Source organism: Artibeus jamaicensis, unplaced genomic scaffold (assembly GCF_021234435.1).
Source record: "Artibeus jamaicensis isolate MK-2021 breed Jamaican fruit bat unplaced genomic scaffold, CSHL_Jam_final contig_466, whole genome shotgun sequence".
Taxonomy (NCBI): Eukaryota; Metazoa; Chordata; class Mammalia; order Chiroptera; family Phyllostomidae; genus Artibeus; species Artibeus jamaicensis.
The window spans coordinates 9,934,130-10,078,308 of record NW_026521844.1 but is presented as its reverse complement, the minus strand read 5'-3'; the positions used below and the strand labels follow the sequence as shown (position 1 = coordinate 10,078,308).

The 144,179-nt window shown below is 36.4% G+C and overlaps 1 protein-coding gene and 1 pseudogene across 1 annotated transcript; one reads left to right on the top strand and one right to left on the bottom strand.

The window, feature by feature from the left end:
* The first annotated feature begins 28,735 nt into the window (after positions 1-28,735).
* On the top strand, positions 28,736-111,662 carry LOC128627745 (putative uncharacterized protein ENSP00000383407). The gene is made up of 7 exons (XM_053667235.1): positions 28,736-29,667; positions 44,537-44,644; positions 45,860-45,991; positions 66,030-66,103; positions 70,778-70,815; positions 73,778-73,864; positions 111,583-111,662. The coding sequence occupies exons 2-7, from the start codon at positions 44,618-44,620 to the stop codon at positions 111,600-111,602; spliced, it is 378 nt and encodes a 125-aa protein (XP_053523210.1). The 5' UTR covers positions 28,736-29,667; positions 44,537-44,617; the 3' UTR covers positions 111,603-111,662.
* Positions 100,413-100,493, bottom strand: LOC119042652 (uncharacterized; annotated as a pseudogene).
* Positions 111,663-144,179: the final 32,517 nt, after the last annotated feature.

Genomic DNA, 144,179 nt, shown 5'->3' with positions numbered 1-144,179 from the left:
AGTTCTTTTCACATGACTCAAAATTATGTAAACACTTTAAGAAACTTTAATTCATAGTTAAAAATTAAGTAACATGCTATGCTACATATGTCATCAAACTGGTCAAAGGGGACAGATTAAAATTCAAATAACAAAAGTAACTAGTTTTATCAAGATTATTAGTAGAGCTTTAAGAAAAGTGATAGATTTTCTTTCTGAAGAGAGTTAAACACCATATTTCATTTTATAAATCATTAGTATTTCTGTTTTTTCCAATAACGTAAATGTAATATTAATTCATGGTATAAGAAGGAAATCAATCCTGGTGAATTTAGATATGTTGAGTCATAAATCAACATTTTAAAATTAAAATACTATTTTGAGGCTTTTGTACCATAACTTGAAAATCACTACTCTGCACCATTATTATTTCTTCTCTTTATGAATGAATGTGGGTGGTACCTTGTGGGGGTGACTTCTTTCGAGATGTCCCCCCAGTGCCACAGACACGCGTGAGTGAATAAATATGGCTGAGACAAGATGAGATCTGTTTTGGGATGTAGGAGTGGGCTGTGGCCAGTTTCTCTGGGGAGAAAGAGGCCAGCAGTGGCCAGTTTCACCGAGGAGAAAAAGGCTCTGAGCGCCCTCTTCCATAGCCTTTTATTGGGTTGTAATACACAGGAATACAGGGTGGCAAGGATCAAATGGTAGATAACATTACAAAGAAATCTGAGGGTTTACTATGAGTCAGTGTCTGTCAGGAAGAAAGTTGTAGAAACTTTGGGAGACATACTCATTTCCTCTTGGACCTTTATCATATGAATGAAAGCACTCTTAGCAGAGCAGATTTCACAGGTTTATCAGCAAGTCTTTGTGATGCCAGATTTTTTTCCCAGGGCATGCTCTGGCCAGGCAAGGAGCTGAACCTCTCCCCAACAGGTATTCAGGCTTAAGGGGATTAGAGCTAGGAAGCACCTCTCCCAGAGGATATGGGGACTCGGGCTATGTCAAAGCTGGGGGGCGAGAGTCCATTGCTCTCTGTTGCAGCCCCCTCCCCCGAGTCCTTCCTTGAAGGCCTCCCAGGTGGTTGAGCCTGGCTTAGGTTGCTCCCCACTGTGAGGGGTCTTACTCGTCATTGACTTCCCACCAAGCTCTGGGGCAGGGAGAGGAACTGAGGCAGCATTTGCTACCAGAGACAGGCTTTGTCTCCTGTGGCTGGCATTCCAGAGGTCTTCTCTCGCCCTTAGCTACAAGGAATAGAGATATAATTCCTAAAACTAGGCAGAGCGGTCTACAACAGTACCTGTAATTACAATTTTCTGTTTTGAGAGTTACACCTCCAGCCTGAGGTGTAACCTCAATATATCAACAGACTAGTTCCCAGCTTACTGTACTCAATTTCTTTCTGACAGCCATGAAATTTGTGTTTTATAATGAGATGTAAATCATATAAAAGTGTTGTCTATAAAAGACTTCAGTAGGTATAAGAGCAGGTGTATAAGTGTTTATGTCAATGGTGCTGTAAATTAAAAAAGAACATTAGAATTAAGGGCATCATTAGAGATTAAGTTAATATATCCATTGTCAATATAATGAGAATGGTTTGCATTGTATCAATGTAACCTGGCAGCCAAGGAGAGTGGACTGGAATAAACATGTGTGAGCAATGATGGCTTCACTGCGCTAGGCATTGGGGCCAGTAGATGCCATTGAGTGAGCATGTGTATTTGTGTGGCCATCATATTTAAAATGATTGATTGAGTAGAACAATGAATCTGCATCAAATTTTGCATTAAGCTTGACTATTTCTCTACAGAAACTATTTGGATTTTTCAGAAGGCTACAGCTATGAGCAACTGGTGATTGGCAGCTTCATCACAGCAATGTGCCCACTCATGCATCATGTCTCATGTAGAGTTTTTTGGTAAAACATCAAATCACCCATGTAACTCAGCCCCTCTAAGCCCATATTTGGGGCCCTGAGACTTCTGGCTTTACTGCAAACTAAAATCACCTTTGAAAGGGAAGAGATTTCAGACCATAGATGAGATTCAGGAAAATAGGATGGGGCAGCAGCTAGTGTTTGGGAGAACTGTGTGAGGTGCCAAGGTACCTACTTTGAAGGGGGGGGTAAGGTGTCATTGTCCTGTGTACAATGTTCCTTGTATCTTCTTTAATATATGTCTATTTTTCATATTAAATGCCTGGATACCTTCTGGACAGACCTTGCACGTCAAGTTCCTATGATAGTAGTCAAGTGGTTTGTCTAATGCATGCAGGCATGACATAATACCTGAGATAATCTCTGATACCCTTGTGTGAATTTCCACAAGGCAGGGAGAAAGAGATAGGAAATATTTTCATTTCCTACTCCAACAAAATGTAGCATAGCCATAGTGTGACATTAGTGTAAGTAGCTTAGTCATATAAAATGAAAAGGGAGAATTTAGGATTGTGGCATAAAAAGAGTCCTTTTTTTTTTTATTAAGGTGAAAATTTGCTTGTGTCCTAATGGATGGAGACAAGTTTTATTAAAGAGTTTAATTATAGTATTGGTAATTTTGGTACTCAGCTGCTTCTTTTATTGTTATATTTTTATATTTTCTCTAATATCTCAGAGGGTATTTAGGAAAAAATGGACAAGTAAGATGTATATCCAGTTAGTGTTCCTGTCTGCCTTCTTCCTCAGTGAACTTTTATTAGCTAATACTGATTTAGTATGTAAATGAGGTCAGTGTGGACCCGAACACTCTTATTTAATTTACCAATCAGGCAAGTTGTAGCATGTATTTAAAAATATGTCATGATCAGGGATACATACGTGTAATGTTATGCCATATAATCCCAGAAAGCCAGAGAAAATATTGGTCCAAATACATGTTCAGGTATTTAGTGTGTAATGAGTATTAAATATGCACATGAGAGTGTTAAGTTCACATTACACAAATGGACTTTTTATTTATATAACACTGAGTATCTAGAAATTTAAGAAATATCCAGGTGATTGGGTGTTTTTATATTTTGCACAAATATTTGATAATATTTATTGATGTATTTGCTCAGGCAACAAGTGTGTGGAGATATGTAATTCTTTACATATAAGATGAATTTGGGTAGCAAGAGGAACAAAGGTATTGGGAAATTGTATCCATTTTCTCTTTTCATTATGTGTCTCATATTTCCAGTTATTCTTTCACCATAGTCAAATTTTAAGATTAATATTCTATCAGTCAAGATTAAGGCTAGGTGAATTTGGGGTAAATCATTTTCTATTTCATACCAGGCTTATATCTCCACATAGACAGATTTCAAGTCCATTGGCTTGGATGGTCTGTCTATAGATTTATTTGATTCTTAAATAACAGTTTGAGAAACTCTAATGTTGTTGATGAGGCTTACAGTGATGATTCACAAGAAAACCTATTTGTTTCTCTATATTTGCTTATTTGCACATTATTTCTCCTGCTGGATTATTGAGCAGAAGGAATTATAAAACCACAGGGGAACAGTTTAAATGGGATAATGCAAACATTAGAGAATAATTAACAATAATTTCACAAAGGTGGAAGGTAAGCTGCTCATTTTTATGGAATGGAACAAATGTGTTTGGAATGATTAACAAAAAAGATAAATGAAAAAAAGAAAAATGTTGTCACTAAATTCTACTTGGATAGCAAGCCATATGTGATATAAATGCAGATTCTTCCCCAAATTCACATACTTAACATTATTAAATGTTAAACTTCAGCTAGGCTCTGGCAAACAAGTGGCACAGAATGTGAAAACCATAGTGTTTAAATACCAGGCATCTCACTCTGTTAAAAGGCACTTAATGTGATGTGTACTATTTTTGAATTATTTTATCCTACATAATCCAGTATAACTCATTGCTTAACAATGGCATTTCAATAAAGCTCAAACCATCTTCCATAACTAATATATCAGACAAGTTACTTTAAATTTTGAAACCTTCAAATTATATTGTAAAATAAAAAAATTCATTCATTCATTCTGCATATATTTATTTTCCATGTAAAGCCATTACTCTTGCTGTTGTGAGAAATGCAAAAAAATCTGTACACAGTGCATCCTACAGAAGATGGGCATGGACATGTCTATTGAAAAAAGTTCGTTACTATCAGAGATATTTGTTTCTTTATCACTTAGGCTAAGTTCAGACCTATGTGCCTTAATTTCTGGAGAGCCACTACTGCAGTTATCTGAAACAACTTCTGATATCACCCAACTACCTTTTCCTCACTGCTTTGTGGGCAAAGGGAAAAATCCCCCTTCCATCCTGTTTTTTCTTTTTTTGGCTTATTGAATAATCAAATTGACATGAACTATATTGACAAGAAAAAATCAAATTTAATTTTGTGTGCATGGGAATTCCACACACATGAGAAAGTTGGAGACCATCTACACATGAGAGATTCAGTGAAAAAAAGTGAAAATAAGGTATATATGACTATGACATTTTGATCTAAGGATGAGGTAAGACAGCTTGAAGTTTCAGAAGGTCATTGCAGGATCATAAGAAGAGCAGTTGTTCAGCCATATAGATTAAGGCAAAAAAGTGTCTCCATTAATCTTGTATTATGAGCAAGGCACCCAATTCAAATTCCTCTAGGTAGAGGGGCAGTAAGGGGGGCAGTAATTTCTTTTGAGCCTGCAACATCTTGAACAGGATCTCAGTTGTTTTTATCTGAGTATAATTAAGCATACCACAGAGAGACATGTTAGGATCATTTATTCGGAACCCTACAGTTTTCTTGCCTCTGTTTAGAGGTAGATGGAACCTGAGAACTTCTTTAAAATCACTGCCTTTAGACCTTGCCAAGATAGCAGCCCATATGGTTAGCTTTACTTTATGTTTACCACACTCTTACCCATGGATCTGAAGAACACAAAGAGGATGCTCTATAACTTGGTAATATGAGAGATGTTCATTCCTAGGAGGTTCAAGATTATTCTTGAGTTTTAAACCCTTGGTAAAAAAAATGTGGCAAATGGACTAGTTGCATGGGTATCACTTGAGAGCCCCTTAGAACAGCAAAATCTGAGGTGCACATTAGCGGTAATAAATCAGAACCTTCCTTCACACACAAATGGGAGTTTCAGAAGCACTATGATGAACTACTTAAAGAAAAATGAATTGGCAGAGTTCTCCTTTTATTTTTTGAGTTCAGATTAATTAAAGCACAGTTGGTCAGAGTCAAGTTTAATGAAATCTTGTGTTCAATACCATGCAGACAATTTAGGATAGGGATCATGTTGCTCAACAGTGTTTCCCAAATGTCCAGCACAGTGCTGACATGCACTAAACAGACATATGTTGAATGAGTTTATATGTCCTGCCTAGCACAGAGTATAGACTTCTCTCTATACATCATATATGCTTGTGGACTAGAGATTTGCAGATAGAAATTTTGTATTTCAACCTTTATTTCCCAATGCCTAAGATTCTATTACATTCAATATGATAAATTATTATATATTTGCATCCCATTTTATCAATCTGTAATATGCATTAAGCTCTACAACTATTCCCTTTCCCAGGAAGTTTGAATTAAAGAATGAAAACAGATTTTCCAATATGGATCTAAGATGGTGGCAGAGTTAGTGGAAGCTACATTAACTTCCTCTTAGGACCAAACTGGAATTACGACTAAATTGTGAAAAAATCATCCTGAATAGCCAACTGAAGAGTATCTGGAGAGAAGCCTTATAACCAAGGACTTACAGAAGAAACCACATCACCACACTGGGACTGGCCCAACAGAGGGAGCCATAAGCTGTGGATTACTGATAGCTGCCAATAGGTTGCCCAGGGACCGACACAGGGGGCATTTGACACAGATCTACACTAGAGTCTTTGCAGATCTACTTAATACCCAGGAACAAACACAAAGAGAGTCAAGATGGGAAGACAAAGAAACAGGCCTCTAATGAAAAAACAAGAAAATTCTCCAGAAGAAGAGCTAAATAAAAGGGAGGTGAATAATTCATCAGATATAAAGTTCAAAGTAGTGATTGTAAGGATACTCAACAACATGAAACAAGACACAGAAACCATAAAAAAGGACCAGTTAGAAATAAAGAATGTAATATTGGAGATAAACAACACTGGAAACAATAAACAGTAGGTTAGATGAAGCAGAGGACTGCATCAGTGATTTGGAAGACAGGGTAGAAAAAACAAACCCAAACAGAGCAGTAAAAAGAAAAAAGAATTAAGAAAATGAGGGTAGTTTAAGGGACCTGGGGGACAATAGGAAGCATAATAATATCTGTATCATGAAAATACCAGAAGGAGAAGGAAGAGAGCAAGTGATTAAAAACTTATTTGGAGAAGTAACAACTGAATACCTCCATAACCTGGAGAAAGAAAAAGACACACAAGTCCAGGAAGTACAGAGTCCCAAACAAGAAAGACATAAAGACGTCTACACCAAGACACATCATAAAATGACAAAGCTCAAAGCTAAGGAGAAAATATATAAAAGCCACAAGAGGAAAGCAGTTTACCAAACATTCAAACAAAAACTAACACTTCTTCTTTTCAAACTATTTCAAAAAGTCCTAGAGAAAGAAGGACATCCAAGATATTTTATGAGGCCAGCATTATTGGGTCTCCAAAATTGGATAAAGATACTACAAAAAAATTAAAGACCAATAACCCTGATGTACATAAATGGTAAAATCCTCAAGAAAATATTAACATACTGAATATAGCAATACATCAAAAGATCATATATTACCAATAAATCAACAAATAATAAATGCTGATGAGGATGTGATGAGAGGGAAATACTTTTTCACTTTTGATGGGAATGCAGAGTAGTACAGCCACTGTGGAAAGAAGTATGGAGATACCTCAAAAATGAAAAACTGAGGTGCCTTATCACCCAGATTCCACATCTGGGAATTTATGTGAAGAGACCTGAAACAATAATTCAAAAGAACATAGGTACGCCTATGTTCATTGCAGCATTATTTTCAATAACCAAGATTTGGATGCAGTCCAAGTGTCCATCAGTAGATAAGTGGAAAAAACAACTATGAGACATTTACACAGTGGAATACTATTTGGCTGTAAGAAAGAAGAAAACTTTACCCTTTGCAATAGCATGGTTTGTCCTGGAAAACACTATGCTAAGTGAAATAAGCCAGTCAGGGAAAGACAGATACCATATAATTTCACTCATATGAGGAATCTAATGCATAAACCAAACTAACAAGCAAAATGAAGACAGACTCATAGATGGAGAGCAGATGGACAGCTCTGGGGGAGGGAGGTATTGGAGGGTGAAGGGATCAATAAAAAAAAAGACTCATGGACTTGGACAAAAGGTAACAGAAAAAATGCAATGAAAATAAACTATTAAAAATACATATAAAGGTTAAACATAAATGCAAAAACAAAGAGAGAAGAGTTTTTCCTTGTCCTCAGGGCATTTGGGGATTTATAGTCTAGTTCATACACACACAAAGAGGGATGCTATAAAAGAGAGACATTTAAAATACAATAGAAAGATGATTTAATTTTTCTGGAATACACCAAGAATGACTTTACAGAAGCAGTGTTTGAATTGAGACTTGACGAATGGTTGTAGGAAATTTAAAGGGCATTTCAGGTGAAGAAACTCAGGTATAAGAAATATACATTAATTTATTCTTGTTGTTTATGCAGAAAGAATAAGAAAGGGCATATGATATTGCACTGAAAGGCAATGGCTTGACCAGGAAAACCCTTGCATGGTTTAGGAAGGTGTTGTATATCACTGAGCAGACAATGGAAGTCATTGAAAAATTTTAAACAGAGGGTGACGTGGTCAGATGTACATTTTAGAAAACATGGGGAGTGAGGAGGAATGATTACAACCAGAGTCAGAGAGACTATTTAGGAGACTGTGGCAATAGTCTACATTAGAAATCCTTAATCTCAGACTGTGATAGTGACAATGGGAATGGAGAGGAGGGAGAGAGGAGAAATATTCACGGGTTCACAGCTGAGGAAGATTGTAGCATTGTCTGTATTCATTCAGCTTAGGCAAAATGAGATTTAATTGCTCTTGGAAAAATTATTTTCACTACTGTAATAAATAATTATCCTTTTTGTGCAGTAAAAAGAACCAGTGGCCCTCTGTGCAACAAAGCTCTAAAGAACTCAGAACAAACTCAATAGAGAATTTCAGAGTCAACACAAAATGAAGAGGCTCAGCCTGCTTTCAGTGAAAATCTAGATAGAGAAATGATCCTGAAATGTACTGTTAAGATAGACAATAATATGAGAATTGGCTATGAGTTATGACTAATTTATTTCCTTTACAAGAAATGTAAATATGAACAAGACTTTCCTCACACATAGATGGATTTAATTATTGATTACCTAATGGGATTTAAGAAATGACTTTAAAATCCTTCCCTGTTTCTCTTCTTACTGGTGTCCAAATTCTCATCATTGTAGAAGTGTGCCTTCATGCTAAAAAAAAATGCCCATGTCAGGGCATTGCAGTAATCCTGGACTTTTGAGACACAGGCAAGTTTCAGGAAGGGGAGGTCAGATCTCGTTCAGAAACATATGTAATTATGAGGAGCCCTTTCTCTGTATTTCCAATTAGAGAGTTTAATTAGAGGATAGCTAGTCAGATTATGGCTTAATGAGGTTTAATTCAGAGCTTCTCAAATGTTAATGTTTTTACAAAAGTTGGATGATCTTATTAAAGTGCTGATTCTGATTCAGTACATTTGAAATGGGTCCCATTTCAACAAGATATATATATAGATATAGATATAGATATAGATATAGATATAGATATAGATATAGATATAGATATAGATATAGATATAGATAGATAGATAGATAGATTAAGTTCTAGGTGATATAATGCTACAAACCCTGGTTTAAAACAAAATACCAAAAAGTGAGGAGTAAAGTGACCAGAAGGTAACAAATGAATTACCCCTCAGGTCTCTGATGGAATGAGACCCCAAGCAGGTACTTTAGGGTGGGAGCAGCAGTGGTGTGGATAGAGAGATTTATTTTCCTTTTCTACCTTTACATAAAGGATGCTTCTGAATGTCATTCATCCATACAGCAAAGACAAACTGCTTTCTTTGGGTGGTGCTGTATTTCTATGAACATTGCTAACGGGTTCTATAGGGCATACTTGCCATAGTGCCCTTATAGAAATCTTCACTTTCCTGAGGAGAATGAGGTCTAATGGCACAGATAACCTTGCTATGCATGACTAGTTTGTAAACACAATGCCTTAAGGTGATTTAAAAGAATCTGCAGCCAGAGGCACAATTTCACAATGTGTGGGAAAATAAAAATAAAGAGAAACTATTTACAAAAGTAAGATGAACTGGGGGTGATTCAGTAGAATTTCCACCTCAAAAATACCTCATTCTATATTTTTATAGCACAATGCCACATATATAAGAAGGATAATCACATGTACAGCTGCACGTTTTTCAAGGATACATTCATATTAAAAGACACACAATCAACACCCCAGAATGGATGCTTAAGGGAGAGAGTGGTGTGAAGCAGGGAGAAAAGCCGTGAAACCAGAGAAGCCTTGCATGGGCTGGAATCTGAGATCCCAAACAAAAAAGGCTCTCTGTGCTCAATGGTGCCTTCAATAATGTGTGTGCGTCAGAAAGGGGGCTCTGAAGGGTCCTGGGGTGAGTTAGAAACCCAAGGCAGGGAACCTTCCATCTCCTACAAAAGAGTAACCCACTGTCTAAAGCCTAAACCTGAAGTAAATGCATGAAAAATGGGTAACAGAACACTTTAAGATACAATTTTTAAAAGTTGCAATTGGCTCTTGCTATGTGTATAATTGTCCCTTCTTGTATTAAAAAAAAAGAACAGTGGTCTACTTATAATAGAAGATTAAAATTTTACTAAATGTTGACAATTTGCATAGCTACCACACTAACAATAAAAATTTCATCTGGCCCTAATTCTACCTATAAAAACTCTTATTTGTTGTTTAAGTATAAGTTACTTTATCTGAATCAGTTTATTTAGTTATTTTATATTTTAAGTAGATTAAAAATATGTGACCATTTTCACTTTAAAAATGAAGCCTGTGGCTCTGTTTTCGTTGTATAGCAAGTCTCCGAACTTATTCCACAGACTGACAAGCATAGTATAAAACCAAGGATTAAAGCTGTTTTTGTATCCTCAACTTTATCAGGGATAACAGAGGTCCATCATTCATACAGCCTAGAGAGTTCTAACACATTAACAATTTTCTGGCTTATACATTATAAAAGATAGATATCCATTTTTAAACCAATCGCCAAATCCAACCATAATGAAAAAGTTGTATTGCAAGTTTGATTGGTACAATTTCTGTTGAATGAATGAGATGGACATACTTCAGGAAAGCTGGTGTCCAATAAACTTGATAATAAAATTCTCATTCAAAGGAATTAAAATGGGTATTTGGAGAAACATACCGCTTTGCAGGAAAGGTAATATTTTTGATGTGTCAGTCTTTTTTTTTTTAATTTGTCAGGATGAACAACTTAAGGCATTGGGTTTTGACAGAAAAAGTTGTTAACAGCAGCTTTAGTCATATATAAATATATATTTATATATATTTTGTTTGCAATGTTCCCAGAGTTATTTCACAATCGCTTATCATTTGTCCAGAATAACTGCTCTTAAGAGCTCAGTTCAAACAGGTCTCACAGCTGGCTTTAGGCAAATTGTCAAGAAGGAAGATTTATTGTTCACTAACCTGCAGTCCCTCCTCACCTTTTCCTGTGTCTTCACTCCCATTCTAGCCCTCAGTGTATATCTGGGGTAGGGAAAATACCTTTCTTTATTTTTTATGCAGTCAAAGGTTTGTTGTAGGAAAAGAAAAGCTATTTCTAACAACATTCATATAATAAGCTAGTTAATGGAGAGCATTTCCTGAAACCAAATTAATACTTGACAAATCTACTACATTTTCTTCAGAGATTATACTTTTGCATAACAATGAATTGTAATCCATGTTTTATATATTATTAGTAAATTAATATTGCTAGGAATCTAAAAGCCTGGTTAAGACATGTTTTTAATATAAATAGAAAAAGTCTGTATGCAAGATGAAAATAAATCATCATTTGTAAAATAAAGAAAATGTGATAATAGAAAAATAAAATTTGGCAAAATGAATATCTTTCCTTTTTTTTCCCTCTCTTTGTCTCATTACTTTCCTCCTTTCATCCATTGTTTTTAAAATGCTTAAAGTATCAAAAATATGAGAAAGCCAGATTAAGACAAAAATAGTTGAAGACAAAGAAATTGAATTTTTGATGAAAAGCCATTGAGGGAATTGACCAGTGGTAGACCTGGTTTTAGGTGACTGGACTGTCCTGGATGCTGTCCTGGATTCTAAGAGCAAAGTCAGAGATGCTTTTGCCTTAGAATCACTTGCTAGGTTATTTGAACTGCAGATGCTTGAGCTCTGCCATAGGCCCACGAATGAGAGTATCTGGAAGTCAGGCTTTTATCAGTTTCATACATGACTCTCTGAGGTTGTAATGAACTGGCCTTGTGTGCTTAACAGTGTCTAAAGTTCCTGGTCTTCATTTTCTTGCATTGTGATGTGCAAAAATGTCATTATTTTACAAAATGCCAGACAATTGGTCATCTGTTCTTATGTTCTTAAAAACTCTTCAAGAACTAGAAAGGTGCAACCTTTCTCACCAATGGGTTCTTTATTTTATGAATTTGTCCCCATTTTTTGTCATGGTTCTTAAATCAACTATCAAGTATCAACTCCTAAAAACTAACACAAAATATAATGACACAAAAATGTAAGTTTATTAACCTATTAGATAGTAGAGTAAAGGAGAACACTACCTTATTGAGTCTTGTAGTGTCTCAAGGAGGTAAATGTCAAAAAAGGGTATTTATAGGGTTTGGTTCAAAGTGTGGAACTGATTGGATCTGTGCAACATCTATGACATACCAGTACCAATGGACTTACGGGGGCAGGATCTTGAAGTAAATCTTCATAAATAAACTAAGGTTTGACAAGTGAGTTGTCTGCCCAAATGAGCAATTTATTATCCTGATAGGAGAGCAAAGTATTTGCCCAGACAGGTTTGTTTGCAGGAATTTTTATAAAGCAAAGAGTAAAGTTATTTATTGGTTTATAATCTTGTCTGCTTAGTCAAGAATTTCCTGCAACAGACCTGGTTGGTAGGGCTCAGTGGATAGAGCACCAGACTAAGAACTAAAGGGTTGCTGGGGCCCTGGCTGGGGTAGCTCAGTGGATTGAGCGCGGGCCTGCGAACCAGACAATCATGGTTCGATTCCGAGTCAGGGCACATACCAGGGTTGCAGGCCGGTTCCCTGAAGGCCAGTTCCCAACAGGGGATGCACGAAAGGCAACCATACATTGATGTTTCTCTCCCTCTCTCCTTCCCCTCTAAAGATAAATAAATAAAAATAAAAAAAATAAAATAAAGGGTTGCTGGTTTGATTCCCTGTCAGGGCACATGACTGGATTCTGGGCCAGGACCCTGGCAGGGTATTTGAGAGGCAACCACACATTGATGTTTTGCTTCCTCTCTCCCTCCCTTCCCCTCTGTCTAAAAATAAATAAACAAAATCTTTTTAAAAAAACTTTCTGCAAAATAGTTAAGTTACTAATGAGGATAGCTTCAGTTTGCAATAACAATTGCTAGGTTCTGTAGACAGAGGTGGTCTTACTTCTGAAACCAAGGAAGATCAAAGAAACTTTTCCTGGGACCCTTTCATTCTAAATTCTTTTTTTTTAAGATTTTATTTATTTATCTTTAGAGGGGAAGGGAAGGAGAGAGTGAGAGAAACATCAATGTATGGTTGCCTTTTGTGCATCCCCTGCTGGGAACTGGCCTGCAGGGAACCGGCCTGCAACCCCAGTATGTGCCCTGACTGGGAATCGAACCTCAATTGTCTGATTCGCAGGCCCATGCTCAATCCACTGAGCTACACCATCATTCTAAATTCTTGAAGAGCTTAATTCAAAAATATTAATTAAATGTGCAGTAAAATATGGAAAGTGCCAGGTATGGATACTCTTACTGCCAGCCACACACACTACCCATGACAGACATTAATAACCAATCATAACATTCCTTCCCACTCATCCTGAACATAGCCTCATGAACTTTCTCGAAGTAGCATTTAAGACAGTCATTTTCAGTTCATCAGAATAGTCATTTATATTGCACCCCAGGGGACTGTGATAGGCATTTGAGGCATATGAAGGTGAATAAGGCATACAATGTGCTGGAGTTAAAGAAATCAAAGGGGGTGCCCTAGAAACATTGCTATGTGTTTGGTTTGTTCAAAGTGTGCATGAATGTGGGCAGTATAAAATAAGTCTATCCCTGGCTGGTGTAGCTCAGTGGATTGAGCACAGGCCTGCGACAAGAGATCTAGATTCGATTCCCCATCAGGCACATGCCTGGGTTGCAGGCCAGTTCCCAGCAGGGGATGCCCTAGAGGCAACCATACATTGATATTTCTTTCCCTCTCTTCTTCCCTTTCCTTCTAAAGATAAATAAATAAAATTAAAAAAAAATAAGTCTAGACAGAGAGCTGGTGTCTGTCATGGGTGACCTGCAAGGTGAGAACCAAGTCTATGACACACGTGGTAGACAGTGAGGAATGACTGAACCGGGAAAAGCTGGGAAGGAAAGAATTACAATAGTGGTTTATGAAGATCATTAGTCTGGAAGTAGATAAGAGATCCTGTGAATGCAGAAAACATGTAAGAGTCTATTGCAGGGATTTTTTAAGAATATAATTTTAAAAATGATTACATTAGTTATAAGTAGATGTAAAGGAAAGGATGGGTGAGAAAAAGTCATTACAGACATGCAACTGAAACAGTTTGACCGAAGTGCTTGGTCGTAAGGAAGCAATTAGGGGAGAAATGAATTAAAAAAATACAAATTTTGTATTTTTAACAACAAATTTTTTAATGCTCACCCAAGGATATTTTTTATTGATTTCAGAGAGAGAGAGAGAGAGAGAGAGAGAGAGAGAGAGAGAGAGAGAAAGCAATGTGAAAGAATGGAACATTGACTGGTTATTTGCCTTATGGGCCCCCACCCAGGATCGAACCTGCAACCTAGGTATGTGCTCTGACCAGGAATTGAACCCACAATCTTTTGTTGTGTGGGACGACACTTCAACCAACTGAGAAACCTGGCCAGGGCTGAACAACTAAAATTTTAAACAACAAAAAATGTTGTTAAATTTTGAACAACAACAACAAGACAAAGCTTTAATCAAAGTTAAGTACTCCTGAAGAGAAAGAGGTTTGAGGGATTTAACCTTTGTAGTAACTATCTGTCATCCCTGTTTACTTAATTTTTCTTCCTTTGGGAAATTGTTTGTTCTCTTCTCCAGGTGACATTTGTGAAATACAAAACTCCAGTCCCTGTCCCTTTTGACCACAGGACTGCCACGTATCCCACACTAGACCAGTTATTGGCACTCTGTTAGGAATTGGATCCTTCAGGTGAAACACTTGGACAGTGAAAGCTGGTAGGAGCTGAGTCTCCAGACAACAACGCATGCCTAAAGACACATTTTTATGTGTCAGTGCCATTGAGTTCTCCAAGCTACTAGGCCTTATCCTTCTGGAGATCTGTTTTGTGTTTTTTTTTTAATCTGTGAACTATTTGATAAGAACTAAAGCCAACATAATTTCCTGTCCCTATGCTAGGCAATACTAAGATCCAGAAAATATTGCTTAGCTGCTTGTTTCTGGATATACTTGTTCCTGAAGATAAGATTGTGAGCCAATTAAAATCAGGACAGCTTGCTCATCAAGATTCATTTCAAGGCCCTTGCCTCACTGTGTGCACTTAATCTAAAGTATTATATTATAAATTCTGCCCCAATAGTTTCTTGCCTTGTTGACTTGCTTTACCATCACTATATCTGGGCCCTAGACCCTATAAATATTGACTTTCTTTAGCACAGTAGGTCTAATAAACTTAGCTTTGCTTGATCTACATGTTTTTTGGTGGTCTTTGTGGGAAACCTTGTCAATATTATTAACCAACAAATCCTTTTTTATTTTTTGGATTAATTAGATAACACTAAGTTCTTTTGTATGCAATTAAAAATGGCTAATTATATCCCACATTAGCATACATGTTCAGTTGGTTTACTGCTTGTCACATGAAATTAGAATGTCAGTGTCTGGAAGGCAAAATTTGTCATATTGTGGGCTACTGTAAAATATAAAGAAATGGGCTTACTCTTTGTTTCACCCCTGGTTTCTCAGTTACTCACATATGGCCTTAATAAAATCAGATCACCAATATTTGTTATTTGATGATAACTGTATTTATTGTGCTGATTATGTAAAGTTCAGTAACTTTTAGATAAAATGCTGCAGTAGACATTGTCAGATTATCACCCTCTTCCTCTTGGATTCTCTCTTCATTTCAGTAAAAGGCAGCCCAATTCCTAAATCATACCCTTAACATTTTTGTTGCAGGACTGCCTTTGGGAATGCTTTGCAGAAACAGCCTTTCCCTAATGACTGGTGAGCATGAAAGAATAATTGGCCAGGGTAATCGAAGTTTCTCAGGGGGTTAAATTTTAGTTATTTGATGTGGGAACTGGCTTAATAACACATCCTTTATTGGTTGCCTTGCTTCTGTCACCTCCCCACTCCCCACCTGTATAAGACAGTTATAACAATGGCATTCCTCAAACATGCATGATAACTGCCATGATTTAGTTGAACTTTTTGTCTGCAAGTAATAGAGACTGATTTTGTTTGAAATATGTAAATGTGAGAGATTTTCTGCTGAGCTGTTGGTGACGCTCCAGATTGCTGGCAGAAATGCCTGTTGATCAGCACAGCTAAGTTTGCACACAATCATTGCCTCAGGGTCTACTTTTAGAGAGAATCCAGCTAAAATATAGACTTCTTAGGAAAGCATGTTATCTTCATCCTTTCGTGGTAAAGCAGTTCCCAGAATTGCACCGAGAATAACTTTTGGTGAAGACTCAGCTACCTTGTGCGTTCCCTGGCAAGAATGACGTCTGACTTGTTTTTGTCTATTGAGTGCCTAGTACAGTCATGTCACAAGAAAGTATTCAATAAACATCTGCTGAATGAATCACAGTGGTCTAAGTATCCTGGCAGTAGGGCCTGATGATTCCAGGGACATGACAGTCACAGCAGACTAGACTTGAACCATGTTCAGGGATGAAAGAGGAATTTGTTTAGTGTTTCTGCTAATCCAAACCCCATATCTAAGAGTGATGCTCAGGCAACATGTACCAGCATGTCTGGACCAGTCGCCCATGGCTCTCGTCCATTCCAATCTGTGCTTTGTTTGTTCTGATTGCTATATGCCTAGGCTCTCTTACTTGTTAAATATTTTCATATTATTCTTGTTCACAACCATTTTTATTGATTAATTACTTTATTTCAGAAGGGCCTGAACATTGCTGTGGGAATCTAAAGAGAATGTTCTCACATTCTTTCATGTTTCTTATCTTAATTCCTCAGTTTTTCAGCATTTTAAAGAGACAATCTTGGTAAAAGTCATGGATTATTTCTATAGTATATGAACCTGATCATGGATCCATGCAAGTGTTTATTTTTCTCCTCAGACATTACATTTTTTATCATCCACTGATTGTATTGGCCTAGTGCCAGTCTACTCTGTACCCTGTTACACAGCAATAAATATTAGTTTTGGTTGATACTGTAGAACATTACTTATGATAACCTGGGCAGTTTTAAGCCAGCACTTAAAACCAATCAATTAGAAAAGCACATTTATTCTTTAATATAGGTAAAGCACTATCAAAGTGGCCAAGAGGATATACAAGAATTTCAATAACAATCTCTGCCTTCTAAATTGTAAGATTCCAATCCAGGTCTGGTACATAGTATTTATATAGCCCCAAGAAAGTAATGTAACCCTTGTGCCTCACTTACTCATATATAAAACAAGGACAGTGAGTACTGTGCAAGTTTGATGTAAGACTTGAAACATGTAAATGATGCTTAACAATATTTCCACCAAGATGGAGGCATAGGTGGAAACAATGTACCTTCTCGCACAACCAAGTTTCAAGACAACAAAGTTTTAGTAACAAAAAATGCAGCCAAAACACAGAAAATTGAACTATATGGAAGTCTGACAACAACAAACTGTTCAGCCTGACCGGTGAGGGGCAGAGCCAGTGACTGGCAGAGTGGGGGTTGCACAGGAAAACTCTGTCAGACCGACCCAGGCACGCGGGTGGCGGTTGGCAGATCCCAGGTGTGGGGTTGCGATGGGCAGATGCAGTGAGGGCACAAGGTGGCAGGCTGACCACGGTCACACATTTGAGAGCAGATAAACTGAGGAAGGAGCAAGCAGTGAGATGGACCTCGCAGGCCCCAGTGGCAGGAAGCAGCAGAGGGCTCTGCTATTGCCCCTCCTTGACCTGTCCCCCACTTACAGCATCACAACCCAGCAACCTGGGTAGCCTGACCCTGGTGAACATCTAAGGCTCTGATCCTCATACGTAATGGGCACAAACAGACCAAAATATGGCTCAAGAAGAACTCAAAGCCCCAGAGCCCATAACTCTAAGCGACCAAGAAATAGCCAAACTTTCAGATGCACAGTTCAAAACACTGGCGATCAGGATGCTCACAGAACTGGTTGATTTTGGTTGCAAATTAGATGAAAAAATGAAGGCTACACTAAGTGAAATGAATGAAAATGCACAGAAAACAAATAGTGATGGAAAGAAAACTGGGACTCAGATCAATGGAGTGGACCAGAAGGAAGAAAGAAACAACCAAACACAAAAGAATGAAGAGACAAGAATTCAAAAAATGAGGAGAGGCTTAAGATCTTCCAGAATATCTTTAAACATTCCATCATCCGAATTATAGGGGTACCAGAAGGGGAAGAGGAAGAGCAACAAGTGGAAAACTTATTTGAACAAATAATAAAGGAGAATTTCCCCAATATGGCAAAGGAAATAGACTTCCAAGAAATCCAGGAAGCTCAGAGAGTCCCGAAGAAGTTGGACCCAAGAAGGAACACACCAAGGCACATCATCATTATATTAGCCAAGCTTAAAATGAAGGAGAGAATCCTAGAAGCAGCAAGAGATAAGGGGACAGTCACCTACAAAGGACTTCCCATCAGACTGTCAGCTGATTTCTCAAAACAGACCTTACAGACAAGAAGGGGCTGGAAAGAAGTATTCCAATTCATGGAAAGCAAGGACCTACAACCAAGATTGCTCTATCCAGCAAAGCTTTCATTTAGAATGGAAGGACAGATAAAGTGCTTCTCAGATAAGATCAGATTCAAGGAGTTCATCATCAACAAGCCCTTATTATATGAAATGTTAAAGGGACTTATCTAAGAAAAAGAAGATAAAAAATAGGAACAGTGAAAGGACAGCAAACTCACAGTTACTAACAACCACACCAAAACAAGAGCAAACTAAGAGGACAGCTAGATCAGGAGCAGAACCATAGAAATGAAGATCACATGGAGCGTCAGCAACAGGGGAGTGGGAGAAGGAGAAGGGGGGAGAAGGTACAGAGAATAAGTAGCATAGACGGTAGGTAGAAAATAGATAGGGGTAGGGCAAGAATAGTATGGGAAATATAGAATCTAAAAAACTTGAGACACATGGTCATAAACTAAAGGGGGGAAAGGGTGCAGGGTGAAAGGGAATAAAGGGGGGAATAGAACAACTGTAATGGCATAATCAATAAAATATTTAAAAAAATGATTCTTAACATATACTAGGCACTCAAAAATGGCAACTGTGATAATCCAAATCTAATTGAAAAGTTAGAATATAAAAACACATGTAACAGTATAAAATAGCAGGTGCTAGGTAGCAAAAAGCAGTATAAATTTTTCACATGCACAGAATCTGTAGTATTGTGAATTCAGGGGAGGCAGCCATTCTGGGTTGGGAAATCTGAGAAGGCATTTTGGAGTAAGTGGAATTAAAATGGAGTCTCGAGAAAGGAGTAGCCTTTGAACAACCTAGTCACTGTCTTAAGCTGAGGCAGTGCACAGTGTGCTAGGGTACCTGGGACAGGTGTCTTAGTCACACTGTATTAGGCTTCAGGGCTCCTGAGTTGGGGTCAAGAGCAAAAAGAACCTATGACTTCTCTCCTGGACCGTAAAGAGATCAGACTGATGAGGTTTGACTGTGGTTGTAATCATAGTACAATGAAGGTAAAAAATAAGATAGTAATGGACTAAATTTAACAGGCAGGACAGGAGCAGAGGCTGAGAACATTGACGATGAGGTCATGGCTTATTCAAAGATGAGATGAATATGTTCAACATCTAATTTCTGAGAATCAAGATTTCTCTTTTCCTGCTCTTTCTCCAGGGGATGAGTATATGTAGAGTGGTCAAAATGAATATTAAAAATCACTTGCTTTCTTATTTTAAAATTTATTTTAAAACAAGGAATGATATCATGCCTGTTATATAAGTGAAAAATTACTTTCCAACTTTTTTGCCCATTTCATGCTGGATTTTTTACTTTCTCCAGCCTTGATTATAGTTATTAGTAAAATGGTATTATAAGTTATTCCTTCATGAAGTAGAAAAAATTATATTTTCTATTTTTTACTTGTTTTAAAATTGATGACATTTTAAAGCAAATATATAGAGTCTACTTAAGAGAAAATTTTAGAAATGAAGGTAATGTAAAAGAACAAACATGCTCTGGAGTTATTCTTAAAATCATCATGTGCTATGTAGAGATGAAGGTGTTAACTGCCGTTCTCAGGTCCATTTTTGTTACAGGCAAAACCAATGCTTTCACTGAATTATAGGTATGAGAGCCATTATCTCCCAGGAGCACCTTGAAAAGGGGATGTCTAATCTCAATAATGTGACTTTCCACATTAAATAAATCCCCTATGTTCAGTAGTTCTTCGTTCTTAAGGAGAAAATGTCTTATACCTCCCCACTTTCAGCTCTTCTAATCTCAAAAGAGAAAAGACTCTCAAAGAAATTGGAATTTTTACTAACTAGACGTGGTATTCTTTATCACATTGTGTGTGTGTGTGTGTGTGTGTGTGTGTGTGTGTGTGTGTGTTATGCAGTAGATGAATAAACTCAAAAGAATTAGTTTGCTGGCCAGAAGTTTACCATAGAAACAATTTCCCCTCATATTGACTTCACTTTTCATTTCTTATACTGAAGTACATGCTTATTAAGAAAAGCAATTAGCCTTTATTAGGTTTATTGCTTTCTGTGATCAACATAGCTCTGAGGCACTAGTCGAACAATGTCTGAGAAATTTAACCAGGATTTTCACTTATGCTTTGCAGATGAGAGATGCTATAGGAGCATCCTGCAGAGAATTTATTTTCTCTTTTTAAAGTCTATTGTACAAACTTTTAGTTGGTTCTACACTAATAATAATGTGTGGCTTGGCATCTGCAGAAAAATTTTTGAGTAAAATCTGTTAATTTTTGGCATCAGTCTTGCATCTTCTCCCTTATAATTGCCTGAGACCTGGTTAATGGGTTATAGGAAATGACCAGTTAAGCAACAGGAAAGTAGAGAGATAATTCTTTCTTCCTGTAAATTTCCCTTTAGGTGACTTCTTTCTCTCTCCACCCAAACCTGTGTATCCATTCTTCCCCACCCCCAACCACATAACCTCTTCAATGAAACAAATAAATATTGAGTAAAAAAAAAGAAAGAAAAACTACATGTTCACATTAGTGCTTCCAAACAATGTATTGATTTATTAAGTGACCATAAGTTTCATTTCTATTTTATTTATTTATATCTTTACTATTATGGAGAGGCATATAATTCACACACACATAGAAGTAATGTAAAAAGTAAAATATTCTTAAATATCTAATCTGTGGGTTATTTTAGACACAAGTCTTGTATAAACAATGTCTACCTCATTTCACACTTTAATTTATACATGAAATTATTTAGCTGGAGAAATCCAGAGACGAAGTCCCTTAAAGTCAGAATTTTAGAACTACAAGTGATCATCAGCATTGCATAGTCTAACTCTCGGTATCAGAGCAAAGGGCTATAGCTGGAACTAAAGTTAAAGGACTGAAATCCATATTTCTGGCAAACTATAAAGTGATCATTCTCTCCCTTTAATCAGTATCAAAATAATGTCTTCATAAACACAGCCTTACAAAATGGAAGTGCTTAACTGAAGGGCCTTAATCAATGGGCATGACCATTTTCGCTTGCATGTCACTCTGGGGCTAACTAGCTTCATATCAGCTCTGCCTGGTAACTATGAGTGAAGATTAGTTCATGTTTCCTAACATGCCATCCTTCTATTAAACAGCTAAAAATTGTGCTTCTCTTAGTTACAGTGCCAGGTTCCAAAAGGGGTCAGCTATGACCTCAAACGCCTCTCTGACTTGGACATGTCAGTCTAGTTCTCCCTGGGTATTTTCTTTTCTTACCTAATTGATGTGCACTGCACCTGGCACTGTGTTATTACTTCATCCTATTTAAACCCACAGGCTATTTCAGCTTGTAAAGGTCATGTCTTATTTTAGCTGGTTTCAGCTAATTCATAGCCATCAGAAAATGAATTAGAGAGCGGTTTCACTGAAGACCGTATCTACGCTATGACCAGACTTCCACTTGATTCAGTCAAATTGGTGAAAAATCAGTTCAGTCAGTTTGGCTTTTTTGAATTAAACAATTGATTAATTTCTGTGTCACTTTTTAATAATTGTGCTGAATTGTTAACAAAAAATAATATTGGATAAAGGTCTAACATAGAAGGACTGTCACCAGAATTTTGACTGCTAGGATCAGAAATACCCACTGGAAAAACTCCTCCTTGGGAATGACCCCTAGCAGTTTTACAGTCCCCTGCTGATAATTTGATTTAAATCACATTTCTTCAATCTGCTGGTGAATACCATATGCCATTTAGGCTGGGATAAAGAGATGTGTTCTGGTCAGACATATTGTGTCTATTTCCTCTTCCAACCTTGCAAGTTTGTCACTGTGGTAGAAAAAGAATATTTTTATAGCTTTTAAAACTTGATGTTTGAAAGCTTTTCTTAATTAGGTTCAATAATTTTTAATAGAAGCCACATGGTCGACAGAAAACTGTAGTGACTAACTTAAGCATGACAGAAAGTAACATTTTTTCCAAATAATTAATAGCTGCTAAAATGTCCCATGCATTATGGAGGGGAGAGAGAGAAGACCAGATTTAATCAGAGGATTCAGGAAGGAGCATTGATGAGAGAGATTAATCAAACTAGAGCATGGTCATATAAGGGACGAGATGGGATGATTCACTCACAAAAAATGAGTAAGAGCAAAGGATGCAGCGGTGGGGGTGGGTGACATGATGGAGAAAGTCACATATGCGGTGGTAGTCAAATGTCAAGCCTCATTAAAAAAGTTGTCCAAAACATCTCTAATGAGCTGGAAACAATGTGCGACTCACCTGGTTAGAGGCTTTTTTGCACAAATTCAAACTCAGGCCAGGTTGCTCAATGGGTCTTCAGAGAAATCACAAACACTGGAGTGAATCCTAGCCAAGGAGAGCTGTGTTAACAGACTTCCCTTAACCACATAACTCTGGCAATCGAGACAAAGATAAAGATACCCTACCTCTTTGAGGTAATATTGTATTTGGCTTCGACTATATATTGCCACTAATAATTGCTATAGAAGGTATTCAAATTAGAGAAAACAAAATAAAAAGAAAACAAATAATGCAACACAGGTTTTTGTTTATGTTTTAAGTGTCAGGATCGAATAAGGCTGGGGGCCAGTTATCAGTGAGCAGGGGAAGGATTTGATGGAAATCTGTGTTCTTCTGCCAAAGAAGTTAACTGCACTGAGCCACCTAAGCCATCTGTATATGCAGAATGACCTTGGCAGAAGTAGAACACATTATTTGTTTCCATGGAAAAAAGTTTGTGTGTGTGTGTGTGTGTGTGTGTGCAAATCAGGCGACCTGGTCTAGTGCAGAGGTGTCCTCACTTTCCCTGCCAAGAACTCTTGGGCATCTGATGAAATGCTGTGTACTTTGTTCAAGTTTTTGATGTAAGTTTCTTCTCCATGTGTGATTTAAAATTAATGGATTAAAAAGGTCATTGTTTTTTTTCTTTCTACAACTGAAAGTAGTAGGAATGATCTTCTGCAATTATTCTTTTGATTACGTCACTTTCTTTAAATAACTTTAAAAGAACTCCTAGTCTTAATTTGCTTCAAAATAAAATGTTCTGACTCTCTTCCTTTGTCCATCCTGTACCCTACTGTTCTTATTTTGTTTTTCATCCTGCTCTCCTCCCCTCTGTAGCCAGACATACACTCTGCCAGCCTCCTTCCCTGATTGTTTTCTTTGTCTAAGATTTGTTATTGTCTTCACCCACATCGCTCTCCATTAAACTGGGTCACTTATCTGGGTCCAAATGTTGTTTAATTTTTAGAACTTTATTGCGGTTGTCTTTTCTTATGTTTGTGTACTGTTTCTGATACTATTTTAATTCATTTACATCTGTGTTTTTTTCTTCTCCACCAATAGTTTATAAGTTCCTTAAGGACAGGAACCCTACTTTCCTTCTTTCTTCCTTTCTTTCTTTATTTATTTGGTCATCATCCAACTCCAAGTCTTATCAATGTACACTGATTACTGGTTCCATTTGTATACCTGTAAATACCAGGCTCCTTTGCTCTCCAGTCAAGCTTGGGCAGACTGTACTATTTTATTCTTGGATTATTCCTTTCCATTTTCCATTTCTTCCAGTTTAGATCTCAAGTCATAGCATGTTTTCCTTGCAATAATAACAAGAGTGGTCCCTCTGAGTGCACAGGAGGAGGGGTCAGGTGTTGTCAGGTCATTCCCTGGAAGCCTGCAGAGCATAAGGTAAGTGGCAAGCCCAAGCTCTCTCATCTTCCACATGCCCAATAATGATCTGGCTCTGTTGTACATACTAGATTCTTATTCACAAACTCATCAGTAGCCGTTGTGTCTGTTAGATTGTTTATAGGGTAAGGTTGCAGAAATATCACTTTTCTCATGATTAATTTATATGGTCTATTTCCTAGTGTGGTGCTATGTCCTCAGTCTCTCTTAATTACTTATTGATTTTAAATAAACCACCGAACACATTTTCTTTAACAAATATTTCCAAGGCAAGTGAGCAAACAAACAAAAAACACATTGTAGATGATGGCATTTTCCATGTAAAGCCATGTAAAATCTCATTGAGTCTCCCCAGTGGTCCTGTTACTTTCTATCATATAGACCTTTCTTAAATATGAAGAGTTTAGGCTCAAACATATATTTGTGGGCATGTGTAATATCCACTTCTCTTTAGCATGTCTCAAACTGACCCCATAGAACCTTTTGGTGGAAGCCTGCCCTCAAGGACACGCAATTGCCCTGCTATCCCCTTCTCTCTCAGGGTGTGAGCCTGATTCTGAGATCACCGCACTAATTTAAAATATTTGGAAACAAGCAAAAGACAGACTTGAGGATATATTGACTAAGTTTTCTATTCTGAGAGGCCACAAATTTTTCACTGTGTTGAAAAGGTCAGATTTAGCCCTGTAACATCTCTGTAAACAACTCGCAATAGCAAAAATGATCAGTAATTGAGAGTCAAGGTGGCATAATGACAATACTGCTCTGACATTTTATTATAATTCCACCCAGGAAAAAAATTAGAGTGTTGAAGGGATCCCTGTGGCACATGAGTTAGCACTGGTGATAGAGTTCTGGGAGGTGCGCATTGGTGGGGAGGAAGTGTGGGTAAAATAATGAAGATGACAAATTGATCTGGGTTATTATTTATATTTTTAATTTGAATTTTCTGTAAGGCTACCTCTCTCAGATTCAGGGGGAGCTTGTTAAAAATGCCCAAAGGCTGGCCAGGTCAGCCTCCTCTGGGGGCCACAGTTGGGAATTGACCTGCTTAATAAGCTATCCTAAGTGATTCTCATATTCAGGAAAGTTTGAGGGCCTAGCTACACTGAGTAGTAAACAAAAATGCTCATCTAGTGCTGCAGTCCTGAAATATAAGGGTGAGTAAACTGGACCCACTTCAAGAATTTCCAGGAAATTACAACAAAAAAGTTAACATAGTTATGTACTCCTATAGAGTTTCTTCAAATGGTAATACTTGAGAAGTGAGTTTTTGTGTAGGTTGCTTTTAGCTACTTTAAATATAAATGCATAAAATTAAATTACTTTAAATAATTTATTTGTAATGTTCTAGCTGTTACAATCAGAAAGGTTTTGAAAAGTTGCTTGCTTAAGCCAGTTTAGGATGTGCTGGCGGACTGGTGTGTAAAGCTGTGTCTAGCATTTACCTGATGTTTCTTCAAGGGTCCCCTGAACGCCTAGCCCTTCTTCTGCTCTCCTGTCAAAACTGCTCTAATACAATGGGTACAATGGAGAGTGCTAAGCTTATAGTCAAGAGAAATGGGTTTACACTGTGACTCTGATACTAAATAAATTGTTATGGCTTTGATCAAGTTCCTTAAACTCTTTGAGTTTCCTTATCTGAAAAAAAAAAGAAAATACAGGGTAGGGTTTCAGGAGTTCTGGTATTCTGTCCAATCCTTTCTCTATGATTCACTTAGTTCTCTGTGAATTGCACATCAAGATGGGAACCGAGGTCTTCATTTGGCAGGAAGAGAGATTGCATGACAGGGAGCCTTGAGGAGCTGCTCATGGACGGTGGAGCAGGGATGTGAGCGGGGCCCCTGGGATCTAGTGAGGAGTCAGAGCACTGGTTTGAGTGAGCCCAGCTCACACTCTGACTTGGTGTGTGACATATTAACACATCCTCTAGCTTCTCTATGATTTATTTTATCATTTGGGGGGGTGGAGACAGTAATGGTGACTGTTCCCACAGTGTCATTGTTGACATTACCAAGGGAGATGAGCGGACATATTTAAGGCCTATAGTTGGCATTCCAGAAGTGTTTTTTTAATGCACTATCAAAGTGTGGTTCAATCAATGCCTCACCTTACCTTCCCACAGTTGGGCTATTTACTTTTCAAGCATGGTGTTCCAGGATCTGATCTAAGAGCTTCACTTTAATAGTAACTCTATTAATCAATTCTGTAACAAGCCAGTGAGGAACTATTACTATCCTGTTAGACAGATAAGTAATCTAAGGCACATAACCTGCCCATGGTCACCCATGGACAAGATGTCTTCCTGTCCCAGACCTTAAAAACAATATTTTATTAGTGAAGTCTCTCCAGTCTCCCTCCCTTCCTTCCTTTTTTCCCTTCTTTTATTTCTTTAAATTTTGCAAAAAGATTCTTTTTTTCTTCATATGCAGTCATTGTTACCCTGATTTCATAAGGAATAATTATTTCATTTTCTGGTTTGGGGGGGTGGGGGAAGGCTGGTTCTCGGGAAGCTTCTCTTGCCATTGGGCATCAGGGCCCAGTTCTTCCACATCACCCACCCCCACAGCCTCCTACAGCTTCTTGGCAAGACCAACCTCCAACCCCCACCCCCGCCACCCCAGGACCCCTGGGCTGGATGCAGAAAGATTCTTTTTAAGATCCAGCCTTTACTGAAAGCTACTATATATGAGACACTGAATTAGAGCTTTACACTGATATCCTAATTTTACCCTCTGTAAAAATAATAAATGAAGCCACTTTAAAATGGAGTCGGAGCTGCTGTCCCAGAGGAGCTGCCTGCCTGTTTTACGTCTCGCATCTCTAGAATCTTAAAGCAGGGTAAACTGACCTTTGGACTGGGCCTAAAGCAGCATTATATCCTGAAGAACTAAATGCAAGGATAATAAGAAAGCAAATAGTGGCACTACCAGACAGATAGCTCCCAAAGTGAAAATTAAAAATATTGTTCAGAATTAGTGTCATTGTTAGTTTACCTGCACTAATAGAAATGCCTTCCTTCTGTTGATGTAACTGTTACCCTTCTTTTTCTCATTGACACCCCTTGCCTTTGTAGTGGGGATACTATTTGGGTTTCTATCTGAGTTAGTGCTTCCTTCCCAAACAGCTAAATTTTTAACAATATCAAATAAATGCTTGTTGCCTCACCCCTTGGCCTTTTATTTTTTAGGTCAACACCTCCCAACCATTTAATAGGATAGGTACTACTTTTCTATTTAAAGTTGAGGAAACGAACACGTGGAGAATTTCAGTACTTGCTCATTGTCGAATCTTTAGTAAATTAGCAATGCTGGTTTGAAATCTATGTCTGAATTCTAAATCCATGTATTTAAAAATGGCTTTTCCTTTCCTTTTTTATGAGTGGATCCTATATTGGACTTGAGTAAAAGTATAAATATGGGAGTAATATTTATGTGCCATTGTTTCTGTGGGAAGCAAGAGCCTAGCTTAAGAGAAAATTCTGTAGATAAAGAATGAGTAGGAATGAATGGTTGTTAGTTCAGTGGTCCTAAAAGGGGGAAGTGTTTTCAGGAACATGTACAAAAGACTCTTGGACAAAGAAAAGGGGGTAGGATAAAGGATGAGAGATGGGGACAGCTGGGGTGGGGGATTGGTGGGGGTAAATGAGTCAACTGTACTTGAACAACAATAAAAAAAGTTCAAATAAATAAATTTATTTTGTGCTGGCATTAGAACCATTTGGAAGGTCTGTCGAAACAGATTTCGGAGCCCAACCCACGGAATTTCAGTTTGGTGAAGTCGGTGATGGTGTTTGAAGATTTGCATTTCATGTGTTTTCAAGTGATGCTGATGCTGCTGGTCAGTGATTTTCAAACCCAGAGGCACATTGGTATCACTTGGATGAAATTTTCAACTTCTTGGGTCTGGTTTATTTCACATAGTCTGGGGTGGGTCCCAGCCTCTGCAGACTGTAGAAATTCTCCAGGTGATTCTAACGTTCAGTGAGGACTGCATACCCTGCTTTGCTCTCTCACTATTCAAGTCTACACTCTCCCTATCCGGTATTCAGTATGAAGTTTGGTTGGGATGCAGACAGGAGATGGATAAAAGATAAGCTAAGATTAAGATTCTTGGCCAGTTGCTAAAACAGGAGGTAATATGCTGTTTATTGGCAGGAGATGCCAGGCAAGTAGGTGCTAAGGTCTTCTACCGCAAGTTTGATGTTCTATCTATTACAACTGAGAGTCCATAAAATTAGCTCAAACTATGCCCTTCCTATATGCAAATGAGGTAATTCAATGCCAAATGTATTTTTATTTGATTGCCCAGTAATTTTGATTTTGGCTTCAGGAGGCTGTGTTGATCTATTTGCTCTGACAGGAATAGGTCGACAAGCCCGTCTCTTCCTGGGACTCTTCCCCGGCATGATCCAGGTGCTCCTTGCCGCTGCAGCAGCCACTTTTCGCACAACCTGCGTTTTCATACATTTTAACAGGACACCCCTAATCAATCTTTTTTGGACAAATACAGACTGCTTCCATCACCTAACTACGGAATATCGCAAGCCTCTGTTATGGGAGGCTGTCCCAGAGTCACGAGTTCTGTTTGGGCTGTTACTACTGTGCTGGTCTGTGTAGTGTGTGTGCGGGTTGGTGGGTGGGGGTGGGCACTAGGTAGTTCCTTCAACATTTTCTGTTGTTGCCATTTTATTATTGTTTTATAGAAGTAAGTGTTTCCAAAGGGCAAAGTAGAATTAGAAATTTTATAAAATATTTTAATTCTTACTATGGCACTCTTTTTATAATGTCTAACCCTATTGCTTGACTTCCATAATTTGAATTTTACTCATATATGCTGGAATATTCTTTGTTCAACAAGGTGAATCTATATAGCAGGCAACTTCATTGCAATTGTGGGAATGATTACTCACCTAAAATAAATAATGTTATTTTGTATTTGCAGCTGTGTGACCTGAATTCACTGCTCTGGTTTGAACAGCTTATTTGGTAACACAGACAAACATACACCCTACAGGGAAGAGTTCAATGTTGTAGGATTCATAAGTGTATAGTACACAAGGAGCTGTAGAATCAAGGCCCTAGGGATGACTGAGAGGGAGTGGTCAAAGGAATAGCAGAAGACCAGGAGAAGGTGTTATCCATTCCAGGAGGGACACAGTGTTCGACTATGGCAACAGCTACAGAGAATGACATCACAATAACTATTGGATTGGGAAACTCTGAATTATTAATATTAATAACCTTGCATACTTTCTGTAGAATGATAGGGACAGAATTCTGATTGTAGCAGGTTGAAGAATATATGAGGTGACCAAGTGATTATAAACCAATCTTTGGAAGAACTTGGCTGTGAAAAGAAGAAGAGAGTGGTGATTAATTGAAGTAGACTGAAGGTCAGCAAGGGTGTTTACAAAGGCAGGGATGGGCTGACTTGTTGTATAGACTGATGGGAAGAAACAAGTAGAGATGAAAAGGCTGGAAATACATCAATTAGTAGTGTAAGGTTCTAGAAGAGATGCTGGGGAGGGGTTGAAATAATAAACATAGCCAGGAGTTTAACCTTACATTGTTCAGATAAAGAGAAAGTGTTTATATACCATACAAAAGAAGGGGTAAAAGAAGTTAGGGAGCTGGTAAGAGGAATGTGGTACTTGACATTTTTTCTCTGTTTTGATAGGCATTCCTGAAAACTCATTTTCATAGAGGAAGTCAGAACGTTTGCTGCAGATGCAACCCTGGGTCTTCAGCTGTGTGCTCCAGAAACAGAGGGTGGTAAATATAACTAGGGACTGGGAGTGAGGAAAAAAGGGAACCAATTTGGGGAATGGAGCTGTAAAGTTTATGCTGCTAATGATTTTCAAACATTTTTGGAAGCAATAGAAAAAGGAATGCAAAGAAAGTGAGTTTATTCTAAAATGCATTTTTATTTTGTTTTGCAATTTCCCCTCGCTGCTGTCATCTAAATTGTGTGGGTATCTGTTTTGAAAATATGAAGATTGCATCATGTATGTGGATTACTACTCATCTTTCCAGCAGTAAACAAGTCAATGAATGCTCTAGGTTTCAGTAAAGCAGGTTATTATTTCTTTACACTGACTTACTAACTTCTCCAAACCCTAAAATGTGTACCCTAATCATCTAACATCTGCCCCTCTGTGCAAAAAAAAAAAAAAAAAAAAAAGAATGAAAAGAAAAAGAAAACCAGAGCTCTCAACATTAATCCTAAAAATAGTCCTGTCCGACCTCTGTCTGCAAATTTAGCAGGCTTTAGTTTTTCAGATCTTCTTTTTGGTGTCTGGTTTCCTGAAGTTCAAGAGACAGCTGTCTGAGGCTGAGAACTAAGATGATGAACATGCAGATATCAAGGAAATGGTTTTGTACCAGCAACAGCTCCACTTATATTTAAGCATTTCCTCACTATTGCCTGACTATACAGCTTCCTAAGTTGCAATTTGTGCCAAATTCAGACAGGTTTTCTTACCGATGGGAGTGGTTAGAATTGCCTTCTTTAGCCGGTTTCAAGCATGACAAGATTTAATCAAATTAATCTCCAGATATCAGTAGTTGGTCATTTCAACTGTGTATCCTGTGGGAAAATCAAAACAAAACAAAAGGATGCATAGAGAATTTATAAATGAGACCAATAGAAAATACTACCCTCTCCCCTGCTTTAGCATGCAAAGAAGACTCGTTCTTATTTCTGGACAATAACACTTTGTATTTTAGCCAGTGTTTCCTTGTCAGTCTGAGGAAAGTAAAGCATTCAGTCTTCTCTTGCAGACAAAAAAATCTCTTGGGGATTCTAATAAGAATATGCTTCTTCTCTGCATATAAAAACAGGAAGCACCCTTGACTACTTGACTGACTTCTTTCTCTTTGTATCTGCTTGGCTAACATTTGGTCTTGATAAAATTGATTGAATCTTTATGGTCCAAGTGAAATAGAAGATGAAGCAATTAACCACTTAATTTAAACTATGTTAACAGTCAATCCAAGTAATTCTAACATTGGGCACTTTCACACCTTGAATTATTGATGAAGACACATCTATAAAGTAGAATATTGGTGATGAGTCAGTACCATACTGGGTCATTTAGGCCATAAAATAGACAGTTCAATTTTCTGATATTTGTATTTTTAATCCCTCTGGATAGCTTGTATTAGTGTTGTCAAATGGTGAAACTAGTCATTTTCAATCTTTTCCAACTTGTAATACTACATTGTTTAACTTTATGACATCCTCTTTCACTTCTGTATTCTATATAGCATTTTTATTATTTTCAAAATCCTCATCTGAGGACATGCTCATTGATTTTAGAGAGAGAGAAAAGGAAGGAGAGGGAGAGAAACATCAATGTGGGAGAGAAATATCAATATTGGAGAAAAACACTGATTTGCTGCCTTTCTCATGTGCCCTGACCTGGGACCAAACATCCAACCCAGGCATGTGCCCTTACTGGAAATGGAACAAATGACCTTTTGGTTTATGGGAAGATGCACCAGCCAACTGAGGCACACTAGCCGGGGTGCATTTTTGCATTTTAATAAGTGATTTTATACGTAGCTAATCATCATGCCACTTTGCTTGTAAATTTCTTCTTCTTGAGTTACCTAAAACCCTTCTGGTTTGCCTTAAAGGCAGATTCGGAAATCATTGCATTTTAAAAAAAGAACTATAAAGAATCCTAGGGAGCAAAAACTTATCTTAACCCTAGTTTGGAAAGAAGGAAACTAAAGCCAAGTGAGCTGAAGTGAATTACCGAAAGCCACACTGGTTACCACTAAAAAAATAGTTACAGTTGGCCCTGGCTGGTGTGGCTCAGTGGATTGAACACCAGCCTATGATCTGAAGAGATGCTGATTGGATCCCCAGTCAGGGCACATGATTGGGTTGCAGCCCGTGTGCCCCAATTGGGGACATGGGAAAGGCATCCAACTAAAGTTTCTCTCGCACATCCATGTTTCTCTCCCTCTCTCTCTCCAACCCTTCTCCCCTCTGAAAAGAAGTAAAAATAAAATCTTAAAAGAATAGATACTTGCCAGTTGTGTCTGTATTCATTGCAATGTGCCTTTGAAGCTCCTGTCATTAAAAGTCAGCATCTACTTCCTTACAGCTTGAATCTGGGCTTGCATTATAACTTCCGTTGGCTGAGAGAATGCAGAAGGAATAAGGGTGCCAGTTCTGCAGCAGTAGATAACTAATACATAATTTATTTTATTTTCCTTTTCAAAAAACTCTCAAGAGTGTTCTAGAAAATCAGCAGTACTCAGAGTGATATTTTTCCCCTCTACTGCTTCCAGCTACTTGGTAAATTTTCAAACATTTTCTTTCTTTGCTTGTATATTCTGTAATATCTTTCACATCTTCCACCTCATAAAATTTTCCGTGTTCTTTCCTCTTCTGTTTTTTGAGCTTTTAGGAACATCTTTGGCTGAAGTGGAATTTTTTACTATGCTATTGGGCATTACATTGCGGCACAAAGTTTTAATTCACTTAACAACTTCTAGTACATCTATTTATTTTGGGGGGGGCAGCAAGCAATGCTGCCAGCTATGTCCATACCAGCAGGCAAATTGCATGCCTTCAATTTGGGGATGAATACAAAAATATTCAAGAAAAGAGAGGTCCACTTGCTGTATTTGATAAGTTTCCATTTTTTTGTCACTTGAAGCCATGCATGTTAGCATAAGATATTTGTGGCCTGAATAGAATAATTTTATCTGCTACTTTCTATTTATTTTGGATATTTACTCATTCTTATCTGAGGGAAAGTATGATGTAATAAAATGAGCACTGAATTTTATAATTGGAAATCAGAGTTAAAACTCTAGATCATCTACCCCTTAGTTGTGTCACTAAGTTGTATCACTTAGTTTGGGCAAATAACTTCTCTTAAACCCAACTTCTTTATTACTTAATTGTTGTTTTTCTTTTTTGTTTTGGAGAATAGGATGCAGCATGTAGCATTTTGTAAGCTGCAAACTCCAATCTCTACTTCTCTTCTGAGACCTATATATTTGCAACTGCTTATTGGACATTCTCTGCTGGATGTTCCATGTACGGATCCATCTCAGCATGTACTGCTCAAGTTTTCATCTCCTCCTGACTTCCTTAATTTATTAAATGGTACTCGTGTCTTGCCAGTTATCTAGGTTTCAAACATCCAAATAAGTTTTTGATGGCTCTCTCTCCTTTGTTCCAAGAAGACATTCATTTATTTATCAATCTATACATTCAGCCAAGGCCTGTCAAATACCTGCTCTCTTTTCTGTTGCTACACATTGTCCATTTTCAGCTGCAGTCCTGTGTTTCAAACCAGACTTTGTTCCATCTTGTCTCTATTTCAAACTCTGCTCCTCTGGTGAAAGCATGCATCTTGGACCTCTCAGCCTAGGCCTGGACCAGATCTTATCACTTCTCTGTCAGTATTCTCCCCGGCCCCAGTGTCTCTTGTCTCTGGTACGAAGAACACTTATTCCTACTCTGTGCCTTTTAGAACCTACCCTATCTCCTTTCAATAACCATTTGTGCAGCTAAGCCATTTTGTCCCATCTCCATCTCCCTGGTGGAAGAAGAGACTCAGACACCCTCAGTATAACTGAGAGTGTTACCTAATCGTAATAAACACAGCCTCCTCATTTATGAAGTGAGAGGGATGCTGGCTACCTTACCAGGTCATTGTGAAATAAGATAGCACACGTGACTGGCACAGAGGAAAATCTCACAACCCAAGAGGTCTTCCCAAAGACCTGGACGTGATTGTATAACGCTAAACACAATACTCCTCACCTGACAGTTCAAAATAAAAGCAGCTTAGAATCTATTTAGGGAAATGAGAATGAAATGTTTAATACAATTGTGTATATAGATAAAATAGGAAATGCAGTGCAGCTGGGTGAGCACAAAGTGAAAAGCTGAGAAGTATGAAATAGGATTCCTCACGGAGGACAAGTAGGATGTATCTTTGAAAAAAAATAGAATTTGTAAAAAGAGAGCAGGAGAATGTTTTAAGTGTGGAGAATTACATAGGAAATACCTGAGAACAAATGAAGTGTGACATTGTGCTGCTAGTCTTGAAACGAGAGGATGTGTTTTGGGTTAAAGATTGTCTTTAGAGAAGAAAAGTGGTGTCTGTTACTGCAGACTTCTTTTGTATTGAATTTATTGGGGTGATATTGGTCAGTTACTGCAGACTTAAACCTCTTGTTCTAACCACAGAGAGATATAGGTGAGACAATGTTTCTAATATTATCCAAATTTTATTTTCAATAAAGGCTCTGAATTTTGTTGTGTCATTCTTAAATAGTCAGGTTAGGGACTTCATGAATTTGCAAATCTGTGATGTTTTATTAAGCAAATGGGGACTCAGCTTGCTTTCAGATGCATTGTTTTAAATCTAAAATAGTATTTGTGGAGGGAAAATTTGGCTGCATTTAACCAACCATCCTCCGAGGGAGGTTTCCTGTGTTTTATTTATGAACATTAGTTGTATTCCCCTTCTGTGTGAATTGGGCTAGAAAATCACAAATGCGAACACCTTTGGGTTTGTGCAATACAATCTCTGCATGTTTTACAAATGAGGAGCACAGAGAGAGGGAGGTTAAACGTCTTTCATGAGGTCTTACTCAGGGCCAAGATGAAACTTAAACTTCTCCTTAGGTTTTTAGTCTAATGCTTTAAAAAATACACTCGGAAGGACCTAGAATAGCTACTAAAGACAAAGAGCAGAGCCGGAGTATATCCACTATCAGATAGCAAGACTTGCTCTAAAGCTATAGTAATTAACAAAGTGAAATACTGGCAGAAAGGTAGGCCAGGGAAATATGACAGAGATTCCAGAAACACATTCACACTGAAATGGTGTCTTGATCTGTGAGAATGCCACCACACTTCAGTAGAGAATCGATGGTCTTCTCAATGAATTGTGCTGTGGCAAGTAGATGTATCACTCAAAAAAAAAAAAAAAGAAAAGAACCTGACTCCTACCTCACACCAAACACAGAAATTTATTTGAGATGAATTACAGACATTGTATATGACAGCTAAATTAATCAAGTTTCTAGAATAAAACATGAAGAATATATTCACCTGAAATAGGTAAATACTTCTTAACTTCTCTCTTTCTCTGTATCTCTTCCTTTGATACTGGCTGCTTAAATATGGGAGAACAATATTATCTGGGTTGACTAGTTAATAAATATAATGGTAATCATTTCTATGAATTTTTCCAAAATAGTATGTATTTTCATGTTCCACTATTCTAATTAATGCTTCTTCAAAATTTATGACTTCATTTGTCCTTTGTTTATGAAATTTTAGGAATGGACTTGAGACAATGAACGATTCTTTATTAGGCTAAGGCACTTCTTTACAATAAAAAGGACCACAAGATTTATAATTATTTCAATTTAATTTAAGGTGGCACCATCTGGGGCTAGTGTGGGGTCTGTACTATAATATCATGAGTCTGTTTCTCTTTCCTTTGTTTACTTTTGTCCATTAGACTCCATATATAAGTGAGATCATATGGTATGTGTCTTTCTCCAACTGGCTTATTTCTCTTAGGGTAGTACTCTCCACGTCCATCCATGCGGTCACAAAGGATAAGATTTCTGCATACAGGTCTTTTACCTCCTTAGTTAGGTTTATTCCCAGATATTTTATTTTTGTTTTTGCTATATCAAATGGGATTTTTCCCTTGATTTCTGCTTCTGCTGATTCATTGTTGGTATACAAAAATGCCTTTGATTTCTGGATATTGACTTTGTAACCCGCTGTTTTGCCAAATTCATTAATTAGTTTGAGCAGTTTTTTTGTAGAGTCTATAGGATTTTCCATGTACACTATCATGTCATCTGCAAACAGTGACAGTTTTGTTTCCTCCTTTCCTGTTTGGATGCCTTTTATTTCCTTTTCTTGCCTGATCACTGTGGCTAAAACTTCCAATACTATATTCAATAGAAGTGGTGAAAGTGGACATCCTTGTCTTGTTCCTGATCTTAGTGGAAAAGCTTTTAGTTTTTGCCCCTTGAGTATGATGTTGGCTGTAGGTCTCTCATATATGGCCTTTATTATATTGAGGAATGCTCCCTCTATTCCCACTTTGCTGAGTGTTTTTATCATAAATGGGTGTTGTACCTTATCAAAAGCTTTTTACGAGTCTATTGATATGGTCATGTGGTTTCTCAGACAAAGGTTTAATCTCCAAAATATACAAAGAACTTACATGACTCCACTCTAAGAAGACAACTAACCCAATTAAAAAATGGGAAAAGGATTTGAACAGACACTTCTCCAAGGAGGACATACAGAAGATCCAGAGACACATGAAGAGATGCTCAATATCATTAGCTATCAGAGAGATGCAAATTAAAACCACAATGAGATGCCACTTTACACCAGTCAGGATGGCTATCATAAACAAAGCAACAAACAACAAATGTTGGAGAGGTTGTGGGGAAAAGGGGACCTTAGTTCACTGTTGGTGGGATTGCAGACTGGTACAACCATTATGAAAAACAGTATGGAATTTTCTTTGAAAACTCAAAATGGACCTGCCTTTTGACCCAGCAATTTCACTGCTAGGATTATATCATAAGAACCCTAACACATCAATTTCAAAGAACCTATGCACCACAATGTTCATAGCAGCACAATTTGTAATAGCCAAGAGTTGGAAGCAACCTAGGTGCCCATCAGTAAATGAATGGATCAAAAAATTGTGGTAAATATACACAATGGAATTCTATGCTGCAGAGAGAAAGAAGGAGCTACTACCCTTTGCAACAGCTTGGTTGGAACTGGAAAGCATTATGCTGAGTGAAATAAGCCAGGTGCTGAAAGACAAATACCATATGATCTCACCTTTAACAGGAAGCTAAACAACAAAACAAACAAGCAAGCAAAATAAAAACAAAGACACTGAAATAGAAAACAAGGGGACAGCCACCAGAGGGGAGAGAGAAGGGAATTTAAGGGGGAAAAAAAAGGGGAGAAATTTGGAAGAAAAAGTATAAAGGACACAGGGACAATAACTAAGGGGGGTAGAAATGGGAGGGAGGTGGGGAGCACAGGGCGGGTGGGCTGGGATGGGAGAAATAGAAAACTGTACTTGAAAAGTAACTAAATAAAATTAAAAAAAATAAAAACAATAAAAAGTGAAAAAAAAACCCAAAGGATAAGATTTCCTTCTTTTTTATACCCAAGCAGTATTCCATTGTGTAAATGTAGCAGGGATGCATATATTTTTTAGAATTAGTGTCTCAGGTTTCTTCAGCTATATTTCCAAAAATGGGTATATAATTAAAGAACAAGATGCCCTTTCCAGGGTTATTAGAAATAAATATTATTTAAAGGGGAAAAAAGTCCAGGACCAACTGAAGAAAAAAATATATTTCCAAGATCTAAGTTTAACTTTCTAGCAATGCCATCTCTAGCTATGTACTCAAAAGAATAAAAAGCAGGGATGCAAATAGATTATGTGTACACCCATGTTCAGGGCAGCATTAGTCACAACAGCCACAAGGTAGAACATACCCAAGTATCCCTCAACGTATGAAGAGGTAAACAAAATGTTGTATGTACATATAGTAAATATTATTTGGCCTTAAACAGAGGGAAATTCCAACACATTCTACAACATACGTAAGGTCATTATGCTAAGTTAGGTAAGCCAGTCACCAAAGGACAAATACATGATTTCATTTACATGAGGTACATGGAGTAGTAAAATTCTAAGAGACAGAAAACACAATGGTCATTGTCAGGTGGTGGGGGTGGGAGGAATATGGAGTTAGTAGTCAATGGCTACAGAGTTTCAGTTTGCAAGATGAAAAATTTCTGGGGATGGATGGTGGTGATGGCTGTGCAACAGTGTGAAAATACTTGGTGCCACAAACTGTGTACTTAAAAATGGTTAAATGGTAAATCTTATGTTATATATATTTTACTACCATAAAATGTGCTTAGCTCAGTATCTTGCCACGTAAGAAATCCAACATTTTTCTTAATTAATGGAAAACAGCGATAAGAGAGAGCTTTGACCTACCACCTTTGAAAGGAAGGATGATCATTTTCTAGAGTGTGCTTCCTATTTTCAATTTAGTTAGCTAGACCTAGAGTTGTTTTCTGCATATTTTCCTCCAGATTTTAGGAATATTATCACCACCTTTGAAATTTGTTTCCGTAGATCAGGGTAAGTCTTATTCTCTCATTTTATTAGTCAAGATTCCTCACTAATATAGTCAACTGTTCAATGAAGACCTGTCTCATTTGATAAAGGTCCCTGAATCCCCTGGATTATGGCACGGATTTTGCTTTGTAATTATCTCCCATGAGAAACTGCCCAAACAGCTGCGAAGGCAAGAGCAAGCTACAAGGGACAGTGGTGTTTTTTACAGCAGCAAGGAGCTGAAGCTGACCAAAATGAATCTTTTCTGCTTTTCAGGGGTAAGCCTCTTCACGTGCACCATTTATACTCTCATTTTTATCTTATTGTGTCAACTAAAAGGATGAAATTAGGATATTCCCTAAACTTCCTATGAGGTAATACATTTACAGTCTGATAAGAAGGGCCACATCAGAAAGAGGAGAAAGGATGTTTTCATTAAAGCACATAAGCCAACACTATTCAAAGGCAAGTGATTTACAAAAATATATAGAGGCATATATATACATATTTATCTATAACAATTACTAGTTGTTTAACATTTTGATGCTGAATTTGTATAATATATAAACATTATTTTAAAGCAAGTATTATCTTCTCTTTAGTATGATAGTATGAGAAATATTTTTGCAAAATATGTTGCACTTGGGTTGCTTGCTTTGCTTTGAGACATCCTAGAAATCAAAATTTGTTCTGTGTTACTTGAATAATGAGTTTCATGCAGTGGTGAAACTTCTATGGAGGCAGCTTTCTGAGTCACACAGCACAGCAAATGTGAGACACAATAGATTAATACAGTCCTGCAGATGTGCTCATTCAAGGGTGTGAGCGAGCACCTCTCCAATTTTTGATGTTATTACTTTTTTCACTTATTATTTATTTATTCTTTTTTCTTTAGGAAAGGAGAATTTTTATTGTTATTCTGTTGTAGTTGTCCCAATTTTCCCCCCTTTGCTCTCTTCCACCCATCCGACCCCTGCCCCCACAGTCCATCCCCACACTGCTGTCCATGTCCAGGGGCCATTCATACATGTTCTTTGTCCAGGCCCTTCCCCTTCTTCCCACCACCATCCCCCTCTCCCCTCCTCTCTGGTCACTGTCAGTCTGTTCTATGACGCCTGGAGTAGATCAGCGAAAGTTAGCAGGTAGTCATAGACCTGGAAATACTTTATAACTCTAACCTGCTTTTTTGACCATCTGCCAAAGCTAAAAATGGATGTCAAAAATAATTTTATTCATTTCCATCTCTGTTTACAGCAGGGCATTATGTCTATTCATTGGCTTTTCAAGATGGCGTGGTGATCCTTGTCATTTGGGGAAATAAAATGGTTCAAGTTGACGTTTGTTTTCTTTTCAGTTGGCAAATAAGATTAACATAAGTGCTGGAGATGGATCTGACACAGGTTGTAACACCTAAACAGGAGGCGTTTTAAGCCCAGACAAGGGAATTAATCTTCGAGCATCTTGAAAAACAAAATGTGATCGTGGTTGTGGCAGGCAGAATTATCGGGTTTGTGTTGCCTATATGGCCCCAATTTACAAAATAACTGCCAGTCTCCCACTTTGCTTTGTGCCGTATAAATCTGACTAGAGAAATCCCATTTTAGGTGATTTAAGTGGTATTGTGCATTTTTTTCTAGTTGACCTAAAAGAGCTATATGTGGTTTTATATGAATATACTTCCCATGGAAATAAGCAGTGTAGCAGCACAGCTGACTGCATTCCGAATCTGCTCTGAGCGGCGCTATAATCAATATGCTAATGTCTCTGTACCTTAGCATGGCTTGGCCTGGTGGGGCATGCGCTTGTAATCCTGCCACTAGAGACTTACAGCCACATAACGAGCATGATTGTCTTTCTCTGTGATATGGAGAAAGGAGCAAAAACTCAAAAAGAATTGCTGCAAAGCCATGCCTCATAGACTCAAATTGACTGTAACTCTCTTCTTTTAAAGTTACTCTTAAAAAGTTGCTTTAATCATGTTGGATTAGACTGAACCATCAAGAGCACTGAATTATTTTGTTTGAGCATTCCAAAGTTTACATGTTTAGCTAAATTAATTGCTTTAATAAGAAAATATCTACAAAGTACTTGGAAAAATTATGGCCACCTTAAGTGTTATTTATTTCTACTGTGGAATAAATAGATAAAGTTATTTAGTGTGTGGGCTCCAAACCAGGGTGTTATGATACCCCACTGTGCTGTGGTGAGCAGTGAAAGGGGTGGGGTTACCTTTTTTTGGCCAGAAATTGTTCATATTTCAAAGCATGTTTTACCTTTGTATGAATGTAAAAATATGAAACACTGCATTTTAAAAAAGAGATTAAAAGCTACTAATTTAGTGGAAAGATTTCAGAATTATAAAGTGAAGGTATATATAAATATATTGACCTTTAAATCTCTAGAATGGTGATTTTATTTATTTATTTATGTATATTTTATTGATTATGCTATTACAGTTGTCCCATCCCCCCCTTTGTTCCCCTCCACCCTGCACACCCCCTCCCACCCACATTCCCCCCACTTTGATTCATGTCCATGTCTCATAAATTCTTTAGCTTCTACATTTCCCATACTACTTTTGCCTTCCCCTGTCTATTTTCTCCCCACCAGCTATGCTACTTATTCTCTTTATTTTCTCCCCTGCTCTCCTCCTCCCACTCCCCTGTTGATAACCCTCCATGTGATCTCCATTTCTGTGGCTCTGCTCCTGACTTAGCTGTCCTCTTAGTTTGCTTTTGTTTTAGGTGTGGTTCTTAATAACTGTGAGTTGGCTCTCCTTTCACTGCTCATATTTTTTATCTTCTTTTTCTTAGATAAGTCCCTTTAACATTTTATATAGTAAAGGCTTGGTGATAATGAACTCCTTGAACTTGACCTTATCTAAGAAGCACTTTATCTGCCCTTCCATTCTAAATGAAAGTTTTTCTGGATAAAGTAATCTTGGATGTAGGTCCTTGCCTTTCATGACCTGGAATATTTTTTTCCAGCCCTTTCTTGCCTATAAGGTCTCTTTTGAGAAATCAGCTGACAGTCTGATGGGAAATCCTTTGTAGGTGATTGTGCCCTTATCTCTGTCTGCTTCTAGGATTCTCTCCTTCATTTTAATCTTTGCTAATGTAACTATGATGTGCCTTGGTGTGTTCCTCCTTGGGTCCAACTTCTTTGGGACTCTCTGAGCTTCCTGGATTTCCTGGAAGTCTATTTCCTTTGCCAGATTGGGAAAGTTCTCCTTTATTATTTGTTCAACTAAGTTTTCTGCTTGTTGCTCTTCCTCTTCCCCTTCTGGTACCCCTGTAATTGGATGCTGGAACATTTAAAGATGTCCTGAAGGATCTTAAGCCTCTCCTCATTTTTTTGAATTCTTGTTCCTTTATTCTTTTGTGTTTGGTTGTTTCTTTCTTCTTTCTGGTCCTCTCCATTGATCTGAGTCCCAGTTTTCTTTCCATCACTATTTGTTTTCTGTGCATTTTCATTCATTTCACTTAGTGTAGCCTTCATTTTTTCATCTAATTTGCAACCAAAATCAACCAGTTCTGTGAGCATCCTGATCAGTGTTTTGAACTGTGCATCTGGTGGATTGGCTATCTCTTGGTTGCTTAAAAGCATTTCATAAAGATTACCACTAAGAAAAGCCAGTTGTAAGAATTAAACATTCCTTATTTAAGTGTAGGGTGAAATTGTAACTCTTTTGTTTTTTAAGAGAAATATAAGACAAACTTAATGAACTACCCATTGTGAACCAAGAGTACTATTAATAATCCATTAAAGGTGACCGCTATTATTTTGGATCTATAAAGTCAAAATGGAATCTCTCTTTCCAAAGGGAGACAGGAATATTCTTTTATATATGCTGTTCTGACTCTAGAATTTTCCTTAGGGTTTTACATTGTGACAAGGCTTTTAGAAAGCTCATTCATTAGAAACAAGAAGATTTCCTTGTTGAGCTCCATCATATAGTTATTGAGTTTAAGGTTACCAATGAATTACCTCTGCACCATTTCTTCAGCAATCTGAAATGCTGCCTCTATTTTTATTTGAACTCTCTATCCTATGCCACTGCTTTGTCACTATTCCTTTTCGTATACCTATTCTTTGCATACTTATTAAAATGCTTATAATGCCATGTATATATCTTCTTTTGAAGAATATCCATCCTTGTCCTTCAAAATTTGAACTTTTTAATTCTTTGCACTTCTATGTAAATTTAGGATCATCTCAGCAAGTTATATAAAAATCTTTGATGCAATCTGTGATAAGGAGAGAGCTGATTAGACCCTGGCTGGGTAGCTGAGTTGTTCAGAGTATTGACTCAATACACCAAGGTTGTGAGTTTGATAACCCTTCCAGGCACATACAAAAATCAACCAATAAATGCATAAATAAGTGGAGCAATAAATTGATATTCCCCCCAACCCCTAGTCTCTTCCTTTATCTCTTTCTAAAATAAATCAATTTAAAAAAGATAGATTTTTAATTTGATTTTTATAGCTTCTTTATAGAAAATTGGCTTCATTATCAGGTTGAGATCCACAAATGTGCATATTTTTTATTTATTCTGATTTTTATGGCCGTTAATGATGTTTTATAATGTTCTGTATAAAATTCTTCCACATATTTTGCTGCATTTAATGGTAGGGGTCTAAGAATTTTAGTTGCTGTTGTGATTATTATTTTCTTAATTTGTCTGACTTATGGATACATTATTAATTTTGAAGCATTGATATTATAAGAACTTTTGCTGAATTTTAAAAATTCTGGAGTTAATCTTTTATTTTTTAAAATATTTATTTATTTAATTATCTTTAGAGGGGAAGGGAAGGAGAGAGGGAGAGAAATACGCCTGCCTAGGCAGGCATCCTAGTCTCATGTCTAGTGTTCATGCAATTACTTCTTGAGTTTTGGCAGCTTTTGATAACTAAACCTGATGAGGTTAAGGAAGTCCTGTCTCTTTACAATTTATTAAGGTCATGAATGAAAAATAAATTTTTAAAATGCCTTAGAATATTTATTGAAACAATAAACTTTCTTTTAAATATTTTAATATGTATTTAAATATTGAAGCATTCTTATATTCCTATATTAAATACTGACTGGCCACTATATATATATATATATATATATATATATATATATATATATATATATATGAATATATCCTCATATATATATAAATATATATCTTACTCTCTTCTAAAAGCAATGAATATATCCTCAGATTATATATATATATATATATATATATATATATATATATATATATATATATATGTGTGTGTGTGTGTGTGTGTGTCTCTCACTGGGAACTGACCTGCAACCCAGGCATGTGCCCTGACTGGGAATCAAACTGTGATACTCTGTTTGGAAGGTCTGCGCTCAACCCACTGAGCTACACCATCCAGGGCTATGATTTTCTTGAATTAAAAAAAAATTCTGTAATTTTAGTTTTTTAGAATTCCTATTAATCCTGTGTTCTAGAATCTCAATATACCCTCCCACTTCTACCTGAATGTTTCATGTTTTCTATTTGTCTTTTTATTCTATACTCTTGATGAGAACTCCTCAGCACTTTCTAATTCTTTTGAAAAGTCTAGAGTTCATCCCAGTTTTTGATTATTTACCACAAATTTCTATAATTATTCATTTTCAAGAGTTTAAATTTTTTGTTGTTATTTAATCATTCTTGTTTTATTTTTGCTTATTTTGTGTTCATCATAGATTATTTTTAATTGGAATTAGTTTTTCATTTAGCTCTGTGAAGGTAATAAATATGCTGTTTAAAATTATTTCTTCATAGCCCTGGCTGGTCTGTAGCTCAGTGGATTGAGCGCAGGCCTGTGAACCAAAGGATCATGGCTTGATTCCCAGTCAGGGTACATGCCTGGGTTGCAGGCCAGTTCCTAGCAAGGGACCCACGAGAGGCAACCGTACATTAATATTTCTTTCTCTCTCTCTCCTTCCCTTCCCCTCTAAATATGAATAAATTTAAAAATCTTAAAAAATTATTTCTTCATCCATTTTATGATTTTAATTTTATCTTGAATAAAATGGTTTCATTTTCAGACTGTCCATGCTGTTGGCCCTCATTCTCATTATTTGATCCTTTCATATACCTTGGCTACTGTTGAGTGATAACTATTTTTCTCTTTCCTCTCCCATTTTCCTGCTTCCTATGTCTCTGACTTTCTCCCCTTTTCTCTTTCTCCTCTCTCTTACCCTCTCTCTTCCTCTCCTTCCTGGTCTCTTCCTTTTCTCCATCCAGTTGTGAGGCAAGATCTCAAGTCTGTCTGTGGCTCCAATGTAGAATCAAGGCTTGTATTTCTGGTCCAGAGACCTCATCCCAAGATTGGTGTATGAATCATCCAATCACTGAACTGGCTGAGTTTGTTTCAGATCCCAGTTTGCGGCTGCATTATTGAATTTTGCTTTTCTGGCCCAACAACTGTTGAAAGGAGTTTTGTTTTGTTTTTCAGCCTCCTTCTATAGTGAGTGCTGCTGTAGCTCCTGGATTTCAGCATGGAATTTGCTTTACGTGGAGGGCACACGTCTAATGCATGGTATCTCACAAGGCCCAAAATCTGGTCAGTGCTACCTCTTTGAGAATGGGTGTTTATTAGGTACAAAGCATTACCTCTGCTTATCAGTTTATGTTTTGTTAGGTTTTGAATGCTCTATATATTTATGTATTTTGGAACACACATGTTTAGGTCTTATTTAGGTTTTTAAAATTTTCTAACAATTTGCCATGTGTTTGGAGCAGGGGTTATTTAAGAACTTCAAATTGTAGAGCATATTGGTTTAGAGTTCCAAAGGCAGACAGTACAAAAGAATTCAATCTTTATGTTGTTTGTATCTTAAAATACATTTTTAAAGATGAGACCATTTCAATGCAACACAGCAGTTTTTTCCTCATTGTTTGAAGCATGAAGACTTTTTTATAATCCAAGTGACGTTTATATTGATGACACCATTATCAGCATCAACAGTTACCATGTCTAGAAATTTTCAATATATTTAGTGCATACCTCTCTCCCTTAAAACTGTTTCTAGATGATGCATAACTAGAGCAATTCTGTCTCAAAAAGAAAAAATATATAGCAAGCGAATTCAGTTAATACGTTTGCTTCCCAAATACAAAGATTACAATATGCTTCACGATGGTTTTAAATGCAAACTTGCACTTCTAAAAAATTCATTACTCTATAAAAAAACAAATAAGTAGTATTATTTCTTAATATGAAAAAAACATGAACCTTAATATTAATGCCTACATTGTACTTGTGAAATACCTTTGCTGTCTAAAAGCACATACTGTGTGCATTTGGTCCTGACAATTGCTTTGCACGGTAAAAACTGCTGCCTTACAGTTGAGGAAGCTATAAAACAACAGATTGTGCTTCTCATTTAAGGACATAGTGCTAATTAAAGACATGCATATATCTAAGGTCTGACACCCAACACAGTTTATTGGTACACAAATTAACCTTTATTTAGTATCTTGAATTTGATGTCTTCATCGTGCTTCTTGAGAAATTACCTCATTTTGTGCATGGCTCTCCAACACTTACAATCTTGTTTGAATTTCTGGCTCTGTAATAAGTGGTGAGAATGTCTTTCTTCACTTTCTTGTTCACTGTTCAAAACTGGCACACCATAAACTCTTAATCTCTATGCCTGGGATAATTCAAATGGGGTGACATAGAGAGGTGGGTTTGGTGACCCACCTCTTATTAGATGACTTTTCAAGGAAAATGATCATTTTGTTCTTTTCTGACTCACAAATCTCTTTATTGCAGGATGGCTCTATGGACAGTTTATATGAGCCAGTCCCAGAGCAGCATGCTAACCAAGAAAGCACCTCTGATAAAACTGGTTCTCTCATTTCATCTTTTGGGGAGAGTGGAAAAGCATACAACAATCTTTTCATGGTGAGTGAAATTTTGAACTGAGTGGATTACATATTGTTATAAATTTAGAATCACTTACTTAGTGATAGCTGTTAACACAGCAAAAATCCAGTGTTTTCGCCCTAGCTGGTGTGGCTCAGTGGATTGAGTGCAGGCCTACAAACTGAAGGGCTGCTGGTTTTATGCCAGGCAGGGCATATGCCTGGGTTGCAGTCCAGGTCCTCATTTGGGGGACTTGTGAGAGGCAAGCAATCCTTGTTTCTCTCACACATCAATGTTTCTCTCCCTCTCTTTCCCCCTCCCTTCCCCTCTCTCTAAACATAAATAAATAAAATCTTTAAAAATTAATTGTTCTCAGGAAGTTTTTCATTTACTTTTATTTTCTGATTTTCTCTTTGTTGTATCTCTTTCATGATTTTGGCTTATTAATATGAACTACCATTTATAGTGTATATATTTAGTGACTACATAAAGTAACTCAATCCTCAAAGCACCTTTGTGACGAAGAAATAATTATAATATTTCCTTGAGGAAATTTCAAGAAAGAAAAGTAAAATAACACTCTAAAGGCAATAAAGAATTAAGTGTTAAAGCTGGCAATCAAATATTTATGTATCAGTAGTTTATCAGTAGTTTAGTGGTAAATCAGGTCTTTAGGGTGGGCCCAACTTGGGATTTGTAGCATTTGCCAGTTGCTATGGTGTAAATGCTCTTATTGTGGTCAATTTAAAGCTACCAATGATTTAATAACAGGCTTACAACACCCGAATATTTAATTATTCACTACCTCTAGTGCTGATCACAGTACACCACTGACTACTTTAAAGTCTGTGCTAACCACATACTCAGCTGCTTATTCAATTTACGGACACACACTATCAACTTGCAAAATATGAGTACTGCTAGAATGCAAGTGCAAATAGTTTTTGTGAATCACCTTTATAATCCTAGAGGCATAGAGTCCTCTGTGCTCTGCAGAATTGGACCTGTCCCTGTTTAACAGTGCTGGCTGTTCTCTTAGTTAATTGTGTTATATTTAAATTAACTCCATACTAATAACTTATTTTGCTTCTATTGTGGAAAGGACAATACAAAACATCCTGTCAGCTGCAAATAATGAACCCCTATATTTCTAGATCTAAATGTCATCTCCTACCCTTATAATCACACCTCCCCAATAACACAAAAATTAATATTAACTATCATTCACTCAGTGATTCTTTATTATAAAGTACTGTACTAGGTGATGCTATGAATGGAATTATCTGTGTTGATCCTTACAAAAACTTTAAAGAGGTTTTAAAAAGTTGAGAAAGGTTAAATAGTTTTCCTGTTTAAAAGAACAAATAAGATGACCCAAGATTAAAACCCACATATTGTTTTCCTCTAGAGAAAGGGTTACAGTAACGTACCTTCAAGTTTTACACATACCTCTGACACTTATTTTATTCTTTGGGGACATTAAATACTTCTTTACACATAACTTACAGAACATTTCCACTTCTCAGAACCTTAAATAAATTAAAAAGCAATGTAATGTTAGAAGCCAGTTCAACCGTAAGTATCAGGAAATAAAACTAGTCAGAAAAGTTTTTAGTACAGTGGAAACTCTTTCCTCAACCCAATACCCTTTTCAATACCAGTAAGATGTGGATGTTAACAGAAATGCTTAAGAGGAAGCAACAGTCCATTGTACACACTAATGTGAGAGAGGGCACCATTTACATGGCAGCTGTCAATGGGCACTGCAAATGTTTGTGAGTATTTTTAGTCTATAATTTAAAAGAAACGTCAAATAAGCTGAGGAGCCTGAAGATAGCTCATTAAATGTGTGAGTTTAATAATTATACATGAAACATAAACAAGTTCATGGCCAATCATCAATTTGCTAGAATTTTAATAAAACTTCACTTACATTGCAAAAGTAGGTAAGAATAATAAAAACATTGTTTAAATTGCTACAACTCTCTCTCCATGAACATAAAAAGATAGTCTTATATACATATATATATATTTCCCTCGACATATCTCATGTACATAAATGTCTTAGTATTTAATTTAAAAATATATGCATATATACAAACATAAATGCACATATATCTCTACTTCAACCATAGATTTTACTATTTAAAATTTGAATTATATCAATCCTATTAAATTATCATTGATACTTATTTTATTTTTAATGAAAATAAAAATGATTCTATAGTTTGATTTTTTTAAATTTATTTTTATTTATTTATCTTTAGAGAGGAAGGGAAGGAGAGAAGGAGAGAAACATCAATGTGTGGTTGCCTCTCGTGTGTCCCCTGCCGGGAACTGGCCTGCAACCCAGGCATGTGCCCTGACTGGGAATCGAACCATGATAGTGTGGTTCACAGGCCCGTGCTCAATCCACTGAGCTATACCAGCCAGGGCTATAGTTTGATTTTTAAAAGTCTATCTTTTAATAATATAATTTAGCAGTTTAGGATTTTCCTGACTTCCCCTCTCAGCTTCTGAAGAAAGGATGCTTTTTCCCCCCAAGTGTTCTCACTCTTTTTTCCTAATTAAAAAAAAAAAACATTTTGGACCAGATTTTGCAGTATCCAAAAAAGTTTATACTTTTTAGATTCCTATTATAGAAATACTACAAAGACACCCCTAGAGTTAATGACATTATGCTTTAAGCTCTTAGTCCTCCACCCAAAGGTATTTGTTACCTGCTCCTGGAGGGGAGGTACTCCCGAACTCAAACTCTTTGGAACCAATATGGCAGCCCATTTGATAATTACACTGGAGATTAGAGTGTATACTGAAAATAATGTCATTTGTCACATGAACTGAAAAGAAAAATTAAAAGGAGAAAAGACTCCTAGGCTTCTTGGCTTCCCTTACAGATATTTTATTTATGCACATTTATTAGGAGCTTTACTGTATGAAAAACATTATTATAATCAAGGCAGGGAGTTACACAGATGAGCACAAGATGTTAGTGTATAGACCAACTGCACAATTAAGGGTAGAAGAGATACTGAAAAAAATTTACTTGGATTTTAAATAAGAAACATCAGAAATATCCAGCTTGCATTTTAACTGCAGTTCCAGAAAGGCTTGGTAATGGAGAATTGGCTCAAAGAGAAATCAATTTAAAATATGAGGCCATTAAATTTTGTTAAGAGGAGTAATGAGTGATTTACTTTAGTATATAGCAAAGCCAGAGAATTCTGGAGGGCTACTGTCAAACAAGCAAGCAAGCAAACAAACAAAAACAGTGGGTAAAAGTTTTATACAGTGAATAATCACACAAGTAAATAAATATACTGAAAGAAAATGTACTAATATACTGGCCTAACTAAGGATTGATTACTTTGCCCCTTATTACATAAGTGAAATGTAGGCTGTTACTCCTTGATTCTGTATCTATTTTAGGACCTCTTTATAATGTCCAAAGCTAATAAAAGATTTTGATTTAGAACTAGAGTGAGAATATAAAATGTTTGTACCTCTGCCAGTTTAGGGTTAACTGGATCATTCCTGAATTATCTGATTTGTCATTTATGTTGATTGAAGCAAGCAAATAATTGTCAATTTTGCACTTCATTTTGTATATCATAAATTAAATTGATAAGAAATCTGAACCTTTTCAAGAATAAGCTTAAATGTAAGAGCAATGTCCCTATTACTTATATGTTGTACATATTATTCATAATGTTGCACAGATATTCATTTGATAAACATTGGTAGACTAAATCAGTGGATCAGTGAAAGTTCATTAATCAAGGTAAAGAACATCTCAGCAATAGAGAATGTTTGATTCAGCGTCTAAAAACATGAGCTTTGGAATTGAACTTTAGGTGTGAATTCTCATTCTAGCCCGCCATTTACCAGCTATGGGACCTGGGAAAGTTGCTCAAATTCCCTAGAACTCAGTGCCCTCCTCTGCAGAAAGGGGAGTACAGTCCTCTGTGCAGGTTCAGCCATTCCATTGCAGAGAAGAGAATCTCCTTTTGCTACCTTATGCAGGAAAGATTTAGCACAGGAGTCAGAGGACCGAGGGGAGGGCTGATGCATCACACTCAAGCTGAGGTTGCAACCTACAGCCTGAGGTGGCCTTTATTTTTATGGCCAGGAGGTAACAACAACTTTTATACTTAAGAATGTTGTTTAAAACAAACACAAAAATAAATATATACCACAGAAACTGTATGTGGCTGGCCCACAGAGCCTAAAATATTACTATCTGGCTTCCCACAGAAAATGTTTGCTGAGCCCTGCCTTAATCAAAATGCAGATCGCAATAAGAGTAAAATTTATGCCATATTTCAAAAGACTTAGTATTAAAAAAGAATATAAAATAGATTATTAAAATTATTATGTTAATTACTTGTTTAAATGGAAATATTTGGGAATAGTAAGTTAAATGGAATTTTGGTCCTCTCTTCAACACGGCTACTAGACTGTGGCCTTCAAATGTCACGTGAATGCTTCTGTTCGGCCAGGCCTAAATTATGTCTGCTACCCAGGCCTCAGGGGACCCAAGCATGTGTTTTTAGCCTTCTGGCCTGTGATAGAGGAAGGCACATATTAAGCGTTAATCTGCTATGTCTACCACCCTTCCCTCCCAGAACCTTTTCATCCTTATTATAGTGACATCACTACTCTAAATAAATAAATAGATAAATAAATAAGAGCAGCCCTTCTCATCTTTGGATCTTCTCTATAGCAATTAGAGAGGATGGTTGGCTTTCTGAAGGTGGTTTCTCTTTGTATCTATAAAAAATAATTTGGATTAAACCTACCTCAGGCATACAAAGGGCTGGCATGTAAAGTGAGTTAGCTGTACCAACTCTTCTGCAATATTTAGGTCTTGTAAAGTGGTGATAAATTAAAACTTTTGATTACTTTTTCAGTTAAGATGCAGAGGACTAACCAAAAAAAGCACAAGAATATCTAATACTATTATGTAAGAAAATAAATCACATAAAAAAAGGTGCTATAGAAACACTTTGCTGTAACCTCTGACAGTCATTGTCAATAGTGATTGGACTTCAGAATCCACTGAAAATACAGATTTTAAGACCCTAGTGTGGACCTACTACATTAGTAAGAAGGAACAAAGGTATCCCTATCCAGTAGAAATATAATGCAATTCATCAATGTAATTTATTTATTTTAAAGATTTTAAAAATTTATTGTAAAGATTTTTTTAATTTATTCATTCTTAGAGGGAGGGGAATGGAGGGAGATAGAGAGATAGAGAAACATTGATTGTTTGCTTTCTCTTTTGCACATGCTCTGACTGGGACAGGGCCTGACATCTAGGCATGTGCCCTGACTGGGAATTGAACAAGCGGCCTTTTGCTTTGTGGGCTGATGTCCAACTGAGTTACACCAGTCAGGGCCACAGATGTAATTTTAAATTTTCTAGTAGTCACAAAGAACTTTTTAAAAGAGAGAAACAGATGAGGTTATTTTTAATAATATTTTGGATTTAAGCCAATTCACCCAAAATATAATTGTAACAAGTAATACAATTAATGAGATAGTATATATATTTTTAATATATTTTATTGATTATGCTATTACACTTGTCCCATTTTACCCCTTTTATTCTCCTCTGCCCTGCACACTAGTGCCCACCTACCTACCCCACCTTAGTTCATGTCCATGGGTCATACTTATACATTCTCTGGCTTCTCCATTTCCTATACTATTCTTAACCTCCCCCTGTCTATTTTCTACCTGCCATTTATGCTTCTTATTCCCCTTTTCTCTCTTTCTACCCTTCCCCCTCCCCCACTGATAACCCTCCCTATGATCTCCATTTCTGTGATCCTGTTCCTGTTCTAGTTGTTTGCTTAGTTTGTTTTTGTTTTTCTTTTTAGGTTCAGTTGTTGATGGTTGTGAATTTGTTGTCATTTTACTGTTTATATTTTTTATTATTCTCCTTCTTAGGTAAGTCCCTTTAACATTTTATATAATAAGGGCTTGGTGATGATGAACTCCTTTAACTTGACCTTATCTGGAAAGCACTTTATCTGCCTCTCCATTCTAAATGGAAGCTTTGCTGGATAGAGTAATCTTGGATTTAGGTCCTTGCCTTTCATGACTTCAAATACTTTTTTCTAGCTGCTTCTTGCCTGCAAGGTTTCATTTGAGAAATCATCTGATAGCCATATGGGAACTCCTTTGTAGGTAACTGTCCCCTTTTCTCTTGTTGCTTTTAAGATTCTCTCCTTATCTTTAATCTTAGGTATTGTAATTATGATGTGCCCTGGTGTGTGCTTCCTTGGGTCTAACCTCTTTGGGACTCTCTGAGCTTGCTGGACTTCCTGGAAGTCCATCTCCTTTGCCAGATCAGGGAGGTTCTTCTTCATTATTTTTTCAAATACATTTTCAATTTCTTGCTCTTCCTTTTCTCCTTCTGACATCCCTATGATTTGCATGTTGGCATGTTTAAGGTTGTCCTAAGCCTCTCATTTTTTTTGAATTCTCGTTTCTTCATTCTGTTCCAGTTGAATGTTTACTTCTTTCTTCTGGTCCACTCCATTGATTTGAGTCCCAGTTTCCTTCCCATCACTGCTGGTTCCCTGTACATTTCCCCTTATTTCACTTTGCATAGCCTTCACTTCTTCCTTTATTTTGTGACCATACTCAACCATTTCTGTGAGCAACCTGATTACCAGTATTTTGAATCTAATAGGTTAGCTATCTTTTTGTCACTTAGTGGTATTTTTTCTGGAGCTTCTGTCTGTTCTTTCATTTGGGCCATTTATTTTTCTGTCTCAGCATGTCTGTTACATAGTAAGGGACAGAGCCTTAGGTGTTCACCAGGGCAGGGCAACCCATGTTGTTGCTGCGTTGTGACACTGTACGTGGGGGGAGGATGCGAGCGGAAAAATTGGTGCTTGCTCCGTTCTCTGCCAGCTTTCAGTAACATCCCCCACTTCCCACAAGCAAATTGGGCCCTTCTGGTGCTGATTGCTGGGTGGGTGGTTTTCTGTACGTTCTAGGACCCTGTGGGTCTCTCCAACAAACTCTCCTGTGAGGCTGGGAGTTTCTCTGCCACCTCAACCCTCACAGGATTTTCCAGTCAGAGGTTTTGAGGCTTTATTTCCCTGCACTGGAACCATGAGTTGTGCTTGTGTCTTGCTCCCCGGTTGCTCCTCCTGGTTTATCTGCATGCAAATGTGGGACTACATACTCTGCTAGCCACCACCTTGCCTTGGGTCCTCTCTTCGTGGTCTGGCTGCCTTTCTCCACCCCTCCTACCAGTCTGGATGAATGTTTCTTCTTTAACTCTTTGGTTGTCTGACTTCCATACAGTTGCATTTTCTGTCAGTTCTGGCTGTTTTTGTCTTTAAATTTGTTGTCCTTTTTTTGGTTGTACAAGGAGACATAGTGTGTCTACCTATGTCTCTATCTTGGCTGGAAGCCTCTATTTTATATACTTTTTAAACTTAGACTTTAAAATCTATCGTGTGTTTCATATATCACAATTCACATGCTAAAGTTTCAATGATTAAAGTAAGATCCAGTGCTTGCGAAGCAATAAAAATTGTGGGTTTTTTCACCCAACTTATATATTTTTAATTAAATTAAAATTTAGTTTCTCACTCACACCAGCCATATACCAATTGCTCTATAGCCACCTGAGTCTAGTGATGGATTCTGTATTAAGCAGTTTAGGATGAGAGGCTTAAAATTGCTGGTAGGATTGAGGCATCAAAGGAACCAGATTACATCATATTCTACTTCACTTAGGGAAGTATAGATACTAAAGTATAAAAATACTTGATAGACTTTTAGATATATGCTTTTAGAAAGAAACAATACCATAGAGAACAGGTGTATTAATGAAGAAGCTGAGATTAGTGACTTGTCTGAGGAGATAGATGGAGTCAGACTGGAGATTTGGCTTCCCAAATACTAATTTTTTTCTTCTCTGCCACAAGCCTATGTATGTTTGTGTGCGTGTGTGTGGTATGCATGTGTGTGTACGCAAGAGTTAGAGTAGAATAGGGGTGAGGGGGTATCTTTTGGGGAGGCGAGAAGTAAAGAAGAGGGGGAAATAAAGATTTTGTCTTTACAATAGATATGCTAAAAATAATCAGATGGTATAGGGGACATTGTAGAAAGCATTTGAGATGGGCAATGTAGTTAATAGACTCGAGTTTAATTCTTGCTCCCCAGGTAGCTGAGAAATGTGTGTCCTTGAGAATGTTATTGAACTTCTCTGACCCTAAGTTTCCTGAGCAATAGAATATAGATTAAAATGTCTGTCTCTTGGTTTGTAGTGAGGATCAAATGTGATCACATGCATTAAGCACCTGGCATAAGACATGTTAATGCTCATTTGCCTTCCTTCTGCAACCTATCACACTGGAGAAGAGTGAACCTTTAATTTAATATCCTTGATTAAATGACTTTAAGTCAAACTCTCACTGGAGCTTGGATGTCATTTTAAAATCACAGTTCAAAATAATTTGTAATCAACACTCCCTACCTAAAAGCATTGATTTTTTCCCCCTGGGCTGGACAAGAAGAAGCAACAGGATTTATTGTTTATGTGCATTAGAAAACCCACAATTTTAATCTCCACAAATTGCCTCAAATAATGAACACCCAGGCTGAGTGCAAGTTTTGACAATTCAGCCCTACATTTTCCACCATGTGCAGGTAGCAGTAAACAAGAAAATTTATCAAAGGGGCTCTTGTTTGTCTAGTTTGCATTTCAGGGTGCTTCTTGGATTCATTTTAACTAAAATATTATTAAAACACTAGTTTAATTATTTTATATACTTACTCATCAACATTCTGCAGTGATTAAAAGCACTGGAGATATCAATTAAATCAGTTCTAGCTACCAGATGTTAATGAGAGAGTAACATAGCAGATTCAAGCATAGCTTTAAAGGTAAACAGTATGATGTGTGTCTAATAGTTGGTTTGAGATCAGCACTAATGAGGCTGAGGTCAGGGGCTTAATCCCTTTATGGCCAGTTATTTTTGCTGTGTTGCACAGCCACCAGCAGCATCCATGACCCCAGCCCCCTGTCTTGGTTATAGGTACCATTGATCATTAAGGAACCTGGGTTGGAGAATAAGAACAAACCAGCACAAAAGTCAGTACCCACAAGGGAAGAACAATCTTCCTAACCCACAGTTCACCTGCATGAAGACTTTCCTTCACTATAAACGGACTTCAGGTCACCAGTGAGATTCTCAACTTTCTATTTAGGATAATCCATGGAATAGTGGTAAGAGTATTAAGAAAGAAAATTCAGTTTTTGCTCTGGTTTTGTTCCTAAACTGCTGAGTAAGTTATTACACTGGTGTGTATCTCAGTTTCCACTTCTATAAAATAATAGTGTTAGACTAAATGGTCTCTACAACTTCCTGCTGCTCGCAAATGGTTCTGTGAATATATTTTAAATTATTTGAAATGGGGTGTGTTGTCTAATATAAAACACTACAATTATTCCTTTTTAAACTAGAGGAGAGAGTCTTATCAGATGGCCTCTAATGAACCCTGCTGTGTGAGGGTTCTCCAGAGAAACAGAACTAATAGGCTTTGGATATACACAAAAAGAAATTGGAGGAATTTGCTAATGTGATTATGGAAACTGGAAAGTCTGAAGTTTGCAGGGCAAGCCATCAGGTTGCAGAACAAGGGAAGAGGTGATGTTGTAACTAGAGTCCACAGGTAGTCTAGAGGTAGAATTCTTCTCCCTAGGGAGAGTCAGTCTTTTTAAGACCTTCAACTAATTAGATGAGACCATCCACAGTATGGATGATAATCTGCTTTACTCAAAGTCTACTAATTTAAATGTTAATCTTATCTGAAAAATATCTTCACAGTGACTTCTGGACTGATGTTTGACCAAATAGATGGGTACTGTGGCCTAACTAAGTTGATGCATAAAATTAACTATCACATTGGCCTTCTGCTAATTATACCCTTGTATTGAATGTGATCCCACCTTTGTGTGTGACTTAATTACTATAGAATTTGGCAAAAGTGATAGAAAGTGACTTCTGCAACTAGGATTCAAAAGACTGTGACTTCTGTCTTGCTAATAAAATCTCTCCATTGCCTTTCTGGCTTGAACATTATGATGAAGCAAGAGCCCATTAGAGAAGCCCATGTGTCAAAAAGTCAAGACCAGCTTTTAGACAACAGACAACAAGGAACTGAGGCCTTCATTTCAACAGTCCTCAATAAGCTAAATTCTACTAACAATCACTGCCTGAGCTTGGAAGAGGATCCTCTCCCCAGCTATACTTTTGCATAAGGCCTCAGACCTTTTAACTAGTGACTTGATTGCATCCCTGTGAAAGACCCATTTAAGCCATGCCCATATTCTTGACCCATGTAACTGTGAGATAATAAATGTGTATTGTTTTAAGACATTACATTTTAGAATAATTTATTGCACAGAAATATATACCAATATGAGAACTGATATTAATTTGACAAACTGTTAATTGCAGATAACCAAATCCATACTAGCTAATTTAAGCAGAACAGAATATATTACACATTAAAGAGAGGTCAGAATTGTTGGGAGGTTGAAGACAGATACTGTAGCTGAGCTTGCAGAAATTACTCTGAGAAAACACACTTCAAACTTTGCCACCCAGGAGAGCCATCCCCTATGCTATTAGGTTTTGCATCAGTGTCTTCAGTTGGTGCATGTGATGGACAGTACCTAAACCACACATCTTATGTATTCTAGTAACAAGGGAAGTCCGTCTTTCTGCCACTTTCTCTCTCTCCCATATCCCCTCCTCTCTCCTCCCCTCTCTCCCTTCTTCCCTCCCTCCATCTCTCTGTCTTTCTTCCCTGCCTTTTGGTTTTCTTCTCTTCCTTCCTTCTTATCTTCTTTCCCTCCTTGCTATCTCCTCTTGATCCCTCCACTAAGCCAGTAATTTTCAATAATTTTTTTATCTCATGGCACACATAAACTAATTACTGAAATTCTGTGACACACTTAAAAATATATTACATTTTTTGCCAATATAACAAGTAGGTATAATTTTGGTTCATTCATATTGGACAGCTATTGTAAGGCTGCTGTCATTTTGTTATTTGACAATATAAGGGAAAAGACGTTAGTGCCTCTGAGTAAATAGTCAGGTGCTACATGCTTTAAAAATTCTTGTGACACAACAGTGTGCCTCTTGCCGCACTCTGGTTGAAAATCACTGTTCTAAACATTGATTTTAGGATTAGCAAATGACAGATGTCGACTACAGCAAGATGTATGTATACCCAAAATGTCCAGAGAGTAACACAAGCAACTCTAAAATTAAATAGAGTATTATAAATATCAAGTCCAATTTCTATAAGAATTTTCAGAACGAATTAAAAAACAATATAGTATTGTTGTCAAAAACACAACATTTTGGGACAGGGTGTCAAACGGACACTATGAAAATGCCAGCTTTGAAATTTACCAGCTATGTGATTTTAGAAAAGTTTCTTAAATTCTTTTTTTCTTTTTCATTTTTCAATAATTGTTGTTCAAGTACAGTTTTCTGTCCTTTACTCCCATCCTAGCCCACCCATCCAGCCCTCCCCCTCCCTCCCACTTCCATCCCCCCTAGTTTTTGTCTATGTGTCTTTTATACTTGTTCCTGTAAACCCTTCTCTTTTTCCCCTGAAATTCCCTCCCCTCTCCCCTCTGGTCACTGTCAGCCTGTTCCCTATTTCAGTGTCTTTGGTTATATTTTGCTTGCTTGTTTTGTTGTTTAGGTTCCTGTTAAAGGTGAGATCATGTGGTATTTGTCTTTCACCACTTGGCTTATTTCATTTAGCATAATGCTTTCCAGTTCCATTCATGATATCACAAAGGATAGGAGCTCCTTCTTTCTTTCTGCTACATAGAAATTCTTCAAGCTATGTTTCTTCTCCTATAAAATGAGGAACTGTTTGTTACTCTTATTTATCATTTGAGAATTAAAAAGTGGCAATGCAATTACCATTATTAGTACAGTGGCTAACACAAAGTAGGTGATCAATAATAGGTATTATCTCTAAGAACCTAACTGTGGTTTGTGGTTTAACAGTGCAGATTCCACAGAGAAGGTAAGATATCTAAGCTGGGCTTGGAAAAGAAGAACTAGAGTTAAAAGATGGTTAAGATATTATATCATTGTACACTGTCCTAGCATCTTTCACAAAAAGCCTCAAAAAGCACTTAGAGGCAAGTGTCTTATAAATGGATACATTGAAATATGAAATGTCATTTTAGAATAAGTGAATAATAAAGAAGCCCAGGTAGGTGACTCCCAGGTTGGTGTTCTAACTGCTCATCTATCTGCATTTCTTACTTGCTTCCCAACTATTAAAATTTGGATTTTTTTGTTCTGTCTCTGTGTTAGCATTGGCATAGACAGTAAAGGGAGGAAAGGAGATTGACAATGGGAAGAAGATCCATTCACTAGGTCTTCTTCAAACTGTGAACTAGAGGAGTCAGTATCAAACAGGACAGGTAATCCTTTTCTTGATTTATAGATTGTAAAATGACTCATAACAACCTTACATATAAAACATAGATTACTTTATTAAAAAGGCTATACTTTTCTTTCATTTTCATTTTTATTTTTTACCCATTATAGCTATGATCACTTACAGCTATTCTTCTGCCACCAATTCATCTGTAGACATCTGGTGGTTTTAATTAGTTTCCTCCTGTAAATATAGACTTATGAAATCAATAGATTGATGTTAATTATGCCCCATTGTCTTTTTTATTTCCTAAACTTATGGTACAATTTCTAATTGAATCTAATGAAAGCCATGGTTATCTCCTTAATCATGTTTTAAAGAAAAAGCTGTAAAGCAAAAAAGTCCATTTCCAATTAAATTTTCTTTTAAAAGCTTTTGTCATCCCTGCTGATTTTGGATTGAAATATTATGGATAAGGAAACATGGACTGTCTCTACAGGAAAGGATTTTGAGGTATTTGTTCAACAACCTTCACTCTGTAAATGTAGATACTGAGGCTCTGAGAGGGTGCTTGGATCCTGCCCACTCTGGTAGCACACTTGGTACAGCAAGCCAGTTTCTGGAGTGCCAATTCAGTGATTTTCCATTTTAAGGGCTGAATCTGATATTTTTACCTATCATATTTCCTCTGATACTTCTTGCAAGTTTATGTGGCTCATATTCCATTTGTGGCTATGAGGGTTAAATAAGATAATGGTATAAGAAGCAGAAACATGAAATTTAATAAACATTAGCTGTCCTCCCCCTTTCTACAACCTTGTGTAAACGTAATTTCATAAACCGCAACACACTTAAGGATACTTAAGAGAGATCTCTTTTAAGAAATTTGGAAGGGAATATTTTTGTAAAAGAAGAATCTTTTATAATGTATGCAGCCATCCCTAGTAACTTGTTTTGTTATCCTGGGTATTTATAGAGCTGCGAGTGCAGTTTGCTATTTTAGGATTGATAGAAAACCCACTTAGCACACTAGTAGGCAAAAGGCAAACTTGCATGCAATTTACCAGCTCCATCCCTAGTGGATTAGATATGGTACCTGTGCATTCTTTAGGCCCTATAAACTTTGTGATCTGCTCTGAGATGATGAGCTGTGTGGGGATGCTACACACCACTTGCTTCTTTTGGGGGAACCGGAATTCATTAGCCGTATAGGATTGTTACTCTTTGACAAGAGCTGGACAGGCTGGCCAGAAAGCCTACTTTTCCCATCAGGATGAGCTGATATTTCTCCTTCCTCATTGTTGCATTCTCATCGGGGAATGAAATCTGTTTTCCCTGAGAATCATAATATTATTACTGTAATATACTGGGGGCCCCCAATGTGCAGACTGTCATCATCTAAATTCAGTGATTCTTGAAGAGCCCATTTTAATTAAGTGAGCTTTCATAAATTATTGGGCATGCTTTGATGATGATGATGGCATCCACTAAATGATTAATGATTCTAAAACACATTAATGTGCTGATATATACTTGTCTCCAAATAACGCTAAATTACTAGTATTAGTGCTTTGATGAGGGCGGGTTTTCTGAGCTGTTTGTTTAGTAGTGGCATATAGCATTACATTTTCTCCACATTTTCATAATCACTCTCCCTTCTGGCCAGCAGTGCTCATTTGTGAGACCTGTGATCAAGATGACAGGTGGTTTCTGCATCTGTGCAGTCAAGTGTAGAAGAAGTACTGTGTACTACTGAAGACCTTGGGTGTAAAATCCCAATGTTACCACTTACTAGTTATGTGACCTTAGGCAAGAATCTTGATTGACTATTCTGTGTCTCAGTTCGCTTTTCTGTAAATTGAGGATTATTGTAATTATCAACCTTACAGGGTGGTTGTCAGGATTAAATTATTTACTCTATCTAAAGAATCTAAAACTGTGATAATACATGGGTGTTCTGCCATTATTGCTGTGCAAGTGTGTTAAATAAAAAAATTAGAAAATCAGTAAGATTACAGTCTTGATATTAGCAACTTACTTCAATGTTCTGGGCTGAGGCTAACTATAGTTATTAATATTCCTCTCTGCTGTGTGATCTATTTAATAATGTCAGAGACTTCTTCATAGGCTTTGTCTTCACACAGTTAGGTGTAATGCAAGGTAGAAGAGCTGATGGGTGTTAGAACTCTTTTGCAAGGGTGATAGTTTGTCATCCAGTCACATAAAGCTTCTTGTTTTGAGCGTCAAGCTGATAGCAGGGTGCATATTTTCTCATTTCTCTGGTGGCTTTAGGTACACTGCAAACTGAGTGTACTTTATCAACTTTGAAGCATGATAATCATTGTCATTGCCAAATGTCTATTACCATTTTTTAAAGAAAGGGGTCATGTTAACTTTCATGTCTTTTGGGGACATCTGGGGAAATTTATTGAAGCATAGGAGTCTAAGGAATGTCAAAAACAGATTCAGTTTGGATGTGGCATTCTTGAGATCAGTGTATTTTAATATTAGTAAAACTATTTGAGTCATGTAAAGGAATAATCTTAATTCTTGCAAGTGAACAGAATGCATTATCAGAATTTTATGTACTATTAATACATAATATAATGAAAAATAACATCTATAATTATCTTCAATGTATTTGGAATCATATAAGGATTTTATAAAGTTTATTTAATCTTCAAAGTTAAGAAAATCACAGAAACCAGTAAGATCCTCAGATAAAGTCTTTGATAGGGGATACCTGAGAGAAGGACCATTTCTTCTTTGTATTTCTTCTTTGCATCTAAAACAATGTCTTAGTAGTACTCAATAAATGTTTGTTGAATGAACTGTGAATGTATGAAAGAATGAATTATATGATTCTGGAAGAATATATTAGAATGAATAAAGTGACTAGCATTTAATCAAAGTAAATCACTATGTGTGTAACTCTGGACAAATCAACTTACTATTTGGTACCTCAGTTTATTCATTTGCAACTCAAAGATCAGATCTCATCATCTCTACAGTCTTAAAAGTTTCCCATAAGATTTACACCATCATTTAACGCCCATCAATTTTTCTCCGGTGCAGAAATACCTTTCACATTTTTATTAATGAGGTAAGCACAATGCCTGACATAGTCACTCCTTTTCTTTCTTTTGCCTTTGGGATTCAAAAGTAAGATTTAAATATCAATGACACACTGGGGTGGTGAACACACAAGACAATGTACAGAGAATGTATTACAGGTACACCTGAAACCTATATAATTTTATTAACAATGCCACCCCAATAAATTCAATTAAAATTTTAAATAAATAAATAAACACCAATAATGCAGCAAACAGGCACATATTAGATTCCACCCCAAAGGACAGTCAACCGCAACCACTGCAAGAGAATAGTAATATGGTATTTGGTATCTAAAGTTTCTCCCTTCTTTAAATGCCATTTCTTTCTTTATTTCTAATTGTTTTTTTTCAATTTGAGCTTGTTTCATGATTATGTGAAAATGCTTTGCTCCTAGAGTCTATTCTTATTTACTTGAACGGTAACATAGGTTGAACATATTCTTCAGCCCATTCATAAGTTGCTTACATTTCATTTTTTATTTTCCTAATAATTTCCAGGGTTAAAACTAAATGAAGCCACATACTCCCAAGTGAATGAAATGTAAAACTAACAATTAGTGTTTGATTTAAGGGGTAATAAAATGAAGGCTAACAGGCACAAGTTTTGCCTGGTATTTTGACAAGTGTCAAATTAATGGACAAGACAGAATTATTTAATTGAGTTTTTCTAATGGGATCTTCTTTATGGAGTTTAGAGTAACACATACACACACACACATAGATATGGTTCCAAAATAAAACTACTCATAGTCCTCCTCTGACCTGCCCATCAGTGAACCTAGGGTTTGAACACTGAAAGACCTGAAAGACTGCTTGTGGGAGCAGAAGTCAGAATTTAAAACAGGTGCTTTGATTTTGGTACAAGTAGTACTAAACATTGCTCAAACAGTTCAGTAGTAATTCACAACTTGTCAACACCCAGGGAACAGACCTTAAGTTAAGTAAATTTTGAGCTGTTTCAGTAATCCTTTTCCTTCATATAATCACACTTCAGACAAGCATTTAATGTGCTTGACTTCTCCTACCCTCTTGGAGGAAGCAGGTTGCCTAAGGAGAACTACCTTAACTCTTTTGTATTAACAGGGATTAAAAGGAAGTTTTAAGTCAAAATAGTTTCAACGTATTTATTAAAAGGATACCCTTCAATAAAAGATTCCCAAACCTAAGCTAATTCATTGTAAACAAAAATTGGATGAGCTGGATTCCAGTAAAACAGAACAAAGTAGAGAGTCCCTAGAAAATATTGTGAAAAGTATGTTTATGGTTGTGAATGCGTGAAATACAGATTTTATTCTTGTATCAATACTGATCCATTTTGCATTATTTTCTTTAAAATTTTTTAAATTGTTGATACTGTTACAGGTTTTCCCCATTTGTCCCCTTTTCCCCCCTCCACTAACTTTCCACCCCCTTCCCCCAGTCTTCACCACATGAATTATTCTTTATAAGAACAATCATAAATCTACTTTTGCTCACCCCTCTATGTGCTAGAAATAACCAGTTTTTATCTATGGTCTTATGGAATTCCTTCAGTTTTGGTCTAGATATCTCCCATCCTTAGCCCATAAGCTAACTGTGTCCCTTTCACCACAATCAACAACCACAAATATTTAAACAGGGTCTAACACCTGACTATGGATTGAGCCAAGGCTTCACCCAGGTCAATAAGAGCAATGTTTTTGAGTACTATGCCTTCTGTCCCAATTCAAATACTTGAGGTTCAGTTGCACACAAGTGTGATTCATTTCGATTTAATTTTGGTAGCAGAAATAGTGACTCACTGAAATAATAAGTTGACACAAAAGTACAGTTGACTCTGAAACAATATGGGGTTTGGGGATGCTGACTCTCCACACAGTCAAAAACCCACATACAACTTTGGATCCTCCAAAATTTAACCATAGTTGCCCCTTGATATGGCAGAGTGTTGGTCCCAGGACCCCGGCAGATACCAAAATTTGTGGATACTCATGTCCCATATATAAAATGCATAAAACCAATACATATAGTCAGTCATCCACATGTACAAATTCCCAACCAAGAATCAAAATACTGTTTCTTTTTTAAATTTTTATTAAATTTTTTGGAGGGACATTGATAAAAATTATATAGGTTCAGCCACACAATTCTGTAATACATCATCTGTATGTCGCATTGTGTGTTCACCAACGAAAGCCAAGTCTACCTCCGTCACTCCATTTATTCTCTCTTTACCCTCTTCCCACTCCCCCACCTCCCTTTCCCTCTGCTAATCAACATACTGTGCTTTGTGTCTATGAGTTGTTTTCTATTTTTTTCCTTGCTTAATTTCTTTATCTTTTTACCCAGCTCCCCAGTCCCCCAGTCCCCCAGTCCTCTAACAGCTGTCAGTTTTTTCTTTGTATCTATGAGTCCTTTTCTATTTTGTTTGTTTATTTTGTTCATTGGATTTCAATGTCCCACAGTTTTTGGATTGTTTTGTCATCATTTTCATTTGTTTCAAAGCATCTGTTGATTTCCTCTTGGATCTCATTGTTGACCCATTCATTGGTTAATAACGTATTTAGCTTCAATGTCTTTGCATGCCTTTCAGTGTTCTTGTGACTGATTTCTGCTTTCACAGCATTGAGGTTAGAGAAGATATTTGATATGATTTCAATCTTCAATTTATTGAGACTTGTTTTGTGTCCTAAGTGTGGTCTATCCTAGAAAACATTCCATATGCACTTTCAAGGAATGTATATTCTGATGCTTTGGTGTGAAATGCTCTGAAGGTATCAATTAAATCCATTTGATCTAATGTATTGTTTAAGGTTGCTGTCTCCTTGTTGATTTTTCTGCTGGGAAGATCTACCCATTGAAGTCAGTGGGGTGTTAAAATCCCCAGCTATGGCTGTATTCCTGTCAGTCTCTCCCTATTTGTTCATCAAGATTTGCTTTATATGTTTATGTGCTCCTATTTGGTGTATTGATATTTACCAGGGTTATATCCTCTTGTTGGATTGCTATCTCTATCATTATGCAGTGTCCTTTGTTTCTTACTATAGCTTCTGCTTTAAAGTCTACTTTGTCAGATATAAGTACTCCAGCTTTTTAAAAATTTCATTTTCATGACACATCTTTTACAAACCTTTTCATTTTAGTTTGCTTGTGTCTTTTATTCTGTGGTGGTTTTCTTGTAGACACTATATGTATAGGTCTTGTTTTTTTTTAACCATTCAGCTAGCCTATGTCTTTGATCGAAGCATTTAAGCCTACATTTAAAGTGATATTTGATAGGTATGTACAATATTTATTGCATTTTATTCTTTATAACTATGCTTCTCTGTTATTCCCTCCTTTTCCTCCTCCTTACTTTCTTCCTCCTCCTCTTCTTCTTCCTCCTCCTCTTCTTCTTCTTCCTTTCCCTCTTCCTCTTCCTCTCCTTCTCTTCCTCCTTCTCCTCCTCCTTCTAGAAAAGGCTTTAATAGTTCTTGTAATACTGGTGGCTTGGTGGTAATGAACTGCTTTAACTTTTTTTTTCCGGGAAGCTCTTTATTCATCCTTTAATTTTAAATGATAGCCTTACTTAGTAAAGTAGTCTCGGTAGAAAGTCTTTACTTTTCATCACTTTGAATATTTCATGACAATACCTCCAGGCCTGAAATGTCTCTGTTGAGAAATCAGATAACATTTTTATGGGACATCTCTCATAGACAACTAACTATCTGGCTCTAGCTGCTCTTAAAATTCTCTCTTTGTCTTTAATCTTTCCTATTTTAATTATGTTGTATCTTGGTTTGGTCATCTTTGAGTTCATCTTGTTTGGGATTCTATGCATTTCCTGGACTTGTGTGTCTTTTCCTTTTACCATGTCAGGAAACTACTCAGTCATTTTCTTTTCAAATAGGGTCTTGGTTCCTTGCTCTCTCTGTTTTCCTTCTAGTACTCCTATGATGTGGATTTTGTTACACTTCATGTTGTTCCAAAGGTATCTTAAACTATTCTCATTTTTTAATGTTTAAATAAAAATTTGCTAATCTGACTTGTTCTGTTTCTTATTTTCCAATTCACTGATTTAATCCTTTACTTAACCCAGTCTAATATGTATTTCTTCAAGTGTATTCTTCATTTCAGATAGTGTATTCTTCAAATCTGACTGGTTCTTTTTTACAGTTTCTATGTGTTTGTTTGTTTGTTTATTGTGTCTTTGTTGAAATTATCACTAAGTTCCCTAAGCATCATTACAACAATTTTTTGAACTCTATATCTGGTAAGTTCCTTACTTCTGTTTCATTGAGCTCTTCTTTTGGAGCTTTCTCCTGTTCCTTCATTTGGGACATGTTTCTTTGTCTCCCCATTTTGGCTGCCTCTTTGTGTTGGTTTTGATGAATTAGGTACATCTACTGTGACTCCCAGTCTTGGTGGAGTGGCTTTATGTTTTATGTGTTGTGTGGGACCCAGTGGCACAGTTGCCTTTATCGCCTGATCTTGGTGCTCCAGAAATTTCTTTTGTGTGTTTTTATGTGAATCCTCCTCTTGTAATTCAGTGTTCCCAGCTTGTTCACACATGGGGTCAACCTTCAGGCTGGCTGGCTGTGAGGGTCAACCCCAACCACAGCATGTGAGCTGCTTTGCAGGTGCTCACCACACAAAGCAGAATTTGCCTCAGCATGATCTGAAATACTGTTTTAATGGCTTTGTTGGCTGCACACATGGGAAAATTACAGACATGGAGGGCTCAATATATTTATTGAAAAAATTATATCTGCCGATCAGTGGGCCTACCCAGCTTCAAGGGTCAACTCTACTGTGATTTGGATGATTGAAATGATAAAAACATTTGATGTTTTCCATCTTTCCTATTGCAGATCCACCTTTTGTACTCGTTATCTCTAGACTAGACACTTCTTTTCTCTATATTCAAAAGAGGTAGAATCTATTTTGATGAGTACAAAATTCTCAATTTAGATATTATGTCCACCTATACAATAAATTAATTAGGCTCAGGACAATGGACTCTGGTTATTGAGACATTTGGCCCAGACTTCATAGATCATGTTCACATGGATCTTGCTCCTTCCTAGTTAAATTACAAAAATACATGATAGCAAAATATTACTATAATAATGAATGGTCATCTTCTTTCCTCATGACTTTCAGTAAGCTGCTGAGGCTGCTGATTTTTGTTGAAAGGGGCACAGTTAGGTCCTGGGGTAAGGTATGGAGACATCTAGACCAAGGCAAAAAGAATTTCATAAGACCATGGATAGAGATTTCATAAAACCATAGATTATTTTTAGGACATATGATGACAAAGCATAGAGAACTGTAGGAGTGGTCCGTCTGACCTTTTACTCCTCAAACCTCTGTTGATGTCCCAACTAATTCCAGGGCCTCATTCCCATATCTGTACCTCTACCCACACTTTTCTTCAACTAGACATTGTCCTCTAGGCAGTCCACCAGCATTTTAATTTGGCAAAGTTTGTTGCTTAAGTTTCATGACTGATTGTTTCAGCATATGGGCTTTTCCATGATGCTATACTCAGCTAGAAACAGGTAGTTCAAATTGTCCTTGAGAGCTAAATCTTGATGGAAAAGAAAAGAAAACAAAACAGAACACCATAGAGGTTAGAGGAATGACCCATTAGTTGCTATGTAGGGGAAAGATTATTCTGGATTTGACAGTGCTCAGACTAACCCTATAAATCATTAGAATAATAAAACCGATTTTTCTTTTCTAATTTTACTCATCACTTTCTAGCCTTTACAGTGTGTTTTTCCCCAAATATGGAATGTTGGCTTCAATATTACTTAATGCAAAATGTGGCATATTGGCCTCAATATTGTTTAATGCAAAAATTCCTACCATACTAAATAAACTTCTCCAGAACATGGTCTGTTACCTATCATGTGGTAGATATTCAAAAACCACTTTGAATATCAAAAACAAAAACATTGTTTTTAAATGAAGGGGGGAGTGAATAATAACTAGAGAATCAGAAGTGTCCTGAAAGGTGCCTGGGAGCAGTTCACAGTCTTTTAAGGATGGTGAAAGATGTGGCAACAAATTCTTCTCCAAAAAGTGTAATGGCTTATACAGTGATTAATGCTCTGAAGAAAAAGACCAGCTAAATCAACACTTAGAATATCATGATGGGCTATTTTCCATCTTTCTCAAAGAAAGGCAGTATATAACGTAATTAATATATTTTGGTATGTCTCTCTCCCCTTGGCCTTGGTGAGCCGATGGGGCATGAAAAGTTCAGGTTATGAGGACTCAATCACAGGTTTTTATTTAGAAGACTGGAAAGGGTTTAGAGTAAAGCACAAACCCTAGTTAATGAAAGAAGCATTCTACATTTCTCAATGTTACAGAAATAAAAGGAGAAAAAAACTTGAAGCATGATTCTATGATACATTACTAACCTGCAAGGAGGAGATACCAGTCACTTTACTAGGAATGCGCAAAATGATCTACATTTGGATTACATTAGATGATGAACGGTAACTGAATTCCTTTTCTGATTTTTTGAGGTAGTATTCTTTTATTTTACAGGAAGTTTCTAATTTTGAGAATGTAAAACCAGAAAGAAAGTCAAATTTACCTTGAAAACTTTATGTTCTCTTAGTTCTATGATGTTGAATGGAATCTTTTAGTGTTTCTTCTGTCAAAGTGCTTTTTAAAAATTGTCACGTGCAAATCTGTGTATCTTTTACTCTGCTACCATTTATCTGTTTATGCTGATGCATAGGAAATGTATGGTGTGATATTCCTGTAGACAAGGCTGTGAAAATTAAATTTTCAGAAAAAGAAATGTGTTTATATTATACTAGGCTCAAATTAAAGTGGGAGCCTACTAAAAAACATTTCTATCAGTGATCTATTAATCTTCTGGAGAGTTCTTTTAATCCAAATAAAAATGTGTTTGCAAAGAGATTTGGGTTATTTAGGTTGGGCTCGGCTCTGCATTCAGCTGATCAAGTAGTCCCTAGAGGATGTGTGGCCCACACACGTTGCAGTAATGGGATTTGGGCAGGAAGTTGGTTTATTGGGAAATTTCCAGGCTGGTTGCTGATGATACAGAAAAATGGGTACCTTGCACTCCAGAATGGTCTGAGACTAAATTGTTAATATGTGAAAATTTCTCTGGACACTGTTCCAGCAATCCCCCTCCACAGCCCCTGCTCTCCCTGCCCCAACTCCCTCAATTACTGCATGCTTGCTTATTCTTTCCTCCCTTCCCTGCTCAAAGCTTCCTCCCGGTAAGGATATAAAATGCATCCATAGTAAGTGTGTAATTGCAGGATTAACAGCTTGGAGCACCTGCCAGGCAAGGGTAGTTGTATTTTAGCCACAGTTAACTACTAAACTATAGCAGTTTCATTTTAAACATAAGCTGGAGTTTTTTTAAAAAGTGTTTTTCCCCTCAGGGTTCTTCTCAGTCTTAAAAATCAACTCAATTATGTAGCCGTTTATTCTAGCCACAAATAAGGAACTCACTAATACCAAATCAAAAACTTAAACGAAGAGCACAGCTATTGGCTTATGATTGATTTATGCTTCTACAGATGGGAGGATAGCAACAGGTGGAAGGGCAGGTGAGAATGAATGAAATGGAAAGTACCTGATGCTGACTGACCTAGGGTTTTTCAAACATAAACTGAATCCATTAAAGTGCTCCTCAGACTCCAACCAGTTAAAATAAAATTAAAGACTCTCTTGAGTTCTTTGATTTTTTTTTTTTGCCCACCACTCCCCTGAAGGGAATAACATCTCATGTTGTTATGCACCTGCCTTACTTTACAATATTATAAATAGCTTTTTTGGAACACTTGCTATTTGCCAAGAAAGGTCCTAAGCATTTTGCATTAGAAATCAAATAAATAAAATGGTTAAGAAAAGAAGAAAAATTATACATGCAGTGTTTTGCTTACAACCCTGAGCTTAAAAAAAACAACAAAAAAGTGACCTTAGGTTTAACTTAATGACTACTATGACTATAAACAGTTGACACACTCAAGCTATAACAAAGTTAGTTATGTGTGTAGGACACATGTGTTTTCACCCAACACTTAAGTTGATTAACGTGGTTGAGTCAGTATAGTCTTATCTCCTCTTTCTGTTTTAGACATTTTATTATGGAAAATTTACATTTCACACAGAGGAAGAGATTATGATCATATCACATCCCCAAACTTGAACAAGTATAGATTTATAGTCAATCTTAGTTCATCTCTACCATTTGTCTTTCCTCTCCCCCAGCCCTCTCACTAGGTTGTTTTAAAAATAGATCCCAGACATATAGTTTCATGTTTCAATATACCTCTAAAAAACGAGAACTGCTTTAAAAAAGTAACCGCAATACCACGACTGCACTAGCACAAAATGAGAAAAATGACTTAATATCACCAAATATGATGTTAAAATTTCTCTAATAACATCAGATAATTTTTATAGTTAATTTGAATCACAAGACAAACAAAATTCATGCAATGCATTTGATTTTTGCTTCTTAACTCATGTTTCTTTTTTAATTTATTTGAAACTCTGCTGGCCATTCTGAGGAATTTCCCATATTTAAAATTTTTTTCTGATTGCATCCTTGTATTTTTTAAAAAAACATGCTCTTTTACCCTCTATTTTTCTTGTAAAATTTTAGTCAGAACTTGAGGCTTGATAAGATTCAAATTTATATATTTTTATATAAAAATATATTTTAAAAGTAGGTCATCAGTGACTATATACTTCCTGTTACATTTCAAGGAAATCCCTATATCTGGTTGTCTCTACTTTTGTAACTGAAATTGTTTAGTGGGTTCAGATGGTATCAGACTGATCCATCCAGCACAAAGTTACAAATCAGCCTTTCAATTAAAAGCTTTAACAGCAGTTGATGATTATTGCCCAGATCATTGTTTTGATTGCACAAAGGTTATATTATATTTGATCATTCTTTCTGTAATTATTAAACAGTTATTTAAAAAAGAACTTTTATCTATTTAATTATCTGGAGTTACATTCATGTAGAAATTGCCTACTCTTTGGGAGGGGTTAATGAATGTTAGTTTCTCCATACTGAATGAAAATTTTTAGGCCACAATTATGCTGTATTAACTGTACTTTGCCTTTTACAGTCAGAACAATACAGGAGTATGTGTAGACCTTACTTAGAAATAGCACTTATTTCTGTTGTTAAAGGCATTACCCATGTGTCTAAATGATCTTCTGTTAGATTAAAATACTATTATTTATTAAATATGGACTTAAATATCTATTTCTTTTATTTTTCTAGGTCAATCTGGAGATCTTTGTCTGAAAACAAAGGATTTGGTTAGTAATTTGTGATTACTCATGTAGATGATATGGTTTGTTTCCATGAAAGTTATTTCCTATGCGACTGATATAAGTGGCAATAAGTGATCAATGAAACACAAATGAAATTTTCTTTACATTTTATAGAAGAAATTTTAAAAATGCAAATGTGATTCCATTCTAACTTTAAATTGCTAACACAAATCACTGACTGATCATTTACCTCTTCTAAGAGGTCATCTTGACCTCTTAGATGTCTTTTCAGATTTATGAAACTAGGAGTAAATAAAAAAGAATTTAAAAAATAGTTGGATTACAAAAGACTTTTCAACGGCATTTCAAACAGGTGTTGGTTTCAGTTGAACAGCTTAGTGGTTAGACAATCACATAATTTACATAGTGTTCCCCTCAATATTTCTAACTGGCACCATATGTATTTATCACAATATTTTTACTATATTTTCTATGCTTTATTTACTTCCCCATGTTTACTTCTTAGTTCTTTCACCTCTTTCACCCAGTGCCCCAACCCCCACCTCTCTGGCAATCACCAGTTCTTTCCCTGTATGTAGGAGTTGTTTCAACTTTGTTCATTTGTTTTGTTCTTTAGATTCCATGTAATTCAAATACCATATAAGTCACATGCTATTTGTCTTAGTCTCTAACTGACTTATTTCACTGAGCCTAGTACTCTTTAGGTCCATCCATGCTCTCACAAATGGTAAGATATTATTCTTTTCTTTAATGGTTGAGTAATGTTCCATTGCATATAGATACCACACCTTTTTTTTAAGCCATTCACCCTTTGATATACATTTGGTTTGCTTCCATATGTTGGCCATTATAAATAATGCTGCAATGAACATAGGGGTGCCTATATTGTTTTTGATTAGTGTTTTTGACTTCTTTGAATAAATCCCCAGACGTGAACACTGGGTTATAAGGCAGTTCCATTTTTAACTTTTGAAGAAACTTTATACTGTTATCCACAGGGGCTGCACCAGTCTGCATTCTTACCAACAGTGTATGAGTGTTCCCCTTTCTCCACATCCTCGGCAACATTAGCCATTTGTGGTTTTATTGATGATAGACATTCTGACAAGTGTGAGGTGATATCTCATTGTACTTTTAAATACATTTTATTTATTTATTTATTTATTTTTAGAGAGGAAGGGAGGGAGAAAGAGAAGGAGAGAAACATCAATGTGTGGTTGCCTCTCACGTGGTCCCCACTGGGGGAACTTGGCCTGCAACCCAGGCATGTGCCCTGACTGGGAATGAAACCAGCGACCCTTTGGTTTGCAGCCCACGGTCAATCCCCTGAGCTACACCAGCCAGGGCTCATTGTACTTTCAATTTGCATTTCTCTGATGATTAGTGACATTGAGCATTTTTCCATATGTCTACTAACCAGCTGTGTGTTCTCTTTAGACAACTATCTATTCAGATCCTCTGCCCATTTTTAAAAACTCAATTGTTTGCTTTTTTGACATTGAGTAGTATGAATTCTTTATAAATCTTAGATATTAACCCCTTATCATATGCATCATTAGCAAATGTGTTTTACCATTTAATAGATTTTTCTTCATTATTTGATTGTTCACTTTGCTATGCAAAAATGTTTTAGTTTGATAAAATCCCATTTGTTTTCTTTTTTTTCCCTTGCCCGAGGAGATATAGCAGAAAAATATTAGTACCAGAAGTGTCTGAGATTTTACTGCCATGTTGTCTTCTAGGATTTTTATGGTTTCAACTCCTATATTTAAGTCTAATCCATTTTGAGTTCATTCTTGAATAAGGTGTAAGAAGGTAATCTACTTTCATTTTTTTGCATATATCTGTCCAACTTCTCCAGTACAGTTTAATGAATAGACTGCCTTTATCCCATTGTATGTTCTTCTTGCCTCCTTTGTCAATACAAATTGATCATATAGGTGTGGGTTTATTTCTTGGCTCTTTGTTGTGTCCCATTGATCTATATGACTATTTTCATGCTCGTGCCATGCCGTTTTGATTACATGCTTTGTATTATATATAGTTTTAGTGTCTGCAATTACATTATCCATAGTAGTGATAAAGGCAACTGATGGTTTGTATTTTAAATCTGACGTAAATCTCTAATTCTATAAATTACTTTTTGAAAGCTAGTGGATAATGTCTCTATTTCCCTTACAGGATATAGAATGACACTAATTATAAAACATTCACAGTGGCAAAACATCTGGATTATTCAGTCAATAACTCATTTTTTTAATTCAGTTTGTCAAGAATGGGGATATCTTTTCTCCTTTCTTTCTCCCCTGCAGAGCCTAGGAGTTGGATGCTCAAACTACTTTTTCCAAAATCATGTACCTGAATTGCTCTGAAAAGCTCATTTAGAACAGTGATTAACCATCAATGACTGTATCTTCCAAGGGTATCTCCATTCTGGTAGCACACTATTCAGTTTATACACAGAAGACTACAGAGGTTTTTTATCCCAACATGATTCTTGCCTTTTCTCTAGTCAGTGCCTTTTCTCTAGTCAAATATGAGGGTTTGTTTCCGTTTGATGCTTTCCCTGTATTTGCATTACTTAAAACTAGTTCTTCAATTCTATGCAGTTCAGTTCTTCACACATGCCCAGGGCCTTCTTTGGGTGTTGGAAGGACATGACTGAGCAAATGTTGGCTTTTTTATTCAAGGATCTGGAATCTACCACAGCCCAATGTTTTCTCAGCACAATCATTTTAAAAAAAACAATCAGGTATTTCAGTACCAGCATTCTACCATATATGCTTGGGTGCTTATGTAGTTCAGGGAAACAATGGGGGCTCACAGGACACTTGGGGGTGTCCATCACTGACTAGAACTTCCTAGAATGGACCACAGAACTTTTGTTTCATATCACCAAGTTACAACAATGTGCAGAATTTATTTTAATTTTAAATTTCTTATGTTCACTGTAAATTCTGCTAACCAATCCTTTGCTTTACGTTAGGAAGGAAAACCATCAATGACACAATTTGGCAGGAATCCTGCAAGCTTGACGATGAGTCCCACATCAGAAGACTCTGTCAGCTAAAAGGTAATTGCTAAATTTAGTTCTGCTGAGTTTGCATTTTCCCAAAGTAGTTTAAAGGGCAGGTAGAAAAATTTACATCTTTTTCCATTAAGATAAACAGGGTATTGTGGTCTACTTAAAAAGAAAGATAAATAAACAGAATATGTATTACTAATAGAACACAAACACGTATGTGTAGCTACACAGAGACATACAGAAAGGAACTGGAATCTAATTAAGTTGCCTGTTGAAGCAAAGAATCAAGTGCAAATAATATTTGAAAGTCTTTAATGTCTAAAATAATTTAAAATGTATTAAAAATCAGCACATCAAATAAACCTCTAAAAATAGCATGAATATATTAACAGTTGTTATGTTTAGATTTTCTTTAAAAATTTAAGAGAAATAACTTTGATTACTAACACAAAATTATACCACTTTATAATTTAAAAATTCCCCAAAGCAAGTTAGCAGCCAGGTATAAATTATTCATTAATAATAAATCGTTTCAAAATTAAAATTACTTAACTTTGGGAAGGTAATGAATAAAATAAGTCTTAAGGGTTCACAAAGATGAACAACAGAATAAAAAGTTGATTTAATTGGCATTGTCTTTATAGTGTTACTTGAACAAGAAATATTTGATTATATTAGTTATTGATTATTTAAGAGTTTCTGATTTTTAAATAAAAATATTTTTACTATCTTGGGACAAAAGGAATAATTATAGCATATAGTTATATATGTTCCCATTTTGTCTTTTTTTAAAGAGCTCAGCTTTACAAAATATGAAAATAATCATTTTCCCTTGAAACATTTCTATTTTATTAAACATTATATAACACTTTGGTGAATAATTTTAACTCAAAATTTTAAATATTTACAATTTTCTCTATTATAAAATATATAGGTGAAACACTGGGGTTTATTTAATTATAGTATTTTCTTTTGATTACAATACAGAAAATGCTTTAATAATGTCATGTTTTGGTTTGACTCTGTCTTTATCTCATGGATGCCAGCTATCTTCACTCACACTCTCTGTAGGTGAGCCAAACGCCCATCCATCCATTACTTTAATAAACATGTTATTTTTACATTATTGTATGTTGATGTATGGATAAAGAAGGTATAAATTATTATAGCTATTTTTAGTTATAAGACTGGTCATAAATCTCTTCATTAGTTCTAATTCCTAAAACTACTTTCTGTGATCTTTTAAAAAAATTGTGAGTAATTCTATTATAGCTACTCTGATAAAGCAGCAAAAAATCTTGGTCATTAAGTGAGGTTCTTAGGATTTGTGGTGTCAATTTTGTCAGAGAAGGAAGAAAGCCACTACAGCAATTTTCTCAGCTGTGATATTTCTCAGACTCTTGAGGGACTGTGTTTGGGGTGTGTGTGTGTGTGTGTGTGTATCTAAGAAGTTTTGCTGGCATTTCAGCAGCAGTAGCTGAGTCACAGGGCATTTCCCAGGGATTAATGCTGTGCTAGGAAGAGCTGATGGCCTGAGACCAAGGCCTTTGATGCCATTGTAAATTGAAGGAAGAAATTCAGTGGGGGAGGGAAGGCCCCAAGACTTGAATTTTATGGGGGTAGTGACTTCATTTAGAAGGCTCAGAGTATTTCTAAGCAATTAGTGCCCTCCATATTAACCCATAATATTTCTTTCTCATTTTAAGCACTACTTTTTAACTGTTAATTGCACAATTACTTCAGAGTGGTTTACCATCAGTCTGTGAAGTTCAGTGAGATGAAGATCTGGAGGTGCATTATCACTGCCATCCACACACAGCCCATGATTTTCTTGAACACTAATAATGAAATTGTAAAGACAGCTTCGGTAAAACAGAAGAAAATATATAGGGAAATAAATGATAGGGGTGACATTAGCTCCAGTGAATCTGTTGCAAACTCCAAGACCAAAAAGAAAAGCCTTTGTTTTCATTTCAGTTTCAAAATGGCATTTCTACAAGACACATATTAGCAGCATTGCTGTCCTAAAAAATACTGGGGCCTAATGAAAGGAACCACGGCTATACTGAGCAAAGGATTTGTGCCTGGTATTTTAGTTTATGAACAAATTCACATAGCTTGATAACATGACTGTGTTTTATCAGTTAAGACAAAATTTAGCAGAATGAGGTGAGTGTCAGGAGAATCACATGTTTAGTTTATCTAGACCAGTTCCTTCTCCTAAAAACAATTTTATCTAAAAGTGTGTCTGTGCTATTAACAGAGACTACATCTGTAAAGCAAATGTAAGACAAATTGTGTGCTCAGTACTATATAACTGAAAAGTTGGCAATTGTAGGTACCAAGGAAACTTAACCTGTCATTCATATTAATTGTATTGCCAGCATCATAAGCAGGAAAACTACTTGTGGTGTTTATTTTAGTAAATTAAAATCAATTTTAAAATCTTTACATTTACTTTTGCCTTAATTTTGTAGAAAATAACAACTTTAAAACACAATCTTTTAAATCTATAAATGAAATGTACCTAAAATTAAGTTATGATTTAAGTAAAGATAGTTTTAAAAACAGGGTTTTCATAGTTTTTGCCAGAAACTACAAAGAATTAAAAAAAAGCAAAAATTTAAAAAGGAAATAGAACATGTTTGGAGATTTAGAGATTTTTTCAAACAATGTTACTGCAGTAGACTTTTCCATAAAACAGAAAATATGCAAAAAAAATCATGTTAGTAAAGAAAGCAGGGTCTGAGTAAGGCCAGGAAACATGTTAGTAATGAAAGGAGTGTTAATTCCATTCATACTGATATAAAATTGTTTTAAAAATAAATCTTCTTTACCAACGGTTTTGATAAGATTCATTATAGTAAACTGAAGGAGAAATGTTAGGTCCTTCAAGGTTAACATTTGAATTAACATTGGTTTGAAACCTTTCCTGAATTCTGGTCTATATTATTTGGCCAACTTCTTTAGAGTAAGCAAATAAATATTTTGCTTAATTTTTCCAGACATTGTTAATTCTTTTTCTTTATTGGTTTGATACCCTCGTTTTCAAGAGGGAAATGTATAAAGTGACAGGTTTATTTACTATTCTGTTTAATTTTTAGGAACCACATTTTAATTTAAAAATTGTTTCCCAAGAGCATGTCACTTGGGTCTGGTTAGAATGGAGGACATGAGGAAAGGCAGAGAGAGGTCTCAGTGCACACCTGAATGCCTGCTTACGATGTGGGAATGAACTCCCTGCACAAAGGCTACCTGCTAAGCGGGCCCCTTTTATTTCCAAGAAAGATTTTGTTAGTGAACGAGAATGCTCAGAGTTCTAGTTTTTCATACAAATGAATCTTGGGATGAATTCAATTCAGTAGGGGAGCTCTTACTGGGAATATAATTACCTGAGCGTGGTCAGAGGTATCTCTGTTAGAATAACCTAGAAGCTGATTAGAAATACTGTTTTTGTTTTTTTTTGTTTACTTAGCCTCCTTTTTTCCTGCCTCTGCTTTTGAGGAGCAGTTGGAATGTTTCTGTTGTATAGTGTAGTTTTTATGCACACTCTTATTGTAGTTTATACGCGCTCTTACACTCTTGCTGCAAGCAAACCATCCCAAAACTATATCGAGCAACGTTTTACTAGTCTCATGGGGGTTAGAGGTCAGGAATCCAGTCAGGGCAGTGTTTCTCGATGTCTGAGGCTTTATCTAGGAGGACTTGAATGACTCTGGAGCACTTAAATGTCTGGTGGCTGGAATCACCTGGAGGCTTCTTCACTTACATGTCTGGTATCTGTTCTGGGATAATTGAAGGCTGTGCTCAGCTGGGATGGTCAACTGGAAAACCAGTATGTGGCTTCCCCATTTCACCTAAGCTTCTCCCAGGCTAAGAGCTAGATTTTAAGAAGGAAGGTGGTTAGAGGAAACCTCACACATCACACAGGGAAGTGTCTGAAGAGGAACATCCCAAAATGTCAAGGCAGAGCAGATAGCTTGTCCTGACCTAGACTTGCAGTTCACAAATTCTACTGTGGCAAATGAATCAGTAAGGCCAGCTCAGTTCAATAAGAGGAGAACTGAACTCCATTTCTTGCTAGAGGAGAGCCAAAGTCACACTGCAGAGTATGTGGTATGAAACATTTTTGAAAAATACAGCTGCAAATTGTCTAGTTCTGTTATTGCAACTTTGTTGCTACTTAAGACCAAATTGCCTCTGTCTCTATAAATGTGTTCTTGTAAGGTACTATTTGGGAGATTCCAAATAAATAAAAATGTATAATACCACAAAGCAAATGGCTAATCTTCATAAAATGCCATTTTCCTTGTGGCCCTTCCTTAGTCCTAAACCCTCAAAGTTTCCTATAGAAGATGTCACAAACTGATAGCTCTATAACTGAATTTATTCTGAGAAAAAGCTTACTTAGGCCATTTGTATTTTAAAAACTAGGCAATTTTGCATTAAATTCCATATATTGACTCTATTTTGGAAAACAAGAAGGGCTTGGACAATCCTGAACTCAGAGTCTGCGGAGATTTCAGCTGAGAGAGCTGAGCTTCCTGGCTGGCCGTTCTCAGTGCTGGCCCCACAGTTCAGCTCACCGCAGACCTCCCACTGTCTCCGACAAAGTCCACTTCATTTAGTTACGTTACATGGTTGACTTCTGCCTTTGTAACATTGGTTTAGTGGCTTATGTCCAAATTTCTCCACCTGGCACTGAAAGCCCATCAACATTTGGTTTCATTTACTCTTCCAGCCCTACCTCCTCCTGTGTTATGTTCAGAATTACTTATTGCAGGCCCATCTCAATCTCTACACTTAATTAAATGTATTCTACTCATTCCACACTGAAGGCCAGTGTTCACAGCATTGTCACTACATTTTAACTTTTTTTTTCTATTTTTCCAAACATCCATTTTTCAAACTTCCATTGACTGGGCCCTCCCTCTTCCACAAGTACTCTGGGTCACGGTGACCTCCCCGTGATAACCTCTGAGTCACTCAGTTGATGCAATGCATTGTGCGTACACCTCAGCTGCTTCCAGATTCTAAAGCACAAGTGCCTGCTTTACTGTTCTTTTCTAGTACCCAGAAGAATGGAGACATTGCTCTCTAAAACTCATGTTAAAGGGATCAGAAAAAGGAAGAGGTAGAAAGAAATAAAGGAGTGAAGAAAAGAAATTTTTATCCAAAATACAGAAACTAATAATAATAATAAAGCTGCAAAATTCTGCTTCATGGTCCTGTCTGTGTGATGAAAGTTTTTGCTTCAAAGAACCAGATCACAAAACCTGCTCATTTTAAAATGTAAGCGTTTTCTAGGATCTTGTAACATGGTTACTCTGGTTTTAAATATTAAGTAATTCATATCTTTTACCATTTGCTATGATGGAGATCTGGAGAAAAACTTGCACCTACTTTTTACTGAGCCTGAAGGGCAGTCCTTACCTATGTCCTCCTCCCTGACAGAGTGTGGGAATAAGGAATAGTGGAAAATTAAAAGACTAACTGCAAGTAACAAAGTGTGAAAGTGAGAGAAAAAGTCACTGGTCTGTTGTGGCCAGGTGGTTGCTGGGGGTCTCAGCACCCTCATCTGTAAATGATGAGGCTTGGATTAAGGAATCCATGAAGTCCCACTGTGTTTTAGCACACACTATTCTGGATTTACACAAACTGATCCCCTTTTTACAGGGCTTGAGAGGGAACTGCTACTACCTTTTGAAAAGTTTCTGTTAGCTGCAAGTAAATAGACAGAGGCCACGTGGCATAGCTTTTACTCACACATGCTCAGAACAACTGCAACATAATTCAGGTTGAGGTGGCATAATAATGAAGCTCAAAATGCCAGGGTTGGAAAGATTCATTTAACAGAAACAGGTGAGGGGATAACTCCATGGACTCAAAGCATTCAGGAGTCAACAGAGGCTTCATGTCTACTTGCTGCCCTTTTATTGTCACCAACAGGGAAACTGAGTCCTGGAGAGGCCTCATGTCTTGAGTAGGTACACAGCTGTTCAGGGGCATTCTTCATTTTTATTTTGTTAAATTTCTATTTCACATTTATCTGCTTTGAATAAGAATAACATTTTTAAGAAAATAAGTATTTATGATCTAGTCAATATAGTACCTTAATAAACTTAAGAAAAACATGAGTATTATTCAATAAATAATACTCACACTTCTTAAATCCTAGAATTTCTTTTAACCCATGTATAACATTAATCCGTTTCAACAGATTTACATGAAGATGATTTTCTTTTGAGTAATAACATGCATACTACTCAAGGAGAAAAACTATAAGATGTTCCCTGTCAGGTAATGTGAATTATCAACACTTATGAGGTGTTTTATGAAAATTGTCCTGTTATCAAGCTGTATAATATGCTAAGTAATATACAAGGCTTACATAGCCTTGTAGCTACTTTGTATTTACTTATTGTGGGTTGTTTTATAATTGATGAGTCTGTCCCTGGGAATTAGAATATAAATGAAAAAATAAAATGATGACTTGAGTTAATAAACCATTTTGATTATGCAAAACATCATGTACTACATCCTTTTGATAAGTAACTCTGAGCCTGTTATAATTAATATACTGGGATTTTCTCTCACAAGACCTATGCTAAGTGCTTTAGAACTATCTGGAAACCTTCAGCATAGGGTATGTGCATTTTTTGTTTTTTTTTACATTTGGTATAAAAATATACAGTGTTATTTCTGACATATCCCTTTAAAATTGCATTAATTATCCCAGAAGTTCAAGCAATTATGAGTGTCTGAAACTTAGGCCTCAACAACAACAATAACAACAACATATTAATAGCCAAAGAGTTGCTATTCACCTTGTAATAAAATACAGAGTATGTGTCAATATTTTTCTGACACCAGTGGCATTCTCTTTGATTATTCTGATATTTTATCAGAAAACTTAGAACTGACCCTTCTTGGTGCCCTAGATTGATCAACAGCAGAGGCTACACATAGCATATGATTTGTGAGGGGCGGGTGTGGTGGACAAAGTGAGCTCCAACTCCTCAGTCCAGCCTGATTTCTTAGGCTGGTGAATTAAATAGTGGGTCATAACCTTTGACGAACCAGTTTCCGCCGGCTGTTCTGAAGCATGCGCAGAGGCGGATCCTCGCTCCCACACCGCTGCACTCAGCTGCCCGTGGCCTGATTGCCTGCTGGCCAGGGGCTTCTCTTGCAGCGCTGCTTGAGAGCTCTGAAAACAGACAGCTCTGTTTGAATCTGTTTGGCCATCTCTTCAATCTCTCTTTGCCTCAGTTTTCATCATCTGAAAAATCAGTCTGTAAAGAGCCTGTATCTCGTGGCTGTTGTAAGAATTAAGGGAGGTCCTTCATTAAAGCACTTAGTTTCGTGGCTGGCATTGAGAAGATGCTTTAAAAAATTCACTTGTTCTCACTGAGGCTCCTCTCTACTCTCCCTTCCGTCTCTCCTTCTCTTACTCTGTGCAAGGGCTTTGTGACACTTTTACAAGCATAGCTGGCAGATTACGTCTGAAACATGCAGTCTCATTCTCCTAAATTTAGAAGAGGCCTCAGATATGGTATCTAGGTGAAACTGTCTGAGAGCCAAGCAAAATCCAGCTGGTTTATAATAAGACCTCCCCAGACACACACTGTATCTAGAGAAATCAATCCTTCCTGAGGTTTTTAGTTAAAAAAAAAAAAAAGAACCATCTCAGAAACAAGGTAAACATGTAGAAAGTTCATAGAAGAAAAGAGTTAAAGATCCATCTTCACTCCAAGACCCATCTTTCTGGACATTTTACTTGGCCAAGATATATATCCTTTTTGAATGATAGCCGTGCGGTTGTGCTATGCAGTTTGCCACCAGAGGAGTTGAAGAAGCTCAGACTCACTGACAGACAGGCAGCGGCTCTCTAATCTAGAAATCTGTATTCGGGAGTAGAAGGTGGTCTTACCTATCTTTAATCTTTCTTTATTCAGAGTAGGCATTCAATTGGACTTAATTACTTAAGAAACATTTTCCATATGACAATACTTGGATGTGACTGTTAAGTATTAGGAATTATTACTCAAACTATTAATTTATTAACTCATTGTGACTGAGGAAAGGTAGAAACAATTAGCTTTTTGAGAGATGGGGTGAGAGGGAGTTGTTTCTCAGAGAGCAGCTCTGGTGTGAATGGGGAAGCTGGTCTTTTGAGGGCAAGAGAACGGACCTTGGCACAGACTGGGGCCTCTCGTCCCGTGAGCAGATGTCTTAGAACAATGCTTCTGCAGGTTGGGCCCTGGACTGTCTGTGTGACTATCACTTGGAATGTTTGTTTAAAATTCACACTCTGTCCAACTCAATCGTCATGTCTGGAGCCCAGGAATTGGTGTTTTGTAAAAGTTTCCAGGAGATGCTTAGTATATGAACCAGGAGACATGAGACTTTCTGAGATCAGACAACTGGTGGACACTTGTCTGCAGATATGGTGCCCCCTATATTTTTATTGTACAAGCCTGAAATGTCTCAGGTCTGGTCTGGAAAGACAACAGCCTCTTAAAAATATAGATGTTGATTTTTGTTTCATATTATGGGAATAATGTTCACTCATTTTTGAACCTTAAAAATATGAAAGTAGAAATGATTAAAATAATGAATAATATCATTACAGAGTAAATATTTTAATATGGCTGACCATTTTACTGAATATTATTAATGTGAAATAAAGTTCATGAGATATAAAACATATTAATAATTATCATATGCCCATACCTACAAAATATATTATGAACAATAAAAACACTCAGAATTACCCTGACTGGTATGGCTCAGTTGGTTGGGCATCATCTTGCCAAGTGAAAAGTTGTCAGTTCAATTCCAAGTCAGGGCCCATGTCTGGGTTGTGGGTTCGGTACCCAGTTGGGGGAACTGATACAAGAGGCAAATGATCAATGTTTCTCTCTGCCATGGATGTTTCTCTCCCTCTCTTTCTCCTTTCCTTCTCCTCTCTCTAAAAAGAAATTTTAAAAAATCTTTTAAAAATCATTCAGAATAAAAAATGTAATTATTAACTCAATTCCTAATCAGAAAATACTCAACCAGGTGAGTTTCCTTAATGCTCTCAAAATGGGAGGAAGATCTTAGACATAGAAGAAGATACAGGGAACCAAGCACTGGGGCAGTGGAAGATGTTTATGGAGTACTTTCTCAAACACCAATGTGGCTCCATGAATATTTCTGACGACTTAGCCTAGGGTAAACTTTCTGGGAAACCAGGCTTGCAGGAGAAGTGCTGATGAGCAGAGTTTGGAGCAAAGCAGGCTGCTGTGATCGTTGTACCAACCATAAAGAACATCTCAGGGTAACTTGACTCCTAGCATTTATTTTCGTATCCTTGCTCTTGTTTTTGTTCTTTTCTGGCAGCACTCAAGCTGATGGCTCAAACCTTTTGTACCATATTGAAAAGGGTATAAAATATGCAGTAATACAGACTTTGGGCTAATATATTTTCAAAAGTGGTTCATGCCTCATTTCTCACGTAAATTCTTAGGTTGCATTCAGCCTTCAGAGCGTCATTCATATTCATGATAGAAAAGAGGGATAACATTTATTACTTTCAGTGCTGGTGATATTAAGCACTGTCAAACACACCCACCCAGAACTGCACCAAAACATTTTCTTCCTGAGCTTCTTCCTTTCTGTGGAAAAACACTGTTGCTGAGTGACAATTTTTTAAAAATGTATATATATATATATACATATATATATATACATATATATACATATATGTGCACATATAGTAGATACACATACATATATACATCCAAAATCACCTTAGATTCCCTTCTGTGGAAGATATTAAAGTACTAAGAATTAGGTCACTGCACATCTATTTCAACCTATTTCTTTCTTGATTTTTTTTCTGTAGGGACTATAGGATAAGTATTTGAATTCTCAGTCTCCCCTGTCATTCAGGGTGGTCATGGGATCCAATTCTGACCAATGAGATGCTATCAGCAATGTTTAGAAAGGCTTTCTTTTCTGAAAAGAAAAACAAACACCAAAGAAACCACAAGGCATCCTGAGGAGAAGGCTTTGTCCTTTGTCCTTCCTGCCTGGAGCTGGGACAGGACGCCTGCGGAGAGGCAGCTCTCTTCCACCTGTAAGGGCAGCGGTGACAGTGGAGCTGGCAATCGCTGGGAGCCTGATGAACCAGTGACACCCCCGAAGGACTGCCCCAGTGCCAGACTGCCGATACCTAGAATTCTTGTTGTGTGAAAACAAGAATAAGCCGCAGATCTGTTTAAGCCAGTATAGTTGGGTTTTCTGTTCCTTAAAGATGAATGTAGTTCGAACAGATACACTTTCTTTTTAGAACTGTCCCTTTTGTTGATGCTCAATACAGCAAACTGGGCTCACAGAATTCATCGTGCAATGTAGTCTCCCTTTAGTGTTTATGCAGAGGAATCAGCATCTAGAACTGAGAGTTGTTCGTCTAGTCTTCATATTGAAAATTGGATTAACACCAAGTAAACTATGGGCTATATATAAACTTAAAACCATACCATGTTCACAAATGTGTGTAGATTGGATCTAAGTGTGGCCGCTTTTTGGTGAGGTCACCACACTAGTGACTGGGAAAGAACATCAAGATTATTCTGTGATCCGTTAACAAGCAGGAAAAACAGGTCCCTTATTGGGTTTCATCAGACACATTTTGGGTGGTTCTAAATAATCCATAAGGAAGGGAGGTAGGGGAAGAAGCCAAAATGACCGATTGTTTAAATAATACCTGCAAGTGTCAACCAAAAAAATAATCTTTATGTATGGTGCGATGATATAAAGAGGAGCTAACAACTCTGGACATTGTTCTTATTTTCCAGCACTTTACTGCCCATCATGTACCACTAGCTACTATATAACAATAATTATCTACTGTTGCATTACTCTCAAATTTAAAGCTTCAAACAAAAAACACACATTATCTTAGTTTCTGTGAGTTAGGAGTTTGGAAGTGGTGCGGCTGGGGATCCTGTCTCAGGGTCTCTCGTAAGGTTGCATTCAAAATGTCATCTCAAGGCTCCCTGTGGCTGAAGGATCTGTTTCCAAACTCCCTCTCATGGCTGGAGGCAGGAGGCCTCAGCAGCTTGATGAGAGGTGTTTGGCAGTTTCAGTCAAACCATTTTGGCATTTTCTGGGGTAACCTGAGTGTCCTTATAACAATGCATTTGGCTTCCCTCTGGAGAGAGTGTTCCCAGACAGAATAAAGAGCAAACCATAGTGCCTTTTAAGATCTATTCTCAGAAGTCATACACCATTACTTCTACCTTATTCTGTTTGTTAGAAGCAAGTTGATAAATCCAGTTCATATAAAGGAGAAGGGCATTCTAGACCCCCTTTTAAAGAGAGCAGGCTAAAACAATTTATGGATATATTTTAAAATCCCTGGAGCTATCTAATAATATTTTGAGGTTATAGATGAAGAAGTTTTCCTGCAACAGCAAGATTATAATTCATTTTACAGATAGAAAGAATATAGAGATCTATTTGTTAGCCAGAAGGAGAATGTAATCTATTTCTCCCTTTCTTTCTTTTTTTTTTTTTTTTTTTTTTACAAAAGACTAAAAAAATGGCTTTAGTTGGTGTTAAAGGAAATTTGAATGTTGGTATGAAATCTGCATTTCTGGCTCTTGTTGAAACAAATTTAAAATCAGACTAGATTTTCTGGTTTCAGTGTGCAAACTATTTGTTTCTTTCTCTCTTTCTTCCCTTTTCACATAAGCAAAAGAGATTAAGCAACCTTCCATTTTAACTTTTAGTTTACTTAAGAAAGGGAAGTATCTGATTCTAACAAATAAATTTTATAAATGAATTATATTCTCTAGCCAAATTATAACTCCAAACAAAAGTGGATATTTTTCCCTCTCGATAACCTTAAATTATTGATAGGAATTATTTTGGCATTATCATTATTCTCATTTTTAAATGAAATATAGAATTCAAAAAATGTCTAGTAAACACTTTATGGCAATTCACATTGTGCCAACAACAAGTACTAACTGGCATCTTTAAAATGTAATACAAACCTGAAAATGTCTTTTAAAAACCCACACACTCTGCCCAGGTGCAAAATGAAGTCCAGTTACCCAGTACTGGCTTCTGTCACGTCAGCTCCTCTGTCACTGTCTACTTCTTGCTTTTTGGTCTTTAGCTAGAACTTGTGGGACTTCTCCTGGGCTTTGGACTTCATAGTAACCAAACTTGCTTTACCTTTATTTGAGCCAACTCCTGACTTCAGACCTACTGTTTTACATGCTCTGTGCCTGCATTTTCTTAGGTATAAACTGATGGTAAAAACTTCTTATGGTTGTTATAAATAGTAAATGAAACAGTAAATCCCAGAAGATGTTCAATGAACATTCATGTTTTATCTCTAAACTCCTCTTAATCCCATTGTAGGCCTTCCCCACAGAAGAATATTTGAAATATCCTTTATTTTTCAGTTCTAAACTTGATCAAATACCTTTTGCTGTTGTCCTGAAATACCCTTAGTAGAAACTGTGTTTGATACCAGGTACATGGATTTTTCAAAAGAAGTTGACAGTTAGAAACTTACATCAACAGTTACCAAATACAGTAAAAAATATCCTGTGCTGAGACTCCAGATATTCCCCATCTCCAAGTGCATATTGGTCTGAGTGTAAATGTATGTTTGTCAGAATTTCAAAAATTGATGCCTAATATGTACCCAATAATGAAGGATCCTAAGGAAATAAGGAACAGGTTGCTTCTTAAACCATTTCCAGACCCTAACTCTTTTTCCACCAATCTTCTTCATAGTGTTGGGAAGAAGGGGAGATGAGGAATGAGTCTACAATATATAATGTATAGATATACAGCATGTATACATATATGTATACATATGCCACCTTTGTGTACGAAGGTGAAAACACTGAGGAAAATTAATCCTTGTACTTTTAATCCATGTAGATTATAAATGTAAGCATTATTATAATTGAGAAAATAGATCTTTTCCCAATTATTTTGGAAGGTTTGTGGAGTTTTCTTTAATATGTTAACATCAATTTTCTTCTCCTTTTCTAGTGTTAAAAAGGGTGACCTTGGAATGTTGGCATTTATCTTACTATCAAAGACATGTTAAACTTACTGCCAAGAAATGACAGGGCATTTCTCACAAGATAATGCTGTATTTAAGTGGATTTCCTTTTCTTTCCCAATAATTTCAATGCATGAGCATTGTTTTATTTAAATAACTCTTTTTACATTTGCTTTCAGCTGCCACATGAAAGTGTTCTCTCTAACATAAGGACTTTTCTGTATTGAGACATTTCCTGACCTAAGAGAAGCATAAGTCATTCCCTTCAAAAAGGGATGAGTTTTCATATAATTTTCCCCTAAAATTTAGCAATTTCTCCTGAGATATGGAAAATTTTATACTGTTATAAAGTGTATATTCTTCGTCACTCTCTAACGGTATTAAAATCCTGAGATCACATCAATCCCTTTCCTTCCCTACTGAGCTTTGCCAGACAGACAGCCATGGAAAGGACATGTTTTAAAAGGTGGGAAAAACTTCCAGGACAGCAGTGTGCATCAGTAAGTCATTGTATTAGGGGCTTGAAAAAACTGTAAGCCCTCTTTGCACTTCTTTTTTTCCACACTGTTTTTCTTTTTTTTTGGGGGGGGGGGAAACAATGTAAGCTAAATTCTGATTTCATTTAATTATTATTTTTCAAAATATAATATAAACTTGTAGATTTAGGGGCAAATGACTACCTTCAACAATCATTTTTCTTTATGTAGGCATGAATGTAAGAGTTTCGAGATACCTCCATTCATGGCCCTCTCTTCCCAAAGATAATTAACATGTTAACATCTAAGTTTCTATAACAGTCTTCTTAACAGTAGTTTTTAAAAATTTGTGTGTTTGTCTGTTTGTATTGCTTGAGAAATAAGACCTACACTGCGTAGGAAGAGGAGATGGAGAGATTTAAATGTTACTTCTGTTTCCTGATTTACTGCTCTCTGACCTGGCTGTTTCCCATGCCATCTCTGGTTTTAATAACTAGTTAAATATCAAAGGTCTGTGGGAAAAAACAACTGAATCTCAATGAATGCCAAAGGGACTTCTAATTGAAAATAAAGCTGTGTGTTTGGGAGCACTAGCAAATAACTTAATAAGAAACTGAATCAGGAGAAATAAATCCAGAGAGCTAGAGCTACTACCACTGACTCTGCTTTCAAGCTACTAAATTCATATTCCTGTGCCTCAGTTTCCTCATCTTTCAAGTAAGATATTGGAAAAGATGATTGCAAAGAGTTCTTCAAACTCTAATAATTGGTGATCAATAGTAGTTCATTTCTACTTTTTCTTGGATACTTTTCTGAGGTTCAAGAGTTTCACATGAAGTAATGAAAGGAGACAGTTAAATGTCCTTAAACTTATTTAAAAATAATGAATTCCTATGCTCCAACTCCTCATTTTATAGGAGTGCAGAGGAGTGAAAAGATTTGCTCAAGGTCACATGACCAGCCAAAAAGCAGAATCACAGCAGAGTAGCCACTTATCAGTAAGACCAGGGCTGGTTTTTTAAACCAGGTTTCCCTGATGTTTTTCACGTATTTCTTGTGTATATTAAATTATAATGCCTAGATACAGGAGTTGTGTTTTTTTTTTCTATGTAATTTCTTATACCCCTAGCTTCTTGTATTACTGGGAATCCAATAGCACTTAATAAAAACTAATTAATTTTTTAGTGGCTTTAAAGTTCCAATTGTCTATTTTTTTTGTCAGCTGAAAGTGTGTCCCCAAAAAGAAATGTTAAGAATGGTTCTAGAAACTTCTTCACGATTTCAGAACAGAAGATCTTACACAAGAAGTAAAAAAGTTGTTGCTTCTGTGGCCTTTCCCCTTAAACCAGCACAACCCCATTTGCATCTCTGATTTGTGTAATCCTGGAAGCTTCCAGTTGGTTTGGCAGTTGGTTGGGCAGTGTCTCTGCCTTAAAAAACTGGCCACAATCTATCAGGATCAATGAGCAAAGACCATTCTTAACTCTCTATATAGAAGTGCAAAGAAATGGCTATAAAGATGCAACTTTTTTGTGCCATGGAAAATAGATCCTGTGTGGCACATGATTACAAGGCCAGAATTATATACATACTTCAAAATCTGCTTGAGAAGAAGGAGAAAGAGCTAGAAGCTTGGATTAGGACTTGAGTGGGTGATTTGTATTTGGATAGTTGGATAAGACTGGTTCATAAAGAACTTTGTTAGACATGTTAAATTACACTGCATAGCTGTTCAAATGTCTCTAATTCCCCAGGTGGGTGCATTTTCCTTTCTCACCTTACCTGATGCAATCTTTCTGCCCTGTGAATAACATTTTATTGGTATCTCTTACATGACACATGTTCACTTTTCTCTCCAGATGTATTTTTGATAGACTGTCCAGCTCACATATATCTACTGAGCATATTAGAGACCAGGTCTGGGATGTGAAAAACGCCTCTGACACCCCAAAGAACTCACTTTCTAGTGGAAGTGACTATTTCTTCTTAATCGCTTATGTAAAACAATGAGTATCACAAGACAGATAAAATGTTCTTATTCTTCTTTTCATCTCCCACAAAGTAGGTGCTCAGTAAATGAGTGTTGAATAAATAAATAAATGTTTTATAAACCTTCTAGGAGGAATTTCCTTATTCCATTTCATTAATTAATTCACTCAATTACCTGTTCATTCAATGACTGTTTCTACTGTGCTCAGCCCTATTTCAAGTGCAGGTCCAGCCTTAGTTTACTTTCAATTTCTATCACTGAAAAAAAAACATTACAATTTGTAATTATATATAAAAATATCTAACATCAACATGGCAATGTTCCACCAATTATTTCTAAAATCAGTATTTAATTTTATAAATGAGTTACTTTCAAATAGTCCTGTTACTTCGTTGTAGTTCTAAGGAAACAGTGGAAGAAACATCTGATATAAAATTTGTTTGTTTTCCGGTGTTTGCATTGATTGATTCTGGTTTATAATCCTCTTGGGTGTATTGCTGTCCATTGAGTCACTAAATGTTAATTGATCACTGTGATCTAAATTATCTTTTCAGAGTACATTTTAGGTCATAAATAGAGAGTGGTCACTTTTACATACATGAGAATGGATAATGCAGTTTCAGGGTTTCAGTCATTTCACCTTTAAATGCTAATTATTTTTGTTTTAACCATGAAAATAACTTTCTCCATTTTATCCAGTCCCTAGGGAATTTTCTACTCGAGGGGCTAGGAACAAATTCATAATACACATACTGAGCACTTCTGTTCTGGTTGGCAGAAATAGATTTGATTATTACAACCTGTATTCTAAATACATTTGTTAAATTATAGAATTTCTCCCAATTATAGGAGTAATATATCGTCATTGGAGAAAAATTGGAAAATACGGAGAAAATGTAGATAAATGTAAGAAGACTTATAGTGGTGTTTACACATTTTATAAACTTATGGTCTGATTTTCACTTAATTATGTATTTTGACCATAAAATATATTTCTAAAGCCCCAAGAATTGATAAATATTTGGTTACTAATTGACGAGTCATAAAACTAAAAAGCTCAGAGAAAATTGTTAATGCAAAATACACAAAACTATGTAAAGTTTCACTTAATGTTGCCCTTTACAACTCTCTTATAATAAACTAAGATATTAATTTTTTAAATCTATATTTTCTCTGGTGAGGAAATGATGTGAAATAGATATCAGGTGATCAAGCATTTTGATTTGAATACTTGTTAAAAGGTCACCAGAGAGGGAAATTTTCTAAATCAGAAATTGGGAACAAAAAAAGGGAAATTATTTTACTGAGCTCTATCACGTTATTTTCCAACTTCCTTCTCATTAGTGGGATAAAGAGAACACAATTTGGACAATTAGGTGATTATCTGAATTTTGTTAGTTTTCATAAGCCTAAGTTTTTCCTATATAAAGGAAAGGATAAAATTGAAAGAGATTTAAATTTCCTTATAGAAAATATATATGAAAAAGGATATATATGTATGTATATTATACATATTTAAAATTTTACATGTAAAGAATATATATAAATATATATAAAACAGGAAATGTATATACAACATAAAGACATATGTGTACATATGTAGGGCATATGTATACATGTATACATATGTATGTGTGTATACATACATTTATATGTATATATATCCTGTGAATCTGAGCATGTCTACCTGATGTTTATCCTCTCTATTAAGAACTATATTTAACTTACAAATCAAAACCCTGAATTTTGTTGGTCCTAATTTGGCTGCTAATACAAGATGACTAGTAATTATGCTGGCTTCTAAAAGTCTTGTGAAAAAGAATATTGGACTGGATTAATAGTCAGAATACTTGACCCTCATCCTGGCTCTGTTATTAATGAATTTCCTTTTCTTGAATAAGTCACTTAGCTTCTCTGGGTTTTCTCATTTTTTAAATAGGCTACTAGACTAGATGTCCAATAAGTTTCATCCTAGCTCATAAAATATGATTGTAAGACTAATCCAGTTCAATAATTCATTGATGCTATTTTCCAAAAATTGTTCTATCATTCTCATAGTTAAGCAAAGTGTCAGAACATGAGGTGCATTTAATCCAACACTTCTAACAAGATTTTGACATTATTTAAAGAATGTGAACAAAATAAACTAAAAGATATGAATATTTATATTGTATATAAAATATACAATACACATATATACTATGTATAAATATTTAAATAATATTTACATATAATTATTTTATGGAGAAAATAAATAAACAAAATAATTATATCTCCTTTAATTTCTCAATTCCTAATTCTACTTTTTGACATCACTATATTTCAAAGATTAGATTTTTAGCTAATCATCTCCTCATCCATTTATTCAGATGTTCATTTCTTATCATCATTTCAAGTAATTCCTATAGAGTGCCCGATAGCAACAATGCTATACGTACTAAGGATACTTTATGGTACCTATTTGGTCCTACCTTCCTTCGTTTTAGAGCCTATTGGGAAAGAAGGACATTAACCAATGATAACACAGAAGTATAAATCTGAAATTGTGGTGAAAGCCAAGAAGCTAAAGAATCAAAAACTAATCTGAACTTGGGAGTCAGGAAAGATCTCTCCGGGGAAAAAATTGACATTTATGATAAATCTCCAGGACTTGGTAGGAATTAACCAGGTCAGAAAAATGAGAATAAGTATTCCAGGAAGAGAGAGCAGCACACACAAAAACACTGAGAAAGACAAGAGTTCTGGAGATTTGGAATCTAAAGTTCTTCACCTCGTATGCCTGAAGGGAGCCTTATAACCTAGTTAAGTATTTTGGATTTTATTTTAAAAACACCGGAAAATTTGCAATAACTTAATCAAGACAGTAAATCACCATATTTGCATATTTTAAAGACTCTAACAATATATTGTGGAGTCAACTGAAGACAGGCAAAAGTGAAAAGAAAACCAACTAGAGAGTTGGTGGTATTTTCAATAGAGAAAATTAAGGTGGTAACAATGGAAACAGAGAAAAAAAACCACAGAAACAGATATAAAATACATTTTGGAGAATAGGCCAAACTAAGTAATGGAATAAATATAAGTGCAGAAAGGAGAGGTAAGTGGCAAAGGTGGTAATCTGATTCATGGGATGTATAGCAGGGGGGATAAAAATGGCATTCACTGAGTTGAAGAAAACTAGATGAGAATCATCTTTGAGGGTATAGAGTTCAGACTTGGTTATACTTCTAAATCACTTTAAGTACACAGTTGGATATGTGAGTATGAAGCTCAGAAGAGTTTCCTGGATAAATAAATTTGCAATCATCGTCCTATAAGTGGTATTAAAATGTATGTGTGTGTATAGATGAGAAGAGAATTATGGTGATATTAGATGAGGACCCAGAACTAGTTCTATAGAAATTTAAGCCTTCAATTTTGAGACAAAAGAGGTGTCAACATATAAGAGTTAGAAAAAGAATAGTCAAAAAAAGTGGAAGAAAAACCAGGAATCATGGCATCTCAGAAACCAAGAAAAGGAAGTGTTTCCTGAAGTTCACCATAGTCGATATTGCTATCAACTAGTAATGGAGTTTGAAAATGATTTATTGGATCGCAAAAGCAATTTAAAGGAATAGTAGAGACAAAAGTTGATTGATGAGTACATGAGGTAGGTTCAAAGGATGTGAAATTAAAGAAATTAAATTAAAGAAAGCATAAACAGTTAACTTTGTAGAGAAACATGCCTAGGAAAGGGAGTGGAAAGAGGGGTAAATAAAATGGTGAATTAAAGATGGATGAGATCAGAGCATGTTTAAACATTACTGGGAAAAGTTTTTGAAAAGATGATCAAAATTCAATAGAGAGGGAAGATGAATAATAATATAAAAAGCAAGTTGTGTCACCCCCCTGATTTGAATAAAATACATATTCTTCATCCAGAAGGGAGGGAGAAAGGGGCAAGCAATAGAACACTTATAGAGGACTCATGGGCACAGACAATAGGGGGGATTGACTGTGGGAATGGCGGGGGTATTGGGTAGGGGTGAGCAATGGGAGAAAAGGTGGAACAACCGTAACTGAACAATAAAAAATGTGTATTCCTTAGCCTGCTCTACAAAAGCCTTCTTTAAAAGTCCCTGATTAAGCCTGTGGCCTTATATCATCACATTGTTTTCTTCTTTGTCTTCCTTGGCCATACACTAAGAATTCTCCCAGGAATTCCAGCTTTAGAACTTTTGTACAAGCTGTATCTTCTTCCAGGAATTCTCTTCCTTCTGATTTTTGCCTGGCTCACTCTTTTCTGTCATTCATGTCTCAGTAGGTATGTGCTTCCTAACCGTCCACTGAATCCAAAGCCATCATCAAACTTCTGCATGTCTAGTTCCTTCTTATGATTCAGGCCTCAGTTTCTGTATCCACAATATGATGCCTGATCACCCTAAAAAACTGGTAAAATAACCTCAATATACCCACCCAATTACCTTGTTAATTCTTAGAGTAACACTTGTCACATTTTCTTATTTATATACTTGTTTATATGTTTATGATATGTTAATTCCTTATAGAATGTAGACCATGTGAAAGCAGGGATCTCATCTTACTTACCAATGCCATATTCCTGGAATGTTGAGATATCAACTGCATATAGTACACACTCAATAAAAGTTTGTAGACTGACCAGTTAATTAAAACTCAATTTAATGTCTAACATCTAGACTTTAAAAAGTACATTATTATAAATTTTAATCAAATTCAGAATAATCAGGTAACAAATGGGGAATTGTGAATAAAATTATTATTCCGAAATAGTCTAGAGGATTTTAATCACAATAATACTATTTCTCTTATAATAATATTTAACTATACCTTTCATTCCTCAGATATATACTAATAGCAAAAGATGGTTTTCCAGAAATACTTTGCTATTGGTGTTTGCTATTGGAAAGTGGCCAATCTAGTACAAAAAGTTGACTGTGGATAAAAACCCATTTGGTAAATAAAACATATGTGTGAAATTAAGAGTGTATTTACATTCAGCAAACATTTATTAAGCCACACATTTCCCTAGTCAAGAGAGTTTCAACTGCAGTGCTGCAAGAATTTTAAAAACAGGCAACACCTGACTATTCAGTCAGGGGCACTGACCTCTTTTCCTCTAGATTGTCATAAAAAAATGACAACAGCCAAAACAACAATAGCCATCAAGTGTGAATGAATTAGTATTATACCTACATTTTTGTTAGATCAGCAAAAAAATATAATATATTTTTAGTGTGCTACAGAATTTTAGTAGTTTATGTGTGCCATGAGAAAGGAGATTGAAAATCACTCCCTTAGGCATATGGGATTAAAAAATTAATAAAATATATTAGATTAATCTCTGTTAACTCAGAGATGAGACAGAAATAAAGGTACAGAAATTAACAATACTGTGCTTTAAAAAACACTTATAGAGTTTAAACAAATAACAAGGGGTCAGTTTGTTTTAACACCTCTGGGCCATGAGTTCTCACTCATCCAAATTTATACAGCATAAAAATGTTTCACTTCTCCTAGGGGTAAATCATTAATATGAAGGTCAGATACCTGGAATATAACCCCTTTCCTCAAATTAAGTGAGAGCCTTTTTCACAAGAAAGGAAGAGAAAGAAGGCTATATTTGGTGCCGGTGTTTCAATGAAGCAATTAAGCTTTGGCTGTAACAGGAGGAGGTTGCCATTAGAAAAGAGGCATAACAAAGAAAAAATACTGCGCTCAGTGATTGTGCAGTGTCAGCTTATTATTTCTGGAAGGCACTAGAGGTTAGAAAATGGCTCTTCCTGAGTTGCAGGGGGTGAATAAAACCAAGTAACTGAAAAAGCACCAAAAAAGAATACAGGAGAAAATAATACAAAAATAAACAGCTGTACAAATTATGTTGAACGAAGCACGACCTTTGAAAAAGGAAGAAACATAATGCGTATCTTATCACATTATTTTATGATAAGATGCTCAGGATATTGTATCACAGTCATCCATGAAAAATTAAAATAATCCCAATATTTTCTCACTTATTTAAGCGAACAGGTAGAATTTGCTTTGACCAAACATCACATTTTCTACTTATGTTCTATAATATTATGGAGAGATAGAACATCAAGTTTTTACAGGTTGTGCAAAGTCATTTTCCCCCTTTTAAAACTAATTTCATTTATTTTTGAAAATTTTTATGAATTTATTGGGGTCACATGGGTTAATAAAATTGTATAGGTTTCAGGTGTACAATTCAATAATACATCATCAATATATTATATTGTGTGTTCATCACCCAAACTCAAGTCCCCTTTCATTACCATGTATCTTCCCTCTCATCCTCTTCTACCTCCCCTACCACCATCATTTCCCTCTGGTAATCATCATACTGTTGTCTGTGTCTATGAGCTTTTTCACTTAATCTCTTACCTTTCTAACCAGCACATTGAAGTCCCCCCAGTCCCTCAACAGCTGTTAGTCTGTTCTCTGTATCTGTGAGTCTTTTTCTCTTTGTTTATTTTGCTCACTAGATTTCATATATAAGTCCAATCATATGGTATTTGTTTATCTCTGACCAGCTTATTTCACTTAGCATAATACTCCCTAGGTCTATTATCTATGTTGTCACAAAAGGTAAGGTTTCCTTCTTTTTTATGGCTAAGTAGTATTCTATAGAGTAAATTTACCATTATTTTTTAACCACTCATCTTCTTATGGGCACCTGGGCTGCTTCCAAATTTTAGCTATTGTAAATATTGCTGTTATGAACATTAGAGGTGCATATATGCTTTTGAATCAGTGTTTTAGGTTTCTTCAGATATATTCCCAGAAGTACAATCTCTGGGTGATAAGAGAGTTCTGTTATCAATATTTTAAGAAAACTTCATACTTTTCTTCTACATTGGATACATCAGTCTACATTGGATACATCAGTCTGCATTACTACCAACAGTGCATGAAGGGGGTGCACTTCTCCATATCCTCTCCATATCCTTCTCCATATCCTCTCCAATACTTACTCTTTGTTCATTTATTGGTGAAAGCCATTCTGAGAGGTGTGAGATAGTATCTCATTGTGGTTTTAATTTACATCTATAATGATTAGTGACATTGACCATCTTTTTGTATGTCTATTTTCCATCTGTATGGCCTCTTTGGAGAAGTGTCTATTTAGGTCCTTTCCTAATTTTTTAACTGGATATTTATATTTGTTGGTGTTGAGTTTTATAAGTCCTTTATAATTTTTGGATATTAACACCTGATCAGATACAACATTGGAGAATACGTTCTTTCATTTGGTGGGTTGCATTTCCATTGAGTTGATAATTTTCTTTGCTAAAGTGCAAAACTTTTTAGTTTAATGTAATCTCACTTATTTTTTCTTTTGTTTCCCTTGCCTGTGGCAACGTATCAGAAAAATAGTGCTATAAGAAATGTCTAAGACTTTACTGCTTATGATTTCTTCTAGTGTTTTTATGGTTTAGAGTTTTACATTAAAGTCTTTAAGTCATTTTGACTTTATTCTTGTCTATGGTGTAAGAAAGTGCTCTAATTTTATTTTTTTGCATGTATCCATCCAGTTTTTCCAACATCATTTATTGAATAAACCACCTTTGTCCTATTGTATGCTCTTGACTCTTTTGTCAAAAAGTAATTGACCATAAAAGTGTGAATTTGTTTCTAGGCTCTCTATTTTATTCCATTGCCCTGTATGTCAGTTTCATTGCCAGAACCATGCAGTTTTGATTAATATGGCTTTGTAGTATAGTTTGATACCTGGTAGCATAATTCCTTCAACTTTGTTTTTTTTCTCTCAAAATTGCTGTGGCTATTTGGAATCTTTTGTGGTTCCATATAAATTTTTTGGAGTATTTGTTGTAGTTCTGTGAAATATGCCATTGGTTATTTAATAAGAATTGTCTTAAATCTATTCATTGGTATGGGTAGTATGGACATTTCAATGATGTTAGGTCTTTCTAACCATAACCATGGTATGTAACTTCCACTTAATTCTGTCATCTTCAATTTCTTCCTTCAGAATCTTATACTTTTCTGAGTACAGGTCTGTTGTATCTTTACTTAAATTAATTACAAGGTATTATTTTTTGATGTAATTGTAAGTGGTATTATTTTATTAGATTCTACTTCTAATAGTTCATTATTAGTATATGAAAATGCAACTGATTTCTGGATGCTAATTTTATATCCTGCTACTTTACTGAATTCATTTATCAGGTAGAGTACTTGTTTGGTATAATCTTTAGGTTTCTCTATATACAGGATCATATCATCTGCAATAATAAAAGTTTTACTTCTTCCTTTCCAGTTTTTATGCCTTTTATTATTTTCTTCTCCTCTAACTGCTGTGGCTAAAACTTCTAGTACTGTGTTGAATAAGAGTGGTGAAAATGGATATCCCTGTATTGTTCCTGATCTTCAGGAAAACACTTTTAGTTTTGGCACATTGAATATGATGTTTGCAGTGGGTTTATGTCATAAAAGTCCTTTATTATGTTTAGGTATGTTCCATCTAATTACACTTTGCTGTGAGTTTTTATCTTAAATGGGTTCTTGAGGTATCCTGTAATACTATGAATTTCCCCCACAGGACTGCTTTTGCTGTGTCCCATACACTTTGGTTTGTTGTGTTCTCATTTCTATTTGTTTCAAATTATCTCCCTTCATCTCTTTTCTAAACCATTTATTGTTTATTAACATGTTATTTAGCTTCTATGTGTTTGTATTTTTCAGTTTTTTTTGTGTGTGGTCAACTTCTAGGTTCATATTCTTATGGTCAGAGAAGATGCTTGATATGATTTCAATCTTCTTAAATTTCTTGAGGCATATTTTGTGGTCTAACATGTGGTCTATCCTATAATATGTTCCAGGTGTACTTGAAAAAATATATATTGTGCTGCTTTGTGATGAAGTTATATGAAGATATAAAACCCGTATGATCTAGTTTGTCTTTTAAAGCTGCTGTTTCAGTGTTGATTTTCTGTCTGTAAAATCTATACATTGATATCAGTGGACATTAAAATCACTTACTGTGAGTGCGCTACTGTTGATCTCTCCCTTTCTGTGCATCAAGATTTGTTTTATAAATTAGGTGCTCCTATGTTGTGTGCATGTATGTTTACAAAGATTATATCTTCTTATTAGATTGCTCTTTTTTATCCTTATGTGGTGCCCTTCATTTTCTTTTATAATAGCCTTTGTTTTAAAGTCTATTTTGTCTAATAAAAGTATTATTACCCTAGCTTTAAAAAAATTTCCTTTGCATGAAATACCTTTTCCATACCTTTACTCTCAGTCTGGGTGTACAGTTCATTCTGATGTTGATCTCTTGTAGGCAGTGCATATATAGATCTTGTTTTGTTATCCATTCAGCTACTCTTTGCCTTTTTTATTGAAGCAGGAGTCCAAAGAGTGGATATATTTCATTCCCTTAGGTCGATCCTATGAGGAAGAGAGTGCTCCCACCACAGGAAGATGTCATCTGCGGTGTGAGAGAGGGAGTCAGCACAGCGGTCCTAATGGCTGTTCATGGTTCTCTCCCCGGATCCACAAACCCCAGTCTCCTTTTACACAACTTCAGTCCACTCCACCCTCCTTCCACCAGAGCCTGGCATGAGTGGCTGCTAACAAAATTTTGTGCACTGGCTGTTTATGGGGGTGCCTGTGTCTCTAGCTGACTCCTGTCCCTCTGTGCAAACAGAATTCCTGCTGTTTTTCATAACCATATATTATGTGGACACTTCTTCCAGGATCAGGGGTTTCAAACTGGTTAGCCTAGCTTGGGTTAAGATCCATCCAAGCTTCTGAGATATCCCTCCAGAATAGCAGCTGCCACCTGTGGAAGCATGTCCAGCTGTTTCTGCATCTGTCCTTCCTACAGGTCTCCATGTGGCTTCTTCTGTTATTTTTGGTTATAAGGCTTCTGGTTCAGCTAGTCTTCAGTTGGTTGTTTGCTCTGGTTGTTTGCTCTGTATTTTAGTCGTAATTCCAGTTTGGTCCTGGAAGGATGTGAGTGTAATAACATCCACCTAGTCTATTTCCACATTAACTCTCCCTCAAAGTCTTCCTTTTTTAAAGTGTGTGTGTGTGTGTGTGTGTGTGTGTGTGTGTGTCTGACAGAGGGAAAGAGAGAGAGAGAGAGAAATTTCTGTTGTTTCATTTATTTGTTCATTAATTGGTTGATTCTTGTCTGAGCTCTGATTGGAGATCAGCCCTTCAAACTTGGTGTAGTGGGGTGGCACTCTAACCAACTGATCTACTTGGCTAGGGACCCTCAAAGTTTTTTCTTAAAGACCAAGAATAAACCTGAAAATAGCTATTGGAAATGTCCGTATGCTTGAGATTTTACACAATAGCCAAGTGCTGGAAAAAGTCTTAGTGTGCATTACTGTATGAATGGATTTGAAAACAGTATATGTGTACATTTACGCAGTGGAATACTATCAGCAGAAAGAAAGAAGGAGCTCCTACCATTTTGGACAGCATGGATGAAACTGGATAATATTATGTTAAGTGAAATAAGCCATCAGTGAAAGACAAATAACATATGATCTCACTTATAAGAGGAATTTAGTGAACAAAAGAAACTAATGAGCAAAACAGAACCAGAGACATGGAAACATGGAAGACTGAGAACTGCAGGAGGACAGGGGGTAGGGGGGAACGATGGAAAGAAGGAGACGGGATTAGTCAAAGAACACACATAAATGACCCATGGACATACACAACAGTGCGGGGATTGACTGTGGAAGCTGGGGTGGGCTGGGCGGAGAGGGCAAAGGGGGAAATTGAGACAACTGTAATAAAATAAAAAAATTTAAATAAACAATAGTAAAAAAGTATAAGTATAAACTTGCCAACATTAAACTAGTGAGAAATATTTCTAAATCTTCCAAGGGAACTTTGAGTCATTAGTGCAGTGCTAATTCTTTTATCAGCATTTTCCATAATATGCCATAATAAACAGTGACATTTATACACTAAAACATAGTAAGTTGTGGCTGCATTTTGTTTTGCTCACTGTGTATCTTCTGATGAGCAAGAGGCTGCTTTACAGAAGTATATTGAAACTGATGACAACAGATACTACACTTGATCTTAGCCAAAAGGCAGAGAAGCGATACAAAAGTATATCTAAAAACAAAATACCTAGTTCTTATCACTATTTCACATTGAGCTGAAGCAAATCATTTATGGATGGCTCAGGACTTAACCCATTTAGCTGCATTTGGGAAAAAAAAGGTAAAAACACTCTGCTTTAGTATGCCTGGCCAGTGGGAATATTTTTTACAAGCTTAAACCCCCAAATGTGCTGTGCTTTCAAGTTATTGTTTAAATTGTCTGAGGGTACAGGTTTGGGAAACACATTATTTATTTCCCCATACTTATGATCCCTATACATTTTATATTTAACCTTTTGTGCAGAGCTTTTTGTCTTTACCTTGAGCCGTGTGTGTGCTAGGCCATAACATCAAGTGATGACCCAGTGGAACCGATGGGCACAGTAAAGAGATTCCCAAAACTGGTTCAGACCAAAAAAGCCAGGGGCTCCAGGCTGGATGAGATGAAACCTCCTTTAATAAATCTCCGTAAGAATTCAATGAGCTGCTAAAAGTACTTTGGGGAAGAATTGGTATAGCATATATTAATAAAGGCCATTTTTATAAAGCCTTAAAGTCATAATTAAACATTTGGTTTATTTTTAATTGAAAGATATCCCCTCCCTGTTCCTGAATTTTGCCTTATACCCATGTCCCGCACCATTTCTCTCTCCCTTCAGGACCAGGCAAAGGGATAGTGTGAGAGGAAGCTATGGGTGATGGTCGGCAAGGCAATGAGGGTCGGACTCATTCCTTGGCCATAGAAGACAATAGTTTTTAGTTTTGATGTAAGTGAAGTGAGTTGAAATGTCATGACATGCAACTGCGATATCTATTTATTAAAAATGCCCTATTAGTCATAACCTTTTGTTTGCACCAGTTAAACTTTTGAACACAAAAGAGCTGATCATATGGTACAATTTTCTATGAGTAATATATATTTCTATTTTGTGTAACTGGTTTATATACAACTAGAATTTTCATCAGACCTTTCACCACATGTAAATATAGGTCTCACTAATCAACTTTATAGTATTAAAGAAATACCTTTTCCTTTTGTTTTCTCAGTCTTGTTCTCCCTTTTGCAAAGTATTTAACTATGAGATATACTACAGGCATAAATCTTTTTGCAGATTGATATTAAAATGCAAAATTTTAGAATACCAATAGGATTTCAGCCCATATCTACTGAGATTTTGTTCTTTAAAGTAAGGCAAAGATTTCACTTGCTTCTTTATGTTGCTCTCTTACACACAGGACCTTCAAAAATGATAAATATATAAGAATAGATGCACACCATATCATGCTTAGAAGATGTGGAAGATTTTTGCAATTGTTTTTTCTCAAGTATAATTCAGTATACTATTTGCAGGTGGCTGTCAGTCATTCCAGACTAACTCACTTTAATCATTAAATATGATTAAGTGAATTTAAAAATATTTTAAAGATTCACTGAGCCACATCAGCCAGGGCCTTTTTTATTGATTTTTTTAATTAAAAAAATTTTTATTGATTATGCTGTTACAGTTGTTCTATTCCCCCTTTCATTCCCCTCCACCCTACCCCCCATCCCCACCATTCCCCCCCCCTTTAGTTTATGACCATGTGTCTCAAGTCCTTTAGATTCTATATTTCCCATGCTATTCTTGCCCCCCCATCTATTTTCTATCTACTGTCTATGCTACTTTTTTTCTGTACCTTCTCCCCCCTTCTCCTCCTCCCACTCCCCTGTTGCTAACCCTCCTTGAGATCTTCATTTCTATATTGATTTTTTTAAAGAACATACACAAATCACCCATGGACATGAACTAAGGGGGGTGGAATGCTGGTGGGAATGGGGCTGTAGGGAGGAGGAAAATAAAGGGGAGAAAAAAACAGGACAACTATAATAGCATAATCAATAAAATATTTTTTAATTAAAAATTCAAAAAAATTTAGGTAAATAAATTTCTCTATAAAACAAATCATTTAATATACAAAACACTCTTTCAAAATGTTATTATAAATTATTTTGTTAAATGACTTTGTGTTTTATCCTCTGATATTCATTCATTTCTGTTATATAAAATGAAGCATAATATTCATAATTCCATATAAAATTATTACTCTTATAAAATTACACATATAAAATAATACACTTATTACACATATAAAATTTTTACATTTGTCAGCTTACTTTTCTTTATCACTCAGAAGCTGAAGATACAACCTTGGTTTCCTATATGAAATTATCCAAATCTCAAGAAAAGAGCATTAATAATGTTAGCACAAGGAAGAAAGAAAAAACAGAATTCAGATTGGATTCTCTGTCTTCATCACTGGTTGGATCCAACACTTCAACTGGATGCAGCTTGGCAGAAATGTTATCTCACAATTAAGGTGAAGTTCGAATGTACAACAATTGGAAGCCTTTTCCAGAAAAAACACTCTGGACATGTGCTGATTCAGAAATTGCCCAAGTAGGACCCCAGGACAACTGTTACTGCCGTAATCACCACCCACATTTCGAGTCTTCTCGTACAGATATGCATCTCCCACTTTTGTGGGTAAGTCTGTAAACGGCAGAATTATATCCTCTTATCTGGATGTTTGTGCTGACAGGAAAACAACAGATAACAGAAGTGCTAATCAGTCAAATTTATCAATGTCAGGCAAGTTACCAGAGCTAGACTTATCTTTCCAAGTAGCAATGCAGCTCTTGTGACTTTTGCTATCATGTCACTATAATATATATATTTCTGTTCCCCCTTTTTAATGTTTTGATTGTATTCTTTTCCCATTACAATGTATTCCCCTTATACCTTCTCCCATCCACACTCAAAGGCTCTTTCCCACTCACAATCATCACACTGTGTCAGTGTCCACGGGTTCCCTTTATTTTTTTACTCGATCCCCCACTCCTATAATGCCCACTCCCACCTCCACCCCCCAGTAGGCAGTCTGCTCTCTTATCTGTGAGTCTGTCTCTATTTTGCTTGTTACTTCAGTTTGTTCATTAGGTTCCACGTATGTGAAATCATATGATACTTGTATCTTTTTGACTGGCTTATTTGACTTAAGATAAAGTTCTCCAGGTTTATCCATGTCTTTGTAAAGGGTAAAATACTTTTTTTTTTTTTTTACAGCAGAACAGTATTCCATCCTGTAAATGTATCATAGCTGTTTTATCCACTCAGCTATTGATGGACACTTGGGCTACTTCCAATTCTTGGCTATTGTAAATAAAACTGCAATAAACGTAAGGATGCATATATTCTTTTGAATTAGTGTTACAGGGTTCTTCAGATAACTTCCCAGAAGTGGAATCTCTGGGATATAAGGAAGTTCTATTTTTAATGTTTTGAGGTAGCTGCATATTGCTTTCCGCAGTGGCTGCACCAGTCTGCATTCCTCCTAACAGTGCAGGAGAGTTCTGCTTTCTCCACATCTCAATCTCACCAGCACTTGTTTGTTGATTTAGTGTGGTAGCCATCTGAAAGATATGAGGTGATATCTCATTGTGGTTTTAATTTGCATTTCTCTGGTGATTAGTAATGTTGAACATCTTTTTGTATGTCTATTGGCCATCTGTATGTCCTCTTTGGAGAAGTGTGCATTGATGTTGTTTGCCCATGTTTTACATTGGATTGATTGTTACTCGAGTGTCGAGATTTTAAAAGTTCTTTATAAATTTTGGACAACCCCCCTTGTCACATGTATCAGTGAATATATTCTCCTATTCAGTGGGTTCCCTATTCATTTTCTTGATGGTTTTCTTTGCTGTGAAAAATCTTCTTAGTTTGATGTGGTCCCATTTATTTATCTATTTTGTTTCCCTTGCCTGAGGAGATATATATGAAAAATATCGCTTTGAGAAATGTCCAAGATTTTACTGCTTATGTTTTCTTCTAAGATTTTTATGGTTTCAAGTCTAACATTTAAGTCTTTAATCCATTTTAAGTTTATTCTCATGCATGGTGGGAAAAGATGGTCTAGCTATATAATGTTTTGCATGTATCTGATTTTCCCAATACCTTTTTAAAAAATAAACTATCTTTAGCTCATTGAATCTGCTTGTTTTGTCTGCCAAATATTAATCAACTATAATGGCATGGATGTATTTCTGGATTCTCTATTCTGTTTCACTGAACTATATGTATGTTTTTATGCCAGCACCACACTGTTTTAATTACTGTGGCCTTATAGTATAGTTTGATATTATGTAGATGACTTCCTACTTTGTTTTTCTGTCTCAAGATCTCAGTTGCTATTCAGGTCTTTTGTGTTTCCATAAAAAATTTTGAAATATTTGTTCTAGTTCTATAAAATACATTATTGGCATTTTGATAAGAATTGCATTGAATCTGTAGATTGCTTTGGGTAATATGGACATTTTAATTATCTTAACTCTTTCTATCCATGAACAAGGTATATGCTTCTACTTATTTGTATCTTCTTCAATATATTTCTTCAGTATCTTACAATTTCCAAGCACAGGTCTTTTACATTCTTGGTGAAATTTGTTCCTAGGTACTTTATTCTTTTTGAAACAATAGTGAATGGGATTGTTTTCTGAATTTCACTTTCTGACAGTTCATTATTGCTGTATAAAAACACAACTGATACCTGGATGTTAATTTTATGTCCTGCTACTTTACTGAATTCATTTATCAGTTATGGAAGTTTCTTGGTAGATTCTTTAGGGTTCTCTATATACACTCTCAAGTCATCTGAAAATAGTGACAGATTTAGTTCTTCCTTTCTGATTTAGATGCCTTTTATTTCTCCTTCTTGTCTGCTTAATCTAGGTAGAACTTCCAGTACCACGTTGAACAAGAGTAGTGAAAGTGGGAATCCCTATCTTGTTTCTGATCATAAAAGGGACACTTACAGTTTTTGCCCATTAACTATAATGTTGGCTGCAGGTATGTCATGTATGGTCTTTATTATGTTGAGGTTTGTTCCCTCTGTTCCTACTTTGTTGAGAGTTTTTATCATAAATGGGTGCCGAATTTAATCAAATGTTTTTCCTGTGTCTATTGCTATGCTCTTGTGGTTTATATACTTCATTTTGTTTATGTGGTGTACTATGCATATTGATTTGCAAATATTATAAGCACCTTGTATTTCAGAGATAAATCTCACTTGACCATGGTATAAGATTTTTTTGATGTATTGCTCTATTCATTTTAATAATATTTTGTTAGGGATTTTAGCATCTCTTTTCTTTTTTTTTTTTAAGATTTTATTTATTTATTTTTAGAGTGGAAGGGAAGGAGAGAGGGAGAGAAACTTCAATGTGTGGCTGCCTTTTGTGCGTCCCCTGCTGGGAATTGGCCTGCAGGGAACTGGTCTGCAACCCAGGCACGTGCCCTGACTGGGAATCGAACCGCGAATGTCTGGTTCACAGGCCCGTGCTCAATCCACTGAGCTACACCAGCCAGGGTTAGCATCTCTTTTCATCAGGGATATAGACTTATAATTTTCTTTCTTTGTAGTATTTATATCTGGTTTTGGCATTACGATGATGCTGGCCTCATAAAATGAACTTGAGAGTCTTCCCTCCTCTTGAATTTTTGAGAATAGCTTGAGAAGAGCTGTTAGTTCTTTGAATGGTGAAATTTACCTGTGAAATTATCCAGTCCGGGGCTTTTGTTTGTCAAGAGTCTTTTGACTACTTCAATTTCACTAATTTTAATCAAATTCTCTGAATTTGTCCTGATTTAGTTTTTGAAGATAGTATGTTTCTAGGAATTTATCCATTTTGTCCAGGTTTTCCAATTTGTTGGCATGGAGTTGTTTGTAACATTTTCTTACAATCCTTCGTATTTCTTTGACGTCAGTTGTTACTTCTCCTCTTTCATTTCTGATTTCATTTATTTGGTCCCTCTATCTTAATTTTTCTTCATGAATCTCATTAAAAGTTTGTCAATCTTGGTTATCTTTTCAAAGAACTGGCTTTTGGATTTATTGATCTTTTGTGTTGTTTTTTTTAGACTCTATTTATTTCTGTTCTGATCTGTATTATTTTTTCTTTTCTATTCACTTTTGGCTTTGCTTCTTGTTCTTTTTCCAGTTGTATAACATTAGATTATTCCTTTGTGCCTTTTCTTGAAATAAGCCTGTTATGCTATGAACTCCCCTCTGTGGATTGCTTTCCCTGAGTTCCACAGATTTGGGTTGTTGTGTTTTCATTTTTACTTGTTTTAAGTTATCACTTGTTTCTTCCCAGATCTCATTGCTAACCCATTCATTGTTTAATAATATGTTATTTAGTCTCCATGTCCTTGTGTATTTTTCAGTTTTCTTTTTGCGATTGAGTCCTAGTTTGATAGCATATGGTCAGAGATGATTGATATTATTTTAATCTTCTGAAATTTACTGAGACTTGTTTTGTGTCCTCACATGTAGTCTATCCTAGAAAATGTTCTCTGCTTTAGGGTGAAATGCTCTGAAGATATTAATTAAGTCCATTTGATCTTGTGTGTCATTTAATACTGCAATCTCCTTATTGATTTTCTGTCTGGATGATCTATCCGTTGATGTCAATAGGATGTTAAAATCCCCTACATATTTAGGTGCTTCTATTTTGGGCCATAAATGTTTACTAGGGTGGTGTCTTCTTGTTGTACTGTTCCTTTATCATTATGTAGTGTCCCTCTCAGTCTCTCACCATGGCCTTGCTTTTAAAGTCTATTTTGGCAGAAATAATTATTGGTGCCCCAGTATTTTTCCTTTTTAATTTTCATGAAATATGTTTTCCGTACTTTTACTTTTAGTCTTTGTGTATCTTTTATTTTGTGGTGGTATTTTTGTTGACACCATATATACAGGTCTTGTCTCCTTATCCACTAAGCTACCCTATGTCTTTGATTGAAGCATTAAGCCATTGACATTTAAAGTGATTATTTATAGATATGTATCTATTATAATTTTTCCTGAACTAGTAATCTGATTTTTTCTTTTTCTTCTTCTTATTAAAGCTAGCCCTTTAATATTTGTTATAATACTGGTTTTGTGGTAGTAAACTTCTTTAGGTTTTTTCCTCTGGGAAGCTCTTTTTGTTTTAACTTCAATTTTAAATGATAGCTTTGCTGGGTAAAGTAGCCTTGGTTGTAGGTTCTTGCTTTTTATCACTTAGAATATTTTGTGCCAATTTCTTCTGCAATGATTCTGTCAAAAAATCAGATTACACTCTCATGGGAGCTCCCTCATAAGTAACAAATTGCCTTTCTCTTCAAGCTATTAAGATTCTCTCCTGTGTTTAAGCTTCACCATTTTAATTATGCTGTGTCTTGGTGTGTGTCTCTTTGTGTCTATCTTGTTTGGAACTCTGTGCTTTCTGAACTTGTGTGTCTTTTTCCTTCACCAGCTTAAGGAAGTTTTTGGTCATTATTTTGTCATATGGTTCCCAATTTCTTACTCTCTTTTTCTGCTCTGCTATCCCTATAATATGGATGTTATTATACTTCTTATTGTCCCAAGGTCCCTTAAACTATCCATATTTTATTTATTTATTTATTGCTCTGATTGGGTGTTTTTGTTTTTACTTTGTCTTCTAAGTGGCTGATTTGACCCTATGCGTCAGCTAACCTACAATATATTCCTTCCAGTACATTACTTATTTCAAATATTGCAAACTTTATTTCTAAATACCTTTTTTTTACAGTTTCTGTATCTTTTTTTTTCATGCTGCTGAACATCCTTATAATCATTACTTTGAGCTCTGTATATGATAAATTGCTTGCCTCCATTCCATTTAGCTTTTCTTCTGGAGAATTCTCTTGTTCTCTCATTTGAAGCCTGTTTCTTTTTCTTTCCATCTTGGCTGCCTTTTTGTGTTTGTTTCTGTGGGTTGGGTAGATCTGCAAAGAATCTGTTATAGACCCATGTCAGATGCTCTCTATGACTGGCCCTGGGCAAACTGTTTGGAGCTTTTGGTGATCCACACATGGTTTGTGGTTCCCTCTGCTTGACCTGCAGGCATGAAGAGAAAAGCAAGCTGTGCACCAAGTTGGATTTTGCCTGCACTGGCCCAGCAGATGGTCAGCTAAAATCTCAAAGCACCCAAAGATCCACTGCTGCCTGCAGATTGTTTGTTATGCTTAGTCACTGAGAGAGCTGTGGGCTGTACTCTTCAGTGGGGTTTAAGCTGTACAGTGTGGTACAAGAGGTAATTCTGCAGGTGGAGCTATTATTTCCCTTCAGGCTGCCTGGAGGGGAGTGCTCTGCCAGAGAAAGGTTTCTCTTGTATGGAGAATGACAGTACAGGGATACTGATGGCTGACCCTTCAGCTCTCTTACCAGAGCCAGCAATTCCAGACTCTCCTCGTGTGGCTCCAGTCTGCTCTGCTTTACATACACTGGAGCCCAAGGTCTTTGGCCCTTTAAGGGTCTGGCTGCATCTCTAGCCACCTCTCCCTGGTGGAAAGAGACTATTGCTTTTCAGAGCCAGATGTTATGTGGGTGCCTTTCCTGGTTCTGCTGTCCAGGCTGGGGAGGCTGGAGTGGGGTTTAGACTGCACGGTTCTCAGGGGGAATACTCTCTGGCCACTGAAATATCCCTGTGGAACCTCAGCTGCTGCCCTACCTACCAGTCTTGATGTGGTGATGTGGTTTCTATGGTAAATTCTTGATTTTAAGGCTTTACTCCAGCGAGTCTTCAGTTGGTTATTCGGGATGATTTTTCTATAATTTAGTTGTATTTCCAATTAGGTCCTAGGAAAGGTCAGTGTAGCTTCCACCTACTCTGCTGCCATCTTGGGTGGATCTCTTGCATATATTTCTTTGTGTTCAAAGAAACTACTGCAAAATACTTTCTGAGGAATTTTTCAATTGAAGGAATACTTGGGATGCCAATTCAGATTTTAAAATGTGCGTTGAATTACCTAAATAATTGTTGTTATCATAATATTTTACTAACAAATGATAGTTAAGTTAAATGGGCACTTTATTTTGGCTGCAATTCTTTTAAGCACTTGTATTCTTTCTTTTCAATCGCTCAACAACACTGTAATGTATGGAGTATTGTCCTAATATTAATTACTCCCACTTAACAATCAAGAAAAACAAGGCATGAAAAAGTTAATAACAGGTACCATGTCACAGTGTTTACATATAGAAAAGCCTAGATCAAGGACCTAAGTGGTCTTATGCAGATACCCTGCTCTTAGCTAACACATTATGGTGCTTCCAATATACTAAGCCAGGCCCTATGGCCATAATGGTGCAATAGAGAGTATGAACTATGTAGTTAGACAAATTTGGGTTTGGATCCAATCTATGTTACTTGTGTAGCTTGAGAAAATTATTGAAATTCTTAATCTTAATTTCTCAATTTAAAAATGGAAACAGTAATATTAAATTCAGGGTCATTGAGAAAGTAAAATTGAATGACACAAATATTCTGGGACTTGAATGTCTAATTTTTTTAGCTTGATTTTCAGTTACTTGAGGAAATTATTGTACCTTTATTTCTCTATAGTTATAGTCATTTGTGTTTGTAGTTAATAAATGGAACAACTTTATGTATCCAGTAACCCTTACTCCATCCCGTTTTGCTTTCAGAATCATTGTGTCACTAGATAAAGAATATGTTTCGTAGTTCATTAAAGATCCCTGAAGAGGCCTATTCTCTATTGCAGTTTTTTTCTTTTTTCTTTTACCTTTTAAGATTTGTGCATTAAGTTAGGTTTTTGTTGACTAGAGCTGAAGTAATCTGTGTTCAAAGTGCTACATTATGTATTACAGGCATCTAGTAGCAGCTTGGAAGTAATGAAATTGTTCAGCATTAATTATTTTTAGGAATGTCTCTCCCACTTCCTTAGTGTTCATCTTCTCTTCTGGAGTGCTGTACTTTTCGGCTTTTTGGAACAATTTAGTAGAGAGCTGCTGGTAATATAATTAGGAGCTATTTTCTGAAGATTCTCTGACAGCTCCAGAACCAGGATCAAAACTAATGACTACTTGGGAAGTGGAAAAGCTAGTGTATTATACTCTGAACACAAATGTTTAGCCCTGGCTAGTGTGGCTCAGTGGGTTGGAGCATTGTCCCATAACTGAAAGGTTGAAAGTTCAGTCTCTGGTTGGGTGCATACAGAAGGCAACTACTCAATGTTTTTCTTTCACACCAATGTTTCTATGTCTCCCTTACTCTCTCTCTCTCTAAAATCAATGAAAAAATGTCCTCAGGTCAGGATAAAAAACAAACCAATGTTTAGAGCTTAGTATGAGAATAAAGTCTAGAGCTCTTAACTGAGCATTTCTGGGTTGCAACAGTCTGGCTTTAGTCTAATATTTCAGTTTTATTTACTAGTTCATCTCCATAAATTTCCTGTGCTAGACTGCCAAACTGACTGATTTGCTATTTCTAATAACTATGTTGTGCTTTCTTGTCTCCTTATTATTGTGGTCATGTATCGGCCTCTTCCTGGTATGTTATTCTCTCCTTTAAAATTAATACCCTGTTTCTTGAGACTCAGATCCAGATACTTTGTCCCCTAGAAGGCCTTCCTGGGTCATGCCAGATAGAAGTAATATATCCTTACTTTGAACTTCTAGTTCATGGAAAGACATTATTCATTATACATTCATCACAAATACTTTGGCATCGACTTCATGCCAAGCACTGTATTAGATACTGGGGATACAGAGTTAAACAGTATGGACACTGCCCCTATCTTCATAGAGCTTAGCTTACTTCACCTTGCAGTGGAATTAGTTGTGCATTTGTTTATTTGCTATATGTAATTTATCTTTGCATCCTTTATTGTCCCTAGAATGTTATGGGCTTTTGCCAAATATTAAACCAATATTTGCTGAAAAAATAATAGGGTTTTAGACATCAATGGATTTTGTTTTCATGGGTCTAGATAAAATATTTCTTCTCATTCTGGTACCTGTTCTTATAGTAATCCAATTATACATAAACTCAGTTATAATGTTTACATGAGTATTTGTGGATATGTATATAGATTTAGGAAGGTGTTCAATGGTGATGCTTTTCATTTTTTATTTAGGTAGTTTTGTCTATTTTAATATATTACTCAGTAATTGAGTTTTATGTGCAGAAGGTCAAACATGTCTGCAGAATGCTCAAAATTTCAGATGATAATTTTCAGTATTTGTGGCAGGAAAACCTCAGTGGAGCTGAAGAGAGGCTTGAAGAACATGCGAGAGTGAAATTGGTTTGGTAAATGTAATGAGACCACTTACACTCAGGGATTTGAGACATTGAGAGAAAAAAGTTGGGTAAGTGCAAATTATTATTTTTATATTCTACACATACATTCTATAATAATAACAAGTGAAAATATCCAGTTTCATTTTAGCATAGCTGGTATTTTTTTCTGTAGTAATTGCAGGGTTATTATTTGGGTTATTTAGAAGGCAGATAGTGTTGAGGGAAAAGATGTGCTTCTAAATGAGTGTTACTTACTATCAATGACAGGTCATCAGAGGTGACTTTTTAGCAATTTTAAAGTGTAAAAGTATGACCATATTTTTAAAAAAATTGTGCCAACATAGGCAAATATGTTGGAGCTGGCTCTAAAACCCACATTTCAGGGGAAATAAAACCAGTCCACAAACACACTTGTTTCTCCTTGACTTTGAGAATTTCAGCAATAATAGATTCCAAAATCTTTGAGCCCATTATCAAATTCGAGTTCTGACACTGACTTGTATTCCAGAAGGTTCTCATTCACCCAGATGTGACTGTCTGCTGAGCCCACTGCAGGCTCACACTCTCAAGGCTGGTTCCAGTGGAGCTGAGTTTAATGACAGTTGTGACATTGCCAGCATGATCAGCTTGAGCAAGCTCTCTGCCCTCTGAAGCCACCAATTCCAGTTCTGCATATTGCTTTCAGACCCTGCCCATCCTTTTTCCTCTGAAGGACTCTGCATCCTGAAAACACCCTACATGCAAAAAAGGTTATCAATATCTACCACACAGGGCTGTTGGGAAATTAAATAAAATGATATCGGGACTCACCTGATAGCAGGTAGTAGCATTTATATGAAAATCAAAGAATCCAGAGGCTTTTGCTAGGCTTAGAAAGAAGCAACATTTTATTCAGTTGAGAAACAAACCAAATCCAGACAGGAAATGTATTATTTGTGAAGGGCTCTTCACAGAAGTAAACAGGAGAACAAGACACACACAGGTATTTAACACATGTTTAGTTGTTCATAAGGTCTATGGGATCTGAAGAATGGGGATAGACATGTGATTTTGGAAATATAAATTGAAAAGGTAAAAGGTTAGATTTATGAAAGTATATACTCCACAAGAGAAATACAAAAGGAAAAACTACTTAAGGATGTAGGTCTTTTCTAATATCTAAATGAGTGGTGTTGAGAGGGTATTTCAGATGCCTCTTAAGAAAGGTAATGGTGGAGGTGACCAAAAATAATATTTGAAGCCAAGTGTTTAGAATCAATTTACAAGAAGAGTGATTGAAAGGTACTTAGGAAGCTCTGCCTGCTGAGAGATTGAAATATCATAACAAGAAGAGGAAAGTGAACTATAGTCTTGGCTGGGAATAAGGGCAAGAATGAATCGAGTTCATGTGTTGCTAAAATGATGAGGCCTTCTTTTAATATAATATCATAACATAATACTATGATAAACATTTTTCAAAATCTGGAACAATTTTTCAGATGTGTCAGAAGGAAAAACAAATTATTTTTATAATGTTAAGAAATGGAAGTAATCTTGGCATGCAAAAGGGGAGCAAATATTCATTTTTCCCTTCAAATGTCTCAAATATTTTGAAATCTATTTTTTAAAAATGGTGTGATATGTTTATAAAGTGATAATAAAAAAATTCTTTTAGGAAAATAGAAAGTCCAAGACCTGAAAGAAGAAAACAGAGACCCAAGCACAGAAGAATGCAATTGCAGTAGAGAGAGAAAAATGATGATCATGAGAATCTGAATTACATAAAAATCAAAGAAAAATGAGTGAATCTCAAGATGAGAAATTAAACAAAGATCTACTTAGTGCATTTTAAAGTGCCCAAGGAGATGATAAGGATGGAGGTTGAAGGTCTTGTTGGAGTATTACATGAGACTGTCAAGTTTGTGCCAAACAAGAAAATGGGGGTGATAGAAAATTTCTTTACAGAACTGTTTCAGTGAGAGGAACAAGATATGTGCTAACGTCAACCAAGAAATAAAGGAACAAAGATTTTACAATTAATCCTTCAATTCAAATGGGGAATAGAGGCCTCTAGTTATTGACATAGGAAAATTCTCTTGAGACACATATCCTCAATTCTAAGTGGTATAAGAATTTTAACACTGCCCAAGAAAACTTCTGATCTGTTGGAGAGAGGTGACAACACCAGGATAAGTTATTTGTGCCTGTCCTCTACTTTTTATTTCTGTTCTCCACCTTGGCAATCTCTCCCAGACTTTCTGACCCTAGTCTACTTCCTTCAATCAACATGACACATCGTTACCAGATTAATCTACCAGATGAATTTACTTGACTAGTCTACCTGATTAATGCTGCCTGATTAATGATTCTGAAGGTCAAACCTACAATACTGCTGCTCCCTTCACAAATCTTTAAATGTCTTCCTAGCACCACAGCATCAGATGCAAACTCATTAACCTAATCTGTCCTCTTCCTACATAGATACCCCCAAGTCTATTTTACACACACACTGTGGTCAGCAAAGTGATACCATCCGTTTGGCAAATACAATGACTTACCATCCTTTTACCAAACATGATGCCCCCATCTTATTTCAGCCTTTCTTTCTTCTCTATCTATATGATGAATAGGAGCTAGCTTAATAGTTTACAAAGATGAATAAGAATTTATGCTGTACACTTGAAGAAATATGTGAAAAGGAATGAGGATTGAGAGAACCAGTAAAAAGTGAATAAGAAGGTACATGGTTTATAAAAAAAGGAAAAAATAATTTCATAGATTCTGTTATCATTTCTTTGTACAGTGGTGCTGTTTTACTTCTGTCAAGAGGCCTCTGTGGTCCCACTGGTGGAGGTACTTTTTTCTGGCCCAGTGAGATATGCCAGGAAGATTGCTACACATCCACCCAAAGAAAGGCATGCTACGAACCATTGATGAGTAATTCCTCATAGTTTACCACCCCTATGTTCATCTGTGACAGCAAAATCCATTTATTAGGACAGCTTAAACTTTTATATGCTTTTGTTGGAATTATGGTAGGACAGTAAGAGAACATGTTCCAATGAATAGATTTGGAAAACTTGTGAAAAAGAAGGCAAAGTGAGTGATAACCTGGACTGAGAAATGTTTTAAAAAATGAAAATGTGGTAAAAAATACCAAAAGATATCTCTACATATTATACTCTGCACTGAAATTACTGAACTCGAGAATGAAGATTCTAAAAATAATTTTAAGGGCATAATGAATAAGAATGATTAATTATGAATATTTTACATGACAAGTTTTTTATTGTAGCTAGTATGTTTGATGAAAGAAGAAATTAATACTGGTTTAAGAGAAGAATTTGAAAATAGGAGCTGCTACAATAGCATATTCATTCATCCATCCATCCATTCATTGACTCATTAGCAAATTCATGTGCAGTGTTCCATGAGCCACTCAGTCTATGAATGTGGGAGTGTAGAGGTACATATGTGAGGGGGTGGACAACCTACTATTTCAGATTTATAATGAGAATTTATGGAGTCTCATTAAAAAGAAAAGGTAAAAATGGAGAAAAATCATCATCATTCTTACTATACAATTTTATTAGAATTGCAAACACATTGTAGTATTTGTATATGAAATAATCCTAGAAAAGAGATGGCCATATGTACAAAAATATTTTATATTAAAAATGTCTTCAGAAGAAATACTTAATTATGAGAGATAATAGTGAAATATCATATTTTTAGAAATTATTTAGCTTGAACATGAGAAAAGTAAACTAGAAATGTGCATAAAGTGTTTAATGTATTTGCTAATGAAGTCTTGTATAATAAAATAAAGAAATGAGAAAATTTAATTGTTGTATATGAAGTAGTATTCTGAAATTCTAGGATTAAAACATATTAAATTAGACTTTTGAGGCAAAGCATTGTAGAATGCAACCCAGTCTAATTATTTGGGTTGATGTTTGACTTTTCCTAATTACACAAACCTCAGACATATCAGTGAAAATAACAGACTGTGATCTAGTTCTAGATCTGTTACAGAAATCAAGAATCCCTCTCCCGTATGAATTGCTCAACACATTTTGATCCTTTATCTCTTTGTATTTTTGTTTTTGTTTTGTTTTGATCCATACTTTTTTATTCAAGTGCATCAAATTAAGGAGAAAGTTTAATCAGTACTCTACAGTAAAATATTTCTGGAGTTATCATAAATATTTGTCATTTAGAATAGTTCTCATGACAATGAAATAAGACTCAGTGTAATCAATTATCACTACATTTTGGCTTCCACCAAAAAGTTGAAATTTGTCTCATTGGATCCCCAAATGAAAGGAGAAGGACAATGAATGTCAATCAGTAAGAGGCCCTGTTATAGTTGTTGATCATGGGAGACCTAGAGGTCTTACTTACTTAGAGCCTAAATCTTTTCTATGGGTCAACAAAATAAAACAAATCACCGAAGCTGGACATTGACCTTTGGGAGGTGAGCAGGTTGAATATTAGAACATTTTATGTAATGAAACTTGGAGAACACACCAAGCGTTGGTAGATTTTCTTGCATGTGTGGCAGAGAAATGGTTCATAATTCAAATAATGCTAAGCATACTAAAGACAAAGCTACTCTGAGTGTGTAGCATGGGGCGTCACAGTCTGTACTATACAGCAAAGGAACATAGGCCAGAACCAGGAACTCAGGTGTGAGCTCAACTGTCGCTTACTAGCATCTCTGTAGGTCAATTTTTTTAATCTTCATGGTCTTCTGCCTCATTTTCAGAATGAGGGAGAACTACCAGTCATATTTAAGGTTCTTTTTATCTTCAATACTTTGGGCTATAAGGATACACTGAGGAAGGTAAATTCCATAAGCAAATAAAGGTTAGTACATAAGGATTTTCTTTCAGTCTTTTTAAGGCTACTCTTTTCACACTCTTCATATGACCATTGTTGACCTTATTTCTCATTATTTTATTTACATAAGCTATTTTAGGTTTTTGGGTTTGTCTTTTTTTTTCCCCTGACCAACTGTACTTCCTCTCTCCTGGCTATTTTCACCCTCCCTCATGTCCTGAACCAGCAATAATACATGTGGATACAATTTCACTTGGGGTACAGCCTTGTTATCTGGGCCGTGAGAAATTTCTCTATGAATCAAAATGTTTACATTTTCATTATGAGGAACTGAGAGGTTCCTGCCACTTAAAAGGAACCACTTTAGACATTATTTTGAATGCCATTTTTAGAGGACTTAATTTTGCTTTGAAAAATGGATGGGTAATATTTAAGATTGTACAGGGCAGTGGGAGAACAGGGGCTAGGGAGTGTAAAGAGTGCTGGGTTGGAGTGGGACATCCTCTTTCAGCACTGCCATCTGCCACACACCTACTAGGTGCCATCTTGAATGGTTCAGGCCTTTGAGATCCTGTTCTGATCATACAGACACATTGATATAATGACAATCATAGCCTCTTTGGACTAAGCACTTGAGTATATTTTAGTTACTTTTATACATGCCGTTTTTGTGCCATGATTCAGAAGGGTGGTATTACTTTCCCCATTTTATTGATAACAATCTGAAGCAATGAAAATGATGAGCTCTATTTTAAGTCCAAATATGTGATTCCAAATTTTTCTTGCAAAAATCATGGTTCTGTAACTTTTGAGACCAGACTAGTAAATTCGCTGTACTTTTCCATTTGTAAAAATGAAGGCAGTTAGTCATTAAGTTGCAAATTAAAAATGAAATGGTGCTCAGTAACTGAACTAACAAGCAGAACAGAGACAGACTCATGGATGGAGAGCAGGATGACAGCTAAGGGAGGGGTGGGGGAAGGTTAGGGGGGTAGAGGGATTGAGCAAAAAGGAAAAGGACTCAGCCATGGACAACAGTGTGGGGATTGGAGGAGGGAAGGGGTAAAAGGGGACTAAATGGCAATGGGAAAATAGAATGAAATCATTTTAAAAATAAAATGATGCATGTGAAAGTGTGAATTCAAGGTACAGGCTTAATAGCTTAATAAACGGAGTCCCTGACATCTGGGTGCAATATAACTTGTCTCACATTTTATCTTATATTAGCTCTATAAATTATATAAAACATTATTGCCATCTTAAAGATGGAGAAATTGAGACATGTGAAGATTAAGTGGTAAAAAAATACCACTTAATACCTGAGGTCTCAAAACAGATGATGGCAGAGATAGTATTGAACATACACCTTCTAACTCTTAGTCCAGACATTTTCTGCTACTAAGTTGTCTTTACATTTTTCATCAGAAAGATAAATAAACATGGTGTTAAAGAGGTGCAGTAGGTGGTAGAAACTCCATGAATTTTGGAGCCAAATAAGTCTGGCTTCAATTGTATCCTCACTGCTAACCATCTGCATGACTAAGTCACTTTTTTTGAATTTCAGTTTCATTATCTATTAAATGGACATAATGAAGAATTTTGTTACAGAGTTCTTGTAAGAACTGGGTGTAAACTGTTTAAGTAATACCCATTTGGAACTTAATAAAGAAGAGCTCCTACTTTTAGTAGCAGTTATTACTATTCAATTACAATTTATAATTATATGTATTTATATTTACTTTTCCCTCCTGTAGTGAACAACAGCATAGTGTCTATGATATATCAAGTGTTGTCCTGGGCTGTTGTGGGGCCAAAAAGATGATCAGTACTTGGTATTAGGGTCTCACCACCAACAATTTTCAGTACTTCCTTATCAAGTGAGATCTTGTTATATTAAGTGTATGTGACTAATTGTCAAGATTTTTAAAATATAGTTTGCTCAATTCTCTCCCTTAAGATAAAAACCCCAGAACTACCTAGTTCAAATGCTCACAGTGAGGGTAGGGTAATATTCTGCTTTTAGGTTCCTGGACGTGTACTAGTGACCACACACCTGGGAACCTCTGAGATGTGCAGACAGAAAGAAGGTCGGGCTGGGGCTTCATGTGCTGGGCTCATAATCGTTCTTTTTTAACCTTCCAAATTATTACAATGATCACTTCTCAAATTAGTAGTGACTTACATATGTAAAATGATTTTATCTTTCATAAAACTCCTTTTATATATTTTATTAAAATATATCAAATATTCATTTCATGATATTATATTCCAAAGTCAGAATATAACTTTTGGGCTTAGCGTACCTTCTTCAGAAGAGAACAAAAAATAAAATACAGAAATTCATGTTTCCTCTTTTTCCTGCGAAGTTATAAAGCAACTGATTGAATTCACTCTAATAACACTTAGGAATGTTAGTATAAGATCTTTATTCATCTCATGGTTCTCAGCTACTAATTATAGCCATACTGATGAAATGGTTGTAATTATTAATTACAATCATACTGATGAATAACTGGATTAGAAATATGGCCTTATTGCTGCTCGCCTTAAGCCCAACCTTAACTGATACCCACGTTTCACCCAAAGGAAGAGATTTTTAGCCAAGGCACAAAATGGATTAAATTTGGGAACTCGTTTATTTATTAGCTCAACAATTTTTTTGGAGCATTTATAATGTTCCAGATAAGAAGGATAACATGTTCAGCAGAAATAGCTACTGTGAACCTTAAAAGCCTAATGAGAGACAAAAATAGAAATAATCACATAAATAAACACGAAATGAGACTTTAAAAAGAGCTATGAGAGCCTCATGGTTCTATGAAGGACCATAAAAGGCAGATTTGATCTAGTAAGAAGTCAGGAAATACTTTCAGGGACAATGACGATTGAGCTCCAACCTGGTGAAGAAAGCAGGAGTAAGGGGCTGACACCAGGGAGAATGAAAAAGGGATCAGAATGACTGGGAGGGTAAGCAAAGGATGTGGTATAAGGCAAGTCTGAGGAAGGGGTCAGACCACTCACGGCTTTGTAGATCATACTAAATGTTGTTGTGTGTCTCCTAAAAGCAATGGGAAGCTGTGTAAGAAGTGTTTTAAGCAAGTGCCTTGATTTTTCTTTCTTTTTTGTTTGTTGAAGGTATGAGATACATGCCTACATTTATGTTTTGAAAAGATTATTCTCCATACTGTTATGAGAATAGATTGGAGAGAACAAAAAGGTTATTTGAACCATGGTAGCAGGGGAAAAAAGGAAAAGAATTAAAAGATCTCAGGCTCATAGACTTCCGTTCCCAACATACACATCTCTCCAAATGAAAGAAATGTCAGTTTTGAAAGTCATCTTTTGTGATGTAAATCAAAGAGTCCCATGCACTTTTGGAAATATGGTCACAGATGACAACAGAGGACTAATGCAATGACCTGATTGCACATTCCATATTGTCCTTTAGTTTTTAAAACTTAGAAGCTCATAGTCGCCACAGTGACTTAATGGAGTCATTACCAATGGATAAGGAAATGTCCATTTGCCTCTCCCGACCCCACTCGGACATAGGTCATGTTTCTAACAAGTAGTGGTTTGGAGCCATGCAAGTTTTCAAAGGAAATTGGCCTTTCATAGGGGCATACGAATAGATAATGCATATTGCCACTATAAAATCTCTAATGAATATTAAGGGTGGCTTTCACTTGTGATGATTGAAATGAACTCATAAATTCTCTCTCTAGGGTGAGGGAATTTTTCCCTCCCTGTGGAGAGTTTTAATGGATTTTGGGGCATTCTGAATGATTTGGCAAGAAATCAGAGGTACTTGCGCAGTCACCCACAAAGGGCACTTAGTTTCTTGCATGCGATAGTCACCACCACAAAATATTTTCTGTAACAACCGAGAATGATTGATGCAACCCACTGTAAGTCATGACACAGTGTTAACTGCAAAACTGGAAAAAGAAGTGGTTAAAGACACTGCAGCTTTAAAACAAATTTGACTTTTAGAGTAGGGTTATTTCCTTTTAGAAAAAAAGACAGACCCACCACCTGCAAGAAATTTAGAGCAGTTGTTTGTGGCAAGGGCCATCATATTTTGAGGCCACTGAGAGCTCCTACTGCTCTCTGTATGGAGCAGATTAAACTGTTCCCACACAGTGATAAATATATCACAAAGAACCATAACAGGAATACAGTGTGTTGTAACAGTTAATGGTACAACTTCCAGTTAAAACAATATTCTTAGAGTTTCTTTGGCCAGTTCCCATTTTTTGTGTGCTATTTTTGATAAGTTAATTTTTCCCATTTGCTGAATCAATATCTTTCAAAGCTTTACAGGATTGAAGACGGATATTAGAAGGGAGAGGTCTGGGAGCTTTGCTAGCTGTGTGGGCCTGCTTAACATTCTGAAAAGTGCAAAAATAATCTATGGACATAGAGGATGAGGATTAAGATTAAAAATATTATCAGCTCTAAATTTTCTGTATAGTTAGAAGGAAAATGAAGAAGTAACTTAAAGCAGCAATTACCCAAAAGGCATTCAGATTTTGCTATGGAACATGGCAAAGAATCTCTTCAGAGAAAGTAATTTCAATGCTATACATGTAACACTTGAAGTAAAAACAGTATAGGCAAATTTGTTGTAGGAGCGTATTCCTTTGAGGAATGAATCTGTGGCCCTGATACTTATTTCAGGAGTTAGATACATTGAAGGAAGTTAATCCAAATGTCCTGCATCCTTTTTATATGAAGAAGTCATTGCTACAATTTAAGACACTGATTGTCTCTTTGACTTGAGACTGCAAAGTTTGATTCAGTGGGGAAATTTTTCTGAGCATAGGCTTGGCTTTCAATTGGGCTTCCCTCGAATGGGAAAGTTCTTAATTTGTGAAGATGCTGGGATGGAGGACAAAGCAGGTGGTAGAGCCTATAATTGCCTTAGCTGTAGAATAAATAGCTAAGACTACATGAGCATAAGACTTTTTGCAGGGATAAACTTGAATCAACTTTGTGAACGAATAAATAGCAGTTGTGAATTATATCAAGCCATCATCTGGGTGGATAAGAGGATCTGACTCTCATGAAAATATTTCCAAGCTCAGAGCCTTATACTTTAAGAGGTAAAATGATAAACAGCTTTCATTACCCTTTTTTATAATAATTAGACAATAGGTAATGTGTAGTGCTCTTCTGATTTGGATGTCTTGCCCCTGCATGCTTCTTAATACGGTGCTTGGATATTAAAAGTTGACATATGTAGTTCTGTTTGTGAGGAGAAAGTAGAGACCTCATTTCAGATGAGAATCAGAGGTCTTTGGAAGCCTGAAAATTTAAGGGAAAGAAATGACATTGGAAGAAGGAATTGCAACACATCTGATGATCCCCCCAAAAGCAATATCTGTTTCACAATTTTGTAATAATAATAATATTATGTTATAATACAGATTCGTCAATTTGTGATCCCATGAAGCAACAGAATCACTTGACGCATTTGTTACTAAGGTCTGCCTACTGCAGACTTATTGAATCAGAATTTCTAGAATAGACTTTCTTTTATAAGCTCTTTGGGTGATATTTTTATGTTCACCAAAGTTTGAGAATCACCTCTTAATTGAAGAAAACAATTCATTGTTGCCTACTTTTAAAAATTTATCTTCACTTATGCAGAAGTCTTCTTAAGATCTTTGTCTCTTTCTCTGTATGTGTGTGTGTGTATACACACACACACACACACAAATTTCCCTGCTGGGATTTTAGTTGAAAGTCTGAATTCTATTCCTGTGAGACAGTCAAGTCATTTTTGGGACCTCATTCTGATCACAGAGCAAAGGGATGCACTGGACAATCCTTGGGAATTCTCATTACTCAAGGCTCTTATGATCAACCTGTATGAAAATGTGCAGAGCCTCTAATGGGTACAGCTGATAAATCCCCAGAGGCAGTTTTGTGCTTTCCAAAGTGACTTGGTTAAAATTCCCATTAAGGAGTGTTTGGGGCTTTTGATAAATCACGGAGTAGAAAAAATCCCCAGGCAAACCACCAGGCCATTTACCATATATCTTCCAGACATTTCAAAAATGCTTTTGAATATAAATAGCACTTACGATTATAATAACATAATCATTTTTTAGTAAGTGTGAAAATAGAATCTGATTTTCTATAGTGGGTCATTGTTGAGTTCTTTCAAGCTTAACAACCAAGCTGAATTGAAATCCATTCATCTGACTCATTTGTGCAAATTTCTCTAACTTATGGGTACCTCATTTATTTTCCATGCTGCTGTTTTTCAACCCTCTCCTTTGCTAACTCCTCCTTATTAGTAAGGATGTTTTAGTGGATTGTCTTCCTGTAGTTCTAGTGGCCATGGAACTCTCTAATGACGCTGCTGTATGAGCTCAGCCCCCTAATACATCATTCTACCTAATAGCTGGGGAACAAAGTCATCCCCTCTGTCAGAGGGTCAGTGAAAATGCCCAGTTTTGATAACTGTGAAGCCCAATCACTTTAGTAAGAGTTCCCAATATAATTTGGTCACGAATACTAGATCCTAACATATTTGAGCCAAGCTGATGTGTTTGAAAGGGATCTCAAGGTAGTGTGTATATGTGTGTGTGTGCATTTCTGTGCATCAGATAACATTACACTCACTCAAAAAATGTGGAAAAAGTTTTATTTGATTCACCATAACCAAACTTCTTCTGCCTTTATTTTCATTCTAAACCAGTAATTTTAAGTGGCTTTATATGGTGGTAGCCATATGTGATGCAATAGATTTTTAAAAAACAATTTTCGTTAAATGTCAAAATAGGCTGTAGAAAATGAAGATAATTGGTGTTAAACGGTAAAAAAAGCCTAATAACTTTGAAATATTTCTGTTAAGAGGCTTTTTGAAATGTGCTTTTCCTGACAGTCCACAACCCTTGGATATCCTTATTCCCTACAAGTAGTAAGTATGATGGTTGTACTTATTGTGCATTAACTTAGCTGAAATGAAAGTGATGAAGAGGCCCCATTAATGAAAGTACAACTGAATTTAAATTCAGTCTGAGGAACTGCAGTGAAAGTGTTGTCCAAAGGCTGGGAAAATTGTTAGAAAGGTCAGGTTAAGTCTTTACCAGTAACAAAAACACAGCTAATTAGAAAGTCAGTCTGCATATGTGAAACTGGATGTGAATAAACTACGATGTCTCTTTTCTTTCTATTGTCTAGACACATGCCCCACTGCCCACCCCACTGGCAAGGAGACAGGGCATTGGCCGTCCTTCTGAAATTACACCTATCAACCAATTACCAGTGTGTATTAAACCCCTACTATTCACAAAGCATTTTTGCATTTTTAGTTTGGCTAGCATTGTACTTACCACAGTGTTCAGAAGTTTATGCAGCATGGTACAAGGAGAAGGCCATTAGACTTTCGAGGAAGAGACCTTGAGTTTAAAGTTGAAATCCACGGCACACATAATCATGTTACAGCCTGAGGCCCAGTTCCTCCTGCCTAGCAGGGAAAATAGAGCAGAAATATAATTAATTAATTAATTATATTGTATTATTCATTTTTAAATTCTTACCTAAAGATATGTTTTATTGACTTTAGAGAGAGAGACACATTGCTGTGGGAGAGAAACATGGATCAGTTGCCTCTGGTACATGCCCAGGCTGGGGAATCAAACCCACAACCTAGGTCTGTTCCCTGACTGAGGATCTAATGTACAGTCTTTTGGTGTAATGGGGTGATGCTCCAACCAACTGAGCCACTCAACCAGGGTGACATACACATAGTTCAGAAGGCTGTCTAAAAACCAGGTGGAAATGAAGCATTTTCTTGAGCTCTTTGACTTTCTTTTGATCTTGAATACTGTCTCTAAATCCTCAGGATAGCTCCTATTGTAAATGTGAATGCTATCAATAGAGCATTGCATGTAGGTGTTTTCCATATAGCTTGAGAAGTTCTGTATGATAAACACAAATCTAAATGGCTTTCTTCTCAGCTTTACACGTTCTCTGGTTGTGTCCCTTCTGTCATTCTAAACCTTACCCCTGCTCAATTTCAATCACTTCTCCAGTGGTTTCCCAGTCCCTTCAAAGTCTGGTAAGTGTGTGCTTGCTACAACTTCTCAAGGGTTGATTTTGAGCTACTCTCCTCTGCCTTCAATTTCCTTCCCTGACCGTTACTGAAAAATCATTTTTGGGGGTCTTAGGAGGATGTGACAGTGTACCAAGGCCTTGGAAAATAATTGAAAAATACACAGAAAGTTGGAAAAGAAAGAGACAAGAAGAAGGAAAGGAGGACAGAGAAGAGGAGGTAGCACATTCTCTAGTGATAAGACCAAAGTTGATACATACAGATGGTTGCTAATGAAATGAGTGGGGGAGCTTCTGGCTTGCAGTTTTCTCCATAATTTGCTTGAGTTTTATTCTGCGTGAAGCATTTGTCCATGTGGTATCAGGCCTGGGTTCAAGTCTCTATAACTTGGTAGCTTTTTTCATTTTAGGTGAGTTAGATATTTTGTGCCTCAGTTTCTTCTTTGTAAAAGAGGGGACAATAACATTTTATTCAGTTATTAAGAAAATTAAATGAGATGCAGTATGCTATAGCAGGCTATCAATAAATGTTTGCTCATTTTCCTCTTCCAAGAAACCTGTCTTGTCTCATTCTATACTTACTAATGAACTAGAGTGAGTATATGAGTGTTGGAAATAGTGGCTTCTTAACTTATAAGCTGTAATCTAAAAAATGTAAGATATATTTTCTATCTGTCCAAGGTATATCCAGAAATTATCCAGCCATGTAATATGAAAAATAGAGGCATTTATTGAAGAAGATACAAGATACAAGAAACATTGTATATAGAAAAATGACACCTTGGTCCCCTTCAAAGTAGGCACCTTGGGACGCCACTCAGTTTTCCCAATCACCATCAGCTGCTCTGTTGTATTTTCCTGAACTTCATCAATGGTCTAAAATCTCTTCCCTTTCAAAGGTTATTTTAGGTTTGGGAAAAGCCAGAAGTCACAGGGTGTCAAATCTAGGCTATAGGGGGCTGAGCCACCTGGGTGATTTAATGTTTTGCCCAAAAGCTCAGCAAGAGAGGTGATGCCTGAGTGGGTGTGTTGTCATGATGAAGCTGCCATTCACCAGTTGCCCATAGCTACAGACTTCTGATTCATCTGAATAGTTTCTGTAGAGGAATGTGCAAGCATAATGTAAAATTTGACACAGATTTATTGCTCTACTCGCTCAGTCATTTTGAATTCAATAGCCACACAGTACACATGCATTCAATGATGTCTACTGCCCCCACTGACTAGTACAGTGAAATTGTCATTGTCACTCATGCGTATTCCAGTCCACTCTCCTTGGCTGCCAGGTTACATCAGTGTCACAAAAACCATTCTTGTTATAATAACAATGGTTGCAATTTTTCTAGACAGGCCTTATATATCCATATAACTTTGTCTTCAAATCAGTATTTTGGAAACTTCTAAGGTCTTCTCTTTTGATTATCTGATTTTTAAATCAATTGCATGGTTCAGAACTAGCCATCTTCTTCCTTTTAAAGTCTTGATAGTTTATGCAAGTCAAATATGTTTTAAGTGGAGATATCTTTTTTAATGCTAGGCACATAGTAGAACTAAAATATGGGGTTTAGAAGAAAGAGTGGGAAAAATGAGTGCATGCTGGTGGGTGAGTATTCCTAACTCAACCACCCCATGTACATATAGAATATTTTTTGTCTACTTTTGCTACTATTCTAAATTGTGCCTATATCACTTGTTCACTTTTTTTCCTGTTTTGGTAATTGTACCACTACCAATACTTACAAAAATGACATCATAGAGAGACCGGGCACCCTTCTATCAATATCCATGTTCCCAATTCCTCCACAATATTTTGTATTTGTTCTTTCTTAGAGAAAAAGTCCTTTTTAGGGCAAAAGACTACCACATAGTACTAATGAAGGCTTCCAATGTCTTTTAAATATTATTTTGTAGAAATCACTAAGTACAGAATTCCCGTTGCTTGTGTAACCACAGCTTAATCGTGGTGGAAGACACCCACCCGACAACAGCATGGTGCTGCCTATGCACCGCAAATGTAGACACTTGCTGTGGGCCCAGGGCTGCTCTCAGCCCTCTTCATTCCTTAAATCAAGCCTCTTTATCTCTCTGAGCCTCCACTTTTCCCAATTAATTTTATAATTTTAAGTATCAGCGTCCAAGACATCTGAATACTAAATTGTACAAACAAGTTTTTCCCGTCTATTTAGGAATAATCTCAATTTAATAATCTCATTAACTTTTAAATGTATTATACTGTGTACTTCACAGTATAAAACAAAGGAAAGTCATTTTAATTTCTCCTTTAATATGATGCAGTTAGAAACATACTTTACACTTTAGGCGATATCATAAAATAATATTTTTGTAACATTGTCAGTTATAGTTTTCAGTAAATTAGATGAAAGATATATTGAGACATGTTTTACACTCATTACATTATTTACTCATTTATGTGAGTACATGTGTTTCAGGAGGCTATTAGAAAAGTGCAGACTGGGAAGCAGAATGCCTCAGCAGTGTCTTCTTGCTCTCTAGTGATTTCTGTCACTTCAGTAAAGAGATATCACTTATAAAGTGTGTGTGAGTGCATTTATGCTTCTTGAAGTACTGAAAACATACTCATCTTCTGTATTTTAATAGATTCTATTTAAACTATGTAAGGTTAGAAACATCCAGAGAGTATATAGCCTTGGAATGTCAGAAGTTTAAATGCCACCTACACCTGTTAGAAAGAAGCCATTTGCTTGCATGAAAGCTGCCAATTATCATCATAGTTCATGACATTTCTAGGAAACACACTTAGCAGAAGTAACAGCTGTTCGCTAGCATCCTTAGTATTGATCCAAGCAGAGCATGTTTCTTAACAAGTTTTTACTTGCACAGGAGCAGACATCCCAAGATACTGATATAAAACAGGTTTTCCAATTAAGATAAAGATTAGGAAAAAACAATTCTGGGAACTCAAATAACTTGTTGTTGGAAAAATAATTGTACTTATTATATGGGTATGGGAGTTTCAACTCATTTAAGTTAATATCAGAATATCAATATCAAAATCATTTTAATTGTTCGTATCATAGTATTAGCAGTGTCATTGTTCATTGTGATAGTCCCATCACCAGATAAGGTAGGGTGGCAGGATTGAATTTAAAAGTATGCCTCTTTCTTTATCCAGGTAACATGATGTGGAACAGAGAACTCTGATACAATGTTTTGCACCAAATTGAGAGGAGGAGAAGGACAACCTTTTCTCTATCTTTTTTGGTTTATTTCATAGATGAGGAGATACTGAGGAAGTAGAGTGGTCAATAAGCTTTGGAAGTTTTGCAGATTTTCCCCATTCCCCATCGCCAATGTAGGCTCCACATTTCAGTCATAGCCTTTTATCTAACACACAGATCTGGTCATGTTGCTCTCTTTCTTTGGCCACAGTTCTTCCATAGTCCCGTTACAAACCTAGACTCCCGTTCCATTTAAATCAGAGTACTTAGCATGGTGTATTAGTGTACTAGGGCAACCATAATAGAGTGCACAGACTGGGTGGCTTAAAACAACACCTATTATCTCATGGTTTTGAAGGTTAGAAGTCCAAAACCAAGGCTTTGGACAGCTAGCAGGGCTTTGCTATGGGTCTGAAGACTTTAGAGAAGGATTCTTCCTTGCTTTTTCCAGTTTCAGTAGCTCCAGGTTTTCTGTGGCTTGTGACAGTATGACAACTTTCTTCTGCTGTTTTCAGAGGGCTGTCCTCTCCCTGTGTGTTTCTACGTGGTCTTCCCTCTGTGATATGCATGTCCAAATGCCCTTCTGCTTTTAAAGACACCAGTCAAATTGGATTAGAGGTTCACCCTATTCCAGGAAAACCTCATCTTACCTAATTACATCTGCAACAAGGCTGTTTTCAAATAAGGTCACATTCTGAGGTACTTACTGGGGTTAGGACTTTCAACCATAACATGTGGCCTCCAAATCCTTCATGGCCTAGCCTTAAACCAACGGCCATCTTCAGCATCTGTCTCTCTCTGTGTTTACCATACACACTGGCTGCAAGAGGTTACTCATCACTTCCAGACCTTACCGAACACACTCATCTCCCTGGTTCTATTACATGCTCTTCTCGTGGCTGGAATGTCCCCTCTTTTCCCTTTCTGCCTGGTAAATTCTTAATTAGCTCACCATTGTTTCAAGCATTGCCTCCTTTATGAAAATTTTCTGTTTTTTTCCAGAAAAACCAGCAATGTTCCCTCTATGTCTTTCCTGCTTACTCACCTTGGACAAATACCAAACACATTACATTGGATTCCTATTGTCTGTGGATTTGCCTGTATTCCCGCTAAACTATTAACTCTTGGAGGGTATTACCCACACCTTCCATCTTTGGATACCTGGTAAAGTTACAGATCTACACTAGACATTTAATAAATAAGGAAGGGCCTCTCCTCCATATATTGAACTATGACAAAATGATGACAGGAGCCCAGAAACAATACCTTGTGCCCATGGGACATTCAAGTCCCACTCAGTCTTCTCTATGTGTGACTAATAGAGGGACTCTTCCAGTCCCCTTCACAACAGCCAGTCATAAGAAAAGCCTTAAAGCAACATAAGATTTCCCATTCTGGTGGCCAAACCTGTGGTGACTTAAAGGCCAGCAACAGACTTCTACAGTTTCCTAGCTGGTACCTTGTCAGGCCGAGTTTGAGTGAATGCTGTTTACTTACTAAGTGCCAGCAGAGAAGGTGACCTTTGCTGCCTGAAATAAACAAGTGAGTTATTCATGAGCCATCTGACATACTGATTGTACCAAGAACTAAAAAAAAATCCATGTTTTCCCCCTATTTATTATTGTGTAAAGAAAGTTTCTTTTTTCTTTCAAAGGAGAAGTGGTAGTTTTCTGGGGTGGCATCTCCACAAAGATGAGCTGGTAAGTTCAAGTCAGGCTCTACTAGTCATAGAATTAGTGGGCCAGGGTTTAGTGGAGATGGGAACAATACAATTTTTTTCAAGGTAAGAATATATTTTCTTTTGGTGAAGGATTTGCAGAAAAGCTCACAGGCTCAGAGTTAGAAGTCCTGGAATGAGGACCTGAGTTAGTAGAAGAAGAAATTCAAATAGCTTCCCATATGTGTAAAATTGTGATAAGTACTTCATAAGAAAGCTGTTAGAGAAAAATAATTTATGTTAAAAGGTCTCCAAGCCATGAGAAAAAAATATTATATAAATCAGTAGTACATCAGTATCATCATTAAGAAGGTATGGTGACATGGATTTTTCAATATAGGAGAAAGTATTTTAAGTGGTTTATGGTATCTCGAAAAATTTTAAAGATTTTTTTCTGATAATGTCTAGTTAAACACTCATTCTGCCTTTCCATATCCATTTTGAGGGGTTTTGAGGGGTGTGAACTGAGATTTTTATCTCGATATTTGTTAATTCAGGAAGGTGGTATGCAAACCTATAGACTTGAGTTTATTCCTCCATTAAACAAACACTTTCTGAGCCTTTCTCTATGCCGTATTCTGTGTCAAAGCTAGCAATATTCCTTCCCTTTGGCTTCGAGGTAAACCAACCAACCAACCAAATGAAAGCAGAAAAACCTATCAAGCACCTGTATGCATTTAGTTGGAATAGGCCCCCTGTGAGGGGGGCGTGGAGGCTGATCATTAGGGATGATGACAAGGGCCCAGCCATATGAAAAGCACTTCAAGCAGAAGAGAGAGCTTGGCCAAAAGCCCAAAGTAGAGAGCTGAACGGTGTCCAAGCACAGAGAAAAAACAGCGTGATAGAGACAGAAAGGAGGAGAGTGCAGGACAGACAAATGCCAGAGATCCAGGCCTTCCGAGTCACAGGAAACGGTGGAGTTTGTTTTAAGTGCAATCACATACCCATAGTTTAATGCTTGTCACCATATCTAGGTGAAAAGCAGAACTGAATTTCTCTGTAGAAATTTCCCCTAGCTGGTGTCTGGAAATAAGCAGCGAATTCAAATGTCATTATAACACATGACAGTGAGGGAACATCAGATTGAACTAGAAATGATATATGTGCAGGCTTTGAAAGTCAGAGGTTGGACTTACTATCAGGAAGTTGGGTCACACTGTGACCACACCTAAATGAGACTGGGTCTTGCTTGAATCCCTAGGAAACTCATATTCTTTTCCTTTGTATGTGAAGGAGACTGAGTGAAAATAACATTTATTTAAGAGCTTCTCTGTGTTAGAAATTTTATCCTATGGTCTTACTTAATCCCAACAACAACCTTACAAGGAAGTATTACTTTTCTTTCTACCAATGAGGAAACTGAAACTCAGGTCAGGTGCTGGAGCCAAGTTTACATGGCTTGGCTGGACTCAAACCTGTGTCAGTCCTCCGAAGTCCACACATGCTAATCCCACCACAGGGCCTCCATGGACGGGTGGCATGAGGAAAAGGGGGCCCTGAGCCAGGATTGTATGGTAGGGGACAAGTCACCAGCATGCAGGGACCACTTTGGGCAGTTAGAATTCCATGCCCTTAAAAACAAAAGAGGGAATTTGATTTCTCTCTGACTAGTTATTACTTTTCAGTTAATTAGTTTTCTTGAGCTTCTGGGAACAGATATAAACTTAGCTATTTGGTTTACCATACTACTTGATTGACAAAGAAAAATGGACTTTTCTTTCACTTTTCACCGTATAGTTGCAAAAGTTATGAAATGTTTTCTTATTAGAAAGAAAAATGAAATTTAGTTGTAGGTAACATACTCGTAAAATCCTGTAAATGATTACCTGAGTTTTCCCTTCCCAGAAATGACAAATACAGATGCTTTAAAACCAGAATGCAAGAGTGTTTTCAAGAAGCTGTGCCTCACTGTGGCTTCACGCTTTCTGTGGAAACTTCACTTCTTGTGTGTTGGGTTGGCAAGAGCACTTTGTGCCTATTTACAACATACCTGGGCTGTTAAGAAGCTCTTTCATTATGCTTTGTATGAAAAGGGAAAGATAGAATTTCATCTAAATGAATACAAACATATATACACGTACACATATAAACATTTACGTGTACCTATACACATATATATGTATACATGTGATGTGTGTACATTTTCATAACATTATGAAATTTGATTTGCCATGGTAAACATTTCTTACATTAAAAGTTTATCCCAATCATACTCTGCTTAGTTCCTTTGGTTATTCATTCTATTCATTAAACTGATATGCAGTTAAAGTTTTTTATTTTATAATTAAATTGTAGTCAAACTTGAGGGGATTAAAATCACACAAGGGGTTTTGATTGTTTAAATAAATAAGCTGTACAATTACTATCTTTTGTAGTTTTCCAGCACTGGCATAGTTTCAAATGGTAAGGTCTAAAAAATAATCTGTTCACTCTTGAATCTGCTATAAATTTTTCTGATGAGCGAAGGTAGAAAGGAAATATAATTTTCTTCTTCCTGTTTAAGAATAGCTTTTCTGAAGAAAGGAAGTCCACATGTATCTCTTCAGCGACATTTTATTAATTACATTTTTCTTCAGTGGGCAAAGGCAGGAATCATGGTCTATCGATCAGCAGTCTACCTCCCTCTTATGCTTCTGGAGAAAGAAGTATGAATTAAGTAGGGGATTTTACCAGTGCGTGTGAAGAGTACTGTGTTCAGATAAAAGGTAATTGGAAAAAATGATGCAAAGTTAGTTCAGTCTGTTCTGTCGGGGTTGTACTAGAGACAGAATTTTCTTTCAGCTATGAAGGAGGATGCATGCACGGCACAGGTGATACTGATTTGCATTCTTAATTTAAAAATTACTTGGAAGATTTTTAATAGAATTTTAAGCATTTTATTATTTTATATTACCTATAAAAATGAAAAGACAAACTATTTCACAGGATACTGTAGGTTTGAGCTTGGGAGAAGATCTGAAAAAGTAGAGAGAGCAGTTACTTAAATGTGAGAATGAGCTCCCTTGGAAAACTTCATGTTGGTGTTTCTGCCACGTTCCTGCTGTGCCAGGCTAGTAGCTGTGTCTTACATCAGTTTTATGTCATTAGCTACATGTGCCATATAATTGGGAGTTTATCAAATAAGGTAAACAGATGCAAATACTTCAAAGGGCTGAATGAAAAAAGAGAGTCAGAGGTGAATAAAATATGAAGAAATATAATGGGCCTAAGTTCACTTTGCTTAAATATGAGGCCTGTCCAAAAAGTATCCAGCCTCACAATATGAAAAATAGAGACATTTATTGAAGATGATACAAGACACAAGAAACAGTGTACATAGGAAAATGACACTTCAGTCCCCTGCAAAGTAAGCACTTTAGGACCTTACACGGTTCTCCCAATCACCATCAGCTGACCCATTGCATTTTCCTGAATCTCATCAACAGTCTAAAATTGCTTCCCTTTCAAAGGTGATTTTAGTTTTGGGAAAAGCCAGAAGTTGTGGGGTGCAAAATCTGTGCTATAGCCTGGCTGAGTCACCTGGGTGATTTGAAGTTTCACCAAAAGACTCTGCATGAGATGTAATATGTGAGTGGGTATGATGTCATGATGAAGCTGCCAATCACCAGTTGCCCATATTTGTAGCCTTCAGAATCATCTAAATAGTTTCCATGAAGAAATGTTCAAACTTAATGCAAAATTTGATAAAGATTTTTTTGCTTTAATCATTTAATCATTTTGAATGCAATGACCATGCAGTACACATATGCTCACTCAATAGTGTCTACTGCCCCCAATGACTAGTAGAATGAAGTAGTATAGTTCACACATGCACATTCCAGTCCACTCTCCTTGGCTGCCAGGTTACACCCATGTTGTGCAGACTGCTGTCATTATATTGAGTGGCTGGAGATTTTCCTGACGGACATCACAGTATACTATCCACACACATTTACTACACACAAACCCATAGAAACAAAGACATGATGAAAGGACAGGAGAATAGATGCCAACTAGTGTTTGGGACAGTGGAAGGTGAATGGAGGATTGGAGTAAGTGGCAATCTCAGGACCTGCAGAAGAGGATGCTGCAGTGAAGGGAGTCAGTGTGTACCACAGCCTCCCTGAGAGCTTCTATACTTGAAGGCTGCAAGATAACTAATCCCTCTCCTTCAAAGCCTCCCTAGGACATAAAAGAATTAACACTTAAATGGTTTCAGAGACTAGGACTCCAAAAACTGCCGTTTGGGTGTCTTCTGATGAAAAGACTTTCTTTTCACCAGGAAGATGGGATCACCCACCCATTTACACAGAGCTTATGGTCTCCATTTTCATAGCATGCTCTGAATGATGTATCAACAGCCAAGAATCACTAGGTATTTGAAGAAAGCTGTAAAGATGAAAGGCAGAGATCAAAGTAAACAGAAGAAAGATATCAGAAAGAAACAAAGGCAAGACAGGAGACAGGAGAAAAATTATAAAAATGATAATTAATACCCTCAGAGAGAAAACATATTTTCTTTCTTTTCCTCCCTTCCTTCCTTCCTTCCTTCCTTCCCTCCCTCCCTCCTTCCTTCCTTTCCTCCCTCCCTCCCTCCCTCCCTCCCTTCCTTCCTTCCTTCCTTCCTTCCTTCCTTCCTTCCTTCCTTCCTTCTTCCTTCCTTCCTTCCTTTCTTTTTCTTTCTGCTTCATTTATGCCATGCAATTTTTAATAAAAGTATTTTATTTAATCCTAATAGAAATCCCTTTAAAATACTTAATATTGTAAAATACATCCATAAAATAAAAGCTGAAAAACTAAAAAATAACCTATGTCCATTATGCTGAAATCTAATCCCATCTCCCTGTTTTCCTCCACCCAACTAAATCACACACAAAATGTTGTGTTTCTCATTCTCTTATTTGATATTTTAAAAAGCTGTAAATGTGGGATTTTTAAAAATCATGCTATATTTAATTCTTTTGAAAATTTCTTTTCACCTGATTTTGTATTTCCAGCAGTCATCTATATTGCTGCATGTCAATGGATTGTATTCATTTTCACTACTTTATTTTAAAAACTTTCTTTATGAAAAGAGACCAGAAAGAATTTTTACAAAATAAAACATTAGTGAAATACTTTTAGAATAATTAGAAAAATTAATGAAATTGTATAGAACAAAAATAGTAAGCCTTCTGGTCAAGGTGGGGATATAGGTAAAGTGTTACTTACAGACCCCCACAACCACATCCAAATTATATATAAACTACAAGACAACCCCAGCTCAGAAAACCTGAAATCTAGCTGAACAGAAGTCTTACAACTCAGATATTAAGAAGCCACATGGAGACTAGTAGGAGGGGCAGAGACTCAGAATGGGCAGGTCCCACAACTGTGTGGTGGTTCAAAATCAGAAGGGATATCTCAGCTTAGAAGGTCCCCCCTGAGAAGTGAGGTGTCCCATACACACACCAGGTGCCCCAGATCAGGGTTCCCCTGCTAGGAAGAGAAGTCCCTATAACTTATGGCTATAAAAATCAGCAGGGATTGTGGCTGAGTGAGATAGAGCAGTGGCCCCCAGTCATTTTGTCACCAGGAAGAGATTTTGTGGAAGACGATTTTTCCACAGACTTGGGGAAGGGAACAAAAGGCAGAGCTCAGGCAGTAATGCAAGTGAAGCTTTGCTTGCTCACCTCCTGCTGTGTGGCCCAGTTCCTAACAGGCCACAGAGCAGATCCGGTCTGTGGCCTGGAGATGGGGGACCTCTGAAGTAGAGGACTTCTGAGTCCCAGGCATTCCTTTTAAAAAGCCCACACATGGAGCTCCTCAGATTCACTTGCTTTGAGCTCCAGCACTGGGGCAGCAGCTCAAAAGGCACCAGGGAAATATGGGGAAGAATTGAATTGTTTGCCATCAGGATGAGAGTTGGGGAGAAGCTTTGTCTCAGACATAGTGCTGACAGAGGCCACTGTGCCTTTTCTGTGACAAAAGAGCTGGCAGGCAGGCACCATATCTTAATCCTCAATCAACTTAGATCGCATTGTTTGCCCCACCCTGGTGATTCCCAGAGAACCTTCCCCCTGCAAATTTCAGGCCCACTAAAGCTGTTTCCAGTGGCTTTTCTATATAAATGGCCTGTCTTGGCTCATGTTTCAGACTTTCCTAAGATCTCTCAAACAAGCATCATCAGACCTCACATTGGTGTGCCCCATACCTCTCACTCATGACCCCAGGCCCACCACAAGCAGTAGCAGGCCTTGCTTCATACCATGGTTTCTCCTGGAAACTTCTTGCCCAATACAAGTAATAGCCATCTACAGATTGCTTTGTAGCTTCTGATGGGTGGCCCCAGGCAGAACACAGGTGGTAGCTGACCTTTGCCTGTACTTCCCTAGAGGCCCCAGAACCAGCACACCTGGTGGACAGCTTCAGACTACATGGAAGTACCATGCAACCACCTCCACAAGCAACAAACTCAAGGGGTAGACTCAGCAGACACCTGAAATCTACAGAAGTAAGTTCTGCCCCATGGGATGGACTCCTGCATAGCTGTTCCTCCAAAGAGGTCACTTGTCACAACAAGCCCTTGAAGATGATTGACCTATGGGTAAATCTCTCCCATTGGTGGGTCAGCAGTAATCAAGGCTCAGCTGCAACAGAAGGGCATACATAGCCAGCATAGGGGACCACAATTAGAGTAGCCATTTTATGTAATGGAGGAGGCTATGCCACTGGACCCTACAGGACACCTACTATATTAGGCCACACTACCATACCTGGGAGATATAGGAGCTCTACCTAAAACATATAAACAACACACAAGAAGGTTGCCAAAACGAGAAGACAAAAAACATGTCCCAAATGAAAGAACAGAAAAAAACTGAAAAAAGAGATAACCAAAATGGAGGCAAACAATCTCCTAGATGCAGAGTTCAAAACACTGGTTATAAAGATGCTCAATTAACTTAAGGATAGAGAAGATGAACTTAGAAAGATAGGAAACAAAAACAGAACTAAAACATGTAAAAAAACCCAGTCAGAAATAAAAAATACATGAACTGAATTCAATGATTTATAAGATAAGGATGCAAAAACACCCAATAGAGCAACAGCAACAACAAAAAAAGAAAAAAGGAGGAAAGTATAAGGAACATCTGGACTACTTCGCACATACCAACACTTGCATTATGTGGGTGCCAGAAGAAGAGAGAGAGCAAGGAATTGAAAAGCAGTGTAAGAAATATAGTGAAGAGAAAAGTTCCCTAGCCTGGTGAAGAAAATAGACATATATGTCTAGGAAGTACAAAGATTTTTAAGATGAATCAAAAGAGGCCCCCACAAAAAATACATCATAATTAAAATGTCAAAGGTTAAAGACAAACAGGGAATCTCAAATACGGCAAGAGAAAAGTCAGTAACTCACCTGCAAGGGAGTTCCCATAAGACTGTCAGTTGATTTCTTAACAAACTTTGCAGGCCAGGGGGGATTAGATAGAAATATTCAAAGTGATAAAAAGCAAGGACCTATAATCAAGAGTACTCTACCCAGCAAAACTATCACTTAGAATCAAAGGACAGATAAAGAACTTCCTAGACAAAGAAACCCCCAAAACTAAAGGAGTTTATTACTACCAAGCCAGTATTACATAAAATGTTAAAGGGTCTTCTTTAAGTAGAATAATAAGAAAGATAAATTTAGAAATATGAACAATAAAATGCCAATAAACACATACCTATCAACAATTAAATGTAAAAAACAAAATAAGCAAGCAGAACAGAAACAGAGAATATTTCAATGATGCCAAATGGGAGGGGGATTGGAGGAAAGGTAGAAGAAGTGAAGGGATTAAATACAAACTGGTTGTTACAGAATTAAGTCATGGGAATATAAAGTACAGCACAGGGAATACAGGCAATAATATTCTAATAACTATGTATGGTGTCAGATGGGCGTGAGATTTATCAGGATGATCACTTAGTAAGTTATGTAAAGTCTAATCACTAGGGTGATTAAACTTTAGGTCTAATCACCTGAAGTTCATACAATATTGTATATCAGTTGTAATTGAAAAATTAAAAATTATAAAATAAAGAACTTGCAAATTATGAAATCATTGTCTCAAAGGTTGACAATAAGCCCTTGAATCAGTTAAAATATAGAGTTGGTTTAATATTTACTGTAAATATAATCATAAAACTATGTAGGTGACAAAAATAAATATTGGAGGAGATATTCTTAAAAAAGCAATGTAAGAGAATATATATATTATATATATGTATATATATATTATATATGTATATATATATATATTTCAAAGTGATTGGCTAACAAATAAAAATGTACAAAACAAACCAAAAAGATTTTTTAAAGTAGAAAATATAGAAATATAATAGAATGATAGTATCAGTCAAGGGTATTTAACATTGATTAGACTAATTATATTTCCAGAAAGACAAAACAGAGAGAGAGGGATGAAGAATTTATCAGAGAAACACAAAGGTTATGGGTTTCCAGTTTGAAAGAGTCATTGAGTGAGCAGTACAGAAAATGAAAAAATACCCATATCAAGGATAAAAGGAAACTACAATGAGAGGGGCGAGTAGGGAGAGAGAGATCCTTCTACCATAAACCAGAAATTACAGTGACATTAGAATTCTCAACAATAACTCTAGAGGCTAGAAGCCATTGGAGAGACCTCCTGTATTCTGAGGGAACACGAGGCTAGAACTCTATTTCATGTTAAAACAGCATTCCAATGCAAAGGATCTACAAGCACCTAGGACAGGAGTGTCAAACTCATTTTCATCAGGGACCACATCAGCCTCCTGGTGGCCTTCAAAGGGCCGAATGTAATTTCAGGATTGTATAAATGTAACTACTCCTTAACAGTTAAGAGAGAGTTCGGGGCTACCGCCAGGTAGAAATCAGGTGCCAGGAGGACAAAAAAAGGTGGAGGACCGGATTTGGCCTGCAGGCCTCGTGTTTGCCACCTGTGACCTGGAACATTTCTACTAGGGACGGGTGTTTCTGCAACTGAGAGAGTAACAAAAATGATAATGTGAGATTCCAGGCAGAATGAATCCAAACCAAGAAAAGATTGAGAATTTCCATTTTGATTTCAGCATCAGCACTGCATACTTACGTAATAACTGAACCACACTGGAAGAAAAAAATCTAAGATACTTGAGAATTTGAAATTATAAGTAAAATGTGTGAACTTAAACATTTAAAACAACTAGGTTGATATATTTGTTGGGGCATTTATCTGGGATACGTTAACAACGCATAGGGAACCAACCATAGCAGAGAAGACATAACTCCAGAAACAAAGGAAACATAAAGCACTAAGCACAATTTGACTTATTCGTGAATATTATTAAAAAAATAATGACTAATGGTTTAACTGAATAATTTATAAGGGAGCTGGAGAATGAAAATACTGTAAAATCCTCAAGGACAAAAACAAGAATCATTAGATAATATCTAATACATAAATCAAGAAAGTACAAGCCTATCATGTAGAAAAATGAATCTAACTAATGAGAAAAATGATTTTAATACTGGAGGGATCAGAAAAAGAATTGAAATAATAAGTCTGGGAGTAGAAAAAATGTGACAGGGAGCTTCTGTTTTTTAATCTTTTAGGGTAAGCCTTTTAATTTTTACCAAAGTTAAAATGATATTGAGAAATGTAGAAGGGAAAAGTGTTACAGAGATGTGACAATTATGACCACAATTTGGATGTGACTTTGAGGCAAGAGAAACTGGTAAAGTTAATAGCCAAAGGACAAGAGAATAATAAATACTTTTTAGAAACATAAATTGGGAGCTACAGCTCCATATCAAGGACAAAATAGAATACATTTATGGTAGTATCTTCACAAATAATATCAGTTCATAGATGAATACCTTATCCAAAAGCCATCAGCAGGAAACTTCAGAACTAAAGGAATTTTATACAGTGTGGACAAGTCTAATCTGTGACCCCACACTGATTTATATAAGCATGAGATTAGAGAAAATGATTATTTAAACTGGTATCAAGGGGGCTCTTCATTCTTAGAATCACAAAAAGGTGGCTTGAGTTGCAGGAGGGAAATGAAGTGGTAGCAGGTTTGTTCTGTGGTTCTGAGTCTTGATTAAAGAAGAGGGTTCTATGTTGGTTGCATATTTACTGATTTCAAATTTTTATGCACATGTATTGATTGAAACATTCTCTCCAACTCTTACCCAGCCTTAACCATTCCTGGCCCTATGGCCAAATAAATCCTATGTTATGCCAGGTCTTCAGGTATGCAAAGCATAACCATAATATAGTGATGTTTATGAGCTGAGGCTTTGGACTGAATCCTAATTGTACTACCTCCCAGCTGTGCAAATTGGACACATTACCTAACCTCACCTGGAAGTCGAAAATGGTAATGTTAGTACTGTGAAGATTTTGTAATGATCACATGGGAAATATGTATAAAGCACACAGCACAATACCAGGATTTAATAATATGCACTTAAAATGATAGTGATTTTTTTTAGGCTTGCAGTCAAAATGGTAACATAGGCAGACATGGTTCAACTCTTCACATAACCACATCAAAATTATAACTAAAATATAGAACAACAATCACTCAGGAATATCAGAAGTCAAATTGCCCTGAAGTCTGATAACTACAGAATTGAAGAAACCATTGAGTCAGTTGGAGGGGTGCAGATGCAGACCAAACTGACCCCTCACCACATGAATAAAAATTCAGGAGTGATATCTTGGGAGCAAGGAGTCCCAGACCCACACCCTGCCCCCCAACCTAGGATTCCAGTGACAGGAAGGTAAGTCCCCACAACTTCTGGCTGCTAAAACCAGGGGCAGTTGAGTTGGTGGAGAAGGCTGCTGAAGCCCTAAGTAGTTCCGCTTAGGAGACTGACACACAGACTCACCTACTCAGACTCCCTTCCTCTGAGTCCCAACAGGGGTGGCAGCTTGAAGGGCACCAGTGATACACAGGGAGAGACTGAAGTGTCTGGCATCTGGGCAAGCAGAGGCCATTGTCCCTTTGCTGAGCCCTCCCCCCGACAGAGCCGGGAAGCTGGTGCCATATCTGAGACTCCATCAACCTGGCTAACACTGTGTGACCCACCTTGGAGATCCATAGAGGCTCTACCCCATCCAACTTATGGGTACACCCAAGCTATTAATTTTAGACCATTCATCTTAGGCCATTGGTACTTTTTATTTATTTCAATTCTCTATTTCCTTTATAACTAAGATAATGAGATAATGTGCTACATCATCTCTGTAGGAATTCAAAATAAGAAATAATGTTATAGGGTCAGGCTCTCTCCCAAGAGATCTCACAAGAGATATAGGGCCTAAGCAGCCATTCTTATCTCTCCAAAACATCATGCTTTGAGCACACAGATTCGACCCTTGTTTTGGGACACATGCTAATTAACCACCATGGCAATGACTCTATAGTGAGAAATAGCAATTGCAGGGCTTCAGGGATGTGATATTCTGTGACTAGTGCCGAAATCTCTTGATTCATCTATCTCCCTGTGATGAATAATCTTGTCAGGAATATCAAGATACTAAAAGTCTGTTGAAGCTCTCTCTTTCTTGCGCTCAGCATCTTCACTGGATACTATTAATATTTGCCTCTTGACATTTTGGTATCCTTTGTCTGACCACACATATCAAATGTTCCCATTCAAACAATACCCAACATCATGGTTTATGATTAATAACAAAAACAAAAAACCTCCGCCCTTCTGTCTAGTGGCATTTTGAATCTTTATGCCACGGTTTTGCAGCCCGGTCAAGAGGATTTCATGGAAAATTGGGATACTCTCCATGACCACAGCTAAATGAATAATGTATAAGCAGCCAGTCTTGTGGGTTTTGAAAAGATTATTCTTAACTTCTTTTTCCTCCATTTGGGGACTTTCTACCAGTATGACTGTTACCTTATTTAAAAAGTAGTACCCAAATGCTTTATTTTAAATAGATTTACATTAAAAGCATAATTTTTTTTAGATTCTTTAGGGTTTGTGTAAGTTTCTAAGTTAGCTTCTGGTTGTATTTCATCTCTTTCACCTGTATTTTATTCGATGTTTGTCTAAAGAAAGAAAAGAGGAAATCAAGTATGAATTGTGCTATTTGTACTATATCTTGGGGGTTTTTTTTGGTAAATTTATTTCGGGGTTGGGTATTAGAAAAAAATTGTGTCTTAGGCTGAAGGTCTAAGTGACTAATACATTTGACCTAATCATGGTGGTTTGTTCACTCTTTCAAATTAATTGGCTTTGAAAACAAAGGAAGAACATCTCTCCTCCTTCCCACCAGTAAATGTGCCTGCTGGACTCCAGCTGGGGCAGTATGCTATTATACTACCCCTGTGTTCTGGCGCTGGGTTTGTTCCTTTCTTTTATCCACCAAAGTGGAAACAAACAACTGCATGATTCCAAAGACATCCCAGTTAATTCCATCTGATGGGAGACCAGAAACTTTGTAAATCAATGTTCTGATATTAATGCAAAGAGAAAAAGGACCTAGGAAAAAATACTCACCTCTTTTAGCTTCCCTTTTTCTATATAAGGCAGAATGACACCACTCCAGCATTCCTAAGTGGTTTTGGCATTACCCCTATGACTGTTAGTGAATGTATAAGAACTTTATAGTGAAACTCAGGCAAGGCACCATATCATAAGGAGAAATTAATAGGTAATAATTAATTTTTATGTAAAATTGAAATAGGTTCTTGAAAGAAAATTAATTCCTACAATAAATATACTTAATATTAAGATTTTGGGGGGGAAAACAAACCTCAGTGGTTCCCCTTCTTTATACACCCTGTTAGTGTGATTATAATTTTCTCTTCTCCCATTTTTTTTTCTGCAAAGCTTGAGTTCATCACTCCCTAAAGCAAGTGCCTGGGGCAAATTATATACTTTTTCAATTAGCAAGACATCAGAAGAGATTTCAAGAGCTTGGGGAAGGGGCTGCATCTCTTACTGAAAAGGATTATTAAAGAGAGACTCCAGAGACAGAATGGCTAAATAACTTCAGAATCTGGAAAACATGTGATTCACAAGGAAGCCATCCTCCCCCAAACCTCTTCACCCCACAATAGGCTTAGGGGAGCATTCATCCTGCCATTTCTCTATAACCCCCACTTCTAAACAAGGACGTGTTTTTTTTATCTACCATATGATAACAAAAAGCTAGATATTTAGAGGAGGGACAGCACCTAGTAGGTTGTATTGGCTGTATGGCTTTGAAAGTAATATCTGAATTATTGAGTAAAGAACTACATTGAATTTCATTAGATTCCAGTGTGTATTAGCCTATGGAAATCCTGGTGGGGATAGATTTGTATAATAGTGTAGGATCTCTACTTCTAACAGGCTTCAAACAGGCAAGAACACACACCCCCACTGGCCTTCTTTCTATAGGTTTCCCTTTCTTAATCTCTAAAGAGAGGGGCCAGAAAGAGGAGAGGAACTGTCGAGGCTAAATTGCTTTCATGATTTACTTTGATTTTTCTTTATCATAAATTTAGAATTTCTTTATCTAAATTCTGTATATCCGAATGGAATATAATCTATTCCATCTTACATTATTCATTTCAAATTGTATTCCATGATAATAATTTTATTTCTTATTTTTCAAGTTCTCAAAAGATGTCTTTCTGTTTTCCTCCTCCAATAGTGTATTTGAGGTAAGGTCAGAAGTATTTTCCGTTTATATATAGTTACTAAATAGCTTTTCCTGATGGCTGCCCTAGAAATATTCAGTACATAGAAGCCTTAGATTTACTGTGACCAAGCCCACAAGCTGGAGAAGGTGTAAAAGTGAAGGCAATGTAGAGATCCTAGTTCCATTTTTAAAGATTTATTTTGAAAAATCTCCATCCAGTGAACAAATGTTTCTTGAGATAACATATAGATTAGGATTAACTCAAACGTTACTATCTAATTTTATTATTCAACTTGATGGTAAGAGGCAAAGAGATATAAATAGATGCCATCAGGCAAACAAGATGCAGAAGCAAAGACATCACACAGCATTTTGTCAGATATATACTTTTTGGATACGTATGGTTTGAATTTGATTATTTGTTTTAACAACCTACCAATAAATATTTTCCAGAGTGATGAAACAACTCTTTTATGTCTCACTTTACATTCTCACAAAACACACCCAGGTAACTATCATTTAATCGCAATTTCAAGAGTTTTGACTCACCCTGTATGACGCAGGAGTAGTAACCAACATATATGCCACAAAGCCCCAACCTTGTTTCACTCTGTCTGGGCACTAAAATCATCAAGGTCATGTGTGGAAGCAAGGCACTAAGTCTCTGCTCTTTTGCAATTTCCCTGTTTCAGAACATGTCTGAAGCAACGTGTGGCTTGGTGGTTGAATCATGATGCGAATTTCGTATGCTCAGTACTAAGTTTCTACCTCACTTCTATTCTGTCTATGTGATCCATATCTTGGAGGACTCAAAATTCCATGAAATAAATAATTGACAAAAACAGTTTCTGCCTTGTCACCTGAGAATTTTTGATGATCAAGGAGTTAAATACAGATCATAATAGGACCTCAAATGCCGTGCTTTTTTAATCTCTGGGAAGCATCACTTTTGAGTAGAAAATTAGAAAATTGCTTCTCTCATCTGTAATTCTGAAGTAAAAGATTTTGGCTTTATTCGTATTTTAAATATTCTTTGTAGTACTAATGATGATAAAATGACTAGATATCAGTTAAAGTCTCTGTTCTTTAGCTG

Coding starts and splice junctions, on each gene's coding strand:
- LOC128627745 (XM_053667235.1), top strand. CDS start 44,618: ATGGTATCTCACAAGGCCCAAAATCTG. Junction 45,992..66,029: donor CATACAACAATCTTTTCATG/GTGAGTGAAATT, acceptor CTTGTAATTCAG/TGTTCCCAGCTTGTTCACAC. Junction 73,865..111,582: donor AAGACTCTGTCAGCTAAAAG/GTAATTGCTAAA, acceptor TATTTGTGGCAG/GAAAACCTCAGTGGAGCTGA.